We start from the raw sequence: 144,179 nt of genomic DNA, 5'->3' as shown, positions 1-144,179 counted from the left end.
GAGCGGGAGGGGACGCCCCCCCCCCCTCCCGCCGCCTTCCGTGGCTCGCCAGGGTCTCCTGTCCCACCGGGAGACCCGGGCATCCTACCTTCACCGCCGCTGTCTGACCGGGTCTCCATCTGCACCTCCACCGTCTGACCGGGACTCCATTTCTTTGAATTCGGCGCCGCCGAATTAAAAAAACTTACAGCATTCAAAACAGCCAAACTTGGCGTTTTGAATGCTTTTAACCACTTGCCGACCGCCGCAAGTAAATTTACTGCGGCGGTCAGCCCCGGCCAGGCAGAGTGACGTTAATTAACGTCACTAGCCTGAGCCGCTCTGGTGCGCGCGCGCGCGCTCCCGAGGTCCCGCCGATGACTGACTCGATTGGGTTCAGAACCGATCAGTCATCAGGTCCAGGCCAATCATTTTTGGTCTGGACCTGTTGATCGGTCCTGCCCAATCAGATCACCCTCTAAGCCTGTGAAATGTAAACACAGGCTTAGAGGAGATGTGCCCTCCCCTCACAACGGTCTTTTTGGATCCAGCGTGAGAGGAGAGCACATCTAACTGTGAGTATTGCACCAAGCACACCCACACACAGGTAGATAGGCACATTTCACCCCCGATCGCACCCCCCCCGATTAACCCCTACAGTCCCTGACACAACACACACTGTATACAGCATATAGCATTTTCCTATATACCTGTATACGTGTGATTTGTGGTCAGGTGTAGCGCTTGCGACCCCCCCTTTTCCACTTGAATTACCCCCACCCCCCCTAATAAAGATTTAAGCCCCTGATCCCCCCTGACCCCCCCCCCCCCCCCCGATCACCGTCAGTTAACCCCTACACCCTCTGTCACATCTGCACTAATACAAACGTAATATACTGTGTTTTTGTATTTTTGTATTAGTGTGATTGTGATCAGAATTAGCGCAGGCGGCTAAGTTTCTGTCCCAAGAAGGTTTAGGGTCCCCGCCACCCGCCCAATAAAGATTTAACCCCCTGACCCCCCCTGATCACCCCTACACCCCCTGCCATAACACACACCGTATACAGTATATAGCATTTTGCTATATACCCGTATAAGTGTGATTTGTGGTCAGGTGTAGCGCTTGCGACCCCCCCTTTTCCACTTAAATTACCGCCACCCCCCCAAATAAAGATTTAAACCCCTGATTCCCCCCCCTGATCACCGCCAGTTACCCCTACACCCTCTGTCACATCAGCACTAATACAAACGTAATATACAGTGTTTTTGTATTTTTGTATTAGTGTGATTGTGATCAGAATTAGCGCAGGGGACTAAGTTTCTGTCCCAAGGAGGTTTAGGGTCCCCCCCACCCGCCCAATAAAGATTTAACCCCCTGATCCCCCCCTGTTCACCCCTACACCCCCTGCCACAACGCACACTGTATACAGTATATAGCATTTTCTATATACCCGTATAAGTGTGACTTGTGACCAGGTTTAGCGCTTGCCACCGTTCCTTTTATCCTTAGGATACCCGCCAGCCCCTTCCAATAAAGATTTAACCCCCTGATCCCCCCCTGATCACATCCCGTTAACCCCTTCCCCCCTGTCACATAGCACACTAATACACACATAATATACTGTTTTTACTGTATTTTGTATTAGTGTGATTGTGACTTGAGGTTGCGCTAGCGAGTTATTTTCTATCCCAAAGGAGGTTTAGGGTCCCCGCCACCCCCCCCCCAGATCCCCGGCGCATAGTTTAGAAGTAACCCCTTGATTACCACACACACACGCACACACACACGCACGCACATACACTTCCATTACTAGTATAGTGTTTGAACAGATCAATATCTGATCTGATCAGAACTATACTAGCGCCCCCATAGTTTAGGGTTCCCAAAACGCAGTGTTTGCACGATCAGCACTGATTCCGGCCAGCACCTGCGTTTAACCCTTTCACCCAGGTAAGTGTAGTAATCAATAGATTACTGTCACTTACAAAAAAACACAAGACACAAAACCGCTTTGTTAGCAGAGTCAGGCCTGATCCCTGCTAGCATTAGCAGTTTTTTTGGTAGCGCTTGAAATAGTCTTCGACAACCAGGTGCTTTTATTACCTGTGAGTCGCATCACTGTACAGGTAAATTTAGTTACTAAAATGACAAAACGTGTGTACAATGATGAAGAGGCTTATAGTTATATGCTGGCCGTGTCATCTGATAGTGATGGGGAAGCTACAATGACCGAATTAGTGTCAGTATATGAACCAGATGACAGCAGCGGCTCCCTGACAGATAGCTCCGACGACAGATGGGTCCCTGTTAGACCCAGGCGTACCCGACCCTATTCTGAAGTTGTTGAGATGCAGGAATCGCAGGGTGCTCGTATGGAGCAGAGTGTGGTTACTAGTGCCGCTCATTTTTCTGGCGACCTGGCAAGCGCCAGCGGCCTAGTACACCCTGGGCCTAGTACAACCAGCACTGCAGTAACACCTGGTGACGTGGCGAGTCCCCTAAGTGCAGTTGAAGCTGGTGCGGTGGCTAGCACGAGTAGTGGCCCGCAGCCACCGCGTATTCGAAGACAGGCCCGTAGAGCCCATAGTGCCCTCCCTGATGCGCTGGCATATCCCAATTGGCAACCCACTGATTCTACAGCACCAGTACTTCCCCCATTCACCGCCCAACCTGGAATCCACGTGGAAACAGCTGGTTTTACGCCCCTGAACTTTTTTGAGCTGTTCTTCACTGAAGATCTTTACAGATCTATTATGGATCAATCAAATTTATATGCTCAACAATTTATCGCCGCCAACCCAAATTCGCACCTTGCCAGACCATTCGGCTGGAATCCTATAACGGTTTCCGATTTTAAAATCTTTCTGGGCCTTTCCCTCCACATGGGCATAACTAAACAGAGTGAATTGAGGCTATATTGGTCCACTAGCCCAGTTCACCATATGCGCATGTACTCTGCCTCCATGTCCAGGGGGAGATACGAGCAAATTCTGCGATTTATGCATTTCAGCGACAATGAAATCTGTCGTCCTCGGGGAGACCCTGAATATGATCGGCTCCACAAAATTCGGCCCCTCATAGACCACTTCAATCAGCGGTTTGCAGCCTTGTTTACCCCCGAACAAGTTGTCTGCGTTGACGAGACCCTGATTAAATTTACTGGCCGTCTTGCTATGAAACAGTACCTCCCCAGCAAGCGTGCCAAGTACGGGGTCAAGCTGTATAAATTGTGTGACAGGGCCACAGGTTATACAGTTAGTTTCCGGGTCTATGAGGGAAAAGATAGCACTGTGGAGCCCCCGAGCTGCCCAGACTACATAGGGAGCAGCGGTAAGATTGTTTGGGACTTGGTGTCACCCTTATCCGGAAAAGGGATACCATTTGTACGTGGACAACTTTTATACAAGCGTGCCACTATTTAGTCACCTGCTCGAATTACAAATTGGCGCATGTGGCACCGTGCGACCTAATCACCGGGGCTTCCCCCAACGGCTTGTAAATTCCCGTCTTAGTCGAGGGGCGAGAGCCTGATTAAAAACGGACAAATTGCTTGCGGTGAAGTGGAAGGATACACGGGATGTTTATGTTCTGTCCTCCCTTCACGAAGACACGACAGTCCAAATCCCTACGGCAACTGGCGTTATGGAGAAACTCCTCTGTGTCCACGAATATAACCTTAATATGGGAGGGGTGGACCTTAACGACCAGCTTTTGGCGCCGTATTTAGTTGCCCGTAAAGCCAGACGCTGGTACAAAAAAGTGTCTGTTTACCTTTTCCAATTGGCGATGCTGAACGCCTTTGTCCTATACAGGGCGTCAGGACGAACTGGATCATTCCGGGAATTCCAGGAAGCGGTCATCCTTGCCTACCTGTACCCAGGAGGCATGCCTGCCCAACTTCCCCTTCCAGATGCAGTGAGCTGGCTGCATGAGAGGCATTTTCCTTATGCCATTCCACGTACCCCTACCCAAAGATACCCCCAAAAAAGATGTCGTGTCTGTAGCAAGCGCGGAGGTAGGAGTGACACCCGTCATTATTGTCCCAAATGTCCTGACCAACCTGGTCTCTGCATCGGGGAATGTTTCGAGCGCTACCATACACTAGTGGAGTATTAGTGTAGGGTACAGCACGACACAGTGTAGGGCACACAAACACAGGGTCTCGAAAGATGTTGGATGTCCATCGACATTTTGAGAGACCCAAGCTGGAAGAGAAGTTCGCAGAAGATCGCAGTCCCAAATCAAGACATCAAGAAACAGTTAGAAAGAAAAATAAAAGGATCCAAAAACTGTTGTTGTGTCAGTCATTTTATATGTCCTTCTACTCTTCCTACTGTACTTTTAAATGTCCTTTTTTTGTTTTTTCATTCTTTTGTGACCTGTTTCTCTTGCAGGTACTCGTCGGCTACCACGCATTGATTTTATATATTCTGACACAAACAGCGTTTGCGCTCAGCATATATGGATACCTTTGCTGATAGCAGCTGTGGTGATTTTCTGATTTCAGCACTGCAGTTAAAATCTTATTTTGGTATACGTGGATATTGTCGTGTATACCCATCATTAAATTCAGTGGGTGGTTGTTTGGGCGGTTAATGATGAGAATCCAAAAACTTTTGTTGTGTCAGTCATTTTATATGTCCTACTCTTCCTAATGTACTTTTTTTAATGTACTTTTTTTTTTTTTCATTCTTTTGTGACCTGTTTCTCTTGCAGGTACTCGTCGGCTACCACGCATTGATTTGATATATTCTGACACAAACAGCGTTTGCGCTCAGCATATATGGATACCTTTGCTGATAGCAGCTGTGGTGATTTTCTGATTTAAAGCGGAGTTCCACCCAAAAGTGGAACTTCTGCTTTAGGGAGTCCTGACCCCCCGGACATGCCACATTTGGCATGTCATTTTTTGGGGGGGGGAGCGGGTACCTAGTTTTGACAGGTACCCGCTCCCACTTCCGCTCGGAGCGCCGCGGCGCCCTGAGCGGAAGTTCTCCTCTCCCCCTCCCTCCCTGCAATCTTCTGGGACACGTCAGAGGTCCCAGAAGATTGCCGGCCAATCACGGCGCGCAGCGCGACTCGCGCATGCGCAGTGGGTACCCGGCTGTGAAGCCGCAAACTGTAACAGCCGGGTGCCCACAGCAGTGATGCCAGCGCCGAGGGAGAGGATCGAGGCTTCCGGCGGCCGCATCGCTGGACCGTTGGACAGGTGAGTAAATGGCTGGAACTCCGCTTTAAGCACTGCAGTTAAAATCCTAATTGCTCACACATGCCATGGGAATATGTGAAATGACACCCCAAAATACATTCTTTTGCTTCTCCTGAGTACAGGGATGCCACATGTGTGAGACTTTTTGGGAGCCTAGCTGTGTACGCGACCCCGAAAACCAGTCCACATCTTCAGGTTTTCTAATGGCGTAAATTGCTGATTTTATCACTGCGCTACCTGTCACAGTTTCAGAGGCCCTGAAATTTCAAGATAGCACAAAACCCCCCCAAATGACCCCATTTTGCAAAGTAGACACTCCAAGCTATTGGCTGAGAAGCATGGTGAGTCCATGGAATAGTTTATATTTTGCCACAAGTTTCGGGAAAATTATTTTTTTTTATTTATTTATTTTTTTTTTTACACAAAGTTATCAATAAATGATATAATGCTCACACATGCCATGGGTATATGTGAAATGACACCCCAAAATACATTCTGCTGCTTCTCCTGAGTACAGGGATACCCCATGTGTGAGACTTTTTGGCAGTCTAGCCGCGTACAGGACCCGGAAAACCAATCTGCACCTTCTGGCTTTCTAAAGGCCCGTACACACGTACCGATCGTTGGCATACAAACGTCGGTGGACGAAGGATCTGCCGATTGTACGCGTGTTAGTATGGTGCCTCCGACAGATGTCTGCGCACAATCCGCGGACAAAAGTCTTTCGTGCAAACATGAAAATATTTGTATGCCGACACCAGAACGGACGATTGTTCGCCTGTCAGTACACAATTCGGCCGACAGACCGCAGATTTGCAAGACTGGGCATGCTCAGAAAATAGAAAACACAGGGAAAGTTAACCATTACATGACATCACTTCTGCAGTCGGCGGACAAAATTCTTGTGCTGTCCTTGTGCTGTCTTTGCACTTTTCAGCAGACACCGACATCCCGGGGAGAAAAGAGGAACATTTGTAAGCCGACCATCGGTACGTGTGTACGGGGCTTTAGGGCGTAAATTGTTGATCTCACTCCTTAATACCCATCACACTTTTGAAGTCCATAAAAAGCCAAGATGGCACAAAACCCCCCCACATGACCCCATTTTGCAAAGTAGACACTCCATTCTATTTGCTGAGAGGCATGGTGAGTATTTTGCAGCTCTCATTTTTTCGGAAAAAGGAAGAAAAAACAGGAAAATGCATTTTTTTTCCTCTTTTTTCAATTTCCAAAACTTTGTGACAAAAAGTGAGATCTGCAAAACACTCAACATGCCTCTCTGTAAATAGCTTAGGGTGTCTACTTTCCGAAAAGGGGTCATTTGGGGGGGGGGGGGTTGTGCTGTCTTGGCATTTCATGGCCTCCGAAACTGTGATAGGTAGTCAGGAGTGAAATCAACAATTTACGCCCTTGGAAAGCCTGAAAGTGGAGGTTGGTTTTCGGGGTCCTGTACTCGGCGAGACTGCAAAAAAGTCTCACACATGGGGTATCCCTGTACTCAGGAGAAGTAGCAGAATGTATTTTGGGGTGTCATTTCACATATACCCATGGCATGTGTGAGCAATATATCATTTACTGACAACTTTGTGTAAAAAAAAAAAAAATATATATATATATATTTCCCGGAACTTGTGGCAAAATATAAAATATTCCATGGATTCACCATGCCTCTCAGCAAATAGCTTGGGGTGTCTACTTTCCAAAATGGGGTCATTTGGGGGGTTTTGTGCTATCTTGGAATTTTAGGGCCTCCGAAACTGTGATAGGTAGTCAGGAGTGAAATCAACAATTTACGCCCTTGGAAAGCCTGAAAGTGGGGGTTGGCTTTCGGGGACCTGTACTCGGCTAGACTGCAAAAAAGTCTCACACATGGGGTATCCCTGTACTCAGGAGAAGCAGCAGAATGTATTTTGGGGTGTCATTTCACATATACCCATGGCATGTGTGAGCAATATATCATTTACTGACAACTTTGTGTAAAAAAAAAAAAATATATATATATATATATATATATATATTTCCCGGAACTTGTGGCAAAATATAAAATATTCCATGGATTCACCATGCCTCTCAGCAAATAGCTTGGGGTGTCTACTTTCCAAAATGGGGTCATTTGGGGGGGTTTTGTGCTATCTTGAAATTTTAGGGCCTCCGAAACTGTGACAGGTAGTGCAGAGGTGACATGAACAATTTACGCCATTAGAAAACCTGAGAGTGTTGATTGGCTTTTGCGGTCCTGTACACAGCTAGGCTCCCAAAAAGTCTCACACATGGCGTATCCCCATACTCAGGAGAAGCAGCAGAATGTATTTTGGGGTGTCATTCCACATATACCCATGTCATGTGTGAGAAATTTATCTTTTAGTGACAACGTTGTGTAAAAAAAAAAAAAATTTTTTTTAAAAATTGTAATTTTCCCAAAACTTGTGGCAAATATAAAATATTCCATGGACTCACCATGCCTCTCAGCAAATAGCTTGGGGTGTCTACTTTCCAAAATGGGGTCATTTGGGGGGGGTTTTGTGGTATCTTGACATTTCAGGGCCTCCTAAACCGTTTTAGGTAGTGAGAAAATGCAATGAAAAATGTACGCCCTTTGAAATTCTGATGGTGGTGATTTGTTTTCGGGGTCCCGTACACAGCTAGGCTCCCAAAAAGTCTCACACATGTGGTATCCCTGTACTCAGGAGAAGCAGCAGAATATATTTTGGGGTGTAATTACACATATACCCATGGCATGTGTGAGCAATATATCATTTCAATGACAACTTTGTGTAAAAAAAAAAAAAAAAAAAAAAAATTTTTTTTAGTCATTTTTCAAACACCTGTGACAAAAAAATGAAATATTCAATGAGCTCAACATGCCTCTCAGAACATTCCTTAGGATGTCTACTTTCCAAAAAGTGGTAGTTTGGGGGGGTTTTGTACTGCCCTGCCATTTTAGCACTTCATGAAATGAGATAGGCAGTCAGAAATTAAAGCTGCGTAAATTTCAGTATTTACACCATAGTTTGTAGACGCTATAACTTTTGCGCAAACCAATAAAAATACGCTCATTGATTTTTTTTTTTGTCAAAGACATGTAGCTAAATATATTTTGGCCAAAAAAAAAATGACATAAATTGAGTATATTGGATATTTTTTAAAAGACAAAGTTGAAAATGTCATTTTTTTGCAAACTTTTCGCTCTTTTTTTTATTAATATCGCAAAAAATAAAAAGCGCAGAGGCGATCAAATACCACCAAAAGAAAGCTCTGTTTGTGGGAAAAAAAGGACGTAAATTTCATTTAGGTACAGCATTGCATGACCGTGCAATTATCAGTTAAATTCACGAAGTGCCAAGTTGAAAAAAGGGGTCTGGTCTTTAAGCTGCAAAATCCTCCGGTGGGAAAGTGGTTAAGTGCAGAGGACGGGTTTGGGGTCTTTTAGACCCCCAGATCCCTCCACCACAGTACCTGTAGACATTAAAAAAGAAAAAAATATATATTTTTTTTAATGTCCAAAAATATCGGCCAATATCGGCCGATACCGATATCTGATGACCAAAATATCGGTATCGGTGTCGGCGGTAAAAAAATGTTATCGGTCGATCAATAGTTTGTACCTATAGGTAAGCCTATAAAGTATACCTATAGGTACTGTAAATATCTCCTAAACTTGCACTGTTTAGGAGATATTTACATTGCATGCAGCCGATGACATAATCGGCGCATGCGCTCTGAAGGAATAGCCGCTCGTGCCGTTTCTTCTGATCACTGTGCCGTGACCGGCGGCTCCCGTGCGCATGCACAGGAGTGACGTCACATGGCTCTGGCCAGTCACAGAGGAGGAGTCCGCAAACTTGGTAGAAAGACAGGTGAAAATGGATGCGGCCTCCAGCAGGGACAATGCAGGGTTCGTTTACAGGTAAGTGTCACAATGTGCTAGTACGCGATGCATACCAGCACATTATGTATTTGCTTTGCAGATAAACAAAAATATTTATTTTTCCCCAAGACTTTAATTCCTCTTTAAGACCAGTTAACTTCCTGGTGTGAATTCAATTAGCTTCTTGCCCAGCCAGACCATCTCTTTTTATTCTAACGTGATTAATTGCCCCAGGCTTTGCATGTTAATTGTTCCTAGTAGACAAGCCTTTGTGCCTCTAAGTGCATTTCAAGCCTGTTTCCTGTTCGGTATTACCGTGCAACTCTACCTGCTCTTATAGGATTCCTGTTTGACTGTTTGCATGGCTACTCACTTCTAGCTGTCTTGTGTGTTTTTGTGTATCTGTCCCCAATGTCTGTGTGTTTCCATGCACACCTGTCAGCTTGAATTTTACTCTCTACTGTTCAGTGATCAACGCTGCAAGGGATTCTCATTTGTCTATTGGCCCCAAGTTCTAGGTAGCTGTCTGCTTGGGTGAGTAAGAGGGCCACAACCTCTTGTGCAGGAATTGTGTGCAGCGCAACCCATCTCTACCTTCAAGAGCTCTGGAGAAGACAAGGCAGTTCCTTAGACTCTGCGCCCCCGCCCTTCCAAGTGCCCTCACCCCTGTTGCATGTGCAGGCATGCTGTGTTCTCCCCATATAGTGCCATTAGGTATCCTTCCTCTTTTAGAATCCATGTATTTCTACCTACATGTTTGTAAAATAAATACATCTATTTTTCAATCTGGCTTCAACAGTCAAAATGTTACTAAAACCCATGAGTTTTGGGGTTTTCCCTACAAGATATACAAGAAAAGTGCTAAAGACAGTTGTCATTGGTCGAAGACAACAGCAAAAATGGAGTATAAGACCAGCATCGAGCCAAGCCCCAGCCGTGATAAACATGTGCAACCAAAGCATAGCAGGTTAACTTAGAAAAGAGAAGATTCATATGTCTTATAAAGGCAACCATCACTAAAAATATATAAACATCATACTTACTGCTCTGTGCAATAATTATGCACAGAGAAGCCCTGATCCCCCTCTTCTTGGGTCCCCCGCCTGTGATCCTGGCTCCACCTCTTTGGCGAATGCCTCTATGCAATACTGCAAAGATATGGGGGCACACCTGTGCTCGATGCTGAGCCGTGCTGACTGTGTCAGCCCCTGCTCCCTGGTCTCAGGATTTTATTGACAGCAGCAGGAGCCATTTGCCTCTCTGTCCTGTGAGGAGAGAGAGAGCAGAGAGACCTGCAGCTGTTGGGCACTGCGCTGGAACAATATCTGGCTCAGGTAAGTATAATAGAGGTAAGCAGAAAATGCATTAAGGTAAAAAACCTTATGTCTTTAAAACCACTTTCAGTGGATTTACTGTTTTCATTTAATAGTAAATATTTCTCAAAACTAAATGGCTGCAACAAGATGATGGACACAGACTTTGGTTTACATTAACTGTACGTAATGATTGTGAAGTCAGGGTGTGTATCTAGGATTCAGCTCCATAAATTCCGCAACATTGTCAGACACCCATTTTTGAACCAGTCACTTCACATATTAAGGATTTTAAAACCTATAGCGTATACACTCCACTATATCTTCCTTTTCAGTAGATTTCTAAAGGTTTACATTAGTGATGAGCCGAAAACCCTCCAGTTCGGTTCACACCAGAACACCGCGAACAGAGGAAAAGTTTGTTCGAACAAACGAACTCCATTGAAGTCTATGGGACTCGAAAGTCAAAAATCAAACGGCCTCATTTTGAAGGCTAAAATGCAAGTTATTGCCCCAAAAAAGTGTATGGGGGTCCGGGTACTGACCTGGGGAATATGTAGCAATGAAAAAAAAGTCTTTAAAAATTATCGTTTTTAAAGGAGCAGTGATTTACAGATTTTAATGAGGCTTAAAGTGAAACTATAAAAATGAAAAATTGCTTCAAATATCGTGCCTGGGAGGTCCCCTGAATGTGCCTGTAAAGTAGTGCATCTCTACAAAGTATGTAGCCTACTGCAGCAATACTGCCTGAACAGCGTAACCAACCCCTCACAGTTACTCTTGCTGGGCACAGGAATGGGCCCTGCTGGTAAGAATTCCATACAAATTTGAAATCACATGTACTTGTCATACAGGTTCCAAACATTAGGCCTTTGGTGTTGGTGGTGCCTGAACAGCATAACCCCTCACAGTTACTCTTGCTGGGCACAGGGCACAGGGACAAGGTCTGCTGTTAAAAATTACATACGGAATTTAAATTGTATGCACCTGTCATACAAGTGCAGAAAAATTAGGCCTTGGGGGTTGGTAGTGACTTAAACCACAAACATTGTTGGAAGCTAGCAGAATCAAGGTTGAGGAATAGGATAGGCAGCATACGCAGTCTTCAAGGGATGGCAGACCCCTAGCAAATTCAATCAGTTACATCAGCATCAGGGGCTTGATAGCTGTTGTTGATCTAGGACTGGTTCATTCATTTTGATAAAAGTCAGCTGCTCAACAGAGTCTGTGGACAGACGCACTCTTTGGTCCGTCACAAAACCTCCAGCAGCACTGAATGTCCATTTGGAAAGCACGCTGGAAACAGGACAGGTCAGTAGCTCCATTGCATATTGAGCAAGTTTTGGCCAGTGGTCCATCCTCAAGACCCGGTAACCCAGTGGATGCTCAGCTGGAAAGGTCTCCAAGTCTGCTTTTGCGCCTAGATAATCATGCACCATATGATGGAGACACTGCCTATGGTTTCTTAAACCTAATAACCCCGGGTGCTGTTGAGGACTAAATAACTGTTTAAAGGTATCAGGCAGCCAGCTGCCTTCTCCACCACTCCTCCTTTGGCTGAACGATGCCTCAGAAACACGTCCAGAGAATGTTAACCTCCCAGTGTCTGGAAAGGTGGTACACAAATTTTTTTTCAAGGCCTCCTCAAGATGTTTCATCCTCTGCTCCCTCTGCGAAGGCAGGATGAGCTCTGCAACTTTACCCTTGTAACGTAGATCAAGAAGGGTTGCCAACCAGTAATTATCCCTCTCCTTGATAGCACAAATCCTTAGGTCCTTTTGCAGGCTTTGCAGAATCAGGGAGCCCATGCAACGTAAGTTGGAGGAGGCATGAGCTTTTGAGTCCTCTGGGTCACTAAGGATAATATTGTCAGGAGCAACCTCTCCCCAATCACGTACAACTCCTGGGGTTTCTGGGTAATCAAAACCCTCCCTTGAAGACTGCAGTATGCTATCATCTCTGAGCCCGCCCCTGCAGAGCTGACAGAATCTCTGCCCCGGTCAGCTCAACAGAAGATACCCAGTTCAGAAGAGAAGGTGGTCATCCTTCCTCCCCAGTGAGAGATCCATGGTCTGGGAGTGGATGAAGCGTGCCTCCCTCCCCAACAAGTTAGCCGCAGCAGATTATGTGGAGTCCCCAGCAGAAGAGCTGGCAAAAGAGCAGAGTGCTGCTGCTCTCTGCCCTCAACTAACAAAGGATGGATTTCCTGAGGAAGTGGACTGGACTACAATCCCCACCTGTATATCCCAGGGATTCTGGGCAGTCGGCCAAGATCCCCAACAGCATGACGGAATGAGCCCAGCCACTCTGTCTTCTTTCCAGCGGCTGACAGGAATCCAGGGAGAAGGGCCGGTCCACACGTCTCCCCAGTGGCAGGTATGTTCTATGAGAGAGGCAGAGGTTGGCTGGGTGAGTAATGATCTGTTTGAGACAATTTGTTTCGGGTACTATGTGGGTAGGGGCTTTGGGGGACTACAAACTAACTCCGAAGTCAACCCATCTGGGGTCTCCTCCTGGGTTAGTCTCCTGCCGAAAGGGGAGAGATGTGATGGGAGTCACTTTGGGTGGGGGGCCTGTGGAACCCAGCTTCCCTTGGAAAGGTTGGGAAACCATTGTTTCAGCTCCCCATGCCCCTCTTATGTGTAAGTCACCCTGTATCTGTAAGGGGCACCGAGTGACCGAGAAAATGATGGACAGCTACTTATTAGACACTGCGATTATGGTTTGGATTACTTTAAATGAGACAGTAATATATATCCACAATATCCCTCAAGAAATCTATAATACATTAATTCCACTGTATCAGAATGATGGAACATTGTATGAGCTTTGCCTCATAGACTATTGTGGGTAGGAGCTGGACAGCCTGCTGCTGGGGGTCTCCTGCTATTGTCTGTTTAACCACCTCAATACAGGGCACTTAAACCCCCTTCCTTCCCAGACCAATTTTCAGCTTTTAGCGCTGTTGCAATTTGAATGACAATTGCGCGGTCATGCAACGCTGTACCTAAACCAAATTTGTGTCATTTTTCCCCCACAAATAGAGCTTTCTTTTGGTGGTATTTGATCACCACCAGGTTTTTTCTTTTTTGGTGCACAAATAAAAAAAGACTGAAAAGTTTGAAAAAAAAAAAAAAAGTTTTTTTGTTTAGGTTATAAAATTTTGTAAATAGATATGTTTTTTCCTGCACTGATGAGCACTGATGATGCCGCACTGACAGGCACTGATGAGGAGACACTGATGGGGTGGCACTGATGGGGTGGCACTGATATGCAGCACTGATGGGCACTGATAGGTAGCACTGATATACAGCACTGATGGGCACTGATATGTGGCACTGATAGATAGCACTGATATGCAGCATTGGTGGGCACTGATAGGCAGCGCTGATGGGCACTGATAGGCAGCACTGATGGGCACTGATTGGCGGCACTGATGGGCACTGATAGGTGGCACTGTTGGGCGGCAATGATCGGCACTGATGGGTGGCACTGATCGGCACTGATGGGGGGCACTGATGGGCACTGATAGGCAGCACTGGTGGGCAATAATGGGCACTGGTGGGCGGCACTGATAGATGGCAATAACGGCACTGGTGGGCAGCACTGATAGATGGCATTGGTGGGCAACACTGATAGGGAGGGCACTGGGGGGGCTCTCTGAGCCCTGCTTGCCATCCCTGGTGGCCATGGTGGGCATCCCTGGTGGTCATGGGTGGGCATCCCTGGTGGCTTAGTGGCACCCCTCCCCCCCCAGGGCTGCACTGGTAATCAATGTTCTGATTACCAGCACAGACCCCCCCTGTGATCAGTGAGTAATTAGAAATACTCACTGATCACCCCCGCAGCAGCACCGATCCTCTCTTCTTCTCCTCACTGACAGGATCTGTCAGGAGGAGAAGAGATCGAAGCCGTTACAACGGCTCTATTTACATTACATGACGGCTGTGATTGGACACAGCCGTCATGTGATCAGGAGGGCCAATCACAGGGCCCTCCTGCCGAATGATGTTGCTCTGTGTCCGAGGGACACAGGCACATGGAGATCGCGCCGCTGCGCGTGCCCGCGGCGGCGCGATCTCTCTCCTTCTGAAGGACGTTCCGGAACGTCCATTCAGAAGGACGAGACTCCCGCCCGGCCGTATATGTACTATGGCCGGGTGGGAGGTAGTTAATAAGGTGTTCTGTGTTTATACTTAGGATAATGTGAAAAAATGGAGGGGGGGGAAGGTGTTTGGCGCTGCCTCAAAGTGTGTAATAAATGATGGGCAACTAAATAAATAACAGTCAATTAAAATGCAAATGAATACACATAAGATATCATATAAAAAGGGATATATATATCTCAATATAGTGACATTTTAAAGTGATATAGTGCCAAAGTGCAACGTGAAATGAGATGACAGTGAACCCCTCAGAAACGAGAGGGGAGGGATGGAGGGGGGAGGGGGTGACCCCAAAGTGGCAAATGAACAAAGATAAGTGTTGAGCAAAAAATAAGCCACAGATAACATATAGTGATGAGGTAGACAATAGGAAACTATAATAAAGTGACGTAGTGCTAAAATAATGGGGTGAACCCCAATAAGGTGATGTCCCCACGTGCTACTAAATATAAATAAATTGAAAAACGTGTATGTTGAATCCGTATAGATTATAAAAAATATATATGCAACAAATATAAATATATATATATATATATATCTATAAAGTATATATATATATAAAAAGGAAAAAATGACTGGGTAAAACCTCAGTAAAAAGTCATTAATGTGGTAGATGGCATATAACACATGAAGGAGAACAGTGACCATGTTCAAAAGTGAGTCCGTGCAACAAGTGATACAGTGCACTTAAATCAAAGACAAAAGACACCTTTGTATCTGACTCTGTAGGTTCATCAGCCGATTTTAAGGTTTCCCGCACAGAAACTATCAGGACTTCCACCAATGCACGTTCCTGCGTGGCGTCAGAATGTGAAGACACCGACCCCTCAAGGTGGTCTGCGTCAGCAGCGACTATATCTGTCTCAGAGTCTGAAGGCCCTGCCGATGGAGGTGAGGGCGTTTGCGGCTGGCAGCACCAGAAATGACAAAAAAACTTTTGACATCAGGCTTTGCAAAAAAACTGCAATTTCTGGTTGCGACTGTGAACTGGAGGGTCCTGCAGTCACTTCCAGGGGGTCTGCAGGCAAATTTTTTTCCTGGGACTCCATTGCTTAAATAAAATTTTTTTTTGTGTAATGTCCCTTCAAGACTGCTAAAAACACTGTCCCACCGCTATTACTGCGGATTCACAATCCCTGATTATTATGTAATAATAGCAGAGCAGAAGAGGAACAAACCCCCAGGGAAACCAAGGAACGTTACCAGACCACAGAGAAGCATCCAGCCTGATCAGTTTAAAGATGAAACTAACACTGTCTGCACAGGAAGAGAAAGAAGCTCTGCCTCTATCATTACAAGCCATGCCACATGCCTGTCCATCCCACGGACCTCAAGAATATGACCACTCATACATTCTCAATGGGGGAAGTATAGAAAATGGCTTCCCATACAAACTAATGGGAACACAGAGATCATGAACCATAGCAAAATGGCGGCCCCCACAGTGCGCCGTGCAGTCTCCAGAACCCCCAAAGGGTCCCAGAACAATAGGCATCTAAAGGTCCCTAGCCAGGGACCCACCCAGGGCAATCCACCCCCCTCAAATAAGCGCCATGGCAGCCGTATTATTATCGCCCCCCCAAGGTAAAACCTGCTAGGGGTAGGGGAATGCCAAGGGGTAAACCAAATTAGTCATCTGGGGTGGCAAGTAACCGAGGGAGCCCCTATGGTCAAACCATTCCAGGGAGGGGCCCACGCCTGCCCCGCGACCGCCAAGGGTGTTTGGGGGGACAATTTTACTCACCATACCACGGTACCAGGTGGGCGCCACTCTGAAACAGATCACCTCCCACCCGGGATGGGGGTTCTGTCAGCCAAGGGGAAACTACGATTCAGCGTTCCAGGTTGATGCATCCCAGCAAGACTGTCCACGCGCAGGCTCGTCCCCATCCATCGGGGCACTGTCGTGGCGAGGCCTAGTTCTGGACTATAACCTGCTCATAGTCGCTGGCCAGGCTGGGAGACTTTAAGGATCTAGATATCTAGATTATCCTGTGCGAAACCGCAGCCGGCTGTTGCTTTTAGTTCCTGTGGATCTTGGTCCTCAGGAACTAACTATTAAAAAAATAAAAAATCACAAAACTTTCCCTGTTACAGCTATCACCGAAGTCCCAGCAGGGAGGTAGGTCTTATTCCTAACACTAGGCAGAACAAAACTGTTTGATGATAGCAGAGTCTGAGTGGTTATGCCTGCAGGAACAGCCCTCATAGGCATGGTTTCGTTTTTTTCCTGCCCAGTGCCTATTCCTAGAAGGAGCATAACCCTATGAGTCATGAAGATAAGGAGCTGCGTCTGTCGATGAATGATAGAGAAATCCCCCTTAGACTTACGGCTAGCAGTATTTCCAGCGTCTGGATTCCCACCCTATCCTTTTTAGCACCAGGTTTATTATGTTGTAAGAGAACGGTTCTTAGGATTGGCACACCTGCAAATGCCCAGCAAAATTTAAGAATTGAAGAAATTTGCCAATGGTACATAGGAATTTTCCAATGCAAATGTACACGGGCACGAATGGCCGGGAGGATCTATGTGCCAGTGTGCATATTACTGGATTTCCTGTTACTGACCTGGCTTGCCTTTTACCTGCCTTGTCTCCATTCCCGGCTTTGACCCTTGGCTTGTTCCAGTGACCCCATTTCTGCCTGCTGATTCATGCTTGACCCGTGTCTTGCTCTTCTGACTCCGCTACTGCCTGATTACCAGTGAATGGCCCTGGCTGACTTCTGACCCTGCTTGCTGCTTTCTCCTGGCTGACCTCCCATGCATGACTTATGGCCTGGCTCCTGACTCTGCTCCTGGTTCTCCTTGCTGCCAAGTCTCACCCAGTAAGTTCTCCTTAGGGACTCCTGCCCAGCAGTGCATCCTGCTCATCAGCCGCCTTTCACCGGACATCTCTTCATCACCTCAGCCTGTCGCAGTTGGCAACCCCTGCTTCTCTGAGCAAAGCACTCTGTTACCACACCTGTTACCACCTTCAGGGGCGCTCTGCACTTAGCCCCAAAAGAAGCCCTCTCAGCAATTCAGCCTCTGACCAGGTACGTGATATATGTAGCTTGGTGGTGGTGGTTACATAGTTTTCTATGTTATTCGTCTGCCTTGTGCACATTGGTGGAGGTTTACTGAGGCCTAGAGGAAGGGGGGCCTTTTAAATTGTGTCTGATTTGTGTTTCCTGTAGAAGAGCCAATCATCTCTCCAAGTAGCTGTCCAAGTAGCTGTCCTGCAAGATTCATGGAAATACCATTTCCGGTAAGTCTAAGGGGAGTTATTATAGACATTATGCTTTATACACATAGTCCACCATTCTAATTTTGCACCTCATTGACTTCTCCTAAAACCTACTGCACACATAGTCCTTTGCAATATTATAACACAGTGTAAAACCTTTGCTTATTGTTGCATGGTTACAGTCTCCGCTCTAATTCATCCCAAAGGTGTTCTATTGGGTTAAGGTCAAAACTCTGTGCAGGCCAGTCAAGTTCTTTCACCCCAAACTCACTCATCCATGTCTTTATGGACTTTGCTTTGTGCACTGGTGAGCAGTTATGTTGGAACAGGAAGGGGCCATCCTCAAGCTGTTCCTACAAAGTTGGATGCATGAAATTGTCCAAAATGTCTTGGTATGCTGACTCCTTAAGAGTTCCCTGCACTGAAACTAAGGGGCCAAGCCCAACCCCTGAAAAACAACGCCACATAATAATCCCCCCAATAATTATTTGGACCAGTGCACAAAGCAAGTTCCATAAAGACATGGATGAGCGATTTTGGGGGTGGAGGAACATGACTGGCCTGCACAGAGTCCTGACCACGACCCGACAGAACATCTTTGTGATGAATTAGGGTGGAGACTGCAAGCCAGGCCTTCTTGTCCAACATCAGTGCCTGACCTCACAAATGTGCTTCTGGAAGAATGGTCAAACATTCCCATAGACTTAAACCTTGTGGACAGCCTTCCCAGAAGAGTTAAAGCTGTTAAAGCTGCAAAGGATGGGCCAACTCAATACTGAACCCTACAGACTAAGACTGGGATGCCAATGAAGTTCATGTGCGTGAAAAGGCAGGTGTCCAAATAATTTTGTCAATATACAGTGAGGGAAAAAAGTATTTGATCCCCTGCTAAATTTGTACATTTGCTCACTGACAAAGAAATTATCAAATTATAATTTTAATGGTAGGGTTTATTTTTACAGTGAGAGACAGAAAAACAACAAAAATATCTGCATTTCAAAAAAGTTATAAATTGATTTGCATTTTAATGAGTGAAATAAGTATATGATCCCATATTAATCAGCAAGATTTCTGGCTTTCAGTTTTCTTTTATGCAGGTAACAAACTAAGATTATGAGCACTCTCTTAACCACTTGCCGACCGCTGCTAGTACATATACTGGGGAGGCGCGCTCCCGCTCGGTCACGGACCCCCCCGCGCGTGATCGTCTGTGACAGCGGAGAAAGGCAGGCGGCTGATGTAAACAAGCCGCCTGTCATTCTCCCCTGTGTAAGAACAGTGATCATACAGTTCTACTATGTAGGACCGTTGATCACTGTTCCTACACGTCAAGCCACAGCCAATCACAGTAAGAATCACGCCCCTAGGGACACACACCACCCCTCCCTCTCAAATAAAGTTAACCCCTTCACTACCAGTGTCATTTTACAGTAACAGTGCATATGTATAGCACTGATTACTGTAGTAATGTCACTGGTAACCCCAAAAGTGTCAAAAATGTCAGTCAAGGGTCCGATCTGTCCGCTGCAATGTCGCAGTCCCGCAAAAAAAATCGCAGATCGCCGCCATTACGCGTTAAAAAAAAAAAACAACAAAAATGACAAAAATCTTTCCCTTAGTTAGTAAACGCAATAACTTTTGCGCAAACCAATCAAAATACGCTTTTTGCAATTTTTTTTTTTTTACCAAAAATATGTAGCATAAAACAAATTGGCCTACAATGTTAAAAAAATTTGATTTTTACATTTTTTGGGGGGATTTCATATAAAAAAAATGTGAAAAATATTGTTATTTTTGCAAAATTTATGCTCTTTTTTTGTTTATAGCGCATGATCAAAAAATTGCACAGGTGATCAAATACCACCAAAAGAAAGCTCTGTTTGTGGGAAAAAAAGGACGTCAAATTCGTTTAGGTACAGCGTCGCATGACTGCACAATTGTCCGTTAAAGTCACGCAGTGCCGAATCGCAAAATACCCCCTGGTCAGGAAGGGGGTAAAATCTTCCGGGGCTTAGGTGGTTAAAGGGATTGCTCCTAATCTCAGCTTGTTACCTGTATAAAAGATACCTGTCCACAGAAGCAATCAATCAATCAGATTCCAATCTCCCCACCATGGCCAAGACCAAGAGCTGTCCAAAAATGTCAGGGACAAGATTATAGACCCAGGGCCGGACTGGCCTACCAGATACCGGGAAATTTCCCGGTAGGCCAGCAAGTCCCCCTGCCCTGGGGCTGGATGAAAGTCAATGGGACCTGTTAAAAAAAAAAATGACTGTGGCTGGCCCAACTTGTGCACTTCCCATGCTCGCCGCTGCTCGGGAAAGCCCGTACATGCTCGACTATTCTCGGGCAGACGGGGCATGCAGCGCTATTTTTAAATGTAAGGCACCTCACCAAAGGGTAAGTGAGACCCCTCTGCAGCCCCTGCATCTCCTCAGGAGATGGAGTGCTGCAGGCATGGTACAGGAGAATGGTACAGCACTGCATCTTCTGTACTATGCCCGCAGCACTGCCTCCTGCACCATGCCCGCAGTCTCTACATCTCTTGTAATATGCCCACATCCTCTCCCTCACTTGTACCATGCTCTCAGCCTTTGCATCTCTTGTACCATGCCCACAGCCTCTGCATCTCCTGTACCATGCTCACAGCCTCTGCATCTCCTGTACCATGTAAGCAGCCTCTGCATCTCTTGTACTATGCCCACAGCCTCTCCCTCTCCTGTACCATGCCCGCAGCCCCTGCATCTCTTGCACCATGCCTGCAGCCCCTGCATCTCCTCAACCATGCCCGCAGCCCCTGCATCTCCTGCACCATGCCCGCAGCCCCTGCATCTCCTGTACCATGCTCACAGCCCCTGCATCTCTTGTACCATGCCCGCAGCCTCTGACACGTCCCCCTGTACCAAGTCCCCAGCCTCTGACATCTCCTGTACCATGTCCGCAGCCTTTGACATCTCCTGTACCATGCCCATACAGTCTATGACCACCTCCTGTACCATGACCGCAATTTTACCACTTTTAACCAGAATTTGCTCTTATATAGATGTAGCACCCTCCTAGTTAGGTAGGTGCTAGGTAAATGCATCTATTGCTCTTTCTGCTTATCAGGGGAGCCTGATCTGTTAGGTTGCCTGTTGCATGTCTCCAGGTGTGATTCACTGGGTCTGAGGGAGTGTCCCCACTCTATCCAATGAGGGAGCTTGTTGGACAGTGGAGGAAACCCAGCCAGTGACACATTAGCTTTTATGGGAGCCCCAGTGGGAGGGCATTCTTGCAATGCATCCTGGGATTGCTCATAAAAGAGGGGACATGTGACAGGGCGTCTTTTGCGGGAAGCAGAGTCCCAGGAGGAGGCAGACGGCTGTCTCTCCTCCTGCAGCGTGTGAGGAAGGTGGTCTTAAGCGGTCGGCCTAGTGAACCAGGTGTGGAGCTGAGCTGCAGAGGATCCAGTGTAGCTGACAGTGGAGTTGCTGGCAGAGTCTCTCAGGAAAAACAGTGTCCATAAGTACTCAGGGACTTGCTAAATGGTCTGGCCCAGGAAGGAGGACCACTCCAGTAAAGTCAGGGGGTCAAGGAGCAAGCTCACACAGAGAGAATTACAGTAAAGGGGGTGCCGTGTAGAACCCTGAAGAATAGGGATAAAGTGGGTGCCTAGTTGGGCCCTGAAGAGTGATACACAGAGTAATACAAGTTCAATAAACTTCTTCTTCGCTGATAGTGACAAGGTGAATCAGCGGCTTTGCCACACTCAGTTATATCTAAATGTCCCAGCAAATTGTTCATAGTTGTTCAAGTTGGAGTATCCCACATATTCTCTTCTCCTATCCAAGTTCTCAATAAAACCACAAAAACCAAAACCCCTAGACTGTATCTTGACTGAGCCAAGCACTTTAAAGTCGCTATACTATTGTGCTGTTGCTATGGGTAACCCAGGGGAACCTGTCACTAGCAGCTCCCAAAAGAGTAGTGCTACATATATAAAGCCCTATATGCTTTCATATCTGTCTTATCTACAGTATATATAATACACTCTTCAAATGTGCTTTAAAATGCATGGTTTTCCCTTTTATGACCAAGAAATTAATGACGTTATGCTGTTGGGCTGGTATAATAATGCTATGGGGCTGGTATGAAAAAAATTCCAGTGCTGAATTTTATTCCCAGTCCGGCCCTGTGTAGACCTACACAAGGCTGGAATGGGCTACAAGACCATCGCCAAGCAGCTTGGTGAGAGAGTGACAACAGTTGGTGCGATTATTTGCAATTGGAAGAAACACAATATCTGTCAATCCCCCTTGGTCTGGGGCTCCATGCATGATCTCACCTCATGGAGTTTCAATGATCACAAGAAAGGAGAGGAATCAACCCAGAACTACATGGGAGAATCTTGTCAATGATCTCAAGGCAGCTGGGAACATAGTCACCAAGAAAACAATTGGTAACACACTACGCCGTGAGAGACTGAAATCCTGCAGTGCCTGCAAGGTCCCTCTGTTCAAGAAAGCACATGTACAGGCCTGTCTGAAGTTTGGTAATGAACATCTGAATGATTCAGAGAAGAACTGGGTAAAAGTGTTGTGGTCAGATTAGACCAAAATCGTACTCTTTGGCATCGACTCAACTCCCCGTGTTTGGAGGAGGAGGAATGCTGCCTATGACCCCAAGAACACAATCCCCACCGTCAAACGTGAAGGTGCAAACATTATGCTTTGGGGGTGTTTTTCTGCTAAGGGGACAGGACAACTTCACAGCTTCAAATGGACGGAGCTATGTACTGTCAAATCTTGGGTGAGAACCTCCTTCCCTCAACCAGGGCATTGAAAATGGGTCAGGGATGGGTATTTCAGCATGACAATGACCCAAAACACACGGCCAAGGCAACAAAGAGTGTCTCAAGAAGAAGCACATTAAGGTCCCAGAGTGGCCTAGCCAGCCTCCAGACCTTAGTCCCATAGAAAATATGTGGCGGGAGCTGAAGGTTCGAGTTACCAGATGTCAGGCTTGAAACCTTAATGACTTAGAGAGGATCTCCAAAGAGGAGTGGGACAAAATCCCTCCTGAGATGTGTGCAAACCTGGTGATCAACTACAAGAAACATCTGACCTCTGTGATTGCCAACAAGAGTTTTGCCACCAAATAATAAGCCATGTTTTGCGAAGGGGGTCAAATACTTATTTCACTCATTAAAATGAAAATCAATTTTATAATTTTATTAAATGCGTTTTTCTGGATATTTTTGTTGTTATTCTGTCTCTCACTGTTAAAATAAACCTACCATTAAAATGACAGACTGATCATTTCTTTGTCAGTGGGCAAACGTACAAAATCAGCAGGGAATTGAGTACTTTTTTCCATCACCGTAGTGTGTGTGTGTGTATTATTTAAATATATATATATATATATATATATATATATATATATATATATATATATACAGTAGCTCACAAAAGTGAGTACACCCCTAACATTTTTGTAAATATTTTATTATATCTTTTCATGTGACAAAACTGTAGAAATTTACACTTTGCTACAATGTAAAATAGTGAGTGTACAGCTTGTAAATTTGCTGTCCCCTCAAAATAACTCACACACACACAGCCATTAATGTCTAAACCGCTGGCAACAGAAGTGAGCACACCCCTAAGTGAAAATGTCCAAATTTAGCCCAACTAGCCACTTTCCCTCCCCGGTGTCATGTTACTCAATAGTTTTACAAGGTCTCAGGTGTGAATGGGGAGCAGGTGTGTTAAATTTGGTGTTATCTCTCTCACTCTCCCATACTGGTCACTAGAAGTTCAACATGGCACCTCATAGCAAAGAACTCTCTGAGGATCTAAAAAAGCTGTTTGCTCTACATGAAGATGACCTAGGCTATAAGAAGATTGCCAAGACCCTGAAACAGAGCTGCAGCATGGTGGCCAAGACAGGACAGGTTCCACTCAGAACAGGCCTCGCCAGGGTTGACCAAAGAAGTTGAGTGCACATGCTCAGCGTCATATCCAGAGGTTGTCTTTGAGAAATAGACATATGAGTGCTGCCAGCATTGCTGCAGAGGTTAAAGAGGTGGGGGGTCAGCCTGATAGTGCTCAGACGCCACACACTGCATCAAATTGGTCTGCATGGTTGTCGTTCCAGAAAGAAGCCTCTTCTTAAGATGATGCACAAGAAAGCCTGCAAACAGTTTGCTGAAGACAAGCAGACTAAGGATTACTGAAACCATGCCCTGTGGTCTGATGAGACTAAGATAAACTTATTTGGTTCAGATGGTGTCAAGTGTGTGTGTCAACAACAAGGTGAGGAGTACAAAGACAAGTGTGTCTTGCCTACAAGCATGGTGGTGGGAGTGTCATGGTCTGGGGCTGCATGAGTGCTGCCAGGCACTGGGGAGCTATAGTTCATTGAGGGAACCATGAATGCTAACATGTACTGTGACATACTGAAGCAGAGCATGATTCCCTCCCTTCAGAGACTGGGCCGCAGGGCAGCATTCCAACATGATATCGACCCCTAACACACCTCCAAGACGACCACTGCCTTGCTAAAGAAGCTGAGGGTAAAGGTGATAGACTGGCCAAGCATGTCTCCAGACCTAAACCCTATTGAGCATCTGTAGGGATTCCTCAAACAGAAGGCGGAGGAGCGCAAGGTCTCTAATATCCACAGATGAGTGGAATAGGACTCGAGGGCAACCTGTGAAGCTCTGGTGAACTTCATGCCCAAGAGGGTTAAGGCAGTGCTGGAAAATAATGGTGGCCACACAAAATATTGACACTTTGGGCCCAATTTGAACATTTCCACTTAGGGGTGTACTCACTTTTGTTGCCAGTGGTTTAGACATTAATAGCTATGTGTTGAGTTATTTTGAGGGGACATCAAATTTACACTGTTATACAAGCTGTACACTCACTACTTTACATTGTAGCAAAGTGTAATTTCTTTAGTGTTGTCACATGAAAAGATATAATAAAATATTTACAAAAATGTGAAGGGTGTACTCACTTTCGTGAGATACTGTGTATGTGCGTGTGTGTGTATATATATATATATATATATATATATATATATATATATATATATATATCGCTACATGGGCTGTCAGCACTATACAGTATACTGTAAATACCTGTAATACACCATATGCTGACTCTGTGTATTAGTAAGTAGTACAGTATAACCCACTGGTGGCATAATATACCTTTGTAATGTGTTTGATAGTTTCATAAATACCATATGCAATAACTGATATATAAATTGTTTTATTTAATAGTGCAATATGTGGATTGTCTTGTAAATGTTTTTTTAAGGGCCATAATATATTTCATTGGTGTTTCAGCTATTGCTTGGCTGTGCAATTATTTTTAGCGGTGTTCTGGTTCAAAGTGCTGAATTTGACACTCATATAGGGTACTGTATGTCAATTATATGATAGAATTCATCTTTTTTTTTTAACTTCAGTTATGTGTTATCATTTTGAAGCATAGAGATTGCACTCTCTAATATTTTGTCCCTCATATAGTAGGATTAAAATAGTGTGGTTAACATTAAAGATCAGGATTAATTCTTATCTTTATTTACAGATTATTTTTTTTTCCTGTTAGTATAAGGGAATTTAGTGCTCAAAGATTTTAATTTATTTTTGGTGTGAGAAATGACACATGCCCTGGTGCTATATTTTTTGACTGTTTATCAGATCGGCTAAATATAGAAGAGCTTTTCTCATGTGAGAAGAGCCTTTGTTAAAAAAAAAAAAAAGACAGAGAAGAAGAATATCAAGCTATATGTTACTTACTCAAACCTATCTGTATTTTCCCTTTTTGGATACACCTATCATCCTTTTAAAGGTGCAGTTATTGGGAAATGTATCTTAATCATGGATTCATTACCTAAATAATTTCATTTGAAAATTTTTGTTTTAAGAATATTTGATCGATTTTCCAATCATTAGTGGAGTCAAATTGACGTTTATGTTTGATTGCAGTTATGTAAAAATTAGAAGGGCCACGTTCGGAAATGAAGGAATTTCTATTAGTATATGTGGTTTTTGTTTGGAAAAGTCCACTTGTAGGCAAGCAGTCTACTGTGTTGTTAGTATCCAGCTGCCCAGGTCAGGGGGAAGGGGTTAATGTTTTGCCTCCTTTCTCCAGTGTGTGCGTGGACTTTCGTTGGAGTCCAGCCTCCCTCCCATGTTCCATTAAATGGAAGAGGCCCGAATCTTGAGGGGGCTCCAGGAAACCCCTTGGAAAATGCATGGGGGAACCTATGCTGAAGACTTGCTGGGACCTATGGTTCACTTTGGAACCCTAATTTTCTAGAAGAACCCTGAAACATGGACTTCTCAGTTGAAGCACTGCCAAGCTTGGAGTTTCCTCACATGTGCAGGTAACCTGGGGCAGCAACACTTAGGTTAAGTTGTAAGCAGAATTGTATTGCATGTTATATAAACCCAATTCCAAAAAAGGTGGATTGTGTTCACTGACAATGTTTTCTGGGAGTATTCCTAAGCCCGTGTTGTGATTTCCATTACAGTAGCATCCCTGTATGTGATACAGTGCTGTCTAAGGGCCTGAAGATCACGGGCATCCAGTATGGTTTTCTGGCCTTGACCCTTAAGCACAGAGATTGCTCCAGATTCTCTGAATCTTTGGCTGATTTTATGCACTGTAGATGATAATAACTTCAAATTCTTTGCAATTTTGCTCTGAGAAACTCCTTTCTGATATTGCTCCACTATTTTTCGCCGCAGCATTAGGGGAATTGGTGATCCTCTGCCCACCTTGACTTCTGAGAGACACTGCCACTCTGAGAGGCTCTTTTTATACCCAATCATGTTGCCAATTGACCTAATAAGTTGCAAATTGGTCCTCCAGATGTTCCTTTTATGTACATTTAACTTTTCCGGCCTCCTATTGCCACCTGTCCCAACGTTTTTGGAATGTGTAGCTCTCATGAAATCCAAAATGAGCCAATATTTGGCATGACATTTCAAAATGTCTCACTTTCAACATTTGATATGTTATCTATATTAAATTGTGAATAAAATATAAGTTTATGAGATTTGTAAATAAGTCCATTCCTTTTTTACCCACAATTTGTACAGTGTCCAAACTTTTTTGGAATTGGGTTTGTACATGTTCTGCATGGTTTACAGTAAATGTTGATTCAACTGCTCAGAATCTAGTCTGAAGTTATTCAAGGGGTGCATGTGAGGATTTTGCTTATCATCAAAGAACTTGGGTCCTTACCCACAGTATGAGGAATCTGTAACATCACTATGGTAGAGCTTCCTGAGTTACTACAAGGAGAAACTGTAACCAGTCATTGGGGTGGTACCTGACGGGTGACTGGTTCTCCGTTAGCAAGGGGGGTCATTACTTGAACTCCCAACCTAGGTGTCACTCTGCGTAGTGGACTAGTGTTATGGATATCTAATACCTGGTCACTTGGTACGGAAAGAGAAGAGTTAAGTGAGATCACCTCGAGGTCAGCGAGACCTCATTCTGTTACTGGGAGTAAGGTAACAGAGGTATGCTGACTGGTGGCGTGGGCAGAGGCTCAGCCTGTCCCTCCAAATGCAATACATACATCAGTACAAGTGTGTAGGACATTGGATGAAGAAGTTTGAGGAGGAACTCTGTATCTTGGGTGCTGCACACATGTGGCTAATCTCTAAGTTAGGAGACTGCCCTAATGTTTTACTTTTCAGGTGACCGTGGTCACCAAGCGTTGGTGAGCACACCTTCAACAAAGCATTACCCAACGTGCAAGGGTTCAATGCCTGGCGTAGTCTAAAGAACCCACTCCAAAGGGGAAACCTCTCATGTAACCCTTGCTTGGCACCCAAGGAGAGGGGGAAGCATGGAAGACATGTGGAAAAAAAATCATTATGAAAGCATCAGACCATTACCTACATGAGGATGTGAGGAAAAACAGACCTGAACATCCAGTAGAATACTGCAACCACTCCACCTCCACACGGTTCACTACCCAGTTCCACAGCAAATTCAAGCACATTGAACGCATTTTCCATAAACATTGGGTAATTCTAAAAGAAGACCCACACTTACAAACAGACCTCACTGAGCGCCCCTGTTTCTCATACAGGTGCGCCAGAAATCTAACAACCTTTATAGCATCCAGTAAGGTTCGCTCCACCAGGCCCAAAATCAACACATCACTCACCTTTTTTCTCCAAATCAAGGGAATGTACAAATGCCGCAAAGCCCAGTGCCTGACATGTAAAACATGGCTTGAAAGAATTCTCTACCAAGGGGAAAGTCTATACCCTCACAGACTTCTACACCTGTTCCTCGGAGTTTGTCATCTATTGCCTCACGTGCCCCTTCGGCCTACTCTATGTAGGTCGCACTATTCGAACCTTACGTAAAGGTTTTGGGGAGCACCGAAACCTGGTCGAAAAAGGCTCAGACAAACACAGTGTCCCCAGACACTTCACAGAACATCACTCCCAGAGCTCTGATGGGCTTAAGGTGTGGGTGTTGGAAGCCATCCCTGCACACCTCCCCCCCGCCGAACGTTTCAAGCGACTCTGCATCAGAGAAAACTATTGGATATACACCCTGGACACTTTATCTCCACGAGGCCTGAATGAGGGGTTGGAAATAAACATCACACTCTGATTGGCAGTTCCTCTCTCTCTCACTGAGGTGTCACCCTTTACAATATACGTTGACATCCTATAAGGCGTAGGTTTAGCCTACCTTCTCATATTGATACCATAATCCACATCCCCGCGTGTACCTGAATATCCCTACGGATCTAGTACCTAAATGCACATATTGCCTTGATCCATCGTGATACCAGGTGGCTACATCCATCCCCATGCATAATTCATACCTTCCTAGTCATGTTTCCCTCGGAACTAAATTCCCCGACTTGCAGTATATCCTGTACATACCCTTTCCACACACTATCCATATATTCTTATCTTCTTTAGGTAGATTCACATCCACACATATACTTTCTCCTGCTAGCCTTATCCTCATGTCTATATTCCCTTTATTTTTCAATATATGTTCTTCTATTAAATGTTTTTTCATATATATATATATATTTTTTTTTTTTTTCAATATTTTTTTTTCTCTTTTTTTCTTTATTAGTTCATTCATTTTCAGTTTTATATATACTCTTATTCATCTTATCTCCAATTAATGTTTTCATATTGTCATAATATCTGTTGTATTTCCTTATTGTTATTTGTCATTTTCCACGCCTCTGGACTCCCTCACTGCCATATTATAGTGACACTTGTATTTATTTGATGCACAAAAGACAATTGCTGAAGTCACGTCATAAAAGTATCCCGGCCCATATGTTTTTTGGCAGAAAACATACAATAAAGAATTAAATAAATATATGTGCTCCAAGTGTCCATTCATAAAGATATACTATATTGCATAAGTGACTCGTGAGAAAAATATCTTCACATCTGTGATCACCACTGCATCTCTGTGATGTGCTCCACTTCACCGCCACCCAAAAATCAAAGCCTCTCACCTTAATCTCTGACCCAAGAGTCACCCCGGGTCAGAGGCAGCTTTACCCCACAAGGGTCAGAGGGTAGTGTAAGGGATCTTCACTAAGACACCTACAGGTATTCCAGAGGTGGATTCCGCTCTCCCCAGAAGCAGACACCAGGCATGGGAAGGAAAAGCACACAAAATCTAATGCTGTCCGTATGGTAGAATTAAATTAATATTTATTAAGATCATGTACTCACAAACGAGTACTAAACAGTGCATATAAGATGACAAGCTCCGCACAGCTGAGAGGATGTGACGTCCGTCAGGATAGGCTCCGCCCCTATCTGTTTAGTGCTCGTTTGTGAGTACATGATCTTAATAAATATTAATTTAATTCTACCATACGGAGAGCATTCGATTTTTTTTGCTTTTCCTTCCCATGCCTGGTGTCTGCTTCTGGGGAGAGCGGAATCCACCTCTGGAATACCTGTAGGTGTCTTAGTGAAGATCCCTTACACCATCCTCTGACCCTTGTGGGGTAAAGATGCCTCTGACCCGGGGTGACTCTTGGGTCAGAGATTAAGGTGAGAGGCTTTGATTTTTGGGGTGACGGTAAAGTGGAGCACATCACAGAGATGCAGTGGTGATCACAGATGTGAAGATATTTTTCTCACGAGTCACTTATGCAATATAGTATATCTTTATGAATGGACACTTGGAGCACATATATTTATTTAATTATTTATTGTATGTTTTCTGGCGCAGCACTGTTTGTTTGATTTTACTTTGATTGTGGAATGGATAACACTGTTTTGTGTTAGCAGCCGGATATAAATGCACTAGAAGCACGGTATTTATGTAATACAGCATGTTATATTGATTTGTATTATCACTATTGCGCTGATAGTTTTTCACGTTCATATGTTTTTTGGGCCCGCCCCCTCCTGACAGATGCCCAAGTAATCACCCAATCAACAGGGTATAAATTCCGTGTCCTAAGATCGCCACCCCCACTGCCTGACGAAGGAGCACGGATGCTCTGAACGCGTGCAACCCCTGTCCTCTCCCCACCGGATGTGACGTTGGCCAAATCGGAAGCAGGAAGTCGGAGTCTCGTTCAGAGTCCCCCACCGCCGCCCAACCCACGGACAAGCTGCCGGATACCAGCTTTCCCACGGGAACATAGTTGCCCTGCCACCAGCCCTTGTTACACAAGACAAAGGAGAAGACGACAGGTGACCTTTTTATACCCATCACACAGTTTTATCCTTACCTCAGAGTAAGTTACTATGTTTTCCATCTATGAAAAAAGTTATTGCAACACTAAGCTGGCGCCGCTCTCTCCTGCTTTAGAATGGAAGACATGACAGACAACATGTCTAAACCCCCCCCACCCCCCATTTACACAACCATTCCAAAATTGATATGGTCCAGAAATATTTTGACAGAATAAAGGTGAATAAAGCACCTGGACCAGATGGCATGAACACACAGATCCTAAAAGAAATGAGCTCTGCCATTTCAAAGTCTTTGTTTCTAATTTTTAGGGACTTGCATAGTAGCACTGGATTGGCGTAAGGCCAGCGTGGTGCCTATATGTAAAAAGGAATCAAAGTCTTTACCAAGCAACTATAGACCTGTTAGTGTAACTTCTATAGTTGGGAAGATACTGAAGAGTTTAATAAAAGACCACATAGATACATTTTTGCTGGAAAAAAAACATTTTAAGTAAAAGTCAGCATGGATTCACGAAAGAAGGAAGTTGTCAAACAAATCTGATTTATTTTTATGAGGTGAGCAAAACCTTGGACAGAGGGTTAGCTGTGGATGTGGTATACTTGGATTTTAGGGAAGCAATGACACAGTTCCCCACACACAGTTAATGTGTAAGGTAAACTCTACAGGCTTGGAAAAATAAGTTTGTAAATGGATAGAAAACTGGCTAAAAGACCACATTCAGAGAGTAGTGGTTAATAATTAATAATGTGGTCTAAGGTTATTATTGGTGTACCCCAAGGTTCAATGTTGTGCCCCCTACATAGTTACATAGTTAGTGAGGTTGAAAAAAGACATCAGTCCATCCAGTTCAACCTATTATGTGTGTGTTTGTTTGTGTGTATGTGTTTGTTGTTATCCGTACATTGTATACCCCATGTATGTTGTGGTCTTTAAGGTGCCCATCTAATAGTTTTTTGAAACTATCGATGCTCCCTGTTGATACCACTGCTTGTGAAAGAGAATTCCACATCCTTTTTTTTTTATTTAACAGTAAAAGAGAATTCCACATCCTTACTGCTCTGACAGTAAAGAACCCCTTACGTAGTTTAAGGTTAAACCGTTTTTCCTCTAGTTTTATTGAGTGGCCCGTGTCTTACTGTATTCCATTTCTCTGAAAACTTTGTTCCTTATGCTAGGGTCACCAGTACAGTATTTGTACATTGATATCATAACCCCTCTCAAGCGTCTCTTCCCTTGCTTGACCCCTGCTTTTTAATATATTTACATATAAATAATATAGATTCTTGGATTATAAGTATCATTTCAGTCTTTGCAGATGACACCAAGCTATGCAGTGGAATAACGTCCTTACAGGATGTCTCCAACTTACAAGCCAACCTCAATGCACTGTTTAATTGGGCAACTGTGTGGAAAAATGAGGTTTAATGTTGAAAAATGTAAAGTTATGCACTTTGGGGCTAAAAATTTGAATGCATCATACATGCTAAGGGGAGTACAACTAAGGGGGAATCAATGGTGGAGAAGGATCTGGGTGTTCTGGTAGATCATAAGTTTAATAACACTATGCAATGCCAAGCTATGTTTTCCAAAGCAAGCAAAATAATTTCTTGTCTTAAAAGAGGTATGGACTGTAGAGAGAGATGCTGTATATAATTTTGCCCTTTGCAAATCATTAGTTATATTTCATCTGGAATACTCAGTTCAGTTTTGGGCACCAGTTCACAAAAAGAATATTGGGGAACTGGAGAAAGTGCAGAGAAGTCATGGAGGAGCTTAGCTATGAGGAAAGATTAAAGGAACTGAATGTATTCTCTTTTGAGAAGAGGAGAATAAAGGGGGATATATAAAAATCAACTTTTATAAATACATAAAAGGTCTATACAGTGAGGGGAAATAGTTTTGCAGCATTTTTGCTTTAGTGTAATAAGTATTTCTTAACATTTTTTAGCAAAACTATACCCCCACAAAAGCTTATGGCTCAAAAATGCTCATAAACACAGAATAACCACTTAGTTCAGCGATTTAGCTTTTTTTTCAGAGTTAGAGTATTTTTGCAGCTGAAAAACACCTCTTTAAACCCATTAGTTCTGGGGGGGGTTTCCAGCCAAAAAACGCCCCTGCCAAAAAAACACTGATAAAAGCCAATGTGTGCATGGAAACATAGGATAACATGCTAGGGAGTTTACTGGCTGCAGAAAAAATGTCTGAAGCCAAAAACAGCAGCTGTAAAATCACCCAGTGTACATTAGGGCTTAATCTCTAAATACGGAAAGGCTTCTCCACAGTAAGAGCTGTAAAAAAGTAGAATAGACTCCATCAAGAGCTGGTTCTGGCTAGCTTAGTAGATTGTTTTAAAAAAAAGCCTGGATGTGGATGTTTTTCTTAAATGCACACAATATCATTGTATACTATTATTTTATGCCTGTTGGTGGATCAGTAAGACATTTTTCCCCCCCGCTGGAGCAATTTGGGTCATGCTTCATTTGGGTTTTTTTGCCTTCCTCTGGATCAACTGTGGGTATTGGTATTTTGGCTACCACTATTCTTGGTGGCTAAAGTATATCCGTCCAGGTATTAAGATGAAAGATACATCCAATTGAGGGCTGCATTGTCACCACTTGACAGGACATTCTATATCTGTCAGGTTTGCATTGGGACTTGTGCAGCAGAGAAGAAGGCTTGGGAAGTTATGTCTGGTCATGTATTGGGTATGCATTCTACACAGATATTTCAGTTTCTGTCACCCATCAACTTCCTAAATTTCTTAGAAACTATATCAGTGAGATCTCCCTATCAAAGATCCCAGTTGTGGTCCTCACTATAATCATTATGGTGCCAAAGAAGCTGCTGCCTCCAGTTGAACATTCAGGCTTTATTGTTCAACCAATCTTAATCTATGAGAGAATAGACTAAGTACGCTCCCAGGTAGCGGTATCCTGGGCGTCTATATAGCGTAATAAGTGCCACATCCTATTGGAAGATTGAAAAAAACTAAATGGAATGAAACGTGGACTTTGGAGGCACTAGATACTTTAAAAATATAACATTTTATTAAATAATATGTGTAAAAACATCAAGAAGGAAAACACAAAGAGCAAAACAGTGTAACCATCCCATTCATGGAGGGAGACATGTTTATACAGAATAAACAATTCTGGCAGTTACATTGCTGGTGAACTGTAAACAGGTACAAATCATTTGAATAACAAATTAGAATGATTGATACTTCACATCAAAGCGATCCAACCAAAGGTGACAGGGAGGTGTACTGTCTTCCCAGAGAGATCGGATGATGTGTTACACATAGACATTAAATTCCGTTGAGCCATAGTGCTCGACATGTTTCGCGTTAAGCTTCTTCTGGAGCTATAAGATCAATGCTCTGTACATAGTCAGCAAGTAATGACGTTAAACGTAGCAGGGTTAGCAAGCAGCGGGGAGAGTGGCACACACTGGTCAGGAGTCCCTTAGGGGTATACTTATTGGCCCCTGCATGAAATAGCATTGAATACTACCATTACATACTATACAGATATCTCTGCTCCATCATATGTTATCTTTGTGGCATACCAGCTGATGTGATATATGCTTTAGCTACTGGCCAATAGCGATTGGCAGCGTGTTTTTTTGTTGACTCTGACCCCTCACCCACTCTCCCCGCTGCTTGCTAACCCTGCTACCTTTAATGTCATTACTTGCTGACTATGTACAGATCATTGATCTATTAGCTCCAGAAGAAGCTTAACGCGAAACATGTCGAGCACTATGGTGTTAATGTGTTAACACATCGTCCGATCTCCCTGGGAAGACAGTACACCTCCCTGTCACCTTTGGTTGGATCGCTTCGATGTGAAGTATCAATCATTCTAATTTGTTATTCAGATGATTTGTACCTGTTTACTATTCGCCAGCAATGTAACTGCCATAATTGTTTATTCTGTATAAATATGTCTCCCTCCATGAATGGGATGGTTACACTGTTTTGCTCTTTGTGTTTTCCTTCTTGATGTTTTTATACATATTATTTAATAAAATGTTATATTTTTAAAGTATCTAGTGCCTCCAAAGTCCACGTTTCTTTCCATTTAGTTTTTTTTCAATCTTAATCTATGATGGTAAGAGAGGAATATGATGGAGCCTACAAAGAGCTCTGTTGTTTGACAAACAGTTTACTTAAGTCAGATTGAACAAGCCTGTCCATTCTCTTCTGACTTTTTTTTTTTTAACAAGGTGTTTTAACCCACAGTACTGTTGCTCAATGAATGTGTTATTTTGCACCATTCTTGTTTTGTAAAAACCAGGTACAGCCATGCATGAAAATTGTGCTGTCTCCCAAAACGCATTCCTAGCAACCACATGGAGCTCACAGCGGTGTCATCGTGCAGGGAGCTCTTCAACTGCTGGCAATCACATTGGTTGGCTCCAGTCCAAGCGTCTTCCAGCCCTCTAGTAGCAGCTCTCCCAAGCAGAGGAGCTTCTCTTATCTATCCCATCCATCCATGCTTTAGATGCTGTCATATAGTGATATGCCCTAACCCATGTTCACCTGTAAGTGAATAAGAAAGAAAGAATTTGATTTTACTTGCATTTTTAATAAATTGAATAAATTGACTTACTGCACTATATGGCTATTTGACGTTATTCTCTTCTTTTGTTTTTTGCTAGAGCTTTGTAGATGACTCTAATGCTTCTAATTATTGTGCTGCAGCGGTGTGTTTTCTAAGTATTATATTAGCAGGCTGGAAGTTTATTTTTATTACTAGGAGATATGATTGGCCCCTGGTGATGACTGTGCCACTAAGGAATTTAGTACGTGTTGAGGTTTGCATGTTAAGGTATGTTCCTAGCCAGACTAACATAATGGGGAACGATTTATGTTTATCTGCCCCTCCCCCTAATCTGTGGAGTTTTTTACACCTTGTCTCTAAATGCTACTCTGTGTTAGCCTATGTATCCATGCACACATGGTCTTTACAGATGTTTACTGACGTTGGATGGTAAAGAGTTGGAGTTGGATGGTTTTGAAAAAACTGTACTCCATAGATTTTGAACTTGAAATGGATGTTTTTACAAAAACAGAGGTCAAGACATGCCATTTGAGGTACTTATTTAGTTATGAAAAATGTCATTTAGATCGGGGGTCCCAACCACTGGGCCATGGCCTCTCTGCAGCCAGGCCACGAGTGCGGCGGGCTGGTGGGCAAGAAAGCCAGTGGGTGGGCAGGCGGCATGAGAGAGCCGGCGGGTGTGCAGGCGGCATGAGAGAGGCAGTGGGTGGGCAGGAGGCATGGGAGAGCCAGCGTGCGACATGAGAGAGCCAGCCGGCAGACGAGAGAGCAGTGAGATGACATCATCTCTCACCGGTTGCCCTGCATCACCGCAGCTCCGCCCTTACTGTGCAGCCATGGGCCGCAGAGAGATTATATCATCTCACACTGTCCTCACTCTGGGACCCAGCCAATGCACATGTGCTGAAAAGCTGGGGAGAGAAGCCTCTTTTTGCCTGCTACCAAATTGCCTTTACATTTAAAAAGTGACAAGCTGCATTTGGTATTGTTTGGTGGCAGGCAACAGCTGGAAGCTTCAGCTGATGGCAGGTCACGTGGCAAGTGACAATATGCATCTGGTGGCAGGAAACATGGCAAGGGACAATCCACATCTGGTGGCAGGTGACGTGACAATCCATGGCAAGTAACAATCCACATCTGGTGGCAGGCGACGTGACAATCCACATTTGGTGGCAGACAGCATGGTGAACTGCATCTCGTGGCAGGTGACGTGACAATCCACATCTAGTGGCAGGCAACGTGGCAAGCTGCATCTGGTGGCAGGTGATGTGACAAGCTGCATCTGGTGGCAGGTGAAGGGACAATCTGCATCTGGTGGCAGGTAACGTGGCAAGTGACAATCCGCATCTGGTGGCAGGCGACATGGCAATTGACAATCGGCATCTGATGGCAGGTGACTTGACAATCTGCATCTCGTGTTAGATGATGTGGTAAGCTGCATCTGGTGGCAGGTGATTGTTAAAATTTGCATCTGGTGGCAGGTGACGTGGCAAGGGAAAATCCGCAGGTGGGGACAGGCAACGTGACAAGATGCATATGGTGGCTGGTGACATGGCAAGTGAAAATCTGCATCTGGTGGCAGGCGACATGGCAAGTGACAATCCGCATCTGATGGCAGGTAACGTTACAATCTGCATCTGGTGTTAGACGACGTGGCAAGTGACAATCCGCATCTGGTGGCAGGCGACAAGCTGCATCTGAAGGCAAGTGACGTAGGAAGTGACAAGCTGCATCTGGTGCAGGCACCGTGACAAGCTACATCTGATGGCAGGTGACAAGCTGCATCTGAAGGCAGGTGACTTGGCAAGTGACAAGCTGCAACTGGTGGCAGGCACCGTGACACCAGTCCATCCAGTTCATTTTATGTGGGTGTTGGTTTGTGTGTGAGTTTATGTCAATAATAATTCCCATATCCCCGTATGCCGTGATCATTTAGATGCCCATAGTTTTTTGAAAGTGTGATATTGACTATGACATTTACAGCTCCAAACACCACACTGGGGTCTACATGTCCTCTGATAGGCCACGCATTGACAGCTCCTGACACAACACTGGGGTCTATATTCAATAAATAGGGTACAACACTTTGTTGAGCATATTTGGCAGGAATATGATAGTAAAATGGAAATAATTAAAGTCATGGGTATTTAAACATAAAAACCTCTCTCAAAGTAGAGGGGATTATGATATGCTTCTATTACAGAAAGAAGCTGCTTGGATATATAATATAAACTCCATACGTTGAGTCCCAATGGCATTATTAAGGAATTCATTTTTGTAAATATTTTATTATATGTTTTCATGTGACAACACTGAAGAAATGACACTTTGCTACAATGCAAAGTAGTGAGTGTACAGCTTGTATAACAGTGTAAATTTGCTGTCCCCTCAAAATAACTCAACACACAGCCATTAATGTCTAAACCACTGGCAACAAAAGTGAGTACACCCCTAAGTGAAAATGTCCAAATTGGGCCAGTCTAGCCATTTTCCCTCCCTAGTGTCATGTGACTCGATAGTGTTACAAGGTCTCAGGTGTGAATGGGGAGCAGGTGTGTTAAATTTGGTGTTATCACTCTCACTCTCTCATACTGGTCACTGGAAGTTCAACATGGCACCTCATGGAAAAGAACTCTGAGGATCTGAAAAAAAAAAAAAATGATGCTCTACATAAAGATGGCCTAGGCTATAAGAAGATTGCCAAGACCATGAAACTGAGCTGCAGCATGGTGGCCAAGACCATACAGTGGTTTAGGGATAGGTTCCACTCAGAACAGGCCTTGCCTTGGTCGACCAAAGTGGTTGAGTGCACATGTTCAGCGTCATATCCAGACATTGTCTTTGGGAAATAGACGTATGAGTGCTGCCAGCACTGCTACAGAGGTTGAAGGGGTGGGGGGGGGGGTGGGGGGGGTCAGCCTGTCAGTGCTAAGACCATGGGACAAACTATTGATGTTAGACTGTTTTCAGGTATATGTCTTTGCCCTTTTTAAAATGTTGCTACCACGTTGGTACCGTTTCAGTCAGTAAGCTGTCCATAAAAATCAGGAACAACGGTCTGGCTATAACCTGACTGAATTCTTTAACGACTCTCGAGTGTAAGCCATGTGGTCCTAGTGATTGGTCGAACACCCCCCTGTTTGGTTTGCACCATAACATCTCGAACAGGGAAAAAGTTCTAGCGAACATGCAAACTCAATTTAAGTCTATGGGACACGAACATGAAAAATCAAAAGTCCTCATTTTAAAGGCTTATATGCAAGTTATTACCATAAAAAGTGTATGGGGAAACTGGTACTGTCCTGGGGCACATGAATCAATGCAAAATGTTTTTTTTTAAAACGATCATTTTTACAGGAGCAGTGATTTTAATAATGCTTAAAGTGAAACAAGAAAAATGAAAAATTCCTTTAAATATTGTGCCTTGGGGTCCCCTTAATGTGCTTGCAAAGTGGTGCATTTGTACGATGTATGGATCTTTCTGCAGCAATATTGATATTTCTAAAGGAAAAAATGTAATTTAAACTTGCTCAAGGCTGTAATGTATTGTCAGCTCCGGCAATACAGAAAAAAAACATGAAAAAAAATGGCGTAGGGTCCCCCCCCAGTTCATACCAGGCCCTTCGGGTCAGGTCTAGATTTTATTTGAACTCCACAAAAAAAAAAAAACGACGTGGGGTCCCCCCCAAAATCCATACCAGACCCTTATCCGACCCTAAGCCTGCTATGGTTCAAGCGCCCCCCCTTCTTGAACCATAGCAGGCTGCTTGCCCTCAACATGAAGAGGGGTGACCCTGCTCTAAAGGCACCCTGCCTTTTGCCAATCATGGCTCTGACAGGGCATTGTGCTGTGATTGGCCAAAGCATACAGGTCAGGTGAATGACTTAGCCACTCACAAGCACTTAATGCACTGCAATTGCACAGTGCATTATGGGGCGCCCATCGGCAGGCAAACTTGCCACCGAGCGCCCCGGGTGTTCGGCGAACACACAAACACCCGATGTTCAATTCGAACTTACGTTCGACTCGAACATCAAGCCCATCTCTACTGTGATTTATTTTTGTTAAGCTTTTCAAATGCATTTCTGACACTGGCTTCTGTTAGCCACAGTGTCAGAACGTACATTCTGTGGCGTGTTATTAACAATACAGACTTTGTTACTATACCTCTCATTTTCCTTTGTGAAAACTAAGGAGAAAAATGCATTTAGTACAGATGCCTTCTCGTCTTTTGTAACCAACTTCTCCTGATCATCCCTTATGGGGACAATATGCTCTGACCTCACTTTCTTACTGTTAATATACTGTAATTAAAACACATGTTGGGATTTTTTTTTACTCTCCTCTGCTATGTACGTTTTGTGGTCTAGTTTAGCTGCCTTGATTACATTCATACACTTCTTGTAGCAATCCCTGTAGAGTTGGAATGCTGACGATGACCCCTCTGCCTATTTTTTTAAGGCCATTGTCTTCTCCTTTATATGCATTTTTACGTTACAGTTTAGCCACCTAGATTTAACCTTAGCTCTTTCATATTTGTTGCCCATTGAAATGCACTGGCCAATACCTTTATTCAATATTTTTTTAAAGCACTGCCATTTTTCCTCAGTGTTCATTGTTCCTAGGATTTTATCCCATTTAATATCGTGAATTGTAGAATGCAGTTTAGAGAAATTGGCTCTTTTTAAATTCATTGTTCTTGTATTACCCTCATGGTTCCTTTTCCTATGATTTATATTAACTAATGTAATTACCTTGTAATCGCTGTTTCCTAAGTTTCCCTGTATTTTCACATCTGCTATCAGGTCTGTGTTATTTGTAATCAGTAGATCTAGAAATGCATTATCTCTTGTTGGTGCACCCACCAACTGACCTATGAAATTATCCTGCAAGACATTTACAAAATGTTGAGTCTTAGATGACTGAGTAGTTCCTTCTGCCCAGTTGATAACTGGATAATTGAACCCTTTCTCATTGCTGTCTATTGCTTCCTCTGATCCTTCACCCCCACCACCTAGTTTGAAAGTCCCTCTAACTTTTTGACCATCTCTCCCAACAAAGCTGCACCTTCATTATTTAGGTGCAGTCCATCCCTACTAAAGAGCCGGTAACTGACTGAAAAGTCAGCCCAGTTCTCCATGAACCCAAACTCCTCCTTCCTGCACCAGTTCCTCAGGCACTTGATTTCCCTAATTTCCTGCTGCCCCTCTGGTGTGGCTCGAGATACAGGCAGTATTTCTGAGAATACTACCTTGGAGGTCCTTTTCTTCAATATAGATCCTAAATCCCTGAAAATATTTTTAGGAAGCTCCACCTTCCTCTAACCTTGTCGTTGGTACCAATGTGTACCATGACAGCTGGGTCCTCCTCAGTCCTACCTAACAATCTGTCTATCCAATTTGTGATGTGCTAAACCCAAGCGCCTGGTAAACAACATAATGTTCGGCAATCGGTCTTTGTGACAGATTGCTCTATCTTTCCTTCTAATATTTAAATCCCCAATCACCAGCATTTGTCTATCCTTACCCTCGTTCTCACTGGAGGAGATGTTCCGCTGGCAGCTAGGGGAGTCGCTCTGTTCAGCAATGCCACTCCTTGACTGGTCTCCCAACGTCATGCAACAGGGAGTACTTTTTGAGATGCGCTACTGCAAGCTCAGGACTGGCCTCCCTAATGCTTTTCCCTCTACCCCACTAACTATCACCCAACTTCTCTGCTTTTGTGCCTGCACCTCTGTATCTCCACCCGGCTCTGTCCTGGCCCCTGCCACACATGATGGGTACGGTCCAAACTCGCTTTTAGGATGGCGATGCTTTACAGTGATGTCAGCTGCTTCCTTAGATTCAGGACCTGAGTTTCTAAGGAAACAACCTGCTTTGATTTTGTGCAGCACTATTTGCCCTAGAATGGAGGTTCAAGGAACGCATACGTGTCACAAGATGCGTACCAAGTTGCATTACCATAGCCGTTGGACATTGTACTATAGTAATTTAATGGGGTAAGCCTAGATTAGGAATTCTACTCTGCACAATTTAATGTTTTTTTTTTCTCACTTCCTGACTCTAATTTATTCTATTCCTAAATTTAGACAGACCCTGGTGTCCTCTCCTCCTGCTCTCTTATCACATGGCCCCTATGGTTCCCTCCTCCTGCTCCCCAATCACACGGCCCCCAACGACCTCTCTTCATGCTCCCTGATCACATGGCCTGGCGTCCTCTCCTCCTGCTCCCTGATCACACAGTTTCCGTCATCCTTTCCTCCTGCTCCCCGATCACAAGGCCCCTGGGGTCCTCTCCTCCTGCTCCCTGATCCCATGGCCTTCTGTGTCCTCACCTCCTTATCACATGGCCTCCCGCGTCCTCTCCAGCTGCTACCTGATCACATGCCCTATGGCACAATCTCTCCTGCTCCTTGATCACACAGCTCCCGGTGTCCTTTCTTCTGACTCCCTGTTCACATAGCTCCCTGATCACATGGCCCCCAGTTTCCTCTCCTCCTGCTCCATGATCACATGGCCCACAGCGCTCTCTCAACTGATAACTGATCACACGGCCCCAGTGTCCTTCCTTCTGGCTCCCTGGCCTGGCATCCTCTACTCCTGCTCTCTAAACACATGGCTGATGGGGCTCTCTCTCATGCTCCCTGTTCACGTGGCCCCCGGCGTCCTCTCCTCCTGCTCCCTGACCACACACCTAATGGTGCTCTCTCATCTAATCCCTGTTCACATGGCCCCCGACATCCTCTCCTCCTGCTCCCTGATCACATGGACCCCTGCATCCTCTCCTCCTCCTCCCTGTTCACACAGCCCCTGCCGTACTCTCCTCCTGCTTCCTCTTCACACCACCCCTGGTGTCCTTTCCTCCTGTTCACAGCTATTAGTATGATTTTTTTACAGCCCTCAGTATTTACAATACTCCCAGTTACTCTCAGAACTCCAAATACACCCAGTTACTCCCAGTACTCCCAGTTATTCTTGGTACACATAATACTCCCGAATATTCACAGTCTTCAGTACTCCTAATACTTCCAGGTACTCACAACCCTCGCTAGTTACTCTTAGGGTTCCAATACTCCCTGTCCTCAGTACACACTGCTCCCAATTACTCACAGGTGTCCTCTCACTGAGCCTGTCAGTCCTCAAGCTGCTCCTGAATCAAACACCGCCAATCACTGCTAGGTTTGACTCTCAGCCTAAGCGCATAGGCTCGATTCCTTGTGTTCTGACAGCTTCCTCTCCTAACAATCACACACTTGTGTTCCTTAGGCGCCTGCTCAACCGCCCCAGGTACAGTCTCCCACTCAGCGTGTCCAACTCCTGTAGCTTCTCCCTCTCAGCATCTCAGTGTGCCAGTGTCTCCACTGCTTATTTCAAAGAGGAATTGAAGAAAAAGGTAATCTTTTCAGGGTACTTCTTAGAAAAATCGCAAAATTTCAAGATGCTAATTTGTCTTATTAACATTCCTAGATGTGTCCTATAACATAGAAAATCTTCACTTTTTGAGTTCAACCCCTGCCAGATTCAAACTCATTTCTCTGTCTTCTCTTTCCTTCCCTGCCTGCTCAACAGAAGTTTCAACCCACTGTATTTTCTCTTTATAAAGCGCTACATACAAACAAAAACACACAATACAATACAACAACACAATACAATGTACCCCAAACCATCATAATTTCACTTTAATTCATCTCCACAGTTCATTTTTCAGTTTCAAAGAGCAAAGATGAGGCCTGAGGACAGAATTGATTTTATTAAAAGAAAACAGCATCGGAAGTAATCTTACCTTTATTTTCAAGCTGACAGTTGGTGTAAAGATTTTGAACAACTGTGTTTTGGCACATTGTCTACAAATATGAATATATTTGTATAAATTCTCACGTTTAACATATATGTACTTCAGTTGAAATGCTGGTTCAATTTGCAAATTAGAAAGTATTGTCATTATTAGTCATTAGTATGCTAAATAAGATTAGGTCCTCCACTTGGTTTTATTAACCTGGTCTTAAGATTCTACACTAGTACCAATACTGAAAATTCTTGAGAAACTTTGATATTTCATATGTGAGTTAATTCTGTCTGAAAAGGATCTGCAATATAAACTGAACAATGACTTAAAGAGTTAAAAAATAATAATTTAAAATAAAAGATTATTTAATTTTTATAATTCTGTGTGGAGGTCTCACATATAAATCCTGTGTTAATCTTAAACCTTATCCACAGTCTTGTAGGAAACATAGGTTACTGATGCGATCAAGGAAAGTAGGTTTTTATTTTTCATTGGAAGGTTTAGTGCTGAGCTGTCTAACGTTCCCTAGATCATTGCACAGGTGGGCCACCTATTCCTTATGCTAAGCTACAGTAGACAGTGGGTGATTTGGACAGGTAAAGGGAGTACCTGCCCCTGCCATTCTTAGTTTACTGTAGCTCACTTATTGGAGGATTAGGGGATAAGCAAAGCAGAAGTGGTCACTTTTTCTTTACAATAAAACTTGTAACATATTTTTGCATGTTTTTCTCTGTGAAATGCCAAAGAAGGATTTACTGTTTCACTGCTCAAATATAACCACCAAATAACAGACAAACAAGCTCACCAAGCATAGATTTCTGGTTTCCCATTTATAAAACATAGATACTAATACAAAAAATGCTTATCTGCGTTCCCTAATCTGCACTGTAGCCTAGCAACTGGATTGAAAAATGGGTGGACAAAGCAGGATGTACACACATTTCCTCTTTGAACAACGCATCAGTAGTTTTCCTGCCCTGATCATAACTGTACATCTTCAGCTCTGCTCTCCACTGCCAAAATCACCCCCTCCGGTTTAAACCCTCTTTCCTCATTTGCTTCCTATTTTTAGTAAACCTGTTTTACTATTATCTACAATGAGATATAAAATCCTTGTTTTATGGTTCATTTAGCAATTCAGCAGCAAAATCAAACCCTTTTTTTACTATACAGCTTTGGAAGCGCTTGCATTCATTTTTTCAGTGGATCAGTGCTTACCCAGCCCTCGTCACAGGCTGATGTCTATGGCACATCCCCAGTTCTGCTCCCTACTGCCTGACTCCATCCCCTTCTACAAAAGCTTGTTGGACTGCTTCAGCTCTCTGTAGTCTGCGCTTGTTGGCCTGTTATTTATTACCCAAGCAAAAAATGTAATATTAGCCCTGAAAACCGTGTGTTGCCCCACAAAGTGACCACTTACAAAAAGGTTGGGCAAAAAGGCTTTAGAGCATTGTTCTCCAAATGTTCTAAACAAAGGGCCAGTTTACTGTTCTTCCCTTTTGAGGGGACAGTCTGTCAGTGCGAGTAGAAAATGCCCTGGTGTCAATGGGAGTAAACAATGCCCCATCGTTGGTATTAGTGGAAGGAACAGTGTTCCGTCATTGATATCAAGGGAAGGAATTATGCCCTGTCATTAGTGTCAGTGAAAGAAATTGTGCCCCCTTGTTATTGTCAGTGAGAGGAATAGTGCCCCAAGGGCTGGATATAATCTGGAAAGGAGACACAATTTGGAGACCATTGCTTTAGAGTATTCTGGATGGGTTGTATTAAGTCTTATCTTATATACCATATAAGGCTAGCCCTCATACTATTAAAGCCCTGCCTTCTTCCTTTGTGAATGGCTACTGTTAAGATCATGAAAGAGTTTGGAGCCACTTAAAAATTATATTTGAAAGGTAGAGTATTACAGTCCCTGCCACACTTTACTTTTCCACATACTAGCTTGCTGATGTTGTTATGGCAGGAAACAGGAGGCACACAAGACTAAGGTAGGCTGGTAAGTACACACTACAGGGGCAATTCATCAAGCTGTGATATGGCCTTTCACATTATAAAAGTGGCACACCAAGCAATATTTATTATCACACATGATATAATTTCTTCAAAGAAGGAAACATATCAAGCTTTATCAACACCTGGAATGCTTTCCTTATGATTTTAAATTTTATAAACATGAACAAAAAAGAAAACGTAGGTGTTAAGATCACATTAGCATTTCTCTGGCACAATTAAAAAAAAAGGTATTAGGGTATTGCTGCATGGTTTATCAGTGCTCCTGTTGTGTTGTGGCCATGTTACAGAAGGGCAAAGGGGATAAGAAAGAGCTTTGCATCTGCCTCAATGCAGTCCTAGCTACAGTGTTGACGTATTGACAGGCCGCTGTCAGCAGCGCAAGCAGTATTTTAAGTGTAAATAACAGCAAAATAAATGTGCAAAATAAGTGTCAATCCTATAACACAGAATCAACAGAACAGCAATAACATACCACTTCTTACCAGTCATTTTACGCACAGTAATTGCCTAAAATGAATGTGTAATACTGTATAACCTTTTGTATGGTTACAAGAAAATGTTCACATTTTGAAGATTACTTGGATTTCTACATGAATGGCTCCTATAATATGGTCTGATCTTCGTCTAAGAAGTAATAATATTAATAGACAGTCTTGTTCAATAAATATATACATTTTACATTTTTTTTATCAATTGAACACATGGCTTAAAAAAATCAAGCTCCTTAATGGTACAGTATATGGACCTTAAGGATATTAAATCTTGAAAAGGTATAATTGTATTCAGGTTAGGGGTCAACTGATTATCGGTGCAGCTGATTATTGGGGGCCGATATTCACATTTTTTAAATAATCGGTATCGGACGCAAGCTTACCAATATTACCGATATTGGTCTCCCCCTGCTGTGGCAACCAGCTTTTTGGGGCCCACAATGTCATCGGCCCGGGTAGAAGAAGTTAGGACTCAGAAGGTTTGCAGTGCCCCCGCGCACTGGGTCTGCAAACATTCTGATAGTCTGACTTAGTCCTGGCTTCTTCTACCCGGATAGGGCAAAGGCCACTGCCTCCCTCACCTCGGACAAGTGCCACGGAACAGCGGAACTGGACCAGAGAGGATACACCAGCCAGCAGCCACCCACCCACAGCAGGGAGCCAGGCCGCCCACCCACCCACACACAGGCAAGGTGCCAGCCAGCCAGCCAACCACCCACCCACCCACAGCAGGCTGCCAGCCAGCCAGCCACCCACAGCAGGGTGCCAACCAACATTAAATGTACAGAATATTAGCACCTGATATCAGCTATCGGCCTGAAAGGTGGCCAAAAAAATCGGTATCAGTATCGGCCTTAAAAAACAATATCGGTCAACCCCTAATTCAGGTATTCCAGTCAAAGAGATTAAATGTGTGGTTTGAAGGTGCTCTATCCTATAAAAAGGCACATAGAGTTTAGTTAAAAGGTATCCAAATTGGCCAAATAAGAGTCCTTTTACCCAACATCAACCAAACTGAGATGATGTGGCATGGCCTAAAGCTCTGTTCAAGCAAAATGACCATGAATTATCACTTAAAGAGGTTCTAAAGGCTGAAGGTTTTATTACTTTAATGCATTCTCTGCATTAGGGTAAAAAAACACTCTGTGTGCAACTCCCTCTGCCAACACCCCCCACCCCCCTTATACTTACCTGAGTCTTAAGTTGATCCAGAGATGTGTACAAGAACAGCCGCTCTCTCCCTCCTCATAGGCTAAGAGCTTTTGGCTTCTGCTGCTGTCAATCATAGCCAGTAAGGAGGAGAGGGGGCTGGACTGAGCCACACGATGTGTGTCACAGACCCGGCTCGGGAGCAATCTCACACGAGTGCCCCCATAGCAAGTGGATTGCTATAGTTGGCACTCAATGCGGGGGGGGGGGGGGATAAAGGAGAATGAATGGGCTACTGTGCCCATGCAAATGCAGCATCCAGGACCCGCACATGTGCATCTCTTACTCTAAAGAGATTTTGTCTAATATTGTGACTTAGTTGAAGATCAGACTTCTTAGAAACATTTGTGTAGAAATGCTGTTATTACCACCTTGCAGGTATATCCTTGTTTTCACAGATAAGCAAAAAAAGCAAGCTTTAACTAGTGTAACATTTTTTTCAGGAGCAATAAACTCCATGGACTCAAATATCCATAGTGCCTACAGTAAGTAGGAAATTATACCCTCAATGGTTGACATTTATGACAATATCATTTACAGTAGAATATAACAGTACAAATGTTACTTTATTATAAACTATTTACAATACTAATATATCTTTCTAAGACCCACAGAATGGAGTTATATACAATCAAGGCTTCTCAAACCTTATGCTTGGGAATGTCTTTCTCTGTAAATGTAAAAAGTATATTTACTTATACACATGATACACATTATTGATTCCAAATGGAAAACACTGTAATGTTTCTTTGATCTAAACCACAAATACATTAGTCATATTTGTAATGTAATGATCAGAACTGCACCATACTGACTATTACATACATGTAAGATGTGCGGAAACAGGTTAAAGACATATATACCATGGCTAGTCTAGACATTCCTGTTGCTTCACATTAATACCAGAGGAACATTCAAAGAGCCTGAAAACTACGGTTTAACAACAAACTGATTTGTTTGTTGATGGAGAAAAAGGCAAATCGCCATCTGCCGTGAAATCTTAAATATATACTGCATCGCTAGTTTTATTACTGTAACAAATACAACTTCCATACGGTGAAAAGCTAACCACTTGACCATATTTCCACTTGTAGAATGCAGGTTTGGAAAAACACTATCACAAAACATTTGTTTTAAATATGGACTAGCCTTTTTGACTTTCTCTTTGACAGCTTATTTATTTTAACAATGCAAACCAATGTTCCACGTTTTGCACAAATACGCATTTATTAGCCTGAAACAGCTATATGCATGTAAAATGGTTAATATGCTTCTATATATTTGGCAATATCTATCAGATATACCATTACTTCGGGATTTTAGCATAGGGAATAAAAAGTGCTTTGCATCATTTTTCTTAAAATTTGTAGGGAAAAGGAAATACATGAAAGCCTAAGCAGGCAACTTCAATAATGCCTCCTTTATTCAAATTAAATTTCAATAAATATTATATTTCATGTTATGTCATGTAAACATCTTTGTTAATATTGATAAAGTAGGAATCTACTATAAAGTACATCTCTTCATAAAGATATTTATGATTTGGCAACTTTTTTTTTTTTTAATACTATCTAGACTCCCATGTTTTTCACATATGACCTGAAATGAGGTTAACTGGTTATAGCAAATACAATCTTCCACTGACACTGCAAAAAAGACTGAGACTCATTTATCTCATGCTGATGTAACCTGTTGTGTACAAATGCGTTTATACTCAACTGTTGTGCAAAAAACAACTATGTCAAAACAATATTTAATTAATAAATTTATAAAAGAAGAGCAGCCTGTTTTGCACGTATATTATGTTCAAATAAAAGGTGAATGTGCTTCAAAGTGAACCTTTGCATTAAACTTCAAAATTAAATACTATTCTGCTTCCTTGCTTTGGTGCCAGTGGCCAAAAATTATGATTTCTTTAAAGCAACAGCTTTCTGTTGAATGTAAATTGAATGTGTTCACCAAACACAGAGCCAAAGGGATACTGACTTGTCTTGTTTGATATACCTTTGCACTTTGGGACACTGGCCTTAAGTAATCAGAAAGCGTTTTATACTGGTAGTAACCCTGGTGCTAGTATTTAAAGATAATGAATGGGAGAAAGAAAAGGCAAAATGTTTCACTTACAAACCTGCTGTGTTTGCTGGGATACATCCAAAGTGCTAATGTGTTTCAAAATTGCACCTATCTTTAAGACTTTTAGTGCCAGAATAATATATGCTATGTGCAGTCATGGCAATAAATAAGCGGATTCTTGTGATCTATAAATTGAAGAAATGAATCAGTAAAGGACATCTAACACGTGGAGAACATGCCTGACTGAAACCTAAAAACCTTTGATATTTTTTCATAAGCAATGTGCACAACTCTTGTAGAACGATAGAAAATAATCCATAACCACTTATGAAACACTGAATAACATTCTATCCAAATACTGTGTGTGGTGCAGTCCCAGCCATACATTAGCGGAGTTAGTAGAAAACATAGAGCCGGGGTATAATCCAAGTGGGTACAGGTCAGTATTCTTCTATTCTAAACCAATTGTGTAAAAGTAACTTCTGAAACGTCCTCGCACATTGAAGCCTTCTCCATGTAGCGTGATGGTGTATAAAAACGTTTCCATAGTTTTCTCCACTTGTGCTTGCTAATAAAAATATTAACATAGGAGACCTGCAAAAAGGAAGATCATTCAGATGTAAATGAAAAAGAAAAATGCATCTCAAACAACAAAAGATTAAGTAAGTAACAGTGCAGTAAACTCAGCAACCACATTATTGACTATTACAGAACAACCAATTTGTAAAAAAAAAAAAACCTATACAATGCAAACTGTGTTGTTTACCCCGTTCTCACCCAGCTTTAGCATCCTTTTAACTGGGCTATTACACCTAAATACTGACAGGTCTTTCAGCTCTTCCCTTTTCTATTTAAAATTAATAAAGTTTTTGCTATACATACACTTTAACTTCATCTTCCCAGAGATGTGGGCAATAAGTCTGGTAACTAACCTTAAGAAAAGTTCTTCCTGCTTTGTGTTTTTGTTATTTATTGTTATATTTTTGTTGTTAGGTTGGTACTTTAGTACTTGGTGGTTTAGATTTTCTAAGCACCATTACATTTAATAGACTAGCAATCCGCAGCTTTCAATATGCTCTCTACAAGGCTGCTTCTCATTGCACTTTATAGCAGGGATCAGCAAGGTGTCCATACACGGACACTGGTGTCCGTGAGCGGTCCTTGCAGGGTCCGTGGTGGCAGTGCAGTCAGTGACAGTCTCCAGCTGACTTCCACCTCCCACGCGCTGCCCACTGGTTGGTAGGACAGTGCCAGCGTCCTAGCCAATCAGGTGCACTACTGCTCAAGTTGCGCCTTGGGCATTGGTTGCCCCTCCCCGGGCCCTGAGTCCTTCAGAGCAGAGGACTCGGAGAAGGAGAAGGGAAGGAACTTTCAAGTTCCTCCTCTAATCTGTTGCCTGTGCCTGCCATGCCCGCTGCCGGTCTCAGCTGTGCACAGCGTGTCCCGGGCCGCCTGGGCCCCAGCTTCTCACAAGGGACTTAAGTTAACGCTTCATTCGTTCTGTACTGTGTGTGTCCTCCTATAACAGCGAGTCCAGAACTTTAAAATCGGATCATTAAAGGAGATCTATGGGGGACCCTGCCTTGCCTGCTCTAAAGGGAGATATATGGGGGGACCTGTTCTAGTAAAGGGGGGTCTTTGGGGACTATGGCCTGCTCTAAAGGGGGATCTATGCCATAGATCCCCCTTTAGAGCAGGGGCCCCATAAATCCCCCTTTAGAGCTCCGCCCCCAGATCCCCTTTAGTGCAGGCCCAGGGTCCCTATAGATCCCCCTTTAGAGCAGGGTCCCTCTAGATCCCCCTTTAGAGCAGGGTCCCCATAGATCCCCCTTTAGAGAAGGGTCCCCATAGATCCCCTTTAGAGAAGGGTCCCCATAGGTTCTATGGGGACCCTTCTCTAAAGAAGGATTTATGGGACCCTGCTCGAAAGGGGGATCCATGGGGACCCTTCTCGAAAGGGGGATCTATGGGGTCCCTGCTCTAAAGGGGATCTATGGGGACCCCTCTCTAAAGGGGGACCATGGCCTGCTCTAAAGGGGATATTTGGGGGACCCTGATCTAAAGTGGGATTTATGGGGACCCTGCTCTAAAGGGGGATCTATGGGGACCCTGGCCTGCTATAAAGGGGGATCTTTGGGGACCCTGCTCTAAAGGGGATCTATGGGGGACCCTGTCTGAATTTTGAAGATCTTTTAAACATGTTATAACAGTATACCACAAGCAGTCTTTAAATAAATGTTATTTTAAACTTATTTATACTTGTAGAACTAGGCCAGAGAGTAGACAGAGTGTTTTTTTTTATGGTTTAATTTGAAATGTACCTTGGTGTCCTTCACTAAGGTCTGTACTTTGGAAAATGTCTGCCACAGCCTTGGTTTGTGCCTATACCTGCTTTATAGACAATACATCACGTCAAATTTTGTAACTGCAAAGTCTTGGTGTGTATTCTGATATCATTGATATTGGTTCCCAAACGGACAAACTGCATAGCAAATGTAATAATGCATGCAGGGCCTACAGATACTCTTAAAGAGTCTCCAGACATAGCTTTAACTTAAAAAACCCTGTCACCAGACATAACAATTCTCTTTAAAAAAGTTGCAGTGTATGATGTGCATGTATAGCTTTAGCAATCTTTTCTTCGAAATTTTTCTCTTATTTTCTATAATAGATCCAACACTGACTGTTTATATACAAGCAATGACAACTCCTGAATATTTGAGCAGTATCTCTCATGTGGTCACATGGTTGAAGTTTAAAGTTATGGTAAATCCACAATTTAGAGTTGTCAACAGAAAAGGGTTAAAGTAAAAATCTTTTGAGGCCCCTTGTTCTGTTGACAACATATCGTACAGTCAATATAACATCATAATCCACAGCATACCAACATTTGTGGTGAAGACAATTTTTTTTTGGCAGGACTAATTATTAAGGATGTTTAGTGATATCATGCACTTTGCAAAAACCATCAGATGTAATATTCAATGTAATGTAAGAAGAGGTGTTGCAAACTATTATCTTCTCATCATTTTTTGGTTCACTGATAGATTGAGGATCTTTAATACATGCCACATCTCTCTGTTCTTCATTTCGTTTTTGTGAAAATGTGCTCCAATCATTTATCACCTAAATATTCCTCCAAAAATGGATTTTCAGTCAACAGTTTTCTCTTGCATTGCAACAAAATTAGGGTGGAGAAACCCACGACAATCGGCAGATTTGGATCCTGTGTGTGCTTTATTGTAAGGAACTAGAGACAAAAACATGTAGTGATTTACATTGACCATGACCCTGTTCATGTTTTCAGAATTGGTATAAATGTAGTTTTCTTTTTTTCTTTTAGTAGAGTTCCATTTTTATTTAAAAAGCAATCCCAGGAAACAAGCAAAAGGATTCAGTGAGCTACTAAACTGTCTAGTAAACACTGCAACTGTATTAAAGTTAGAAATGTTTAATTTGAGTCCTTTATAATCCCCTGCAGCAAGAATCCAGAGACCAACCACTTCACAGGCTTCCATCTGATCGGGGGCTACATGGCACTCTGTATGTTAAAGGCAGCAAAGAACTTGCAGTATGTGTTTTAGTGCCAAGTGTTCCAGGATCACCAGACACCAAAAAAAAAAAAAACAACTGGACGGAGTGTTGTTCTGTGGTATACCTGGATAAAAAAAATGAAATACTGTATAGACAAATAAAATGATACAGTATGTATTTCAAGGTTTTTTTTCTTTGACTAGAAAGTACTTTTTAGGCTTCATGTACCCGGGACGTTTGAAAACCTCTCGTAAACGCTGGAACTTGACAGCTAGTAACTGACGGTTACGAAACCTCCATTTTGCCGCGTTTATGTGACACCTTTTTGCATTGTAAAATGGTAAGAAATGTATACCAATTGAAAACACCTATAAACAAAAGGCTTATAAACGTGCGTTACCGTGTTTAGAAGCTTTTGCATGCTGTTACAAACATTTGGCGTTTTAAACTTCCGTCCAAACGCATTTTTTTGCTTTCAAAAAAATTCCAGTAAACTTAACTGCCTCTAAACTACTATAAACTTCTCAATGTACATGGAGAGTTTAGAGGCTGCTGAAAAAACACCCAACTGCTCCTAAATGTCTGTTTATCAGCAGCAGTGTACATGAGGCCTTAAACGCTCATCTCTAGGTGCTAATGTAAAACATTATATTATACAGTAGTAGTTTTCCATGGAAAATCTAGCATGCAGGGAAGAAGTAGGGATGCAATTTAGACACTACATGCAGTTCAATGAAAAACAGACAGTCTGGGTTTGATTCCCTTCTGGAACACATGGCTTGCTCCTCTATGGCTCCTGTTACCTAGTTGGTATTTTCCCCTATGTTTAGTGAACCAAAATCTTGTGTTGAGAACAGGGGCGTCGATAAGGGGGGTGGGGGGTCAGGGAGGGTGAAACCCCTCCAGAGCATCTGACAGTGGCACAGCATCTAGGCTAATCGAGCCTTTCAGCTGTGGGACCAGTAGCCGCACTGTCACACATTCCAGGAGTCCCAGCCTGTTAGTTTACTATGCGAACAGGCTAGGACTCAGAAGAGAGCAGGGTAATGTCAACAGGGAGAGACTTCTGGGGCTGCTTCAGCTACTCATTACCTGAGGAGAAAGCAGGGGGTGGTGCGGGCTATAACCTAGAGGCTGTGGCCCCTCCCACTGCCTCTTCAGCAATTGGCAAACAAAGTGGGCTATCCATCCCTACAATGAAATGTTCATCCCACAGGCTTCCTGTCAGTGCAGGAGCAGAATGAAGTGACTGTTCTGATGAGGGGAGAAGTCTGCCTGCAGACAAGCTACTGAACTACAAGTAGCAAGGCTCCTACAATGATCGATAAGGTGAGGAAGGAGAGTACAAGTTTTTTTTTTCCCAGGAAAAATAGGGAGCTGCTAGAAATGCCTCCATGTACAGTACATAGCCTGTTCCCCACTTTAATAACACTCATTGTAATGCCAGCCATATCCTGTCCTTTTAACAGTGCCACAATAGCCTGATAACTGTGCACATGTGAAGTATAGGTCTCAGCTTACTGTCTCCGTGTTAAAAGGACAGGAATATGGGTGGCATTAAAAATGAGTGTTAGGTTCACCGTAGCCAAAGCTCTGAAAAGCAATCTGTAGTGGATTACGTTTCAAGTGGCCAAATGGCAGTTTGAAATGGTGCTAATATACCACAACCATGAGCCAAGTGTTTGGCTCGCAGTTGTGGTGCGACCCCCTTGACTTTAATGGCTGATTTGGTTGACAGTCAACTCAAAATGCCACATTAAATGTTTTGTGGCTATGGCGCACAAGTGCCATAGCCATGGCATGTGAGTAGCCTCCTTTAGCTGTATTTTAGACGTAGGTGGGTAGGTGGGTGGCCAAGGGGCAGTAAAACTGAGGCTCATCCACCTGTTTTTACTGTCCCCTGATCATGCATGTGAAAAAGGGCTTAAAGAGGTAAAATTATTTGTAAGTACTTAAAAATTTAAGACCAGCAGATGACGATGCATTTTGTGCTTTATGTAATCTAACCCTGCACTCTGTACAATACTTACGTACATAGCGCACCTCTCAATCCTGCAATCTGTACATAGCACATCCCTCAGCCCTGCACTAAGTACATAGCATACCCCTCGACCCTGCAATTTGTATATAGTGCATCCCTCAGCCCTGCACTCAGTACATAGCACACCTCTCAACCCTGCACTCTTTATGTAGCACCACCCTTAAACCTGCACTCTGTACATAGCACACTCCTCAACCCTGTACTTGGTACACAGTACACTCCTCAACCCTGCACTCTTTACATAGCGCACTCTTCAACCCTGCAGTTTGTACACAGCACAACCCTCACCCTTAAGCCCCTCCCACTGCTAATAGTTTACAGAAATAAAATGCTAGCACTCAAGATATAAAAAATTATAATATCAGAGGTACATAAAGTCCATTACAATGTCTGTTTAAAATCAAGGCGACTTGTAAGACAGGCTGTGGATGGTCAATATGCACTAGGGCACAGCTCTCCTCTGGAGTGAAGCCGACTCTGGATATAGCATAAAAAGGAAGACAGAAGAGCACCTCTAAGTGGAATATTTTAATGTACATAAATGGAGCAATCAGACAAAAAAAACTCACATGGGGTACAGAAATAAAGGCTCATCTAAGGGTGACAATCCAGCAGCGGGGAGATCCATGCGTCCAGTCCAGAAGGTTTAAAGCCGCGGTGTAGCATGTTCTCCTGGTAAGAGCTGGGAGGACAACAGAATGGAATGCAGCGCCGGAGAAAGGAGACTATGGGCAAGTAAAGATATATAATCTATAATTATAACAGATTATTTATATACTTCTGACTGGTACCTTGATCTGTTATGAAGCAATAGCTGCTGCTTTCTCCATGTCATGGAGAAAGCAGCAGCTATTGCTTCATAAAAGATCAAGGTACCAGTCAGAAGTATATACATAATCTGTTATAATTATAGATTATATATCTCTATTTGCCCCAAGACTCGGATCTCCCCACTGCTGGATTGTCACCCTTAGATGAGCCTTTATTTCTGTACCCTATGTGAGTTTTTATTTGGCTGATTGCTCCATTTATGTACATTAAAATATTACACTTAGAGGCGCTCTTCTGTTTTCCTTTTTACTGCCAAGAGTTTGGCCACACCTACATTTTGCCATGTCACTTCTTCCCTCAAGTGTCCCTCATTCAACATTTTACCGTTCCTATTCTCAGATCTATTCAGTAGGGCGCTACATATACCTGTAGCCATTTTTACAAGGGAGCCTATGTTCTGTCTCTGCAGAGGATTCGCCCCTGCTGAATCAGATCAGAACAGAAATAGATGCCACATTGATGTCTGTTCTGAATCCGTCCTTTTTATCCCTACAGCTTGTGATGGAGAAAAATGGACCCATGTAATCCTTATGGGTGGCCTGGTATAAACAGATGTACATCTGTGTATACTTATTTACATTTGCTCCTTTCCATTCAGGTCTGCAAAAATCAGACCTAGACACAAACTTTTTTGCTTTCAAACCTAAATGGACCTGGACATAAACCAAAGCACGTCTGTTGACATCTGACTGCCCATAGGTATACATTGCAGTCCACTTTTGATTTGTCTAATCACAGGCAAAAAACAGACTGATGGAACACCCATGTGAAAGGAGCCTAAAGGTGTGAAGGAGATTAACTCAAAGCAAACAGAATTTATCTTTCATTACACTGAGTTTATCAAATTGGAAGTTGGTTGCTCTAGGGTACAGCATATCATCATTGAACTGACTTACTAAATAAATTTAAATAATTATGTTCAGCCTGAACCATATTCCTGCAAAGGCACGTGACTTTTAACAAACATAAAGAATGCTAATAGGCAACTTTCACCGTGCAAACAGACACACTGATATAATTACAGCTGCACTTTGATTTTGTGCTTAATTATTTTGCAGTTTCTGGCAAACATATTGAATGGCATACAAACAATTTTTGGTGTACAACATAAACAACCCAGTTCATAAGTGCTATAATTCCCCTAAAGCTGATCTCTAGGCATATACAAATGACACATTTATGTACAGTAGTTCTGAATTCATTAAATAAATCATTAAATTGTTTTTTTTTGTTTTGTTTTTTTTTTTAGTACCTAAGTTCGATCTGTTGGAGTCCCTGGAGTGTGAGAGTAAGAAGAAGTAAAATAATCCAACTAGTTCATGTGTTATCAAGAAGCATGAAGATAGGAAGAGAAAGCAGGGTGACAGAAATGAGCTCACCACTGTCCTGCTTGTCCCTCACTTCCCAGTCACAGGCTGGGGGAAGTACAGTATATGACAACCTGGACTCAGAAGAAGTAGGTTGAATGGTGGTGGTTGTTATTCAACCTGGAAGCCTGAAAACCTGCAGCAAAAAGGTACTACAAAATACAGTTCTGGTTCAAATATGAGTATTGCAGCAAAAGTTACTTAATTGGTATTATCTTTTATTCATTTATTCATGTTTACTGTAGTTCTGCCTTAACCTGGTTGGATGTTCATTGGTCAAGCAACATATTTTCTCCACAGAGACCACAGTAAGAAAAAAAACGCCCATGAAATGCAGCAAAGAGGTTCTAGGTTAGGTTCTATAACTTTTTCATACTGTGGTTGGGGCCCATTTTTACAAAGACAACCCCCACCTCATGAGACTCTCAATAATAAGAAACTTGAGGTCTGTATGTCTACTCAACTTATATTGGTTACCCAAATCCTTACAGCTGCCCTCAAGTTTACCCAACTATGGACACCTTGTTGTCCTGACCCTCTTTCCCTCCTGTCCTGCCCTTTTCACCCCCCCCTTTTTCCAATTGCCTTTACCCTTCTGTATCCTTTCCTATTTTTGCCCATTTTCCCCTTCCTCTCTTCCCTCTTTCTATATGGTTCAGTTGACAGTTTATGTTTAGAAGTTTCTGGTTCTCCTTGTTTAAACTTTCTGTATGGATATGAATTTCAGTGTATTCCTGTATCCTCCTGAATCATAATATGGTCTATTTATCTATTTAAATGAATGTGCATGTCCCAGTGCCTTGTATTTATTTGCACGCCAATAAAACTTCCTGAACAAAAAACATATTGCAAAGTAGTTGCAGTATTTTTTGAAAACTGCAACAATGTGTGTAAAAAAATGTACTACACAATCTCCAAATTTGCTAAACGGCTGTTGCCCATTCTTTATTTCTTTGCTAAGAAAATTATTTCATTATCCTGGAAAGGGTCTGTTTTACCTACTCTGGCTTTTCTTGGCTTAAACTCATTAATGCTTCTCTTCCCTTGTATAGACTTACTTTCGAGCTTAGATAAAAACTAAACTATTTGATAAAATCTGGGGTAAGTGGAATTTTAACCCTCTCACCTTGACCTCTCTGAATCCAGGATACTTAAATTTTGTTTTTTTTCCTCCTATAATAGCTGAACTGTATCTCTGCACTGGACGACCCAGACGTTTTGTACCATTATGCTGTGTTTAATGTAACTGTCTTTTTTTTTTTTTGTTATACTTTTGAGACTTGTGAGACACTGCAAAGTTGTTGTTCTGGCGCTTTTCCACTGCATGGAACCGAACGGTTCGGCTCGCTTTTGTGCTTTTCCACTGCTGGTACCGCATGGTATGGTGTAGGAACGGTTCGGTACGGTACGGTACGGCGGCGCTTTTCCACTGCATGGGACCGAACGGTACGGCTCTCAAAAACAGTACCACCTCAATTGTGGTTCCAACAGGTACCATACCCGGTACCATATCCCACAATCCTTTGCATGCAGTCACTACTAGCCACTGATTGGTCAGAGAATCCCACCCACCCCGTTGTTATCCCACCCACTTAACTTTAGTACTACTTTAGTGGAAAAGCAAACCATACCGTACCGTACCGAACCGTACCTGATTTTGTTTTCTTGTTTACACTATTGAAAAAATTGTATAACATAAATCTTTAAAAAAAGGACTATACAGAAACCATTTCCAAATTTCTTTTTAAGATCAAGGCAAAGCATGGGCTTTCACCATACTATTTGTATAATCTTTTTAATGTATACAATTTAAATGTGCAATATCACAATGCAAAGGTATGAATCTATCTTTAAAGATTTTACATTTTTGCTAAAACCTAAAGCAATTACTGGCCGACTTCTAAAAATGTGTGTGAACTGGCCATTATGTCAACCATCAGATTTTAGTATTTATTGGGTCAGTCACGAGAAAAAAAAAAAAAAAGTCAGAATTCGAAATTCGTATATATTTTTTGGGGGTCCATGTTCATGTCTTGACACGTTCCCTTAAAGCAAAGAGCTATGTAGGAATTGACAAGCTGACAGTGGCAACTGATAAAAGATTACATTATTCTATCATAGATCTCCTAAATTCCACATAAGGAGATTATATATAATATTGGTGGCACACAAACATATCACAAAAATGCAGTCGTGATGCAAAAGAACGGTTTTCATTAAATCTGAGAAACATGCCTAAAAGTTGAGGCTAGAATGCAATGCCTGCAAGTATAGATTAAAGCAATATTAAACCTAAAAACAAAGATTAAACATACTGCAGCTTAGCCAACCTTAAATGTGGTGGCTGCATTTGTTTTCTTTTTCAATTTTAGGCTTCCTGTTATAGTGCGTCTCTACTATATTGGAGAAGCAACAAAAGGCACCTTTGGACAGCACCATTGTCAATATGGGGAAAGGGTGGTGTTAGATGCACTAGCAGATTTAGATTACTTGAGCAGCTACAGCAACAGTTTTTTTTTTTTTTTTTGGGGGGGGGGGGGAGGTTTTACATAAATAGGTAAAAGCTGTCCAATGTAAGCACCCCTATCAGTGTTAAAAGATTGGTTTCATTCCTCTAATTGCCACTTTTGCCAGACAGCATGGTCTGTTAAGGAAAGATGAACCATAACAGACTTAGTGGCTAGATCGCCATATGAAAATAGGGAAAAAATAGCCTGAAAAATAATGCCGATATCACATCTAAAAACTGATAAGCTGCAATATTTTACATTTTTGTTTTTGGGTTTAATACCACTTATATAAATATATTCAAAGTAAAGCAATAACATTTTATAGTAAACCTGTGCCCAGACTATGTACACTAAAGTATTTTTTTTTTATTTGGAAAAGGTAGTAAAGCTCATTCACCTCTGTACCTACTGTCATTGTAGAGAAAATACAGAAGTTCCATTGACACTTTAACTTTATAATGTCAGCATTGTAATAGCAATAGAAACAATATTTATTTTTGACAATCAAACAAAAGCAATATAATATTACTTGAAAAATCTCCTTCCATGTTGTGAGTGCTGCCTGTTTTCCTCTGCTGTAAACTTTCTGTTTTTAAGGACTATTTATCCCATGGTACCTTGCTACTTTCAAGCAGTCATTTCTGGTCTGACTCCACCTCCTGAAACTCCTCTTCTTAGCACCTCTAAAGTTCAGAAGGCAGGCTCTGTGAAATGTGTCATAGCATTGCCTACCCACAACAGGGCATAGTAAATATGTGTCACTGAATTCAAGACAGTAAATGTTTAAGGAGCTTCACAAATACAAATTTCGAGATCATTCAGATTAACCACTTCAACTCTGGAAGGTTTTACTCCGTTGATGACCAGGCCATTTTTTGCATTCGGCACTGTGTTAATTTAACGAAAAATTGCGCCGTCATTCAACGCTTTACCCAAATACAATTAATGTCCTTTATTCCCCACAAATAGACCTTTCTTTTGGTGGTATTTGATCACCTCTGCTGTTTTTAGATTTTGCGCTATAAACAAAAAAAGAGAGTCAATTTTGAAAAAAAAAACGCCATGTTTTTTACTTTCTGCTATAAAACATTCCCAATAAAAAAAATTAAAAAATCAAATGTTTTTATCAGTTTAGACAAATTTGTATTCTGCTACATATTTTTGGTAAAAAAAAATCCCAAAAAGCGTATTTTAATTGGTTTGCGCAAAAGTTATAGCATTTACAAAATACTGGATAGATTTTTGGAATTTTTATTTATTTTTTTGTTTTTATTAGTAATAGTGGCGATCAGCTTTTTTAGCGGGACTGCGACATTGCGGCGGATTGATTGGGCCCTTAACTGACATTTTTGACACTTTTTTGGGGACCAGTGACATTACTATAGTAATCAGTGCTAAATATTATGCACTGTTACTGTATAAATTACACTGGCAGGGAAGGGGTTAACACTGGGGGTGATCAAATGGGTTAATGTGTGCCTAAATATGCTTGCTGACTGTGGGGGGGAATGGTTCTATGACAGGCACAGAGAGATCAGGGTTTCAGCTTAGCTGAAACTTCTGATTTCTCCCTGCCTGTCTGACAGAAGACTCACCTGCTTTGTTTACATAAGCAGGCGGATCTTCTGTCAGTTTATCTGACGATCGCGGGAGGCTGACAGCAATCGTTGCCGCTCCTCCCACGGTCCGCCTCCCGCTGTGTCTACACACAGCTGGAGCGCGGCTCCGGCAGCGTGCGACGCAAAGACCTTGTGCACGAAATTACGTAGTACTACATGATTTTGCGCAGCAGAGCCGCTCTGCCGCAGTAAAACTATGGTGGGCGGTCGGCAAGAGGTTAAGAGGAGTAGGCTGAGATTAAATAAAATGCAATGCGAAATTTTGACCATAGATATATGTTAATAATAGAGTTCACAAACAGAGGCACTGACATCCCATTTTTTTCTATGAGTGCAGATCTTGGCAGCCTTCCATCCCTCGAATGTAGACCTGGGCAAATTATGGCCCCAGGACCACATCTGGCCCTTTGGTTGTCCCTATTCGGCCCTTTATTGCCTCCACTGTCGGCATGCCTTTTTTGAGCCTGTCAGCTTCCTTACTCCTTCCAATCATAGTGCTTTTCAAAGGCCATTTGGCAGGCAGTAAGGAAGTATTGTATCGCACCCTCACCACTTGATTTACCCTATAATGCCACACTACTGTGCTGCAATTGCTTACATTGCATGGGGTTGTGGTACAGCCCCATTGAACTCAATAGACGAGTTTGACAAGCAGTGGCATGCGTAAAACTCTGCAGCCCAAGTATAAAATGCCAAGGCTGCAGCATGTGAACAGACTCATCTAGCTGTTATTTTTCAGTTCTGGTGGGTGGCCGGGAAGACCGCAGCTTAGCTGGTCATTTTTACCACCCCACTTCGGACCACCTCTGAAATAGACAGAGCAGTTGCACCTAGCGCTACGTGTATGTTTTCTATATGTTTACATACTTCCAGACCTTCCCAGATCCAAAATGAACATTGAGAAGAATTAATTTTGGGCCTCAATACCAGTCCTAGTTTCTCATATGGCCCTGTGGGAAAATTAACTACACATCCCTGCTCTAATGTAAGCATACAACAGGTGTTTCCAACCTGTTAACAACAAACAGTCTTTTTATTGTGACCTTTGAGGACCCTTGAGAATGGATTGCTTTACAATACAAGCAGCTAGAGAGGTGGGCAAGGACCTGTGTTAAAGCTCTTTTAATCCTTGTTAGAAATATGTAAGTAGCTTGTTGTCCTTAGTCTGGGCACATGGGCAATTTAGATATCAGAAACCTCATATTTGTTTTCCTTGAGATTAGACTAGATAACTGGAACTGCAACATAACATAAAACATACATAATGCCTAATATTACAAAGCACAGTTTGTCCACAAGAAGCCATGCAAATATAAAGGCAGAAGCACGTATAAACATTTCACAATTTGTCCATCTAAGTGCCATGCTCGTATATTAATCAGCCTTACGCTGTACATACCTCTTAATGCCTTAGGCATTGCCATCATCTGTAGAGAAGCGAAAATATGCTGTTAGGGATAACCTTAGCTGGGCAAAGAAATTAAAGAGATGGGATATTATACATATATCATATGAGCACAAACTGACAAACAGCCAGTTGTAAATGCCCAGATATAAGCTTTCTAGTTGAGAGGTTTTCCACAGTTCTTTATGACACCACATATGAATCAAATCTAAAAATACCACCCATCAGTGTCAATGGCACTGTTTACACCATTAACCTCAGCATTGCTTACTGTGGTTTCAAGTCCTAGACCAGAGGGATCGAAGGCATACTCTGATGCATGTCGTTCTGCTTAAAGTGGTTGTAAACCCTCACATATACCCAGTGAAGTGAACCTCAGATGATATACAGAGAATAAACAAATCCTCCTACATACGTTTTACGTGTTTATCTGCAGTCTTCTCTTTCCTACAACCCTTCAAAAAGGCAGAAAAGTGTTAAAACCTTTCTTCATCTGTCAGGAGCACAGAGAAAGGGTCAGAGAGGCTACGGTAACAGTATGTGAGAGCTGGTTGGAGGAAAGGTACACACCCCCCTCTACACAGCAGAAGAACTGTGTTCTGAATAGGCAAGCTATCTGCTAGGCCAACCCCCACCCCCTCATTCTCTCCCAACACAAATGTACCTCATGTGTCTGTAAAACTTTGCAGAAGTGAGACATGCTGATAACAGAGGAATGAAGCACCAGAGAGAAGCCACACGTAGAGCTTTGGAGAGAGATAAGTAAATATACACCAAATTACCAAAAGTATTGGGATGCCAGCCTTTAAATGCACATGAACTTTAATGTCATCCCAGTCCTAGTCCATAAGGTTGAAAAATTGAGGTGTTACATTGGGTTGAGGTCAGGGCTCTGTGCAGGCCAGTCAAGTTCCTCCACCCCAAACTCGCTCAGCTATGTCTTTATGGACCTTGCTTTGAGCACTGGTGAGCAGGCATGTTGTAACAGGAAGGGCCAACCCCAAACTGTTCCCACAAAGTTGGGAGCATGAAACTATCCAAAATGTCTTGGTATGCTGAAACCTTAAGAGTTCACTTCACTGAAACTAAGGGGCCAAGCCCAACCCCTGAAAAACAACCCCACACCATAATCCCCCCTCCACCAAATTATTTGGACTAGTGCACAAAGCAAGGTCCATAAAGGCATAGATGAGTAAGTTTGGGGTGGAGGAACTTGACTGGCCTGTACAGTCCTGATCTCAACCCGGTAGAACACCTTTGGGATGATTTCGGGTGCAGACTGCGAGCCAGGCCTTCTCTCCAACACATGCGCTTCTGGAAGAATGGTCGAACATTCCCATTGACACACTCCTAAACCTTGTGGACAGCCTTCTAAGAAGAGTTGAAGCTGTTATAGCGGCAGAAAGTGGGCCAACTCAATATTGAACCCTACTGACTAAGACTGGGATGCTATTAACGTTAATTTATATAGAATACTTTATAAATCCCAAAGGGAAATGTGTATTTTAAGGCAGGCGTACCAATACTTTTAGTAATAGTGTACTGTATGTGCTTTGCTCAGATTCCAGGAATGAGGTTTACAACCACTTCAAATACAGAAAACTTCAAAGAGTTTTATTTGTAGAATAAGACTTGAGGGTTTTGTATAATAATTTATGTTTGTGTATAGTTTCCCACATGTCCTTCCAACATATGTGCACATAGGGTATACCTTTAGATGCCTGCGTTTAACTGCAGATTTTCAAGGCCAAGCCAAGTCCCCTAAAGCTTTAACGTTGGATAGGCTTGTTCATTCAGATGTGGCTAAATGATGCCTTAGATGCAGCGGCGCTCTGTGCTTTGGCTGCATACAAACTAGATAATTAGCTGTGGCTAGTTTTGTACGTGGCCAGAAACGTCATTCCTGGATACAATATGTCTGCTTCCAAAGTTGGTTAGAATCCCTAATGACAAGTAATTGCTCACGCAAGTGGGTACATGCAGACAGTGGGAGCACTGGCCATCGATTTGTACACACTACAAAATCTGGCCATGTGGCTGCTGGCCACATCTAACCGCATGCAGAATGGACTAATCACCCATGTTAATGGGACCTAACAGTTAATCGCAGGTAATTACATTTTATTATTTGATTGTTTAAATTAAATTTAACTGGGTTTATTACAAAAACGTGTTCTTTAAGTTTTGGTAGAGTAGGGAGTGAATAAAGCTGATGTCAGTTTATTTATTTGTGTTTGTGTCCCATTTAGGAGAATTCCCCTGACTCCATCTACCAGAAACAACAGGAATAGAGAGGGAATATTTGCAAAGTGCATGTCTTTAAAAGATTTCCCCATACCTCCAGTTCCAGGGATAACTGTAACATATAGGATTTCCCAAAACTTTCTGTCTTAGTCACAGGACAAAGAAAGCCTGAATCTACCTAGGGGGAGGTCACAGTCAGGAATAAAACATTTTCTGAGGTTGTAAACCTTCATCACTCTATCAAAATGCTTAAAGATGTTTTGGATACACTGTACATACACTTTAATCAGCACAACATAGTTTACATTTTATGATTGCCCTGCTTAATCTTCTGTGCAGCACTTGCTGCACATTGCACAAAGAGCCTTCATAAAATTAATTTTTACTGCACACCTGATTTTCTGTAATCGAAGCAAAAGCAAATAAGTTAATGCGGAACAATACTTTTAAGAAGAAACTTCAGAAATCTTATGCTACAGAGTTTATTTCACAGAATATGAAATATTTTTGGTTCCTCTGTATTACAACTGGGGTAGAAATAAAAGCTTAAAAAACAGGATTTTTGACTTACTGTAAAATACTTTTCTCTGAAGTTCATTGACAGACGCAGTTCCATACTCTTCTTGACCATTGGGTTATGCTGCCCCCTACAGGAGTAGGACACAAGGCAGGAAAAATCTTTACCACGCCAATGGGGCAGTCCCTGCAGGCATACACCCACTCACTCTGCTATAGGATTCAGTTTTGTTGCAAGCAGTGTTTAGAAGAAAAACCCCAACCCACTCAGAAAAAAGAGGGGCGGGTGCTGCGTCTGTTAATGACCTTCAGAGAAAAGGATTTTATTGTAAGTCAAAAATCTAGTTTTCTCTATCATTCATTGACAGACGCATCTTCATATTCTTCTTGACCGTTGGAACGTTCCAAAGCAGTATTTGCATGAGGGGTGGGAAATCAACACAGAAAAGAGCGTAATTTCTCAAAGGCTAAACTTAGCCAACCAGTGAACATGGAACTCAACCAGGAACAACTGGAGCTCACCTAGGAAACATACCAAATCCTATAGCAGAGGGAGTGGGGCCTGCAGGGACTGCCCCATAGGTGTGGTAAATATTTTTCCTGCCAAGTGTCCTACTCCTGTAGGGGGCAGCATAACCCATTGGTCAAGAAGAATATGGAGCTGCGTCTGTCAATGAATGATAGAAAATTTTCATTTGGAAGAAATTAAACGTTAGGTTGAAAAGTTTGTCTAATTCTCTACTGTAGAGCGAGCAAGTATTGTGACTTTTATCATATTATCTGTGTTAATTTAAAGAGACCATGATTCATTTTACACCCTAACTCTGACCACAATTTATGTTACACGCTTAATACGGGTGTAACGTGAAACATGGTCAGAGGGATGGACCTAGCTTTAAAATGACTTAAAGTACAATAAAGTTATCATACCTTTTGAACTTTTCATAGTCTTTTACACTAAGTTATGATTTGTGAATTATTTTCCTAAGAAATTCATACATTTTCTCTTAGCTGAGCTGCATGGAATAGGTTTTTTAACCTTCATACAGAGAATGCATTAAGGTAAAAAAATAACTTTTTCCTTTAGAACTTTAAAGGGTTACTTCCTCTATATTAGAAAATTTACTGTGCAATCAAGGGTCCCTAGTAGATTCCAGATCATTGTGCATTGTAGATAAATTGAACTTTATTTAAAAGACATAGACTAAGCACATTCTTAGCTATCTCTGCAGTTCTTCATCTATGGGAGGAGGGAGATCATTCATTGAGCACCCCCCTTGTCCCCCTATTCTACACATGTGCATTGTTCTCCTCCCTCTGAGAGTGGAGGGATGGAGTTGAGAGTCACAGGTTGATGAAGAGTGTTCTGGGCATATGCAGATTTACGGAGGAGGGAAAACGCTCATTCCGTGTTTGTTCCTGTGATGATAGGGGCACACTCAATGGACCTTCAAGCACAGCATATATGCAGGACATCAAGGATCACTCAAAATCCGACTTTGTGGCTAGCAGATCAGGAACTCCCAACAAAAAATTTCTGCCTATGCAAAAAACATGCTTTTCTCACTCACTAAATAACTATATCCATACTGAACCTTCTAAATTAACTTGAAATGTATGGTTCTGTTTCTAACCTGAAAATAAAACTCTAAAAATTGGAGGCAATGAACACTGCCATGTCCACGTCTCAAAATGACACTCTGCACTCTAAATTTGAATTCAAATTGACCTTGTCCGCCCTGAAGTATTGAGGCACATATGTTCCCCTACAACTGCGCCAGACCTACGCACTGAACTTTCCACCCCTGCTCAGCAAAATCTGGACCTTGCTCCATAAATGGCATCAAGGCCTTTTTTCCTGGTTCTGCAGGTGCAACAGTATTAAAACCTACCCAAACTCACATATATGTTTCGGCCTTGCAAATTCACATTCCTTGAATATTTTTCAAGCAAGTCAAGGCCCTGTTTATTGACTTAATTTGGGCCCACAGGAGACCCAAACTACAGTGTCACCTTTTAACCCTCCCTTAACGCCATAGCTTTATGTCTATGCTGTCGGGTGTCTTTTAAGGTGACCATACTGTGGTCGGATGACCCTGTCTAATCATATCTGAATAGAAACTTTGGTTGCTGTTCCTCTTGACATCTTGTGGAATGTTCCTGTACTACTATGTATACTTATATCTCTATTGTAAGTTGTTTTCATATAAATGCTGGATATTTTAAATAAAAAAAAAAAAAAAATGCAAAATGCTAATTTGTTTGCCAGGCCTTGTGGAAGCCATGCTTGGCCTACAGGTATGTAATTTAAACAAAGCTAAATTTTTCTATGATGCAAAAGGATTTAGAAATTACTGGGGGTCTCTTGCCTGCACTGTTAATGTTTCTATAAAGGTGAATTAACCCTTTAATTTTGTAATAAAGGTATATGCTACAAAATATATTCAAACTTGATCTGATGGGCACAGCCATATTTTTACTAATGCTACTTACATGGGAGACAGAATTGGGAAATTTTTACAGAAAGGCCATAACTACGACCACAGCAGACTATGAAATCTTAAAGACGGTACTGATTTTTATAAGCTCCCTTCTAAACAAACGTCAGTGTATGTAGAAACAATGTGCTCTTGGACCAGTTTATCTTAGCTGTTTACATTTATAGGCATAATATTAAATATACAGTATACAGTATATAATATTAAGTGGTCCACTTTAAGAACTTCTGGTAAAATAAGTCCCCTCACAAATCAGTTTTGCATCACTTTGTCTTTTTTATTTATTTTTTTTTTTAGGATTAGGGGAATATTTTTAAGGATACTCACTAGGAAAACTTTGCTTTGGTTATAAAATGCATTCACCACAGTATTTGCGTGTGGAAAAAAACATTTGCCAGACACTTTAATTTATTTGTACAATGCCAGGTTGAAGAAGCCATGCAATGTGGAATTAGTATGCAATGACTGCCTATGGGGCCCATCGTCCATAATGATTAACATATCTTTTATACACACGCACAAAAACAACACGGCCCCCACCCCTATACATTACCAACCTAGGACATCAGGGATGCAGGCTGCCATCTCCATGGTGAGGAGGCACATTGCCTCACTGATATCAGCCTACAAACTGCTCAGCATTCAGGTGGTGCTTTAAGACGGGTACCCCAAATGTGGTATTCTTTCCCAAGCACTGAATTAATGCAAATGTGGCATCACGAGAAGGCAAAAGGAGGTTTTAAGTATAAATATGTGTTTCACTTATACAGTATATCCTTCATATAGCATTTCCTATCAAATCTTCCATAGTAAGGGAACTCACACATTAAACATACAATTTTACTCTGATTGGTGCCTGGAGCTAACCCAACGCTCCAAAGAACCCCTACTAGTTTACCAGGGAGGCAATGGTCACCTATTCCACATGGAAAACTAGTTAGGTACACATAAGCCAATTCTTGATTGCAACCTCTCCTGGACCTAAGACGTATTAATAGCCCAGTGATTTGACATAATATGAAATATTTTCAGCAATCAAAATTCCAATTATGACATAATTGTAGTGGGAAAATCTTTTAGCAAAACAGGTTATATGATAAAAATGCAGTGTCTAAAAACATGCCAAAAACTTCTAGAATTGGGCCTCTCTGGGAAATGCTTTTTGAGCATTATAAAGCATTATATGAGAAATGTTTGTAAACATACCTATACCATAATTACCATTTACGCCTCATGTATATCTGTGCCATGCAATAACACAACATGAGCTGATGAATGTTAATGTACGTTGCTTGAAAGTAGCCTATTCAAATGAATGGCCGGCCTTAACACACACCAAAGCACACTATTTTATAGCAGCCTGCCACAATGCAAGATTTAAAAATATATCTCTACAGGAAACAAATGAATGGCTTTCATGGTGGCCGTGTTCCAAATAAATGTTCCTACTTACAAAAAAAGGATTAGTACAAAATGATTAGCAGCCCAAGAAATTTATTTTTCACAGTTGATACAGCTTCCAAAAAGCCCACAGAATGGCACAGATTTATACATAGGTGCAGTGCAGTCAGTGACATTAAATAAAGTACTTTTTGTGGCATTTCGTTTTAGTTGCCATACCATGTCAGAAAATATATTTGTAAGCTTGGAAATATCCCATTTATCATACTATTTCATGAAGGTATCACAGAATAAAATCACAGATCAGCAGTATCGAAATAAAAATGTTCTTGATATAGGGGGTATCAGAAACACTTTTTAAAGTGACAGATTAAACCATATTCCTTGGCACTGTGTTTATTTGGGCTTTTTTCTCATTTTCAATCTTGAAATCCTATATGCACACAGAATAGTGTAACAGGACAACACTTTCTCTATACAGAAAAAAAATTAAAGATCCCGAAACAGATGAGCAACAATATCCCAAGTGACTCTATATAAATGTATTAACTCACATAAGATGTCTATTTTGAAAAACCTGCCCTTTTTACTTTTTTTTTTTCAGAATCAAGGAATCTTGGACTCCTCACATCAAGGAATCCTGGACTTCTCACATCAATACCTACTGTATGCATAGGCTATCCACACTCAAGGGAAGCCCCAAGCAATTGGTTAGGGGTTGTAGACAACAGTATTTTATGCTGTGTTTTCAAACTTATTAGAATCTGAACTTTCTATGGGAATCTGTCAGTTTGCTTGTGATCTTCTCAAACACTACACATCAAGGCAAATCTTTGCCTAAACAAGAATACTTCCAAAGAATATGTGAAGACTACAGTACAGGTTAGCATTTTCTGTTCATATTTAATGAGACTGTCTGCACAGATTTATAGGTTTGTCGCCCAGGAGTCGTATACAGTCAATTTGACTAATACTGTGTAGATCATCCCGTGGACTCTAAACTAATATTTAGTGACCTGAGATCAGGATCAACCAACGTACTACAATCAGTTCACTCCCTTCAACTGCTAAAGCAGACTTTCTTGGCCTTTTCATTTCAGAGGAACACTTGAAATCATTTTCAGGTCTTGGTGAACCCCTACTAAAATCAATTAATTGAGGGAGATTGGGACACATTTCTCTTACATTGGCAGCCAGTGGGAAAAATGCCCCTTACAGTGGTGGTCAGTATGCCACCCTTACAGACAAATAAAAAGATCATTGGTGTTAAGGTGTTAAGCAACTGGCTCTGCCAAATGGCACCGCCCCTAAACTTGTGTAGTGGAAGGATTCAGCATATAGAATTTAGTCCGAAAAGTCTGTGGACCTTGCCAGAAATATAAGACATAGTGATAGAAGCAAACCAACTAACTTTCTTAGATGAGCAGGGACAGTTTACTGACACTTTAGTGACACCCCATGTCAAAACTGTTATTACCTGTTATGATCCTGCTGGTTTGCTGTTATGCTGTATTTTAGCTTTTGGGCATCTCTGTTTTTGAAGTTGCTTACCACCATCTCCCACTCGTAAGTTACTTGCTTCTTTGTGCTCCATAATTTTTGATGGGGCACAACGGGCGCAGTCTATTTAGCTTACCCTCCCCATATTTCTCTTCATCCACTTTACTTACTTTTATCCTCCTCTCTTCTTCCCCTTCTTTTTCTACCTTCACAGCCACTACCCTTTATTTTTTTATTTCCCACCCCACTCTCCTACTTAACAGTTGGCTATGTGTTGAGTGTGTGTCTATATTCTCACTTTGGGCCCAATTCCCTATTTCTAGAGGTAATTTTCCTCTTTCTACATAACCTGCTCCATCTAGTGCTAAAGCAACGAGTGACGCTAGGCTTGTTTCCCTCAATATTATCAGCCTCAATGCTCCAGAGAAGTGTTGAAAATGTAATTGAATGAAGCTCAGGGCACATGTAGTTTTTATCCAAAAAACTAATTTCTACTCTGTCAAATAACTACTAATAATTTCTGATTCCCTGTTACCTACCACAATAACAATATACATTTTAAAGCCAAGAAGGGTGAATAGCCTGCTATCCAGATCAGCGGGATGGCAATTGTTTTCTCAAAAGTCCAATGACAATTGGTGCTATCGGTTTCTCAAAGGTAATTTGAATGGCCAAAGGGTTACCCTGGCATCCGTATACCTCCCCAACCACGATCAACTTCAATTTCCTGAAGAATGTCTTACCCTCCTCATAGGTACCTCTCTCATCCCTATATCTGCAGAGTAAAACTGGTACTCAACTCTTTCGGTTTAGTAGACATGTGGCTGTGTACCGCCCTGACAACAAGGATTACACCTTTTTATCAGCACCACACAATACTTATTTGAGAATTGATTACTTCCTAGCTTCACAATCCACACTCCCCCAGGTCACCGAGACTACAATTGAAACCCCAACTGTGTCAGACCATACTCCAATTACCATGTCACTCAAACTAGGCACTGTGCTTTCCAAAGCCTGATGTTGGAAACAAAATGATTCTCTTATTCAAGAAGGCTCCCATTAAACTGAATCATCTAAAAGAATTGCCCAGTACTTCTCAGCTAAAAAATCACTCCCCAAGTTCACTGAGAACCACATAGGTATGTGATGTGGGTACTTCTTATACAAAAGTTCTCGGAAATCAAAAAGGCTAGGCTGTCCTGGCCCACTCAATTAAAAAAACATATCCACCCCTTCAATCCTTAAATAAGAAATCTCTTTCTCAAACTGCTTGTGCTGTATAATTTGGCCTCCTGTATCACCTAAAAAAAACCTGAATGATCCTGCCTGGTTCTACCCTCCCCTCTGTAAACTGACCACGGTGTATCATAGCTGCTGAGCCCTGACACCGTGGTCAGCGTACGTGCGTCTGTCATCCACAGCTCTCCTGTCCTCCTCTGTGCTCCTCTCCCCTCTCCCTCCCTGCCTGTCTGCTCCTGTGTCAAGTTTCCGCCCCTCCCCTCCTGCTGCTTTTAAAACTTTTTTTTGTCCTCTATAACCCTCTCTGTACCCTGATTACGAGTGCTACTGTCTCTGTGTTTTTTTTTTTTTTTAATTGGATTTTTGACTTACTGTAAAATCCATTTCTCTGATGCTCATTGACCAACAAAGCTCCTGATCTTCTTGACCATTGGATTATACTGCCTCCAACAGGAGTAAGACACTAGGCAGAAAAAGAACTTGACTATGCCTATGGGCAGTCCCATGAGGTTTCCCCCCCTCTCAGCTATTGGTACTCAGTTTTGTTACAAGCAGTGTCAGAAGTATTATAACTCCATAGAGGGGTGGTTGCTGTGTCTGTCGATGAACATCAGAGAGATGGATTTTAAAAAAAGTCAAAAATCCCATTTTCTCTTTAGTTTATTGATGGACACAGCTCCTGATCTTCTTGACCATTGGAACATCCCAAAGCAGTGTCAAACATGAGGGGTGGGAACAGCAAGAAAAAATTCCCAAGGCTAAACCGTAGCCAACCACGTAACAGGAGCTTAACCAAAACAACTGGAGCCCATCTGAAAAACAGTACACCCCCAAAGAGGGAACAAGCCCCTTAAACAGCAGTCTGCAAAACCTTGCGGCCAAAAGAGGCATCCGCAGATGCCAACATATCCACTTTATAAAATTTTAATGAAAGTGTGCACTGACAACCAAGTATCCGCCTTGCACACCTGCGTTCCTGACGCCAGATGATGGAAGGCCCAAGAAGCACTGAGTGCCAGGGAAAGGAAGAACCTGACCCTTAATTGAATAGGCCTCAGTCACCGTCTGTCTGATCTATCTAGAAATGGTCGCAGATGAAGTGTATAGTCCTTTTTGAAGCTCACCTGTCAGCACAAATAGTGAGCCTGACTTCCTAAAAGACTCCATAGCTTCCAGGTACACCCGAATAGCCCGAACCACATCCAGAGAAAGCAACGCAATTTTCTTTGGATGTTTTGGCCTGGGACACAGGGAAGGCAACACAATGTCCTCATTCAGATGGAAATCAGAGACAACCTTTGGAAGGAATGATGGACAGGGGCAAAGAACCACCTTATCTTTGTGAACCACCAAATAAGGGGAACGACAAGACAACGCCACCAATTCCAACACCCTACGCGCTGAGTTGATAGCAAACAAAAAGGCCACCTTTTGGGATAGCGTAAGCTGGGGAATCTCCCGAATATTTTCAAAGGGAGGCTTCCGTAGAGCTGAAAGCACCAAGTTGAGAACCCAAGGCGGTAGTGGGGACCGTACTGGTGGAGTCAAATGTCGAACCCCCTGAATAAAAGTACGCACCAGAGAGTGGGTGGCCAAGGGTCGTTGAAAGAAGCCCGCCAAGGCCGACACCTGGCCCCTAATGGTACTCAAGGCCACCTTCTGCTCAAACCCCCATTGAAGGAAGGTCAAGACCCGAGCCACCGAAAAAGAGCAAGGGTGAACACCAAGGGACTCACACCACCAAATGTATGCTTTCCATGTACGATGGTAGATCTTCCTAGAAGTAGACATCCCAGCTTTCAGTAGAGTAGGAAACACCAACACAGACAAACCTCTATCCGTTAGCACCTGGCTTTCAACAGCCAAGCAGTCAAAGCTAGCGATTAAAGCAGGATGAAAGATTGGCCCTTGGAACAGAAGATCCTCCCTAAGAGGTAGTCTCGAAGGGGCGTCGGTGACCAGCTGCACCAAATTGGCGTACCAGGACCGGCGAGGCCAATAGAATGACTGGAATTTCTTCTGCCTCGATCCTGCACAAGAGTTTCGACAGAAGCTTGAGAGGAGGAAGGGAAGGCATAAATCAGACGATACTGGCCCCAGGGGGCCACCAAGCGTGTCTGTGGCATCCGCTAGCGGATCCCGTGACCATGCCACAAACCTGGGCATCTTCCTGTTGAGCCGGGACGCCAATAGATCCACCTCTCAGGGGTGCCCACCAGAGACACAACTGATGAAACACCTCGGGATAAAGAGACCACTCCCCTTGGTCCAACGCCTGCCGACTGAGATAATCCATCTGCCAATTTTCCACCCCTGGAATGTGTACGGCGGAGAGGGCCATGACGAACCACTCTGCCCACCGAAAAATGCTGGCTTCCTCCAGAGCTGCCAATACACTTCTTGTTCCCCCCTGGGAATTGACATAAGCCACGGCCATGACATTGTCCGATTGGATTTGCACCGGATCACCCCTGAAGGCGATCAGTCCAGTGATTCATGCACAGCCTGATCGCTCAGAGTTCCAGGACAATGATCGGGAGTCTGGACTTTTCCAGTGTCCAAACTCAATGAGCAGAGTCCTGCCCCAGGACACCTCCCCACCCGGACAGACTGGCATCCATGGTAACCACTGTCTAATACAGGGGGAGAAAAGATTTACCCTGGTGAAGAGCTGGAGAGTGAAGCCACCAGATCAGAGACCCTTTTTTTTTTCCGGCTCAGCTGGATTTGATTGTCCAGAGACTTCGGACACTATGTGACGGTGGCGGTTATCAGATCCCTGCCCTTCTCACTAACTCGTGACCAAGGACCAGCCAATCTCACACCCTGCCGTCACTTGCGTAACAATGCCACTCTCAGCTGCACCCAGCACATAGATTTTCCAGCTTGCGGGACCACAATCTAGATGCCAGCAGGCTGAGAGCGATTATCACCAGGCTAATTAAGCAATTAACCCTTTCACTGCCACCACCGCTACGTTATGAGCCCAGCGGACGCTCGTAATTTTAGAAATACCAATTATGACTTTAGAATAATCATCTGTAACACGCGCTGTCACCACAGACAGGAATGTTCAGAGGATTTATTCTATACAGTAGCACTCTTCAAGAGACAGGTTCGTTGTTAGTTTGCATTAAGAGCTTAGGGACAAGATTAACAATTTTCAGAATAAAGTTTAATAATAAAAAGGTTAAAATTGGTGCAAATAAAATATTTACAGAAAAAGGTGTTTCAAAGAAATAGCAACATAATTCAGCAATTAGAAAAATAAGGTAGAGTTGGGAAAATGAGAATACTTGCATTCAATGTCCTGAGTTTTATCAGAGTTAAGAAGCTGAGCCAGTGTGATCGGTTCTCAAAATTGATAGATGTTCCTTCTTGATGTTACCATGAGAACTCCTAACCCCCGTCTGCTTTTCTTTTTTTCTCTGAGACCGCAGGGGGTGTTAACAGATGTCCCTGACCAATAAACACAGTGGCCATGGGCGGCCCTAAGGTTTACGACAATACCAAGGAACCTCCCGTATAGACAGAGTTATGCCACTCTCAATATCTCCAAATATGTAATGGTTACATTCTTTAAACTGCTAGTTTATCATTCAGCATGTGATTTGGCTTCAAAGGATACTAAACATGAATATATTATCACACAGGGAATATCTTATCGCTATCTTCTATTCCATATGTGATAGGGTGATTATGCATGGTCTCAATTCGATCAGTATGACATTTCTCATCCAAATATCTACTTTTTGTTAATGTGTCATGTTCCTGTCTGCATTTATGAATTGTGTATGTATTGTTACATTTTCTAATGAACAGCTGGGGCTGCGTGGTATTTATGACACCGCTCTGGTCAGCCTTAATGGATTTGCTCAGTTTTACAATCGGCCTGTTCTGGCAGAACAACATTTGACCAGGTTTCCTGTCCGTGCTGAGATAAGGTTTCTTTGAAGTGCCAGCTTCCTGCATTCCTTAGTTAATTGAGGTAGAGAGAGGGGGGAAGAAGAAAATCACTGAGTATCTCTGGTCTGCCTGTCATGGTTGCCCGTGACAAAATGGATGCTTGCGGCAGCTTTTAGTATACCCAGTGTAGGATATCATTACAGTCCCATTTGGCCAAGATAGCCCTTTGCAGGGACCTCGTATGGAACTGTGCAAATGGGACCACCTTGAAGGTAGAAACCATCAGGCCCAGCACCCTCATGCAAGTCCAGAGGGATGTCCACCTTCTGGACAGCAAGAGATGAATCGCAGCATGCAACTTCTGTAGTTTGTCCAGCGGAAGAAACACTCTGGCTAGAGCCGAGCCCAGAGTCAGACCCAGACAGTCCAGTATCCTGGAAGGAACCAGAGCAAACTTCTGAAACTTCAGAAGCCAGCCGAACTCCCTCAGAGTTTGTATAGTTATGTCCTCGTTGTCCATCAGAGGAGTAAGAGACTCTGCTCGCAAGAGGTGGTCATCCAGGAAGCTCAGCACTACGATTCCTCGCTGGCGTAAAAAGGCCAGCACCGCAGAGAACATCTTTGTGAAAACCTGAGGAGCAGAGGCGAGACCAAAGGGTAACGCCACAAACTGATAATGCTCTTCTCCCACGGCAAAGCGGAGGAAGCGTTGGTGACAGACACATATAGGAATGTGTAAGTAAGTGTCCTTGATGTCGATAGAGGCAAGGAAATCTCCCTGATGCAAGGATGCCACCATCGTGCGAATAGACTCCATTCTGAACTTCTGTACCCGCTCAAAGCAGTTCAGGGCCTTGAGATCCAGAATTGGATGTACCTTGCCTTCTTTCTTCGGGACCGTGAACACTTTTGAATAAAACCCCTGAAAACGTTCCAGAGTTGGAACTGGAACTTTTACCCCTTAAAGCAACAGGTCTTGCATCACCCAAGGGGGGGCTTGCAATCGGTCCAGGGACAGATGCACATTGGATGGAGAGAACCTTTCCGGAGGGTAAAAATGAAACTCGATGTTGTAGCCGGACGGTATGACTTTGTGGACCCACTTGTCTTGCACCAAGGAGGTTCATGGGTCCAGAAACCAGCGAAGACGTCCCCCCACCCCCGGCACGATTGAGGGTGCACCTTCATGCAGAAGGAGCCTTGTCTGTGGGTCTGGAGAAACCCGCTTTGGACTTGCCAGGGTTTTGAAAGGGTTTGAACCCTTGTCAGCCGACCCTGAGGGATGAAAAAACTTCCTGTGAGCCGAGAATGACAGTCCAAGTCTGCGACGAGGATCCTTACCCTTACTAGCCTGCGGAAGAAAGGTGCTCTTCCCCTTCTTAATGATTTCATCCAGGATAGCTCCAAACAGGTGATCTCCTTGAAAAGAAAGATCAATTAAGGCTTTTTTTTTAGGGGTCAGGTCCGCAGACCAATATTTGAGCCACAAAACACGCCTAAGGACCACTACCAAAACAGACAGTCTAGAAATCAGGGGAGCCGCATTCAATGAGGCATCACAGATAAACTGCAGGTCCTGGACCAACTGGTCCCCCAGCTCCCCAAAGGCATGGGGGAAGCTGCTCACCCTCCAGGCCACGGCGTAAAAGCTTAGCCTACTCGGTCAGAGTTTGTGACACCAGGGCAATGGTAAAGACTGATAGTGAACATACTGCAGGCCACAGCCTCTGCCTTTCTGTCAGCCGGATCCTTAAAAGCTGGCAATTCTTCTACCGAAATCATGGTTGCCTTATTCAACCTGGAAACCATGGGATCCACCACCGTTGGAACAGTCCACTTCTTAAGGAGGGACTCTTCAAATGGGTACCTCATTGCGAATCGCTTAGGGACTACAAAGGGACGTCTTGATGTTCCCACTCTTTTGCGAAAAATAGGAAGTCAAAAAAGTCAAAATAGGAAGGAAATGGAAACCCCTTTGCCGCTTTAGACGGCTTGTGAGTGCCAAAGGCAACTGATGCCACACAGCTGCGTCCTCCATTTTTAAAGTCTCACGCACAGACACAATTGGTGCGTCCACCAGCGCCTTTTTGTGCGCGGCTATAGGAGTGGAGGAATCCTCCTCACTATCTGGGAACTCAGGGCGCGTGGCCGCAGACCCCTGAGGGCGAGCCTCGTCCACGGCGGCCAGCTCAGATTCAGAATCTGCAGTCACTGGCATCACCAGAATCAAAGCATTCCACGTGCGGGGTCCAGGAAGAAAAAAGGCCCAGGAGTCAGCACCAGGGGATAAGGAGTGGCTCCCACAGCTAAAAAGGCTGCCCAGAAGGCTCCACAGTAATGGCCGCCAGCCTATACAGAAAATAGGCTACAACAAAATGGCAGCCCCGTACAGCACCCTGCCCCAGCCCCAGGAGGTAGCCAGACCACCATACAACCCCAGTATAGGTGGAGAGGGGATGAGGGGCAGAGAGGGGTTATAGATGACCCACAGGATCAAGGGGGGCCTAACGGGAAGGAGGGGAACCTCGGGGTCCTACCATCCCAGGGAGGGGCCCGCGTCCACCCCAAAACCCTCCAGATTTTTCTGCCTAGTGTCCTACTCCTGTAGGGGGGCAGTATAACCCAATGGTCAAGAAGATCAGGAGCTGTGTCCATCAATGAACGTAAGAGAAGTGCCCTCTTTACCATATTTCAGAGCGGCTCCCGGCGATTACCTGACCGGATGGCTCTCTCTCTCCTCTCGCCCCACCTGATGTCAGCAAGGGAATCTGTGCCCCGCCTTCTGCATCTGTCAGACGGGGAGAGGAGAGAGCCGGCCGGACACGTGATCGTCTCGAATCGCTCTGAAATACGGTAAAAGCTGGCATTTGTTTTATAAAACACAGAGACAGGAGCACTTGTAATCAGGGTGCAGAGAGGATTATATAAAGTTGTTAAAGTGGGTTAACAACTACTTTAAGACAAACATACACCTTACAGATTTTGGTAACTGGAAAAAACAGAATTCCTCTGTTAAAATTTCAGTTTGCTTTAGGGACTTTTAGGGACTCTCACTCATGGTTAATGCCTATCCTTCAATGTATTATCTACCTTGACCAGGAGTTTCAAACTCAATTTCATTGTAGGCCACATCGGCAGTATGTTTGCCCTCAAAGGGCTAGTTGTAGCTGGGGTGCGCTATGTACAAAGTGCAGGGTTTAGGAGTGCGTTACGTACAGAGCACAGAGCTCAGGATTATGCTACGTAGAGAGTGCAGGGTTTGGGGGGTGAATTGTGTACGGTGTGCAGAGTTTAGGGGTGAGATGTGTGCAGATTTCAGGGGTGTGCTGTGTACAGACTTTAGGGTTGCGCTATGCACAGTGTGAGACTCCAACCCCTCCATCCTGTAGCTTCCTAGCATTTCTCTCTACTACCTTGACTGGCTCTAGCACCTCCTTGTGTAGGTGGCTCTGCCTCATCTTGCAGGGAAATCGTTCTCTCTCTTAGACTCTGGAGATCTGTCCCAGCCGTGAGTGCATGCAGAGATCTGTTAGTTTCAGGATCCGCTGAGAGAAAAGCTGTCCCTTGTAAACAGCTGTCTCTTGTAAACACAGAAGGCTTCTGGAGAGGTCCACATGACAAGGCTTGGAGAGCTGGATTTGGTCCCTGGTCTTGTGTTTGACATATGTGACCTAGACCATGACGGCATTATGCCTTCCAGGGAGGTAACAAACAACATAGAAGAGTCCTTAAAGCAGTTGTCCAGTGTGTAAAAAAATCCTGTAGTTGCTGGCTTTTAATAAATGGACACCTGTCCAACGATCCAGCGCAGTCCTCACACGGGCTTGCTATAACAGTTTCAATTATTTTGGGAAGACTGTCCACAAGGTTTAGGACTGTGTCTTTGGGAATGTTTGACGATTCTTCCAGAAGCGCATTTGTGAGGTCAGGCACTGATGTTGGATGAGAAGGCCTGGCTCGCAGTCTCCGGTCTAATTCATCCCAAAGGTCAAGTTACTCCACCCCAAATTGCTCACCCGTGTCTTTATGGACCTTGCTTTGTGCACTGGTCCAAATCATTTGATGGAGGGGGTATTATGGTGTGGGGTTGTTTTTTTAGGGGTTGGGCTTGGCCCCTTAGTTACAGTGATGGGAATTCTTAAGGCATCAGCATACCAAGACATTTTGGATAATTTCATGCTCCCAACTTTATGAGAACAAGTTGGGGATGACCCCTTCCTATTCCAACATGACTGCGCACCAGTGCACAAAGCAAGGTCCATAAAGGCAAGGATGAGCGAGTATGGGGTGGAGAAACTTGGCTGGCCTGCAAAGAGTCCTGATCTCAACCGATAGAACACCTTTGGGATGAATTAGAGCAGAGACTGCGAGCCAGGCCTTCTCGTCCAACATCAGTGCCTGACCTCACATATGCGCTTCTGGAAGAATGGTCAAACATTCCCATAGACACACTCCTAAACCTTGTGGACAGCCTTCTCAGAAGAACTGAAGCTATTAAAAGGGTGTGCCAACTCAATATTGAACCCTACTGGGATGCCATTAAAGTTTATGTGCATCTAAAGGCAGGTGTCCCAATACTCTTGACAATTCTGATTGTGCTGTTTCTCTATTAGACCTTATGATACGCTGTCTCTTAACATGTAAGTTTGGATATGTAGATGTAATATGACTATGCGCACTTTAATTTTGAAAATAGAAAATAAATAGTATTAAAAAAAGCCATACCTGGAATTCAGCTTTAAATGAAGAAGTAAAATACAGCATGAATATAAACCTGGCATAGGGCACCCAGAAGAAGTCTAATTAATCATTTTATATTCATCTATCCTTTCAGGACTACAGAGTATAAGTTTTAATAAGTTGATGGATGTAAATTAGTCTTAAAGCGGAGTTCCACACTAAAATTATACTTACCTCCATCTTCTTGCTCCGGGTCACCTGAAAAACAAATGGATAATCACAATTTTTTTTTTTTTTTACTTACCTTGTTTAGAAGAAAATATACTCACCTTCCTCTTCCTCCCCTTGGCGGCCACGGCGATTCATCACTTCCTGGCTTGCAATGATTCCTGGGAGCTGAACGTCATCGATCCCAGGAATCAATGCGCCTGCACCAGCCCCGACGTCAGTTCGGGTGCAGGCGACGTCATACCTTGCTAAACAGCTTCTGGGCATGCCCAGAAGCTGTGCAGGGATGACGCTGCGGCACCGGAAGTGACGGCGGGGCCGGTGCAGTGCATCGTGGGACCGAAGAAGACGGAAGAGGACACAGAAGAGGAGCGCGCTGGCTTCAAGCTGCCCACACCTGAGATGACAGCGCTGGACAATACTTTTTCAAGGTAAGTATTTCTTCTAAAAGGTAAGTGCAACCCGGGACAGATCAGAGGCTATCCATTGTGGAATGCACTAGCCCTGACTGTCCCGGGGGTATTTTTATTAAAAAAAACTTTCCCAGGGTGGAAGTCCGCTTTAAGTGATACTAAATCCAATTAAAAAAAAAATAGTTAAGGAAATCCAGACTTAACGCCCAAATCCAAGTATATGAAAACATTCACCCTTACAAATAGGTACATTGTAGACTATGTTACTTGGCTACGATATCTCTCTGTTGGATGACCTTACCCTTTAAGCACAGCATGCCTTGGGTGCTTATTTATACAGTACAGATAATCAAAAGGTTTCATTAGTTGATTGTGACATGCTAATGAAATGGAAGTATACATCTGGAGAGTAATAAAGAAGTGTTAACAGAGCAAGAATAGAGCAGTGGATTATTAATAAGGAGCCAGCTGAGCAAGCTATGACTATGTGATGGATTTAGAGATCAGAAATGGAAACAGACGTTTGGGTTCAAGGCAGTATGAGTGCAGAAGCACATTTATTGTGCATATGTTAGGTCATCCATAGTTGAAATGATGAGCCAGAAACCCAATAGCTTCTTAATTTATAAGACATTTTTTTTTTGCCTTCCTCATAGCATAGTTGCTATGAGGAAGGCGTTAGCTGAAACGCGTTACCATTTTATTGGATCCTGTTATCGCTGTTGTTCAAAAATAAGGTATTTTGACTAAAGAAGCTATCTTTTCTCCTAAGGATTTGCAGTGAACGACAGGGCCAGTGCACCAACTCTGCTCATACAGCCTTCAATACAGCGGTAGAGCTTGGGTGAGTTTCTTGTGTTTCCACATATGTTAGGTAATGGCCAATAATGTGTAATTAACCACTTCTGGACCGGAAGGATTTGCCCCCTTAATGACCAGGCCATTTTATGTGATTTGGTACTGCGTTATTTTAAAAGACAATTGCGCAGTCATGCGACGCTGTGCGCAAATAAAGTTTAAGGCCTTTTTTTCCCACAAATTGAGCTTTATTTTGGTGGTATTTGATCACCTGTGCGATTTTTGTTTTTTGCGCTATAAACAAAAAAAGTGACAATTCTGAAAAAAAAAAGAATTTTCACTTTCTGCTAAATAACATTCCCCCCAAAAAAATGTAAAAATCAAAATTTTTTAACATTTTAGGCCAATTTGTTTTCTGCTACATATTTTTGGTATAAAAAATCGCAATAAGCATATTTTGATTGGTTTGCGCAAAAATTATTGTGTCTACTAACTACGAGAAAGATTTATGTAATTTTTATTGTTTTTTTTTTTTTTTTTACTAGTAATGGCGGCGATCTGCGATTTTTTGCGGGACTGCGACATTGCGGCGGACAGATCAGACCCCTAACTGACATTTTTGACACTTTTGGGGGACCACCAGTGACATTACTACAGTAATCAGTGCTAAAAATATGCACTGTTACTGTACTGACACTGGCAGAAAAGGGGTTAACACTGTGGGTGATCAAAGGGTTAAATGTGAGCCTAGGGGAGTGATTCTAACTGTATGGGGGCAGGGCTTGTGAAATGATACTACAAAGAAGGATCACAGGCACTCTGTGATCATTTCAGAGAGAAGAGCGGTCAGCTGTGTTTACAACAGCTGACCGTTCTTCTTTCTCAGCGGGGAGCGATCGCGGGTGTCAGGCGGCAATCGGAGCCGCCTGCCCCGTGCATCGGGAGACCTAGGAAGGTTCGAGCAGGAGGGTCAGCCTGCCCCAGTAAATCGGCGGTGGGTGGTCTGGAAGTCTGCTTACCTCCGTGGGGTACGAAGTCCAACACAAAGGTCCTGGGGTTTGAACCCGCACTTTTCTTCATCTTCTTTCGCTAGGGACGCCAGGACGAATAAGAGCGTTAGCGTGGTCATGTGCTGACACCGTACAATCAGATCCGCTCTGATTCATCCCAGGGTCTCTAGGAAAAAAGAGAAAGAACAGCATGGTTTTTAAACCCCATGATTGTTGTACCAGGCTGCGTTTATGGTGAAACTCTATCACCCATGGAGGTAAATGCAGTAGGGACCGGGTGGGGAAAGTGTAGGCTGTTAGTTTACCTTTTCATTTTTTTCTGAAAACGTTAAAGGGTAACTCCACTCTCGTGGGGAAAAAAATCAGCAAAGAAAGAAAAAACAATATAGCGTATATACAATTGCGACACAAATCATATTGTAATTGAATGTTATTAAAAATGACCTTTCCTTTTCAATCTGCAGCGGTTGTAATTTTCTGAAAATGTAATACAATATGGCTACCTGGAGCTGTTCTATACACAGAATGTATACTGACCTCACCCCAGCAACATCATTTCCTGCTTGTGTGATTGGCTCACCAATTTTCCCAGAAGTCTGCCTAAGATACAAGTCAGATTTCTGGCATCCCCTGCAACAAAAATGTCATTTTTGGTGAGATACTATATACAGCCGGTGACAGATCACACTGCAGTGTGGCCCCCTGAGAGGCACGTTCTGGAAGGACATCTTATGACGTCCACGTTATGAATGACGAAAGTCCCGCCTGGCCATCATTTGACTATAGGCCGAGCAGGAACTGGCGAATCGCCTCATTTCAGTTTGGGTGCACTAGACTAGTCCACTGTAGACACAAAGCAATGCTATTGTTTCAGTATGTCCCATAATCACTTGATTTGTTCCTAATAGTGCTCAGAAATGGAAACCAAAGACTAAGTACTGTATGATTTTAGTGTTTTCAGTTAAAGGTTCTGTTAAAGCTAGAGCATATAAAGATATTTTAAACAATTGTGCCCTTTTAACCTTGTGGCAACAATTTGTGGAAGGCCCTTTTTTGTTCCATCATTCATGGCTGTGCCAGTGGCCACAAAGCTAAATTTATAATGACATAGTTTGCCATGTTTGATGTGGAAGGACTCACCTGCCCCTGAACTTAACTGTATTGAATGCCATTGGGATGAATTGAAATGCCAGTTTGAGACAGGCCTTCTCATCCAACATCATGACTTCACCTAACAAAAAAAACCCTCTGAGTGGTCAATGTACATTGCCGGGGGGGGGGGGGTCAGGTGTAGTAATAACTGCTCTATCAGTTGTAATAAGGAAAGCTGTAGTGTCTGCATCCCTATGGAAGTGATTAGGCCTTAGAAAAAACATTTTTATTGCAGAGGGGTGCCTAAATCTAACTTTTATCTAAATGCAGACTTCTGGGGAAAAACATTGAGTCAATCACAGAAACAGCACATTACATTTTTGGATGCATTCTGTACAACTGTGTAAAGAATACCTCTAGGTGGCCATATTGCATTACATTTTACAGAAAATTACAGTGCTGCAAATTGAAATGGAACGGTCGTTTTTAATAACATTAAATTAAACATTGTTTGTGTAGCAATTGTATATGCTATATTATTTTTTACTTGCTGTTTTTACAAAAAGGAGCAACCCTTTAAGCAGCACGACTTTAAGCAGCAAACATTCCTACAAACACACTCCATAATCTTGTACAAAGCCTTCCTAAACCTCCGTTCAAATCGGCGCAATTTCACATGAGATTGAACAGGTCAAATCGCAGCCTATTGTCGGCAATGGGAGAGTCCCAATCCATGCAACGCCGACTTTGCAGCGCCGCACCAATATCCAAAAGTATTTCCTGCACTACTTTTGGCGACTTCCGGGGCAGTGCATGAAGCTGAACACATGTCTTTGATGTTGCCTCTGAAGTTGGACTAAAATGCGGCTTTGAAATTGTGGCGGGTCCAGATGAACTCGTACGATTTCAAAGCCACGTTCACTGTGAACGAGGGCCTGCAGAGTGGAGGCTATTATTACCCCAAAGGTTGGGTAACTCTGTATAAGTACTGTACATATGGTTTTAGATCAGATTTCCAAAAAGCTCATTTAGATGTGATGGTCATGTGTGCACACACTTTAGCCCTATGGCATACGTTCTTTGTTTTCAATGGGGATGCTGTATTAAAGGAATAAAGACTGTTCACTTACCGAAGTGAATATTTACTTAAGGCCCCTTTCACACGGGCGCTCCGTATGTCCGTATTTCATCCCATTTTTTTGCAGATGAAAAACGGACATAATGCATGTCAATGGGATGACCATCCGCTGACATCCGATTTGCGTCCTTTCAGTTCTGTTCCGTTTTTTGGAATGGAACAGAACCCTATTTTTCTTCCGTTTAAAAAATGGAACTGACGCAAAATCGGATGTCTGCAGTGTCATCCGCTGACATCCGCAATCCCCATAGACATACATTTTGTTCGTATATCACCTGCAAATGGATGGGATGATATGTGGACATATGGGACCGGATGACACAAATGTCATCCGTGTCCGTGAAAAAAAAAAAGTGCCGCAGCGGAGGAAAAAAACTGAGCGGCCGTGTGAAAGAAGCCTTAAGCAGTATTAAACCCAAAAGAAAAAAAATTATTATATTGAGGTTTACCATTTCTTACATGTGATGGCTGCGTTTTTAGGCTTTCTTTAATCTGCTGATCCAACCATTAAGAACAAGCTTTCTAGCAGAATGTATCCGTTACAGGGATGAGATTATTTAACATTAGCAGAGGTGCTTACAATGATTAGCTTTTATTTAATTAATAATTATGCAAAAACCTTAATGCCCCTTTCACACAGGCGGACCGTTCAGATCCGCCTGTCCGTTTTTTTGGCGGATCTGAACGGTCCCCCCATGCATTCCTATGGGGCATCGGATGTCAGCGGAGACATGTCCGCTGACATCCGACCCGATCCGATCCGTCAAATCTGGACGGATGGAAACCCTATTTTCCATCCGTCCAGCGGATCGGATCGGGTGAGAACGGACTGACGGTCCGTTGACATCCGATTTCCCCCATAGAGATGCAAGGGGAACTGTCAGCTGTGTCTCCGCACACAGCGCGGAGACACAGCTGTCCTCCTGCTGCTCAGCGGGGGATCGGCGGCTCGATCCCCCGCTGAGAAAAACGGACTCCGTCCAGCGGACGGAGTGTGTGAAAGAGCCCTTAACCTAAAAGAACAAAAATGAGTTGCTGTAACTGCTTAAAAAGTATTAGTCGGAGTTTGGCTTCAATTTGATAGTGTGTTTAAATCTGCTAGTACATATAACACTACCCCCCTCCTCAAGACTGACAATGCTGCTGTCTGATGTGCCTCCTGTTCTCAATCATCCAGAGTGTGGGTACTCTAACACAGGAGGTGTGTTACTGAGCAGATCACCAGGCGAAAACAGAGGGGAAAAAGCCTAAGAATAGAAAACTGATGCAGCCACCACATCTAATGATTGATATGCTGCAATATAGAACATTTTAAATGTTAGGTTTAATACCTCTTTACCACTTAGTGAAGAATGTTAGCTCTAAACACCCAACAAAATTTAGTTGAACGTTTGTCAGTACTGCACTGAAACGCAGGAACAGCACAATCACTGTGCAGCTTAAAGTTGTAAAGGTTTGGATTTTTTTTAAAATAAAAATAACAAACATGTTATACTTACCTGCTCTGTCCAAGGGTTTTGCAAAAAGCAGCCTCAATCCTCTTCTTCTGGAGTGCCCCAGCGGGGCTCCTGGCTCCTCCTCTTCATCGGATGCCCCCACGGAAAGCCACTTTCTATGGGGGAACCCATGCAGGCATGTTCCTGAGTCCTGTTGCTGTGTCCATTGACACAGACAGAGAGACTCAACCCTGTCCCAAGCTCCAGTGTCACTAGATTTGATTAACAGCAGCGAAAGCCAATGGCTATCAATTATGCTATCAATCTGTCCAATGAGATGAGAGCCAGTAGCTGGAGCCGCTGGGCTTCTGCATGGTGCTGGAATTAAAGGGCTCAGGTAAGAAAAAGGGGAGGCCTGGGGGGTGCTGCAGCAAAGAAGGTTTTTTACCCTAAGGGTCCTTTCACATGGGCTTTCCACCCATGGACTCCGTTTTTATTCAGCGGGTATCGATCCGCAGATCCCTGCTGAGCAGGCGGATGACAGGTCTGTCTCCACTCACTGTGCAGAGATGGACCTGTCAGATCCCTGCTCTCCTCTATGGGAGATCGGATGAAAAGGGACCACCTTTCCGTTTTCATCCAATCATGTAGACGGATGGAAAATAGGGTTTCCATCCGTCTGGATTTCATAGACAGCATCGGATCCTATAGCAACAGGTGTCAGTGGAGTGGTCACTGCTGACATCCGCTGCTCCATAGGGATGCATGGAGCATCCGATTTAGGTCCGCCTAAAAAACTGACAGGTGGACCTGATCGGAAAGCACGTTTGAAAGGGGTCTAACGCATAGCATGCATTAAGGTGAAAAACTTTGAGACTTTACAATCTTAACTAGACACTATATGTATGGATTTAGACTCTATGTAATCAGCTAATATGGCTGCCACAATGTAAGCAATAGAAACAAGGATAACTCAAATTAATAAAATCATTTGCATTAACCTGATCACTTTCAGGTTTATATTAAAAACTTGTACAAAACCAAAGATTCCCTTTAAAGGTGAACGCCAGACAAAGCAAATATTCTCTGAATACAAGAGACATGTTTTGTCATGTTGAACTTTAAGCCAGGTCATGGATGGTGCGATTTTCTTTCCTGCGACTAGAAAATCTCTCAATTTCCGACTGACTGTGTTGATGGGGAATCTCTCCCATGGAGCTTTTGTGTTCTCCCAGCGGTGGGAGTCATCCCAGCCAGGAGGACACACAGTAATTATTGCTAGAGGCTATAGCCGCTGGCAATAATCGCATGAAAAATCAGACAGGCTGGTTGTAACCAAGTTGATCAATCAACTTGGGTACAATAAGCCTGCCCATACATGGCTTGGACCATCTACTGGCATGCTACTGGGCAGGGTTTTTTTTTTTTTTGTAGTAAAGCCCAGTCACTGCTGCTCTCTCAGCTTGCGCAGGGTGATTGGTCTTGTATCTGAACCCCTGTAGTTTTTCCTGAACTGGGTGGACCTGGTGGGATCTGTACAGCACTGTGATGATGCCAACACTACTTTTGTAAGGTAATATCTGAGTTTGCAAATGTATTTGGTGCTCACAAAGTGGATCAATATTCAATCTAGCTATTGAGGCATATATTTAAATAATGGTTTTCCTGCCTGGAGTTCAGCCAAACCATGAAGTTTCCTATACTACTGGTATTCATTAAAGATTAGATGTACTTTTTCGTCATGGTAGTTAAATAAATAAAAGTAACATTTAAAGTGCTAATGACACTTCATGAAAATAAAAAACTTACCTTTACTTTCCAGTTTTAGTTGTTCAGCCATCAATGTGTCTAATCTGTTACCAAGTACAAAGGCCAGGAAGGATAGGATGAGAGCGTCCAAAATTCCAATGATGGCCAAAATATATGCCCAGCGCACTGAACACGCACCAAGTGAGTATTTGTCTGTCTTTTCTCCGCACATTCTCCTAACCTCGTCTGCGTCCCAGCCATCCGGAAAAATCATACAACCCAGTACAAGACAGGCAGCTGGAAGGAAAAAAAGAATAATATTAACATACTATATACAAAAAAACTTGTAAAACAAGACTGAATATGCTATTCTTTCCCAGAATTAGTACCTTTGTAAAGGCATTGTTTGTGGTTTTCTTTTAAACCTAAAATGACACAATGGGTGATTGATGGATTTTAAAGTTGACAAATTTTTAAGATAAATGCAGCTTGTCTTAACTTAATTATTATGTTATCCCCAAAAGAAGTGTCTTATTATTTAGAAGCTGATGGCTTGTAAACCTGCTCAGACAATGTTTGTAATTACAATTTATTGCAGTGGTGGTCAACTTGAAAATTCTAGAGGGCTTCAAGCCTGGTCCCTGACACTTCCAGAGGGCTGCACAATGGCAGCACTTTTTGTGTTGAAATGCATCGCAACCTATTTGAATTTAATTGGCTGTAATGCCTGAAAAGTTTTGTCATGCTGAGTTTATTTGCAGCATACCGCAACACACATGGAATTGAAAGTGGGAGTAAAATAAGCCCCATCTTTGGTGCAAAAGGCCACCTATATATAGTAGAGCTGCACAGTTAATCCTTAAAAAATCGCGATCTCGATTCACCCCCCCCTTACGATCTTAAAACGCCATTTAGTGCCGGTTCACACTTGTGCGGCTGCGGAGATCGCATGTAATTCGGAGCGCACTGCTCCTTCATTACATGCGATCTCATGTGCGGATGCGAATTCAGCCATACACTTTGTATGGCTGAATTTGCACTGCATCCGCACCAAAGACGCACAGGAGGCATTTTTTGAGCCGCATCAAAATTCTGTGCGTACTTGCAGATCGCACTGCGATATGCAATCAAACTGGGGGTGTCGTTAACTTTTAATTGACACCCCCTGCTTATCACATATGGCAGTGTGAACTGCCAGATGTGTGGATGCGATGCGGGAACACGCTGCATATTCGCAGCGTTCCCGCATCGCACAAGTGTGAACCGAGCCTTACTCACTCACAGTTTTAAAGAAAAGAAAAGAAAAAAAAAAGAGCCTCCAGCAAATGTTTATCAACATTGTTAAGGCTGTGAGATAACTATAAACACAGTGCTTTACAATGTATCATTTCATTCTTTTCATCTGTAATGGCGCTTTTCCACTGCATGGAACCGAACGGTTTGGCTCGCTTTTGTGCTTTTCCACTGCTGGTACCGCATGGTACGGTGTAGGAACGGTTCGGTACGGTACGGTGGCGCTTTTCCACTGCATGGAACCGAACGGTATGGCTCTCAAAAACAGTACCATCTCGATTGTGGTTCCAAGAGGTACCATACCCCGTACCATATCCCACAATCCTTTGCATGCAGTCACTACTAGCCACTGATTGGTCAGAAAATCCCACCCACCCCGTTGTTATCCCACCCACTTAACTTTAGTACTACTTTAGTGGAAAAGCAAACCATACCGTACCGAACCGTTCCAACACCGTACCATGCGGTACCAGCAGTGGAAAAGCAAACCGGGCCAAGCAGGGCCGAGTAGAGCCGAGCCGGTACTTGCAGTGGAAAAGTGCCATAAGTGAGGGCAGTTTAACCTCTTAAAGACTAAGCCTTTCTCTTACACTTGTTGCTTACAATATAAAATCAGTATTTTTTGCTAGAAAATTACTTAGAACCCCCAAACATTATATATATATATATATATATATATATATATATATATATATATATATATATATATATTAGCAGAGACCTTAGAGAATAAAATGGCGATCGTTGCAATCTTTTATGTCACACTGTATTTGCGCAGAAATCTTTCAAACGCAGTTTTTGGGGGAAAAAAATACACTTTAATGAATTTAAAAAAACTAAACAGTAGAGTTAGCCCAATTTTTTGTATAATGTAAAATATGATGTTACACCGAGAATCGTGATCTTTATTCTAAGCAAAAAAATCGTGATTCTCATTTTTTCCAGAATTGTGCAGCTCTAACCAAGGGTTTCTCAACCAGTGTTCCACAGCACACTGGTGTGCCGTGAAGGGTCCTCAGGTGTGCCGCGGCAAAATGACCCCCAACCTATGCATTAATAAGTAATCTGCTCTTTAATGATTGCTGGCTGATCAGTTGTTACAGCGGTGCCGATCCGGTGTTGGTCCTCTGTCTAATACTCGCTTCACGCTGCCACAGGCACTCGGGAAGCTGAGCGGTCCTCCTGACCCGCGTCCTGCCAATCGATGATGTCATCGGTTGCTATGGGCGGGTCGGGCACGCAAGCAAGGGCTTGCTGGACGTTAGAGCCTGGAGACGCTGGCTGGCGCGAGAGGAGAGAAACCAGGAAGAGGGATCTTCTGTGCCTGCATGTCAGCTCTGTGAGGTACACAGGATTATGTGTCATAACTTTTTTTAATATTTTAACCTACTTATTAAATGTACTGCTTGGAATTTTTGACCAACCCTTGATCAGTGTTCCTCTCAGCTGTTTTCATTCTCCTTTGTTAGTACACAGGATCACCTTGATGATTGCTTTGTAAATGTAATATACATGTAATTTCAATATATGTGGGTATATAAAATATAGATAAAGATGCTTGTTTTAATTACTGTATTACTATATTATACTGATAATGATAACAGTACTTCTTTTTTTTCTTTATCTTGTATTCTGCTTACAGATTATTATTTTTTTTTTTTTATTTTGTATTCCATTTGCACGTCTGCTGCAGTTTTGTCTATCTGTGTGCAGATATACATGTGACTGTATGTGTGTGTTCTTGTGTGTTCATATGTGTGTGTGTGTATGTATGTTACTTTTAATCCTAAACCCCCCCCCCCTTCCAGTACAATCGGAAATGCTTTTTTAGGGCTTGTTTGTGATAGCAGCAAGGACTGCTGTTCCTCTGAAAAGCAATCCATTCTCAGGTCGCTTTTCAGAGGCATTAGACAGGCAGTAAAGAGGAATTATGTTGCCTCCTCACCACCTGTTTTAAGCCTGTAAATGCAGCATCCTATACGCAACCGTGCAATGCACACAGTTGCGGGGTAGTTGCAGTGCAGCCCAATGGACCCTGGGTATACCTTCAGCTGCAGCCACAGCATGTGTACACCCCCAGCTGCTGCCTCTGCAGCTAAAGGGGGAGAAGTTGGGTGCGGTAAAAACAGCTCAACCGTGCGGTTTTACCACCCCTCCAACCTGACATGTGAACAAGCCCTTGGTTCACATCTGCATGGCTGCGTGCTGCGTGTAGGGAAGCCTATTTATTTCAATGGGCTTCCCTACCTGCAGAAATGCAATAAAAGAAGTCCCTGACCCGTTTTTTTTTTTAACTACGCTGCACCAAAAGCACCCAATGTTTGCCAATGTGTGGGGTATCCTTAAGAATTATTGGCACCCCTAACGAGCAGAGCATTTGGGTGTGTGTCTGGAACGAGCGCGATTTTGCGCGCGTTCCGCGACATACAGTAACGAGTACTGAACCTTGGACAGGGGTGCCTCGGGACTGAAAATACTTTTCAAGGGCGGCCCCAACTGGAAAAAAGTTTGAGAAACACTGCTCTAACCTATAGTAACTCCCAGTATTGGTTTCCAATAAATGTATAATTTTCAGAACCATATTACAACCCCATATGAAATCAATATATCATTCACAAAATTGCTTAGCCTTAATGACTCAAGCAAATTATATTACATCAACTTTATAACAAAAAGTCCCCCTTTGATGCAAAGGTGACGAACCACATAAAATGCATGCGATGGGAAGGAGGTCGGGTAGCTCTTCTTAAACCGATCCTTTGACCAGCAGCAAGATTCCTGGGACGGAGGGCCTTTTATATACTGAGCCCCACATGCGAATCTGATTTCACTGAATTCTGTTGCGACAGGTGCGAATCGAATGCAATTTTTGAGGGGACTGGGCATAGCTGGAGAATAAATTTTCACTGCATCCGCACTAAACTCGCACAGGAACCTTTTTTTAATCAGATCAAAAGCGTACCGCATCGATGTGAGCAGCCTTTATAGAAAACAATGTATTTTTATAGATGACATGCGAATCTATGAATTACAGATCGCATCAGAATTGTGTGAACCAGGCTTAAAGTTGGCCTTTAAATGTTCTGTTTTTGGCACTTTCCTCCTTGCACACTAATCCTCTAAGGCAGGTAAGGCTCAGACAAATTATTTTGTGTGTCTGGTTTAGAGATCTAACTCCGTCATTATAAAGTAAAGAAAAAAAAGAAAAATAATTTTGCTTCTTAAAATACCACTGGATTTAGGTTGTTTAAATAAGGTGTCTATTGAAGATTGAATGTTGGGGCATGATTATAGAGCAGTGAATGTGAAACTGGTGGTAAATCAATCACTTATTTAACCACATCCTGCCCGCCCTATAGCAGATTGACGGCGGGATTGTGGTTGTATTATCATATGACGGCGGCAGGATAATACAGCTTTGCGCGCCCCGCGGGGGGTGCGAGGTGTCAGTCTGACTCCCTACATCTCCGATCTCGGTAAAGAGCCTACTGATATAGGCTCTTTACCATGTGACCAGCCGTGTCCAATCACGGCTGGTCACATAGTAAACAGGAAGAGCCGTTAATCGGCTTTCCTTAGTTCGTGCCTGACAGGCACGAGTAAAGGAGCGCCGATCGGCGGCTCCCCTGACAGGGGGGGGATCGGCACTGGTAATCAGATCATTGATTACCAGTGCAGACCCTCGGGGGGGGTGCCACTAGAACCACCAAGGATGCCCACCCATGACCCCAGGGATGCCCACCTATGACCCCAGGGATGCCCACTATGGCCACCAGGGATGGCAATCAGCGCTCAGGGAGCCCCCCATTGCCCTCCCCATCAGTGCTGCCCGCCAGTGCCCTCCCTATCAGTGCTGCCCACCAGTGCCCATCATTGCCATCTTTCAGTGTCGCCCACTAGTGCCCATTATTTCCCACCAGTGCCACCTATCAGTGCCCATCAGTGCCGCCCGTCAGTGCCGCCTATCAGTGCCCACCAGTGCCGCCTATCAGTGCCCATTAGTGCCCATCAGTGCCACCTATCAGTGCCAGTCTGTGCCACCTATGAGTGCCCATCAATGCCGCCTATCAGTGCCCAGCAGTGCCGCCTATCAGTGCCCACCAATGCTGCATATCTGTGCTACCTATTAGTGCCACATATCAGTGCCGCCTATTAGTGCCACCCCATCAGTGCCTCCTCATCAGTGCCTGTCAGTGCAGTCTCATCAGTGCTCATCAGTGCAGGAAAAAACGTATTTATTTACAAAATTGTATAACATAAACAAAAAAAATTTTTTTTTTCTCAAACTTTTCGGTCTTTTTTTATTTGTTTAGCATAAAGGAAAAAACCCCGAGGTGATCAAATACCACCAAAAGAAAGGTTTATTTGTGGGGGGGGAATGACATAAATTTGGTGTAGGTACAGTGTTGCATGACTGCGCAATTGTCATTCAAAATGCAACAGCGCTAAAAGGGGAAAATTGGCCTGGGCAGGAAGGGGGAAAAGTACCCGGTATTGAAGTGGTTAAAGTACAGTAAACCCCCCCCCCTCCATCGCGGGGGTTATGTTCCAGACCCACCGCAATAAGTGAAAATCCGCGAAATAGAAATACCCTATTTAAATACACCCTAGGCATGTTTCTATAACTTTTACGGTACTTTTTAAAGAATTTTACGGTCCTTAAACACACTTTTAAAACAATAGAAACACATAAAAGATATTGAGACAGAGAGCAAGAGCAATGGAAAACACAAAAATATTTAATTAATAATGAATTCATTAATATAATAATATTAATAGGTTTTACGGAAAAAAAACGCAAAATACCGGGACCGCGAAAACTGAACAGCGATATAACGGGGGTTTACTGTATAACTAAAGGCAACATTTTATATCTAGTTTTGGATGAGAGGGATTAGAATGCTTGTCAGTTTTTTTTATGTCTGTGCATTCAATAAAATTATTCTAAAGGCAGAAGGTCTTTTATCTTTATGCATAGATATCTTATTGCATTGTTTGCATTAAGGTAAAAAACCTTCAGTGTACAGCAGCACCCCTCATACTTACACGAGCCCCATCTCAATCCAACGATGTGCACAAATGCCTCGGCCGTCTGGGATTCTCCCTCCTTATTGGCTGAGACACAACAGCGCCATTGGTTCCCACTGCTGTCAATGAAAGTCAGTGAGCCAATCAGGAGAGAGAGAGGGGGCAGGGCTCAACTGCGGCTCCGTTTCTGAATGGACACACAGAGCTGCGGCTTGGCTCAGGTGCTCTCATAGCCCCCGATTGGCCACAGGGGGAGGCAATCAGCGTGTCCAGCGGCCGCGATCGCTTTCTGTGGAGACAGAACGGCAGTCTTGCTGATGTAAACATGGCAGACCGCTGTTCTGTTAGTAATGAACACAAGGATCCTGTGATTCTCCATTTTAGGAACACAGGTCTCTGTGTTCACCCCCCACACAGTTAGAAAGCACCCCCTAGGGACACATTTAATCCTTTGATCGCCCCTGGTGTTAACCCCTTCCCTGCCAATGTCATTATTCCATAATTATTCCATATTATTCAATAATATAATGTCACTGGTCCCTCCAAGTGTCAAAAATGTCATTTAGGCATCCGATCTGTCCACCGCAATGTCGCAGTCCTGCTAAAAATTGCTGATCGCCGCCATTACTAGTAAAATAAAAAATAAATTTATAAATAAAAATGACATAAATCTTTCCCCTAGTTTGTAGACTCAATAACTTTTGCGCAAACCAATCAATTTTCTTTTACCAAAAATATGTAGCAGAATACATATTGGCCTAAAATTATGAAAAAATGTGGCTTTTAATTTTTTTATTGGGAATGTTTTATAGCAGAAAGTAAAAAATATTGTTTTTTTTTTTCAGAATTGTCGCTCTTTTATTGTTTATAGCGCAAAAAATAAAAATCGCAGAGGTGATCAAATACCACCAAAAAAAGGTAAATTTGTCGGAAAAAAAAGGACATCAATTTTTTTGGGTACAGCGCCGCACGACCGCGCAATTGTTAGTTAAAGTTATGCAGTGTCGTATCACAAAATATGGCTTGGTCATTGGGGATGGTGAAACCTTCCGTTCCAGAAGCAGTGAAAGAGATTCACAATATCTATTTATCTTATCATTGAAAATGAAAGTTAAAAAAAATCCCACATTTTAAATTGGGCCCTGAAATGAAATAGAGGTGAAATCTTAGGGAGTTCTCTTCATTTGCAGGGATTTCCTCTCACTTCCTGTTTAACTATAGGACAGGAAGTGAGGGGAAATCTCTGCAATGGCACACAGATTGTAAAAGAATCATTTAGCCCTGTCATTCAGGGCTTCCATTTGATTGCATCCTTTACTAACAGCTTAGCGTTAAAAAAGGTAATTGGATTCATTCTGCAAGCGACAGAAAGATTGAGATTTACCGCCTCATGGAATATGTGTATTATCAGCGCTTTACAGCAAACTTGATTGGAATGATGATCAGAGGAAATGAAGAGCAAGCAAAAAAAACAAGCAAGCTAGCGCATGAAAATACATGAAAGCCTAAATATTAATATTTTTTCTTTATATATGCATATCTGAACATCTGCATCTCATAGAACTTCGTCCTAACAGTCTAAATAGATACTTTAATATATGATGGAGTATGCAGTTTTCCAGGAATACCATTTCTTTCTTTTTTTTTTCAGCTTGTGAATAAATACTAATTGTCTATCTATCTGTCTGGTAAAATGCACAGTACATATAAAGCTATATTGTAGTGATGTAAAAACAGACATTATCCTACTTGCAACCAGGGCCGCTGATAGGGGGGGAACACTGGTCCTCTTGTAGGGGGCCCGAGCACACAGAGGGCCCACATAGGGAGGGGGATTAGTGATGGACAACAAATACAGAAATCTTCCTCCAGCAGTTGGAAGCTGATCTCTGTCCCTCTCCCTGCTGCCAGCTTTTATCTGCTGAGAAAGGTACACTTTTCCCTCACTAATCCCCCTCCCTGTGCGGGCCCCCCTTCCAGCACTGGCTCTAATGTTAGCTCTGCTCCTTAGTTTGTTATCTCTGTAACTGTGTTTCTCCCCCTCTGTCTCTCTGATCCTGGAGCTCCAACTGCCCAGCCTGTATATTTTTTTCATCTCATCTTCGTTTTTATTTAATAACTCAGTCTTTTTCTTTTAGATTTAGCAGGAATTATGTGAGTTATGTTGTATTTATCTACAAAACATGAAATGAGAGAATAGTCCATGAATAGGCCACAATACATCATCCCACTAGTAGCGCTTGGTTCTAAGTATCCTCCTGGTCGCTGATACAACCACCCTAGAGTCAATGAGTGAATCACAGTCCCTCCTAAGAAGTCGTAATGACGAAACGCGTCCGGGACGTGACCTCCAAGATCGTACGCTGGTCGGATCGGTATCACCCGGGTATTACTTGTGACAAGTGGGTGAGAGATACCGATCTGCCAGCTGATCTGACAGTGTGAAATTGAGCTTAATTCTCTTTAATTATGTGAGTGGCATTTCAAATGTATTTTATATTCAATAAATTTAAAAATGGAATTATGCTATGTGACATCATTTCTACCCCTACATGAGTATCACCACCTAGTGGTTGGAGGAGGAGAAGATTAATCTCGGACCCTTACCTAGGATTGTTAATACAAGGCCCAATTATTTTCACCTTCTGGTGAGTGTAACTACAAAGGGGAGTGACTCTCACGTGGTGTGGTGGAAGGAGCACTTGTCTGGAATATTCTACTGTTTATCCAACATAGCATTTATCACCTATTGTTGGGACAGTGATTCACTCATTGACTCCAGGGTGGTTGTATCAGCGACCAGGAGGATACTTAGAACCAAGCGCTACTAGTGTGATGATGTATTGTGATCTATTCATGGACTATTCTCTCATTTCGTGATTTTTAGATTGATGTATGTCTATAGTAGCTGCTGGACATTCATTTAATAGGATGTCATAGGTGCTGGGTGTGGTTTTATAAATTAATTCATTTATATTGTCACTGTATTTAGATTATGTTGTATTTGTGTCTGTACCTGATCCCCCTTGAAAAGTGCCAAATGTGGCACGGGGGGGGGGGGGGGCGGACTAAAGAGCGTAATTTCCACTTTTGGGTGGAACTCCGCTTTAATATTATTGTTTTTTTTTTTTAAAAACAACAATATTTTATACTTACCTGCTCTGTGTGATGGTTTTGCACAGAGCATCCTCGTTCCTCCTCTTCTTGGGAACCCCGTCGGCGCTGCTGGCTTCTCCCCCCTGTCGAATTCCCATGAGGGCACTTGTGTGGGCTCATTCCTGAGCCGTGCTCTGTGTCTCCCTTGACAATCACAGTACGCTGTCTCTGAGCCTACGAGGAGGGAGAGCTTGGAAAAAGAGCTGCTGCCCTAATACACAGAGCTGGATCGAGATCTGGCTCAGGTAAGCATATGGGGGGCTGGGGAAGCGACATTTAGAAGGTTTTTTACCTTAATGCAGAGAAAACATTAAGGTAAACAACCTTCAGGCTGGGTTTACATATGTCGGGCTGGGGTTTGCAGTCCGGGGATCCGGTGTGTTTCTGTTCACTGGTGCAGGTGCGATTCAGGTGTGAATATTTGCCTGAGGGGAACCCAGAAACGCACAGAACTCCTTTTTGAAACCACACTGGACATGTGTGAACTGGCTCCATTGAGAGCCGGTAACATTCACGTCATGCGAATTGGATGCGATTTAAAACGCATACAATTTGCATATATGTGAACACAGCCTTAGCCTTTAGGACCACTTTAAGCTAATGAAAGGGTGACTGAACATACCACAATCTGAGCATTGCCTGGGAGGATTGGTCAATAATCCCACCGAGAGTGATTCTAACTAGAAATGCTCATTACTACAAACTAAAGCACACACATTTTTTTTTTTGTTCAACCAACGGATTTAAAGAAAAAGAAAATGGCACAGTGAAAAAACACTATGGATGCAGGTAACTCCCCTGATGCTCTATTGTATTCTGACAGTGGGGGCTTCCTTCACAAGAATATACGGATCAGCGCTGCAGCCATTGCCTGCAATTGCTGATCGAATGCTAGTATTCCAGCATGACTGTTCAACAGAAGCTGGTGGTACAGAGAGCAGAGAGGAGTACACACATATCAAAAGTCGGCTGATTCCTGCTTTCCATACATGTTTACCCAGCTTATAACCTGGACACACTTTTCAGGTTTAGGTTCCAATAGCTTAAAAAAAAGAAACAGGGAAGAAATGTGAAAAAAGCTTGCTAATGTGCATGAGCTGTTTTCCCCTATTGGCTAAGGCAGGGAACCCAGCTATACCAACCAAAGTCTGCCTATTTATTGTATTTCACATGCAGAGTCATTAGCATGTGTTTATCAGTCTCAAAATATTTTTATGTTCATTAAGGGTTGGATCACATAAGTGCGACATCGGAGCGTTCTGCTCTGCAAAACACATGCGATGTCTGTGCGATGCAAATTCAGCAATACAGACTGTATGGCTGAATTTGCATCGCATTCGGCCACAACTCGCACAGGACCCTTTTTTTTTGGGGTATTCACACCTATGTGATCCGATTCATGTCTGAACTGACAGATCGCACTGCAACATGAAAACTGATCTGGGGGTGTCGTTAACTTTGTATTGACACCCCCAGCAATTCGCATATGTCAGTGTGACCTGCCTGCGAGTTGAATGCAATGTGGATTCACAGGGTTCCTGCATCGCATATATGTGAACTGGCAATCTACAGTACTAGGGCTTGTTCCACTTTTTGGCCCAGAAAAACTTAGCTTTGCCCCATTCAAGCATAGATATGTGTTTGGTCGTGCCTTTCCCTACATACGACAATACTCAACAAGAAGAATCCTCATGTTTTTAATGGTGCCCAATCCCATTCACATCTGTGTGTTACTTGTAGCTTGACGCTTGTTGAAGAAAGAGTACATAAGTGCCAGTTCACACATATGCAATGCGGGAACCCTACAAATCCACTGCGGGTTCCTGCATCACACTCGGCTCGCAGGCAGTTCACACTGCCATATGCGAATCGCTGGGGGTGTCAATACAAAGTTAACAACGCCCCCAGATCAGTTTGCATATCGCAGTGCAAACTGTTAGTTCGGACATGAATCGGATTGCATAGGTGTGAACAAAAAGGGTCCTGTGCGACTTTGGTCCAAATGCGCTGCGAATTCCGTCATACAATCTGTATGGCTGAATTAGCAGCGCACAGACATCGCATGTGATTTGCAGAGCAGTGCGCTCCGAATCACATACGATGTCTGACATTGCTGAAGTGTGAACCCGCACTGAGCTTTAAGTGGCTGTTTTGCAATCACAGGAAAACAAGATTTCAGTTTGCAGACTAGTACATTATTATTTAGATGAGATTTATAAGTCAATAGGTCACAATAGGAGTCATTCCCTGAGTTTATAGTACATCATTATTTTACTCACAAACACACATATGGTAGTGTCAGATTCAATCATATCTCATGCATTCAAAATATGTCTTTTATACTCTTTACAAGCCACAGGCATTTCAAGACATGCTTCCACAAAGCTAGGATAATACCCAACTGTACAGCATATTCTGCTCATTATGAGTTATTTATATCAACATGGCTTCTATTTGATCCACAGTAAAATTGTAGAGCCACCCTTTTTAGGCCTCTAGCACACAGTGCTGATTTGTGAGCTTCTGCTGTTTTGGCTGTAATTTTAAGTGTTCGTTTTGCACAAATTCACACGCATAATACCTTCCTAGGGAAAATCCATTCACATTTATGCTCATATGTGCGCATATGCACGCGCCGGCGCAACCGGTAACACAGGTTTTCCTTTTTTTTACTGAGGAATATTTGGCGCTTGTTTACATGCTTGTGTGCACAGGCACAATGTAAATAATGGCCTACATTTTTCACAAATTCACGCACATAATACCTTCCTAGGGAAAATCCATTCACATTCATGCTCATATGTGCATATTTGTGTGCATATGCACGTATTTGCACGCAGCGGTGCAAAATACGGACCGATAAAGCAAATTTTCTTATTTTATTTTGCTGAGGAATACTCTGCACTTGTTTACATGCTCGTGTGCACAGGCACTATGTAAATAATGGCCTACATTTTAGCTCAGTAAAAAAACCCGCTGTACTGAGCTTTTTCAAGCTTGCAGTGTGCAAAAGTCCTAAATGGTACTCGTACCTCAGGAAAGTATTAAAGGAGTAAAATGACTGAACTTGATCAGAAGATCGCAAGCTATGCATTTGTGGTTGGTTACCAATTCTTTATTTAGAGGTCAAATAGCACATGTACATGTGACGGGCATGGGGTTAACATCAAGGGTTACGTATAAGCCCTTTAACATGTTACGTAGAAGAGTATTAAAGTATTAAGAGGTTAAAGTATATGTAAACCTTAACTATTAACTTCTCGCATATGTTTCCTTTTGTTGTGGTAAATGCGCAATGGGGTTGATTTACTAAAGGCAAATATATTGTGCACTGCAAGGGCAGTTGCTCCAAAGCTTAGTAAATTAGTTAAAGCTTCACTTTGCAAAGAATAACCAATCACATGCAATGAAAATGAAAAAAAAGAGCATTTTTGCTTGCACGTAATTGGATGATAGAAACCAGCAGAGCTTCCCTTCATTTACTAACTAGAGCAGCTGCCCTTTCTGTAAATCAACCCCCTATTGTTTTGTTCTATCTTCTAGATGTGCTCTGTCTGTGGATTACAGAACACATCACCTGTCACGCTCAGGAGTCAGGCTCGAAGACCAGTTGCTATAGCATTAGCGGGACTACCACCGACCACAGGCAGTCACCCTGGCGGAAGACACGGGCTCACATGAGGTGAGGAGTCTAGGTACTAACCGGTGTTCACCAGAGCTCCTGAAAGTGAAGATGGATTTTTCTGCGTGTTAGTACCAGGTTGCAATCCTCAGGATACGCCCACCGGGAGGTGGGCAAGCAGGGGTCCAGAAGTGGATAAGCAGGTAAGGGTCAAACAGAAGTTTAGTCAGTAAAAGAAGTCAAAGGTCAGTAACGAGTAGTTGCACGTTGGATAAGGCAGAAGCTTATTTGAGGAACAAGCCAAGGGTCCATAACCAGTGGTAGCAAAATATGGATGGCAGCAGGGAAGATAAGAGCGAGATTCTGGCTAAAGAGAGCACAATATTCTGGCAAACAGGAAGTACAGGGAAATGGCAAAAATCAGGAAGTTCATGGGAGGAGCAAAGAGTTCAAGGTTCAGCAGAAGTCAAGGCACAAGGCGGGGTTGCCCAGTAGATCAGACAGGGCACTGTCCAGCATTTCAGATAGTTTAGCAAGAAGAGACATTGCTAGACACAGCAGAGGTCCCCGGCTCAAGTCCAGGCCCCGACATCACCTCTATGTTAGGAAAAAAATTAGAAAGGAAGGCCTTCTGTAGACTTCACACAGGGGTTGATTTACTAAAACTGGGGAGGGCAAAATCTGGTGTAACTATGCATGGTAGCCAAATAGCTTCTAACTTGTTCAATTAAGCTTTGACAAAAAAAAAAAACTGGAATCAGATTGGTTCTTTTGCAGAGCTGCACCAGAATTTGCAGTTATAGTAAATCAACCTCACTGTTCCTGTTCTAGAGGACAATGCTGCTCCTTCATAGATTTAGTACAGTGAGTGAGGGTTGTCACTCAAATAAGTCCTCCTTCTCCTTCCCCCACCACCGAGCCTATGAGAATGTGCAGCGCGCTTTACGCATGCGCAGTAGGGATCCGGCTGTGAATCCGAAAGGCTTCACTGCCAGTTTCCCTTAGAAAGAATGGCGGCGGCAGCAACCGTCAGTCGATCCAAAAATCGTCCGGGGTGCTGACATCACCGGCTCCCTAGACAAGTAAGTGTCTATATATTAAAAGTCAGCAGCTACAGGATATGTAGCTGCTGACTTTTCATTATATTTCTCTCCAGGCAGGACTCCTCTTTAAGATCCTGCCTATTTCTGCTAAAGCGGAGAAAAAATTATTTCATCTATGTGCTTCTAGAACCATCTACAAAAGAAATGGCTAAACAATACAACTTATGTAGGAATATTTGTTTCATCTCTGTGTATCAGAGGCCAGTCACATCACTGGGTATATATGAGGGTTTTCAACCACTTTTTAAGAGGAAGTCAACTTCTCTCCAATGTTTGTACCTATAGGTAAGCCTATAATAAGGCTTACCTATAAGTACTGTAAATATCTCCTAAACTTGAACCGTTTAGGAGACATTTACTGTATACTGCCTCGTTGATGTCATCGGCACCTGCGCTCTGAAAGAACGGCTGCCTGTGCCGTTTCTTCATAACCCTATGCCATGACCGGCAGCTCCCACGCGCATGCGCGGTAAGTGACGTCACGTGGCTCCGGCCAGTCACACAGCCGGAGTCCGCAGACCTGGAAAGAAGACGGATGAAGATGGACGTGGCCTCCAGTGGGGAGGATGAGGACTTTGTTTACAGGTAAGTGGCACATAATGTGCTAGTATGCAAAGCATAAGTTTGCAGGTAAAAAAAAGGACAAAAAAAAAAAACAGCGTTTACTTCCTCTTTAGGGTTGAGCTTATGGTATGGTATTACTGCAGAAACCTATGATGAGGCTTATATTAACCTCTCATGGACCTAGTATCAGAATCATTTTCTTTTAAATTATTAAAAAAAACAATCGGCGCAACCCGCGCATCCTGGGTAAAGATGGTGAATGATATGGCAGCGGAGGAATGGATGGCTAGGTGTAAAGACCGCTATGACAAGTTTTATGCCAAGTTGGCTTTATGGATGCACTATGCCACCTCTGATTCGTAGAGACTCCTGATCCAGTAGATTCTGCATTTTCCACATTATGATGTTTTTTCTTCTACCTCTAGATCCACCCTCCTTTCCCCCCCTCTTCCCTGTTCCGGTTAACCTCCTGTCTCAGTTTCCCCATTCCTGCCTCATGTTGGATAAGAAGGGGCCGCCCTTCTTCCCACCGCAATTGCCCTATAGTACTGTCTAGCCTCATATCTTGACTTATGGTTGTATTGGTGGGGTGGGGGTGGCTGAAGTTGGGGAAGCCCGCAAGTGCGGTGCTGGTCCCACCTCTGTTTGCACACTACGGCTCTTCCACAAGCTTAATTTTCTATGGTGTTTTCTTAAATAAAGATTACTTAAAAAAAAAATTATTAAAAAAAAATTCTAAACGTGGGCCAAATGGTTCTTATCTGCCGACACATTCTATGATTCTATGTGTTATACACACCTGCTCGGTGCAATGGTTTCGCACAGACAAGCCCCGATCTTCCTCTTCTTGGGTCTTCCGAGGATGCTTAGCCTAGGCATAGTCACTTGACTACTTTTAAATGTTAAATGATACTATAGTTGTATATTGTGACAGGTCAGGAATTTATTCATGCTCACTTGTAAAGTTTTTGAAAGGTCCTGATCAAAAGAGGTCCACGGATGACCTTCAAAAGACTGAGACGGTTGGTAGTTTCTCTGAAACATGGCTCTGGAATGGACATTATGAACCTGGGATTGCTACCTAGGGACTCACTGTCCTGGAACAAGGAAACCACTAATAAAGACAGAAAAGTTCAATCTTCTAACCTGAATGTTGTCACAGGTAAGAAAAACCCAGATCTGGATGACAGCCCCTAGCAGTGGCATCTTCAAAATTCCAACCTTCCACCCGAGTTCCCTAGGCAACTAGAATGCCCCCCTTCCATATAAAAAAGATAACCATATGTACAGATAATGAGCTTAACACACTGACAACTCAGTACTGCGGCAGGAACGTGGTGAGCTGCACAGGGTCAGGAGCTGTCTGCCGTTTGCTTGTTATTCTAGAGCAGTGGATCTCATAGTCCAGTAAATTCTTCCAAAATTTCCATGCAAACAGTAAAAAATGTTTATACTCACACAATAAATGGGAATGTATGGAAATCCACAATATGTATTTAAAAGGTATTCAAAAAGGAGTAAACATTTGAAAATATGTGTATTTTAAATATACACAATGACAAGAATTATTTACATTTTTTAAAGAGGTATTAAACCCAAAACAAAAAATTGAATATTTCTATATATTGAATATTTTGCAGCTTACCGATCATTAGATGTGGTGGCTGCAATAGTTTTCTTTTTATACTTTTTTCCTGGTAATCCAGCCAGTAACACACAGAGCACAGCAGATAGCAGCATTACCAGTCTGTAAGGATGGGAGTGTTACAGTAGATATACTAGCAGATTTAGGTATAGTAGCAAATTGAAGTCAAACTTCAGTTTATGCTGCAGTTACACAAGCTGGTACAGCAAACTGTTTTTTTTTTTTCTCATTTTGGGACGAAGGTTTCACATACGTAAATAAATGAAAGCTGATCATTGTAAGTACCTTTGTCAGTGGTAAATGGTTTGACTCATCTATCTAACTGAAGGGCAGTTTGTTCTGCAGAAAAACAACAGGCTTACTGGCCAGATCACCAGATAAAAACAGATTGACCTGGGGGGCGGATTATACTGGGGGACAGACTCACCGGGGGGGGGGGGGGTATTATACTGGGGGACAGACTCACCGGGGGGTATTATACTGGGGGACAGACTAATCAGGGGAGGTAGATTACACTTGGGGACAAATTGACCTGGGGGGGGGGGGGCGCTGTACTGGGGGACAGACTGACTGGGGGGGAATATACTGGAGGACAGATTGACCTGCCCCAGGTCTTTTGCAATCGTAGCAACGCCCATGGATGAAAACCATGCCCACTCTTCACTGTGGATTCACGCTGCATTTTTTTTTATCAGGTAATGGGGCACAACTTATGATCTTGCACACAGGCCCAATGATTTCATAAAACGCCCCTGGATAGTGTATGGTGTAGACCTGAGCATCAATGGTAAAGCATACAAACAACTGCGAAAGACCGAGGTAATTATATTAATTATATTTTGAGAAAGAGTCTTCCTTAATGATCTGCCATTTTACCTTATTACATTTCTCCTAATTCGCTATGTTCAAACTTTTGTAACAGAATAGAATTTCAAACACAGCCTACTAGCAAAGGCTAGCAGCCATGGTTTTAGGATCAGAGTTCCAAGACGATGGCAATCTGTTCATGATGGTAACCAGTGCCAAGAGACACCAGCATGAAATGATTAGTTGTTAATGGAACTGATATATAAAGAATGTGAATTAAAATTAAAATACCAGCAGTGTTGTTTTCTAGCACGTTTCCATCTTCTTCAGGTTGTTAATCAATGTATAAAGTCAATCCCTTCTAGTATAAATTCAATGGCTTCTAGGATGTCCTTAAAGTGGTTGTAAAGCCTTAGGTTTTTCACCCTATTGCATTATAAGCATTAAAGCAGAGTTCCGGGCACAGAAATGATTTTTTGCTGAACATACCCCCGGGACAGTCAGGGCTAGCACATTCCACAATGGCTAGCCTCTGATCTGTCCCGGTTCGCACTTACCTTTTAGAAGAAGTACTTACTTAGAAACTTTCTTCCACAGCGTTTCCATCTCTGTTGTGGGCAGCTGAAGCCGGCGCGGTCCTCTTCTCTGTCTTCTTCCGCGTCTTCGTGTCCCAGAATGCACTGCACCGGCCCCTCTCGTCACTTCCGGAAATGACGAGCGGGGCCGTTGCCGTCGCATTGATTCCTGGGAGCTATGACGTTTAGCTCCCAGGAATCATCGCGAGGCAGGAAGTGACGGGGTGAGCCGCGGCTCCGAGGGAGGAAGCAGTCAGAGGTGAGTATTTACGATCTTCAATAAAAAGGTGAGTAAACAAAAAAAATAAAAATAACTATCCAATTCCTTTTCAGGTGAGCTCTACCTAGCAGAGGGGCACAAAATAAAAAAATAGTTTTTGTGCCCGGAACTCCGCTTTAAGGTAAAAAAACCTTCTGTCCTGCAGCTGCCCCCAGACCCCACCTTTTTTATTACCTGAGCCCGATCCGATCCAGCAATGTGCATGTGCTCCAGCTGCTGTCTCTCTCCTCATTGGACAGATTGATAGCAGCAGGTGCCATTGACTGTGTCAATGAACGCAGCAGCGAGACTCGGGAGCGAGCCCGCATAGGTGCCCCAATAGAAAGCGGCTCTCTATGTGGGCACCCAATGAAGAGGAGGAGCCTGGAGCACACTCCACTGGTCACACACTCCTGGTGTAGCAGGAACCCACTATGCCTGTCAGGTTCTTTTAGATAGCTGTTTATTATTTTAGCTGGTTATTATTATTTTCATCATTAAAATGTAATCAAAGAAACTCAGTTGAAAATCCTTCACCAAGCTCATATACCTTTCCTGCTCAACAAAGACGACTCCCAAGCGGGCATGTGCCCTCTCTGTCGCTCTCCGAGGCCCTCTCTCACACATCGATTTTGGCTCTGCAACCTCATCTCAATTTTCTGGGACTAAGTTATATCTTTTATCTATGGGATCACCCTACTCAGGATTCCAAAAGTCACGCTCTTGCTCATTTTTGGCTACTGGGATAAACAGCTACAGACGTGATCCAACGATCAACCTTTTCGACACCAGACGTGGATCCTCATCTGCCTTCTCATAGCGCGGAAAACCATCCTCTCTAATTGTATCTCACCCTCTGCCCCTACCATTGCTCAGCTCAAAAAGGAACTCCTTGGTCTGCTTCTATAAGAGTATCTAAACACGGACTTCAACCACGACTCTTCCAAAGGCAGATTCAAAATCAAATGGCGGCCTTTCATGACCAAAATTCTGCCTTTATGGGATCTGGACTTACATAATAAGACCTTCACATACTACAGAGACCCTTGCTCTGACCTCACTGGAACTGGTTATACCTAAACTTTGTCGCACCATTCTCTTCTCCATCACCTACACCCCTTCTCTAAGAAAGCCCCCACAATGTGTGGTTGTAGTCTCTAAATATCCATCCACCTTTGATTTATATATGTTTGGTCTACAAGGCCTGGGTAATGTAACGGCCTAATTCCTTTGGGTCTTCTTCCCATTTCTCCACTTTCTTCTTCCTCACTACCACCCCCCCCCCCCTCCTCCCCTTTATTTTTCATTGCTAATTGTTTAGCCACTTTACACTTGTCTGAAATGATTTTTCTTACTGCACAAAATACTCATGTTATACTGTTATTCTTTTGTATTGTTCATTTTTATTTCAATAAAATCTATTTAAAAAAATAAATAAAAATTTAGACAATGGCCATATATCTGGACCTTTATATGGGGATAGATGGTTATGTACACTTATACATGTACATATAGGCATACAGAGCTATTGAGACTATAATATCCCTATATCACTTTATTATTTTCAGAGAGACATGTAGCCATTTTAACAAATCGATTGATACAGCTACAATTTAAAATCCTGTAACAGACAAAAACCTTTTTGGACTACAAACCAGTCATCTATCTAGGTAGGATTGCAGTTTGTAAGTATATCTTAAATACCTCATGATAGGAGGTCTACACTGGGGTAGGAGTAATACAAATACATCATATATTTAAACTCACTATGATTCCTCACTTTCCAGTCTCGGATGAGATTCTGTGCTTTGACTGCCCCTTGTAGTAGAATTCTCTGGTGATCCCTGTGGGTGATGTCCATGTAGGAGACTGCTGGGAGACAACTAGACTTTCATGTGATGGTGTTTCTTTTCTGTCAAATTTTAAACACTGTGGTTCTACAAAACAGCTCTTTGATCTTCTTAAACTCAAGGTCTGTATTGATTTTGTATTATGGAGATCATTCGTACTTTTGTCTCTCCCCTTTTTTCAATGCAATACTATATGTTTACACGTGTTTGCCATTTTGTAAACTAATGACAATGCTTCTATTCTTTAGATGAAATTATGTATCATACTCATTGACCCCTGAGGAAGAAAAATACACACTGTAATTCGAAACGCGTTGGGTCCTCCACTGTCCTCTAGTGTGGATAATAGATATGAGTATTGGTCATATTGTGTCTTTGAACCGCTTGGTATTTTATTAACTGCATGATTGTTCAACATTGAGCTTATATATTTTTGTAATAAACTTTGATATCTTTTTTACAAACCTTTTCTATTATATCTTCAATTATTGCCCTTCAAAATCCCATTTAGAGGGAATGTAAAGAAAAAGGGGTTCAAATGAGCCCCTTTTTCTAGATGGGATGGCGGCAGGCTTTTTGTAAAAAATAAGCATCCTTTAGTCATTACAATAGGTTACTAGGCAGATTTAGGTGGGCTAGCCAGTGTATGGTCAGAATAAGCCCCAATCACTGTGGGGCTTATTCTGTAGCTAGGAAGAATAACATTCAAACTGTTTTTTTCTTGTTTTTCTCCCGCCTTTGAGCCTGCCCAGGATCTATTTAAAGGGGGGCTCAGCTCCTGAAGCACCACTTACCTCAGGAAGAACGTCGTGTCAAGTTGAAAAGTTTTGTTCCAGCTCTTCTGTCAAGATGAGTCTCATCCGCCAGCTGATCGAGAGGGCCGGGGAAGCGGGTTCCGAAGATTGGATCCGGCGCTGTCTGGCCATGTCTTCTTCGTCGTCCTGTCCGGTGGAGACTCTGCCCGTTGATGCTTGTGTCCCGGAGTCGGTGTCTTCTGGCGGATCCAACGGTGAAGCGGATGTCGTCGCCGGGTCAAGTAGAGCGGATGTCGTCACCGGGTCAAGTCTGCGCAATGATGATGTCATCGAGTCAAGCGGGCGCCCGGAAGCCGTCACCGGGTCAAGGAGCGGACCGGATGTCGTCGGAGGGCATCTTCAGCACCGGAACCGGCGGAGGAGGATCGTCCTTCGGTCGGGGGTAGGCTCGGCGCGCCGAAGACTCGCAGTGAGGAGGCCGTCCCGGCGAAGAGGAAGAGGGCGCCCCGCCGCCGCTACTCACCACCCGCCGCCTGGAGGGAGTCATCCGTCGTCGGGAAGGAGCCGCCGGTCGTCCGAGGAGAGCCGCCCGTCGACAGAAGGGAGCCGCCCATCGACCGGAGGGAGCCGTCCGTCGTCCGGAGGGAGCCGTCCGTCGCCCGGAGGGAGCCTTCCGTCACCCGGAGGGAGTCGTCCGTCGCCCGGAGGGAGCCGCCCATCGTCCGGAGGGGGCCGCCCGTCGCCTGGAGGGAGCCGCTCGTTGCGGGGAGTGAAGGAAGATCCAACTCGGCATCGTTCCCCGCCGGTGGGCTAGTCGAGGCCCCGGCGTCTTCACTGCACCCGGTTCCTGTGCAGCAGCAGCAGCATGGAGTTCGTCCCCCCGTCCCGGGGCCAGGTGAGGCAGCTAATTTTTTCCCTCCTCAGGTGGTTTCCCCTCCTTTGGCTGTACAATACCTCGTGGATCGGGACATAGCGCCCGCCAGGTTGGATATGCAGGCTGGGCTGGGGTTATCTGGAGGGGGGGTGGGTGTGTCTCCTCTGGCCACAGCTACCGAAATGTCAGCGATTCTATCTGACTTCCTTAAGGAATTTAAGCAGGTTTTATCTGCTGCCCCCCAAGTTATTGGTGGCCCGGTGCCCGCAGGGGGGGGGGGAGGTGGCTGTATCTAGTGCGTCTGCTGACGCTCGGGTGCAGGCATCTTCCCCTTTAGACATGTGGGCGCCATCTAGTGGCCTTTTAGGAATTAGCGCGGTGCCTAATCCGCCTTCTAGTTTGGCCTCTCCTCTGGCGGATCCTCCTGCTTCTGTCGCCCTGGCCAGGACTCAAAATCTCCCTGAGGTGTGCCTCAGGGAGGCTTTGACTTGTGAGATGTCCCCTCTGGGTTTTCACCTATCCGATTCTGTGAAGGAGAAAATCTGGAGTGGTTTGTATGTTGACATGCTTTCTTTGCTGTCTTCAGCTAAGGAGTTTGTCTCCAAGGGTGACAAGAAAGACGAGGAGGAGCGGAGACGCCCAGTGACAAAAAATTTTTATAATTGGCTGCAAGCGTTTTTTGTATATGCGGCTGTGCTTTGTGAGAAGCACCCTTCCAAATGTGTTGGTCTCTTCCAGCATTTGGATATCGTGTTAGAAGCCTACAAAAACTTTGGTGGGACGGCTTGGTTCTCTTATGATGTCGCCTTCCGCCAGAAGCTGGCTGTGCAGCAGCATTTAAAGTGGGGTGTCAAGGATATCAGCCTTTGGCTGGATCTGTTGTTATCCCAGAAGCCTTCCTTTGGTAGACAACCGTCTACAATTACTCAGCAGCCTACTCCTTCCCATTCCTTTCGCAAAGGGGTCTGTTTCAGTTACAACGACTCTCAATGCAAATGGCCTGGGAATTGTAGATATAGACACGAATGTGCATTCTGTGCGGGCTCGCACCCAATTGCCAAGTGTTTTAAAAGGATGCAGAGTTCCCAACCTGCAGGGGGTTTTTCAAAAGGCAACAGCCCCGGTGAAACTGTGCGCAATGCTCCCGTGGCTTCTGCGATACCCCGACAAGGTGAAAGCCACGCTGGTAATTGAGGGTTTCACTTGTGGTTTCTTTTTGCCTGTTTTTAAAGGCACGGGTTGCACTCTGGTAAAAAATCTGAAATCTGTTGCTTGCCTTGAGGATGTGGTTGCTGAAAAGATTTGCAAGGAGTTGCAGGCGGGTCGGTTTGCTGGCCCTTTTGAATCACCTCCATTTCCCGGTTTTCGCATATCTCCTCTCGGTATTGTTCAGAAGCGGGAACCTAATTCCTATCGTCTCATCCATCATTTGTCATTCCCCTTTGGGGAGTCTTTAAATGATGAGATCAGAGAAGACGAAGCTTCTGTGCAATATTCTTCCTTTGAGGATGCCTTGGTGATTTTGCGAGGTTTGGGAAAGGGGGCATTGCTGGCAAAAACGGATATAAAATCCGCTTTTCGCCTGCTGCCAGTCCACCCTTCTTCCTTTAACTCCTTGGGGTTTTTCTTTTGGAATCAATTTTTCTTTGATAGGTGCCTTCCCATGGGCTGCTCCCTTTCTTGTTTTTATTTCGAATGTTTTTCCACTTTTTTAGAATGGGTTGTGTCCAGCAGATCGGGCTCTTCTTGTCTCGTCCATTATTTGGATGATTTTTTGTTCATGGGTAGAGCGGGGTCATCTGACTGTTTGCATTTGCTTGAAACATTTTTTGACATTTGTGAACAGTTCGGGATCCCCTTGGCACATGAAAAGACAGAGTGGCCATCTACTGAGGTACAATTTTTAGGTATTCACATAGATTCAGCTTTGATGGAATTTAGGTTGCCCCGGGAAAAAGTGGAAAAATTGACATCCTGTTTGTTGACTATGATTCGCAAGAAGAAGGTTACTTTGAAGGAGATGCAGTCTCTTTTGGGGCTGCTGGCTTTTGCTTCTCGGATTATCCCTCTGGGAAAGTTATTTGCCAGGAAGCTCTATGCTGCTATCTCCGGTCTTAAATCACCTACTGCGCACGTCCGCCTGTCCTCTGATGTCAAGGAGGATATGCTGGTTTGGGTGCAGTTTTTGATTTATTTTAATGGCAGAGCAGTGTGGCAAGATGAGTTTGTCACCGATCAGGACTTCTGTCTCGCCACAGATTCAGCGGGCTCGGTGGGTTTTGCCGCCATTTGGCGGACTCATTGGTGTGCTGACTCCTGGCCTGACAGATGGCAGCGATTGGGTTACACTCGCAATAGCGTGCTGTTGGAACTTTTCCCAATCGTGGTGGCCCTTGAGGTTTGGGGTTCACATTTCCAGAATAGGCGCATTTTGTTTCGCACTGATAACAAAGGGGTGATGTTTGCCATTAACTGCTTGTCTTCCAAATCTCCTCCTGTTGTGAATCTTTTGCGGTACCTTGTATCCCGTTGTTTAAAATTGAACATATGGATAAAGGCCGCTTATGTGCCTGGTAAGGATAACGATTTGGCAGATTCTTTGTCTCGTCTGCAGATGGAGCGATTTTTTCGGCTATTTCCAGACGCAGATCAGGTGGGTTGTCGTTACCCGGCACGGCTATGGGGCATTGTGTAGATCTGGTTTCCCTTAATATCGCAGGTTCTCTGGCCCCAGCTACCCTAGCCGGATATCAATCGGCTTGGGATCTTTGGTCGGCCCATCTATGTTCCATGGGTGAATCTCCTGATAAATTTTCAGAACATCTAGTTTTGTCGTTTTTGAATTTTTTGTTTGCAAAGGAATATTCCTGGTCCCATGTCAATAAGCTTCTTGCTGGTGTTTCCTTTTTCGCTAAATTGCGGAATCATCCGCCCTGCTCTGCCTTTTTTGCTGTCCGACAGGCTTTGAAAGGCTATCGGAAAGCAAACTGGCGCCCTGATAGCAGGGAGGCGATCACTCCTCATATTTTGGAGCAACTTTGTTTAGCAACCGAGCGTGTTTGTTTTTCGCTTTATGAATCTGCGCTTTTTAAGGCGGCGTTTTCGGTAATGTTTTTTGGTGCCCTGCGGATCTCGGAGCTTGTACACGACGCGAATAGCGGTTTCGGCTTGTTGTTGTCCGATATTGACCTTCGCGAGAAAGACGTCGGCATTTTGTTGCGTTTTTCTAAAACTGATCAGTTGGGCGTGGGAAAATGGATTTATTTGCACCAGTACCGTCATTCTGCATTGTGCCCAGTTTTGTTGTTGCGCAGGTTTTTAGCGATACGGTCATCTTCTGCGGGATCTCTTTTTGTTCATCAGTCGGGTAAAGCATTAACGAAATTCCAATTCAATGCCGTTTTGCGCAAATGTTTGCAATCTGCTGGCCTGGAGCATTCCCAGCTGTCTTCGCATTCCTTCAGGATCGGTGCGGCTACTGAAGCTGCCAGGTTGGGGGTTAAAGCTCAGGCACTAAAAGCGATTGGTAGATGGAAGTCGAATGCATATATGTCGTATATTCGTCCTAACAATTGTTGTTGATTTTTAGGTTCTGTCTGCCTCTCTGTATGGATCGTTGGCCACTCTTTTGTTCATTGGGCCCGTGCGAGAGCCAGGAGACGAGTTTACTCGGAGAACATTGGTTTGGATCCACGCTTCTATCATGTCCAATGGTTCAGTAAGAGGGGCATGTGTTGGGCTGAACTGTTACCTGAGCTTAGCAGGCTTTTAAAGGTCCTTTCCCCCCCCGATGTAATGGTCATTCATCTGGGGGGAAATGACATTGGGAAGTTTAGGTCACTAGATCTAGTTTTTAGGATTAGGGATGATTTAGTTTATTTACATTCTGCATACCCTGGTATGCGGATTGTATTTTCTGAGGTTGTTCCCCGGCTTGTATGGTTCAAACACCCGCACCTTAAACCGTTGGAGAAGGTGCGGAGGAGGATCAACAAAGCCTTAGCTAGGTGGTTAGGCTCTGCAGGCATTCTGTCTTTCCGGCATTTTGAGCTGGAAGGTGGTATCGCCGGGCTTTACAGGTCTGATGACGTTCACCTCTCCGATATCGGACTTGATATCCTCAATACCAATCTGGGTACGTGTGTTGAGAAGGCCGCGCTGTGGGGGTTGTGACAGGAGGGCTTTAGCCTCCTGTCTGGTGGATAATTTGCTTTTTGATATGATAATTTGTTGGTAACCTGGATCTCAGTGATCGGGTTAAAGTTATTGAGTTTATGTTAACAAATTTTAATACAAGTATTAAAACGGCCGCGGCCTTTATTTTTCCAAATGGTGTTGTCAGTCTCTTTTATTTTTAGTTTAAGTTATTAAAAGTATAGAATAAAGTCCTGCCTGCTATCCCATGTAAAGAAAAAGGGGTTCAAATGAGCCCCTTTTTCTAGATGGGATGGCGGCAGGCTTTTTGTAAAAAATAAGCATCCTTTAGTCATTACAATAGGTTACTAGGCAGATTTAGGTGGGCTAGCCAGTGTATGGTCAGAATAAGCCCCAATCACTGTGGGGCTTATTCTGTAGCTAGGAAGAATAACATTCAAACTGTTTTTTTCTTGTTTTTCTCCCGCCTTTGAGCCTGCCCAGGATCTATTTAAAGGGGGGCTCAGCTCCTGAAGCACCACTTACCTCAGGAAGAACGTCGTGTCAAGTTGAAAAGTTTTGTTCCCCTCCCTCCCCTCCCCTTGGCTGTCGCGGCCAGTTTATACTTGTTGGGTCATCTTTGCGTGGTGCAAAGAGGGACTTTTTTCTTGTGGTTTATCCCCTTTTATTGGGATGAGTATGCTTGGATAATTTGCTTTTTGATATGATAATTTGTTGGTAACCTGGATCTCAGTGATCGGGTTAAAGTTATTGAGTTTATGTTAACAAATTTTAATACAAGTATTAAAACGGCCGCGGCCTTTATTTTTCCAAATGGTGTTGTCAGTCTCTTTTATTTTTAGTTTAAGTTATTAAAAGTATAGAATAAAGTCCTGCCTGCTATCCCATTGTTCTGCTTCTTCTTGTACATGTATGGATGTGGGCATAGAAATAACCATTTACCATTTAGCTTACCATATTTAATTCATAGGTAGGGAATAAGAAAAATAGGCAAGAATTATTTTTTATTAGAATTATTAATATTATCAGATATTGTCAGTATAGGTTAGGGAACTCTCTTCAATATGCTCAGAGAAACAAATAATTTAATGTACAAATTTTGTTTATATTTAGAGTAATAAATGCTTGAATTTTGCATGCTAATAGATTGGCTAAGTAGTTGAATAATAGTGTATTTTTCTGTGTGTAGCGCTTTAAGAGGAATCGAAAGTTTAGGCATGGTTTCGCAGTTGCTATTTCAGCGACTCCTCCAGTCTAAATTATAAGCTTAGCAAAGCACACAGACATACATAGCACGCTCGCATAATCTGCTATTTTTGCTTTAAAGATGGACAGATCCCACGGTAAAGGAAATATTCCGCCCTCTACCACTGAAGCCTCTGTGTAAAGTGTTAAGTATTAACAAACAAAAGTATAAAGTTATTGTATAGATTGCTTAAAGCGGAGTTCCGGCCACAGAAAAAAAATTTCAATGGACATACCCCCGGGACAGTCAGGGCTAGTACATTCCACAATGGATAGCCTCTGATCTGTCCCGGTTCGCACTTACCTTTTAGAAGAAATACTTACCTTTAAAATTTCTTCTCCAGCGCTGCCATCTCAGGTGTGGGCAGCTTGAAGCCAGCGCGATCCTCTTCTGCGTCCTCTTCCGTCCTCTTCGGTCCCACGATGCACTGCGCCGGCCCGCCGTCACTTCCGGGTCTGCAGCGTCATCCCTGCACAGCTTCTGGCCATTCCCAGAAGCTGTTTAGCAAGGTATGACGCGCCTACACCAGAACTGACGTCGGGGCCGGTGCAGGCGCATTGATTACTGGGAGCGATGACGTTCAGCTCCCAGGAATCATTGCAAAGCGGAAGTGACGGCACGGGCCGTGGCCGAGGAAGGAGGAAGTGGATGGTAAGGTGAGTATATTATCCTCTCTAATAAGGTAAGTAAGCAAAAATAAAAGCCGGGAATATCCAATTCTTGCTCAGGTAAGGATAAGGAAGCGGATGCCATAAAATCTACAGGCATGATTTTGTGGCCGAAACTCCGCTTTAAGGCAACAGCGTCACCCCAATATGTGACGGGCGCGGGTATCAGATTCCTGCCCTTCTCTTTCTGGACAAAGGACCAGCCAATCTCACACCACACTGTCACTTACGTAACAATGCCACTCTCAGCTGCACCCTGCACAAATATTTCCAGCTTGCGGGACCCCAATCTATGTGCCAGCAGATTGAGAGTGATTGTCACTAGGTTAATTAAGCAATTAACCCTTCAACTGCCACCACCTCCATTTTGGTCTGAGCCAGGCGGCACAGTGGTGTAGTGGTTAGCACGTTTGCCTAGCAGCAAAAGGGTCGCTGGTTGGAATCCCAACCCACGACACTACATGCCTGGAGTTTGTATGGTCTCCCTGTGCCTGCGTGGGTTTTCTCCGGGTACTCCGGTTTCCTCCCACACTCCAAAGACATGCTGGTAGGTTAATTGGCGCCTGTCTAAATTGGCCCTGGTATGTGTATTTATGAATGTCAGTTAGGGACCTTAGATTGTAAGTTTCTTGAAGGTAAGGGACTGGTGTGAATGTACAATGTATATGTAAAGCGCTGCGTAAATTGATGGCGCTATATAAGTACCTGAAATAAATAAAAATAAAAAACATCACTCTCTAAGTCACCACAGACAGTACCGGCTGCTAAAAATGAAACATAAAAGGAATGCTGCAAAGGGTATCATTTTGTGAATATTTTTATATTAATCCATGGTAGAGTAGAGTGAAAGTATGGTATCCTCCAACCCATTTCCCATGATGGATCTAATGATGAGTTTCATATGAACACGATCATAGGTTTATGTTTTGGAGCAAAGAGGGTATTTCCGTTCTTTGGCTCTGATCCTGTGCTGTGTATCATTGCATCCTGTAATCTGGTTTTGTATAAGATGACTGTATGCGGAATCATACCGACTTCCATTGTAGTGTGTGTTGATGCTTCCCATGGTTTCTGAGCAAATTGAACAGAGGTAAGAAGTTAACCAGAGAATATAGATAAAGTAATGGGTTAGAGTGTTAAACAGGTACTAATAGGTAACATGACCTATTATTACAGTCAGTGTATGGCCTACAAGAGGACTTGTAGACCCTAGTAAGGTGTCAGATTCTGTCAGTGTGTGGCCTATCAGAAAACATGTGGCCCCCAGTGTGGTCTCAGTATCTGTCAGTGTCTGGCCTATCAGAGCACATGCAGCCCCCACTGTGGTGTCAGAATCTATCAGTGTGTGGCCTATCAGAGCACATGTAGCCCCCAGTGTGGTGTCAGATCTGTCAGTCTCTGGCCTATCAGAGGACATGTAGCCCCCAGTGTGGTGTCAGATCTGTCAGTGTCTGGCCTATCAGAGGACATGTAGACCCCAGTATGATGTCAGCATCTGTCAGTGTGTGGCCTATCAGAGGAAATGTAGACCCCCATGTGGTATCAGATCTGTCGGTGTCTGGCATTTTAGAGGACATGTAGACCCCCAGTGTGGCGTCAGATCTGTCAGTGTGTGGCCTATCAGAGGACATGTAGCCCTCAGTGTGGTGTCAGATCTGTCAGTGTCTGGCCTATCGGAGGACATGTAGCCCCAGTGTGGAGTCGGATCTGTCAGTGTGTGGCCTATCAGAGGACATGTAGACCCCAGTGTGGTGTCAGAACTGTCAGTGTCTGACCTATCAGAGGACATGTAGCCCCCCAGTATGGTGCTAGGATCTGGTACTGTGTGGCTTATCAGAGGAGATGTAACCCCCCTGTGTGGTGCTAGGATCTGGTACTGTGTGGCTTATCAGAGGAGATGTAACCCCCCTGTGTGGTGCTAGGATCTGGTACTGTGTGGCTTATCAGAGGAGATGTAACCCCCCTGTGTGGTGCTAGGATCTGGTACTGTGTGGCTTATCAGAGGAGATGTAGCCCCCCCAGGGTGGTGCTAGGATCTGGTAATGTATGGCCTATCAGAGGAGATGTAACCCCCCTGTGTGGTGCTAGGATCTGGTACTGTGTGGCTTATCAGAGGAGATGTAGACCCCCAGTGTGGTGTTAGGATCTGTCAGTGTGTGGCCTATCAGAGGACATGTAGACCCCAGTGTGGTGTCAGAACTGTCAGTGTCTGACCTATCAGAGGACATGTAGCCCCCCAGTGTGGTGCTAGGATCTGGTACTGTGTGGCTTATCAGAGGAGATGTAACCCCCCTGTGTGGTGCTAGGATCTGGTACTGTGTGGCTTATCAGAGGAGATGTAACCCCCCTGTGTGGTGCTAGGATCTGGTACTGTGTGGCTTATCAGAGGAGATGTAACCCCCCTGTGTGGTGCTAGGATCTGGTACTGTGTGGCTTATCAGAGGAGATGTAACCCCCCTGTGTGGTGCTAGGATCTGGTACTGTGTGGCTTATCAGAGGAGATGTAACCCCCCTGTGTGGTGCTAGGATCTGGTACTGTGTGGCTTATCAGAGGAGATGTAGACCCCCAGTGTGGTGTTAGGATCTGTCAGTGTCTGGCCTATAAGAGGACATGTAGACCCTAGTAAGGTGTCAGAATCTGTCAGTATCTGGCTTATCAAAGGACATGTAGACCCTAGGAAGGTGTCGGGATCTGTCAGTGTGGCCTATCAGAGGACATGTAGCCCCCAGTGTGGTGTCAGATCTGTCAGTGTCTGGCCTATCAGAGGACATGTAGACCCCCAGCGTAGAGTGAGGATCTGTCAGTGTCTGGCCTATTGGAGGACATGTAGCCTTCCAGTGTGGTGTCAGATCTGTCAGTGTCTGGCCTATCAGAGGACATGTAGCCCCCAGCGTGGTGTCAGATTTGTCAGTGTCTGGCCTATCAGAGGACATGTAGCCCCTAGTGTGGTGTCAGGATCTTTCAGTGTCTGGCCTATTAAAGTACATGTAGCCCCCAGTGTGGTGTCACGATCTGTCAGTGTCTGGCCTATTAGAGGACATGTAGCTCCCCAGTGTGAGGTGAGGATCTGTCAGTGTCTGGCCTATCGGAGGACATGTAGCCCCCAGTGTGGTGCTAGGATCTGTCAGTGTGTGGCCTATCAGAGGACATGTAGCCCCCCAGTGTGGTGTCACGATCTGTCAGTGTCTGGCCTATTAGAGGACATGTAGCTCCCCAGTGTGAGGTGAGGATCTGTCAGTGTCTGGCCTATCAGAGGACATGTAGCCCCCAGTGTGGTGCTAGGATCTGTCAGTGTGTGGCCTATCAGAGGACATGTAGCCACAAGTGTGGTGTCAGATCTGTTAGTGTCTGGCCTATCAGAAGACATGTAGACCCCCAGTGTGGTGCTAGCATCTGTCAGTGTGAGTGGCTGATCAGAGGACATGTAGCCCCCAGTGTGGTGTCAGATCTGTCAGTGTCTGGCCGATCAGAGGACATGTAGCCCCCAGTGTAGTGTCAGAACTTTCAGTGTCTGACCTATCAGAGGACATGTAGCCCCCCAGTGTGGTGCTAGGATCTGGTACTGTGTGGCTTATCAGAGGAGATGTAACCCCCCTGTGTGGTGCTAGGATCTGGTACTGTGTGGCTTATCAGAGGAGATGTAGCCCCCCCAGGATGGTGCTAGGATCTGGTACTGTATGGCCTATCAGAGGATATGTAGACCCCTAGTGTGGTGTTAAGATCTGTCATTGTCTGGCCTATAAGAGGACATGTAGACCCTAGTAAGGTGTCAGAATCTGTCAGTATCTGGCCTATCAAAGGACATGTAGACCCTAGGAAGGTGTCAGGATCTGTCAGTGTGGCCTATCAGAGGACATGTAGCCCCCAGTGTGGTGTCAGATCTGTCAGTGTCTGGCTTATCAGAGGACATGTAGACCCCCAGCGTAGAGTGAGGATCTGTCAGTGTCTGGCCTATTGGAGGACATGTAGCCTTCCAGTGTGGTGTCAGATCTGTCAGTGTCTGGCCTATCAGAGGACACGTAGCCCCCAGCGTGGTGTCAGATTTGTCAGTGTCTGGCCTATCAGAGGACATGTAGACCCCCAGTGTGGGGTAAGGATCTGTCAGTATCTGGCCTATCAGAGGACATGTAGCCCCTAATGTGGTGTCAGGATCTTTCAGTGTCTGGCCTATTATAGTACATGTAGCCCCCAGTGTGGTGTCATGATCTGTCAGTGTCTGGCCTATTAGAGGACATGTAGCTCCCCAGTGTGAGTTGAGGATATGTCAGTGTCTGGCCTATCGGAGGACATGTAGCCCATGTAGCCTCCCAGTGAGGTGCTAGGATCTGTCAGTGTCTGACCTATCAGAGGACATGTAGCCCCCCAGTGTGGAGTGAGGATATGTCAGTGTCTGGCTTATCGGAGGACATGTAGCCCCCCCAGTGTGGTGCTAGGATCTGTCAGTGTCTGGCCTATCAGAGGACATGTAGCCCCCAGTGTGGTGTCAGATCTGTTAGTGTCAGGCCTATCAGAAGACATGTAGACCCCCAGTGAGGTGTTAGGATCTGTCAGTGTGTGGCCTATCAGAGGACATATAGCCTCAGTGTTGTGTCAGATCTGTCAGTGTCTGGCCTATCAGAGGACATGTAGCCCCAGTGTGGTGTCAGATCTGTCAGTGTCTGGCCTATAAGAGGACATGTAACCCCCAGTATGGTGCTAGGATCTGGCACTGTGTGGCTTATCAGAGGAGATGTAGCCCCCCAGTGTGGTGCTAAGATCTGGTACTGTGAGGCCTATCAGAGGAGATGTAGCCCCCCACCCCCGTGTGGTGCTAGGATCTGGTACTGTGTGGCCTCCAGTGTGGTGTCGGGATCTATCAGTGTGTGGCCTTATAGAGGACATGTAGCCCCCAGTGTGGTGTCAGATCTGTCAGTGTCTGGCCTATCAGAGGACATGTAGACCCCCAGTGTAGAGTGCGGATCTGTCAGTGTCTGGCCTATAGGAGGACATGTAGCCTCCCAGTGTATTGCAAGGACATGTCAGTGTTTGGCCTATCGGAGGATATGTAGCACTCCAGTGTGGAGAGAGGATCACTCAGTGTCTGGCTTATCAGAGGACATGTAGCACCCCAGTGTGAAGTGCGGAACAGTCAGTGTCTGGCCTCTCAGAGGACATATAGCCCCCAGTGTGGTGTCAAAGCTCTCAGTGTCTGGTCTATCAGAAGTCATGTAGACCCCCCAGTGTGGTGCTAGGATCTGGTACTGTGTGGCCTATCAGAGGAGATGTAGCCCTCCAGTGAGGTGTCTGGATCTATCAGAGTGTGGCCTGATAAAGGACATGTAGACCCTAGTGTGATGCTAGGATCTGTCAGTATCTGGCCTATGAAAGGACATGTAGCCCCCCAGTGTGGTGTCACGATCTGTCAGTATCTAGCCTATCAGAGGACATGTAGCCCCCCAGTGTGGTGTGAGATCTTTCAGTGTCTGGCCTAAAGTACATGTAGCCCCCAGTGTGGTGTCAGATCGGTCAGTGTCTGGCCTATCGGAGGACATGTAGCCCCCCAGTGTGGTGTCAGATCTGTCATTGTCTGGCCTATCAGAGGACATGTAGCCCCCAGTGTGGTGTCAGATCTGTCAGTGTCTGGCCTATCGGAGGACATGTAGACCCCCAGTGTAGGGTGAGGGTCTGGCAGTGTCTGGCCTATCAGAGCACATGTAGCCCCCCAGTGTGGTGTCAGGATCCTTCAGTGTCTGGCCTATCAAAGTACATGTAGCCCCCAGTGTGGTGTCACGATCTGTCTGTGTCTGGCCTATCAGAGGACATGTAGCTATCCAGTGTGGGGTGAGGATCTGTCAGTGTCTGGCCTATCGGAGGACATGTAGCCCCCAGTGTGGAGTGAGGATCAATCAGTGCCTGGCCTATAAGAGGACATGTAGCCCCCCAGTGTGTTGCTAGGATCTGGTACTGTGTGGCTTATCAGAGGAGATGTAGCACTCCAGTGTGGTGTCGGAAGCTATCAGTGTGTGGCCCTATAGAGGACATGTAGACCCCCAGTGTGGTGCTAGGATCTGTCTGTGTCTGGCCTATAAGAGGACATGTAGACCCTAGTAAGGTGTCAGGATCTGTCAGTGTCTGGCCTATCAGAGGACATGTAGACCCCAGTGTGGTGCTAGGATCTGTCAGTGTGTGCCCTATCAGAGGGCACGTAGCCCCCCAGTGTGGTGTCACGATCTGTCAGTGTCTGGCCTATCCGAGGACATGTAGCCCCCCCCCTGTGGTGTGAGATCTGTCAGTGTCTGGCCTATCAGAGGACACGTAGCTCCCCAGTGTGGGGTGAGGATCTGTCAGTGTCTGGCCTATCAGAGGACATGTAGCCCCCAGTGTAGTGCTAGGATCTGTCAGTGTCTGGCCTATCAGAGGACATGTAGCCCCCAGTGTGGTGCTAGGATCTGTCAGTGTCTGGCCTATCAGAGGACATGTAGCCCCCAGTGTGGTGTCAGATCTGTCAGTGTTTGGCCTATCAGAAGACATGTACACCTCCCGTGTGGTGCTTGGATCTGTCAGTGTGTGGCCTATCAGAGGACATGTAGCCCCAGTGTGGTGTCAGATCTGTCAGTGTCTGGCCTATAAGAGGACATGTAGCCCCCCAGTGTGGTGCTAGGATCTGGTACTGTGTGGCTTATCAGAGGAGATGTAGCACTCCAGTGTGGTGTCGGAAGCTATCAGTGTGTGGCCCTATAGAGGACATGTAGACCCCCAGTGTGGTGCTAGGATCTGTCTGTGTCTGGCCTATAAGAGGACATGTAGACCCTAGTAAGGTGTCAGGATCTGTCAGTGTCTGGCCTATCAGAGGACATGTAGACCCCAGTGTGGTGCTAGGATCTGTCAGTGTGTGCCCTATCAGAGGGCACGTAGCCCCCCAGTGTGGTGTCACGATCTGTCAGTGTCTGGCCTATCCGAGGACATGTAGCCCCCCCCCTGTGGTGTGAGATCTGTCAGTGTCTGGCCTATCAGAGGACACGTAGCTCCCCAGTGTGGGGTGAGGATCTGTCAGTGTCTGGCCTATCAGAGGACATGTAGCCCCCAGTGTAGTGCTAGGATCTGTCAGTGTCTGGCCTATCAGAGGACATGTAGCCCCCAGTGTGGTGCTAGGATCTGTCAGTGTCTGGCCTATCAGAGGACATGTAGCCCCCAGTGTGGTGTCAGATCTGTCAGTGTTTGGCCTATCAGAAGACATGTACACCTCCAGTGTGGTGCTTGGATCTGTCAGTGTGTGGCCTATCAGAGGACATGTAGCCCCAGTGTGGTGTCAGATCTGTCAGTGTCTGGCCTATAAGAGGACATGTAGCCCCCCAGTGTGGTGCTAGGATCTGGTACTGTGTGGCCTATCAGAGGAGATGTAGCTCCCCCAGTGAGGTGCTAGGATCTGGTACTGTGTGGCCTATCAGAGGAGATGTAGCCCTCAAGTGTGGTGTCGGGATCTATAAGTGTGTGGCCTATCAAAGGACATATAGACCCCCAGTAAGGTGTCAGGATCTGTCAGTGTGTGGCCTATCAGAGGACATGTAACTCCCAGTGTGGTCTCAGGATCTGTCAGTGTCTGGTGTATCAGAGGACATGTAGACCCCAGTGTGGGGTGAGGATCTGTCCGTCTGCGGCCTATCAGAGGACCTATAGCCCCTAGTGTGGTGTAAGAATCTGTCAGTTTCTGACATATCAGAAGACATGTAGACCCCCAGTGTGGTGCTAGGATCTGTCAGTGTGTGGTCTATCAGAGGACATGTAGCCCCCCAGTTTGGAGTGAGGATCAGTCAGTGTCTGGCCTATCAGAGGACATGTAGCCCCCCCAGTGTGGTGTCTGATCTGTCAGTGTCTGGCCTATCAGAGGACATGTAGCCCCCAGTGTAGGGTGAGGATCTGTCAGCATATGGTCTATCAGAAGACATGTAGCCCCCAGTGTAGGGTGAGGATCTGTCATGTATGGCCTATCAGAGGACATGTAGCCCCCAGTGTAGAGTGAGGATCTGTCATGTATGGTCTATCAGAGGACATGTAGCCCCCAATGTAGGATGAGGATCTGTCAGTGTGTATGGCCTATCAGAGGACATGTAGCCCCCAGTGTAGGATGAGGATCTGTCAGTGTATGGCCTATCAGAGGACATGTAGCCCCCAGTGTGGGTGAGGATCTGTCAGTGTGTATGGCCTATCAGAGGACATGTAGCCCCCAGTGTGGGATGAGGATCTGTCATGTATGGCCTATCAGAGGACATGTAGCCCCCAGTGTGGGATGAGGATCTGTCATGTATGGCCTATCAGAGGACATGTAGCCCCCAGTGTAGGATGAGGATCTGTCATGTATGGCCTATCAGAGGACATGTAGCCCCCCAGTGTAGGATGAGGATCTGTCATGTATGGCCTATTAGAGGACATGTAGCTCCCAGTGTGGGATGAGGATCTGTCATGTATGGCCTATCAGAGGACATGTAGCCCCCAGTGTAGGATGAGGATCTGTCATGTATGGCCTATCAGAGGACATGTAGCCCCCCAGTGTAGGATGAGGATCTGTTATGTATGGCCTATCAGAAGACATGTAGCCCCCAGTGCAGGGTGAGGATCCGTCAGTGTATGTCCTATCAGAGGACATGTAGCCCCTAGTGTAGGGTGAGGATCTGTCATGTATGGCCTATCAGAGGACATGTAGCCCCCAATGTAGGATGAGGATCTGTCAGTGTGTATGGCCTATCAGAGGACATGTAGCCCCCAGTGTAGGATGAGGATCTGTCATGTATGGCCTATCAGAGGACATGTAGCCCCCAGTGTAGGATGAGGATCTGTCATGTATGGCCTATCAGAGGACATGTAGCACCCCAGTGTAGGGTGAGGATCTGTCAGTGTATGTCCTATCAGAGGACATGTAGCCCCCAGTGTAGGATGAGGATCTGTCATGTATGGCCTATCAGAGGACATGTAGCCCCCAGTGTGGGATGAGGATCTGTCATGTATGGCCTATCAGAGGACATGTAGCCCCCAGTGTAGGATGAGGATCTGTCATGTATGGCCTATCAGAGGACATGTAGCACCCCAGTGTAGGGTGAGGATCTGTCAGTGTATGTCCTATCAGAGGACATGTAGCCCCCAGTGTGGGATGAGGATCTGTCATGTATGGCCTATCAGAGGACATGTAGCACCCCAGTGTAGGGTGAGGATCTGTCAGTGTATGTCCTATCAGAGGACATGTAGCCCCCAGTGTGGGATGAGGATCTGTCATGAATGGCCTATCAGAGGACATGTAGCCCCCAGTGTGGGATGAGGATCTGTCATGTATGGCCTATCAGAGGACATGTAGCCCCCAGTGTGGGATGAGGATCTGTCATGTATGGCCTATCAGAGGACATGTAGCCCCCAGTATAGGATGAGGATCTGTCAGTGTGTATGGCCTATCAGAGGACATGTAGCCCCCAGTGTAGGATGAGGATCTGTCATGCATGGCCTATCAGAGGACATGTAGCCCCCAGTGTGGGATGAGGATCTGTCATGTATGGCCTATCAGAGGACATGTAGACCCCAGTGTGGGATGAGGATCTGTCAGTGTGTATGACCTATCAGAGGACATGTAGACCCCCAGTGTAGGATGAGGATCTGTCAGTGTATGGCCTATCAGAGGACATGTAGCCCCAGTGTATGATGAGGATCTGTCATGTATGGCCTATCAGAGGACATGTAGCCCCCAGTGTAGGATGAGGATCTGTCATGTATGACCTATCAGAGGACATGTAGCCCCCAGTGTTGGATGAGGATCTGTCATGTATGGCCTATCAGAGGACATGTAGCCCCCAGTGTAGGATGAGGATCTGTCATGTATGGCCTATCAGAGGACATGTAGCCCCCAGTGTAGGATGAGAATCTGTCATGTATGGCCTATCAGAGGACATGTAGCCCCCAGTGTAGGGTGAGGATCTGTCAGTGTATGGCCTATCAGAGGACATGTAGCCCCCAGTGTGGGATGAGGATCTGTCAGTGTGTATGGCCTATCAGAGGACATGTAGCCCCCAGTGTGGGATGAGGATCTGTCATGTATGGCCTATCAGAGGACATGTAGCCTCCAGTGTAGGATGAGGATCTGTCATGTATGGCCTATCAGAGGACATGTAGCCCCCCAGTGTAGGATGAGGATCTGTCATGTATGGCCTATCAGAGGACATGTAGCCCCCAGTGTAGGATGAGGATCTGTCATGTATGGCCTATCAGAGGACATGTAGCCCCCAGTGTAGGATGATGATCTGTCATGTATGGCCTATCAGAGGACATGTAGCCCCCAGTGTGGGATGAGGATCTGTCATGTATGGCCTATCAGAGGACATGTAGCCCCATGTGTAGGATGAGGATCTGTCAGTGTGTATGGCCTATCAGAGGACATGTAGCCCCCAGTGTAGGATGAGAATCTGTCATGTATGGCCTATCAGAGGACATGTAGCCCCCAGTGTAGGATGAGGATCTGTCAGTGTATGGCCTATCAGAGGACATGTAGCCCCCAGTGTAGGATGATGATCTGTCATGTATGGCCTATCAGAGGACATGTAGCCCCCAGTGTAGGATGAGGATCTGTCAGTGTGTGGCCTATCAGAGGACATGTAGCCCCCAGTGTGGGATGAGAATCTGTCATGTATGGCCTATCAGAGGACATGTAGCCCCCAGTGTAGGGTGAGGATCTGTCAGTGTATGGCCTATCAGAGGACATGTAGCCCCCAGTGTGGGATGAGGATCTGTCAGTGTGTATGGCCTATCAGAGGACATGTAGCCCCCAGTGTGGGATGAGGATCTGTCATGTATGGCCTATCAGAGGACATGTAGCCTCCAGTGTAGGATGAGGATCTGTCATGTATGGCCTATCAGAGGACATGTAGCCCCCCAGTGTAGGATGAGGATCTGTCATGTATGGTCTATCAGAGGACATGTAGCCCCCAGTGTAGGATGAGGATCTGTCATGTATGGCCTATCAGAGGACATGTAGCCCCCAGTGTAGGATGATGATCTGTCATGTATGGCCTATCAGAGGACATGTAGCCCCCAGTGTGGGATGAGGATCTGTCATGTATGGCTTATCAGAGGACATGTAGCCCCAAGTGTAGGATGAGGATCTGTCAGTGTGTATGGCCTATCAGAGGACATGTAGCCCCCAGTGTAGGATGAGAATCTGTCATGTATGGCCTATCAGAGGACATGTAGCCCCCAGTGTGGGATGAGGATCTGTCAGTGTGTATGGCCTATCAGAGGACATGTAGCCCCCAGTGTAGGATGAGGATCTGTCAGTGTATGGCCTATCAGAGGACATGTAGCCCCCAGTGTAGGATGATGATCTGTCATGTATGGCCTATCAGAGGACATGTAGCCCCCAGTGTAGGATGAGGATCTGTCAGTGTGTGGCCTATCAGAGGACATGTAGCCCCCAGTGTAGGATGAGGATCTGTCATGTATGGCCTATCAGAGGACATGTAGCCCCCAGTATAGGATGAGGATCTGTCAGTGTATGGCCTATCAGAGGACATGTAGACCCCAGTGTAGGGTGAGGATCTGTCAGTGTATGGCCTATCAGAGGACATGTAGCCCCCAGTGTGGGATGAGGATCTGTCAGTGTATGGCCTATCAGAGGACATGTAGCCCCCAGTGTAGTATGAGGATCTGTCAGTGTGTGGCCTATCAGAGGACATGTAGCCCCCAGTATGGGATGAGGATCTGTCATGTATGGCCTATCAGAGGACATGTAGCCCCCAGTGTAGGATGAGGATCTGTCAGTGTATGGCCTATCAGAGGACATGTAGCCCCCAGTGTAGGATGAGGATCTGTCAGTGTGTGGCCTATCAGAGGACATGTAGCCCCCAGTGTAGGATGAGGATCTGTCATGTATGGCCTATCAGAGGACACGTAGCCCTCAGTGTAGGATGAGGATCTGTCAGTGTATGGCCTATCAGAGGACATGTAGACCCCAGTGTAGGGTGAGGATCTGTCAGTGTATGGCCTATCAGAGGACATGTAGCCCCCAGTGTGGGATGAGGATTTGTCATGTATGGCCTATTAGAGGACATGTAGCCCCCAGTGTAGGATGAGGATCTGTCACGTATGGCCTATCAGAGGACATGTAGCCCCCAGTGTAGGATGAGGATCTGTCATGTATGGCCTATCAGAGGACATGTAGCCCCCAGTGTAGGATGAGGATCTGTCATGTATGGCCTATCAGAGGACATGTAGCCCCCAGTGTAGGATGAGGATCTGTCATGTATGGCCTATCAGAGGACATGTAGCCCCCAGTGTAGGATGAGGATCTGTCAGTGTGTGGCCTATCAGAGGGCATGTAGCCCCCAGTATGGGATGAGGATCTGTCATGTATGGCCTATCAGAGGACATGTAGCCCCCAGTGTAGGATGAGGATCTGTCAGTGTGTGGCCTATCAGAGGACATGTAGCCCCCAATGTAGGATGAGGATCTGTCAGTGTATGGCCTATCAGAGGACATGTAGCCCCCAGTGTGGGATGAGGATCTGTCATGTATGGCCTATCAGAGGACATGTAGCCCCCGGTTCGGGATGAGGATCTGTCCGCTGGGAAGGTGCTGATGATGGTAGTAGTAGTGATGGACTCACCGGAGGAGAGCTGCATCCAGGCACAGATCTTGTACACAGTGGCGGTATTACAGAAGAAGAAGAGCACGAAGGACACGATGCAGGCGATGATGAGTGTCATGGACAGGCCGATGAAGAACGAGGCAGCTTTGAAGGCTCCGGAGGGGATGGAGGAGAAATCGGTGAAGCTGCCAGTACAGGTGAGCTCTTTGGAGAAGCCGCTGCCGATGCAATAATGGAAGAGTCCGAAATATCCCGCCTGGGGGGTGTCCACCCCGTCCCCTATCCAGTAAGGCTGGATGAAACATACAATGTTGACGATGGCGAAGCATATGGTGAAGATTGCCCACAGCACCCCTATGGCCCTGGAATTGCGGATGTAATTGGCATGGTAGATCTTGGCGGCCTCTTGGGGGGATAACATCACTAAGCCGGGGTCTGGCATCCCAGCACCCGGAGAGGCAGGACAAGACAAATCACAGCGACAACACTGCCCAGCTTATATGGAGCCTGGCATCCCCGGATCCCTCTAGATGTGCCTGATCATCGCTCCTCCTCGACGGCTGACACTGCTCTGTACATCGCTCAGCATCAAAGTCATGTCTATACCAAGTCCTAACTGGGGAAAGGGAAACCAATCGACTGCAATCACAATCCTATACTTTATTGTTCCTATCCAACATCTAGAAAAAGCAGTTACATAAATACTTCTATATATAGAGGTATTTCCCCTTTGGGTGGGATTTTTAGGGCAATTATACAACAATATGTATAAAAAATATGTAAAAAAAAAATCATACTACTTTCGAATCAATCACAAGATAATCTGATCGTTAGTACAGAGCTTTCGAGAGCCAATCACAACAGTTTATCCGATATTATGTGATCGGACCAGCGTTAAACATTTTTTTGTAGGATACCAGATCGTACGATTTTCGTGTAATCAGTACATGTGTCGCTCGAAAATGCAATACAAATACACTACAACACATGACATCGCTTTCCAATTTTTATTCTGTCGTACGAGAATTTTCGTTACTAAAGTAAACTTCATTTTCGATATGAGATTAGCATGAAAAAGAAAACGAACGATCATTCGTCCGATAATCTCATCGTGTGTATCAGCCTTTAGGCCCTGTTCAACACCTGAGCGTATTTCAGCTCATGAAACGCTCATCTCTGAAGTCTCAAAACGCCCAACAAGCAAAATCCTATTCATTTCAATGCCCCTGTTCACATCTGAGCGTTTTGTCATCTGAAGCGCATAAAAAAGGTACATGAGCTTCTTTTTTTGGCAGATAACAAGCTTTTTTGTTAGATGTCAATGCCTACCTTAAACACCTGCAAAAAACGCCTGAATACAGCTAGGAAAAAACGCCTGAAAAAGCCAGAAAAAAACGCTCAAAAAAGCCTCCCAAAAAAGCCTGAAAACGATACGCTCTGGTGTGAATGGAGCCTTAAGGCTTGGACAGTTTATCAATGTATTTATTTGTACAGGGTGATTTGTGATGGTTGTTGGCACATTTATGTATAGAAGTATTTATGTTTATTTAAGATTGCTCAGATGATTGAAGGTGCAATTGCCAAAATCACTTAATACATTTTTTGTATATATCGATCAAGGTATCTCCTCTTTGGGTGGGATTTTTAGGGCAATTATATGACAGTATGTATTAAAAATATCTTTTTATTGTTCACTTTAGAAAAAAATGTTAAAAACAATTCATACACTATATTGTATATGCCAAGAAAAACAACCAATAATGACACATCATGGGTCATAAAATATATAGGATAGCCAAATAAGTGGTATTCCCCAACTACTGCTTGTTATATTCCATGGTGGTTTTGTGCAACCATGGATGGTTCCCAATAGGTGGGGGTAGCCAACGAATTAAACCTCAATAACTTCTTCCTCAGGGATATTTTATCCACTTCCTTATGTCAATGCTTCCCAAGCTTTCAAGGGATTGCCCTGTTCTCTCCCTGGAGCCACAATCACATCATGTAGGGCCGCTGGATATTTGTCCAAAAAAGGAAGTTGACCCCTTCAATAAAAGTGTCCCCCCCCCCCAAAGAAAAAAAAAACTGTCTCTCAATATGGAGAGAGAAATTTCCTGTGTTGTATTAAACATCAGTCAAAACCGAGCTGAAGCCTCCAAGTGCCTTTCCCCGGCAATGTGCGAGGAGGAAATGGCGTTTCGTCCTCGCACTTTGCCGTGGAAAGACACTTGGAGGCTTCAGCTCGATTTTGCCTGACATTTATGGTAAACAATACAACAGAGGATATTTCCCTCTCCATATTGGGAGACAGTTTTTTATTTTTTTTTGGGGACACTTTCATTTAAGGGGTCAACTTCCTTTTTTGGACAAATATCCCGCGACCCTACATGGTGTGATTGTGGCTCCAGGGAGAGAACAGGGCACTCCCTTAAAAGCCTGGGGTGCATTGAAATAAAGAAGTGGATATAATATCCCTGAGGAAAAAGTTATTGATGTTTAATTTGAAATGCGTTGGCTACCCCCACCTATTGGGAACCAATCATGGTTGCAACAACCACCATGGAATGTAACAAGCAGTAGTTGGGGAATACCACTTCTTTGGCAATCTTATATATTTTATGTAGATACCCATAACACAGCGCTAAAGATAGTACATCTCACCAAACATATACCTAATTTACAATAAATTAAATTAATTAAATCATCAATCCGTGTTGGTGACCTATTGAAGTGAATTCATATTCCTACATAAGGGGAAAATATTATCAAACAAATTCAAAAATTATTATTAAGAAAAAAATAAATTATTCAAAATAATTTTTTTAAGCAAGTGTCCAGTGAAAGTTCGTGAGTAGTGCTCATTAGTTCATAGCATCCATGTGACTTTCGTGCAAGGTGACTCTGTCCTTAATGCCCCCCGAAGTGAATTCACTTACCAAAGCTTATGGACCCCTGGGCAATACTGCATAGAGGCAGTTTTGCCAACCGTCCATAGATTTATGGGCAGCCCGTAAAAACAGGGCACTTTTCTCCTGCCCGTAAATGCCCATAGCAGGAGAAAAGTGGCAGTAAAAAAATGGCTGTGGCGGCACTATCAGAACTGCGCATACGTGGCGCGCCTTGGAGTCTCAAACAACAAATCCCACCTGCGCCAGCCTCTAATTTTCCCACCAGTGCCACCACACTGCCCCCCCCCCCGGCCCCAGCCTATAAATAGCCAGGAGCCGAGTGGGTGGATGCTGGACAGGACCGACTGTGAGGAGAGGAGATGCTGCCTGGAGGAGTTGACTCGGCTGGCACAGGGGGACTGAATGGCAGGAGGGGGCTCAGGGGGCTAGGTCCATCACCATCATCATCATCAGGTTGGTCGGTGGCTGTGGCTGCATGGAGCGGGACTCCGAGTCTGGACTGAGTCTGAGCGACAGAGAGAGAGGGAGAGAGACTGTCACTGACTGACTGGACTGTCATAGTGGTGGAGGTCAGACAGAGTCATACGTGGGTGGACTAGTGTTAGTGCAGGAGGACAGTGGACTGGGAGCCGGAGAGGGGGGGGGGGGACTGGAGGAGACAGGAGAGAGAGTCATGTCATCAGGTGTGTGGTGTGGCATGGACTGTGACTGCAGAGTGGAGGAGAGAGGAGACACTAGGACAGAGGAGAGGACTGGAGACTTTAAAGGGCCGCACACACTTGACGAAAATCAGACGAAATATCCTCCGATTTTTCTCTGTCTTCTCAGCGTTCATTACCGTTTTTAGTCGACAGTGCATAAATGTTCACGAAATTTCTCGTCCGATTTTTCTTTTTTTTTGGCACATTTGTTCCTAGACTTCCGGGTTGTCAGCAACTTCAGATCATGCGCGGTCTTTCCTATCCGATTTTTCACGGACGTACTTGCATACACATTAAACGAAAATTGGTTGTCTGGGGACGGACGAAAAACGGAAAATTGTTTCATACTTACCGTAATTTTCCTTTCCTGGTGCCTATCCATGGCAGCATACTAGTGATAGAGCCCCGCCTCTACTCCTCCCTCAGGACTAGTGAGTAGCATAAAAGAAAGGCCCAGCCCCCTGTCCCATCATTCTCTGTCATATAGAATACCAGGGGTGGGAGCATATGCTGCCATGGATAGGCACCAGGAAAGGAAAATTACGGTAAGTATGAAACAATTTTCCGTTTTCCTGGTGCCTCCATGGCAGCATACTAGTGATAAATAACTAGCAAGACAAATGGGTGGGTAATGCTAAATATGCAAATCTTTAATTGGACAAAGACATGGCCGACTGAATAGTCCTTCTGCCGAACTCCACAGTTGTAAGCGACCCTGGGTCGATACGATAATGTTTGAAGAATGTATGACGTGATGACCATGAGGCGGCCCTGCAAACCGTCTCTAAAGAAACGTTGGCCCTTGCCGCCCAGGAAGCCGAGACTGCCCTAGTAGAATGAGCTCTTACTTGTGAAGGTGGAGATAGCCCCTTGACTTTATAGGTTTTCTGGATGAGCTTGATGATCCATGATGATAGAGTCCTCTTGGTGGACTCTTTGCCCCTGTTTTTCCCAAAGGGGATGACAAACAGACTGTCAGACTGTCTGAATGAGCTTGTGATTTCCAGATAGGCTCGAAGAACTCTAGAGATGTCTAGGTCGTGCTGAGTTGCATCTGTGTTTTGGAAAACCGGAAGGGCCCAAGGTTCTAGAAGATGAGAAGAGGAGGAGACCTTGGGGATGAACCCCTGCCTAGGGCGAAGTTCGACCCTGTCCGGAAAAATGGTGATGTGATCCTCACTTATTCCTAGGGCATGTAGCTCGGAGACTCGTCTGCCGGAGGTGATCGCTAAGAGGAAGGCAGTTTGCAATGACAAGTTCCAAAGAGAGGCCTGTTCCACTGGAGAAAATGGGGGGTTACAAAGAACTTCCAAGACCAGGGAAAGATCCCACTGTGGAAAAGAACGTCTAATGGGAGGACGAATTTTCAACACTCCTCTTAAAAAGGTAACCACTAGAGGATCTTCGGCCCATCTCTTGTTGGTCGCAGCCGAGATTGCTGCTACCTGTACTTTGAGGGAGCTTAGTCCCAATCCTAAGTCCAATCCTGTCTGTAAGAAGGCTAAAACTTGAGAGGTAGAGGGGAGGACGGGGTTGAATTCCTGCCCCGCGGCAAACGCTTGGAATTTGTTCCACACTTTTGAATAGACCGCGTTGGTAGAGGGCTTCCTGGCCTTCAAAAGTGTTGAGATGACTTCAGGAGTACATCCTAAGGCCTGAAACCTTTGCCTTTCAGTTTCCAAACCCGCAGATCTAATCTCTGCGGGTTCGGATGATACAGTCCCTGCTGGGACAGTAGGTTGGGAAAATGTGGAATCCTGATGGGGGGTTCCACACTGAGATGGATGGCTAGAGGGAACCACGGTCTCTTCGGCCAGAAAGGGAGTATTGCCAGGACTTGTACTGATTCTGTGAGAAGTCTCCGGAGAAACTTCAGAATCAGTGGGCGGGGAGGAAAGGCATAAGCTGTCGAGAAATTCCATGGGCATGTCAGGGCATCGACTGCTTCCGACTGAGAGTAGGGGAGGCGAGAGTAGAACCTGGGGAGTTTCGAGTTGTTGGGAGTGGCAAACATGTCTACTTGAGGAGGGTACCAGAGGTTGGTAATTTGGAGAAAAACTTGTGGATGTAGCGACCACTCGTTGTTGTCCGCGAACCTCCTGGATAAAGCGTCTGCCACTGTGTTCAGCCGGCCTGGAATGTAAACGGCCCTGAGATCTCGTAGGTTCCTTTCTGCCCACAGCATAATGGGTTCGACCTCCCGGAGGAGGGTCCTGCTGCGAGTACCTCCTTGTCTCAGCAGGTATGCCACTGCTGACTTGTTGTCTAATCTCAGGAGGACTCTGTGGCCTTGGAGGAGGGGTGCCAAGGAAATCAGAGCTAGAAATGCCGCTCTTAGTTCCAGCACGTTGGATACCACTCCTTTGGTTGAGTGGGACCATCTTCCCTGAAGCTTGATCTCCCCGCAATGGGCGCCCCATCCGTGCCCACTCGCATCGGACATAAGGATGGTCCAGTTGAATGAGCCTAGGTGAAGGGGGTTGGCAAGATTTTCCTTCTTCGTCCACCAAAACAAGCTTCTGCGCATTAAGGCGGTCACTCGGATTTTCTGGGAGAGGTGTTGTTTCCTCCATTGTGACAGAAAACCTGTTTGGAAGAACCTCAGGTGCCAGTGGGACCATGGCACCATGGGAATACAAGAGGACATTGTGCCGACTAGACTCAGACACTGAGAGGCCGTCAGATGAGTACTCCGAATTACAGTGAACATCCTCCGTATGATAATATCCATCTTCTGGCTGGGTAAGGACACTGTCCCCACTTGGGTGTTGAACATGGCTCCCAGGTAAACCATCTGTTGTGTTGGGGACAAGTTGCTTTTTTGAAAATTTATGAGCCAGCCGAACTCCTGCAAAGTCTGAAGGAGAATTTCCCTGTGGGATCTGAGGTGATCTGGATTGCTTGCCAACAGGAGAATGTCGTCCAGATAGTGGTACACTCTCAAGCCTCTCTCCCTGAGGGGGGCTAGGACAGTTATCAAGGTCTTGGTGAACACTCGCGGAGACGTGCAGAGCCCGAATGGAAGGGCCTTGAACTGAAGGTGTATCTCGCCTACGGCGAACCTCAGAAATCTCTGATAAGTTGGGAAGATTGGGATGTGCAGGTAAGCATCTTGTAGATCGAGAGATATCAACCAATCTCCTGGTTGAATGACCTGGATTATAGTTTGCAAGGATTCCATTTTGAAGCTCTCGAGCTCTATATATCGGTTAAGCCTCTTGAGGTCTATCACCGGTCTCCAACCTCCCGTCCTTTTTTGCACTAAGAAGAGTGGAGAATAGAAACCGGTGTAACGCTCCGCCAATGGAACCGGTATGGCTGCACCTTGAAGCTGAAGATCTGTCAGGAATTGGGATAGTGCCAATGCTTTTGATGGCGAGGCTGGTATTCTTGACTCCTGAAACGATGCATGAGGAGGAGGATGAGCAAACACCCACCGGTGACCCAGATGGATTGTTGACAGAACCCAGGGGTCCTGACAACGCGAAGCCCAAATTGGGAAAAAGGCCTGTAGCCTGGCTCCGACTGGGAGGGATTGCGATCTTCTGGCGTCAAAAAGGCTTCGTTGCCTCCTGGGGAGTGGTAAAAGCCTTGGTTTTGCGTGTGTTCAAAAAAGAGGCATGGGTGCCTCTCCAGGGTCTTCTGTTATCCCTGTTCTGTCTGGCTTGCCTATAATCCCTGGAATTTGAGGGCCGGAATCTAGACGAATAGACTCTTGTCCTTTTGACTTTCCTGTCTTGGGGCAGGAGAGCAGACTTGCCTCCAGTTACCCTGGAAATTGCCTTGTCCATCTTTTCTCCGAAGAGGGATTTGCCATCGAACGGAATCTTGCACCAACTCTGTTTGGACGCAAGGTCAGCTGTCCATGGTTTTAGCCAGAGGGCCCTTTTGGCCATTACTGTGTGGAGCATTGATTGTGCGGAACAGCGTATGGTATCAATAGCGGCCTCTCCGATGAAATCGGCCGATATTTTCAGTTCCTCCAGTGCCTTGACAATGTCTTCTCTAGGGACATTTTGGCGTAGCGCTGTCTCGACATTTTCCGTCCATGCCCTGATGGCATTGGAGACAGATGTAAGGGCAATAGCCGGTTTACAGGCTGCGCCCGAGGCCAGGTAGCTCCTTTTTAGGTCCAGATCTATTTTCCGATCTAGCGGATCTTTGAAGGAAGCTGCATCTTCCATAGGTAGTGTCACGTTTTTGGCGAGTCGTATGACTGCAGCATCCACCACCGGCATGGAATTCAATGATTGCGCTTCAGCCTCGGCTAGAGGGTAGAGTTTATTAAGACGGCCCAATGAAAACTTTTTATCCGTCTTCTTCCATTCCTCTTCGATAATTTCTCTTATCTCGCCCATAAGAGGAAAGAATACTTGTTTCCTCTTAAGGAAGGGAAAATACGTTTTCGACTTAGGAGTGGGTACTTCAGGATCCTCCCAGGCAATTGCTGTTTTTACTGCCTGAATAAAAGGTGGGATTAAGGCATAGTTAAAGCCTGACGGGTCCGACTCCTCTGTGGATTCTTCCAAAGGGTGACCTGAAGACGCCTCTCCCAGTAATGGAGCCGCAGCGCGTGAAGGCTTTAGCCCCGAGGGGCCTGGAGCGCTATCATCCCTGTCCGGAACTTGAGCTGCAGAGGGAGCCGCCTGAGCGGGTACTAGAGTTGTCAACTCCGAAAGGGAATCCTTCATTGTCTGCTTTAGCAGATCCACCACTTGTTGGTTTTCCAACTCCCAGTTGGCTGCGTAGTCCCGAAAACAGTCCTGGCAAACTAGTTTTCTAGGTAAGGGTACCGCGCCACAAGACCAGCACTTCTTCCTTGATGAATGTGATGGCGGAGAGGGAGAGTGACGATATCTTGACCTAGATCTTTCTGAGGATCTATAGTGGGAAGATCTTGATCTGCGATCTGGACTGTCATGGTCGCGGTGCCTCGAAGACTTCCCGGATCTTTTGGAGTGTGTTGGGCTGGAACAAAGGACACTTGTTAGTCCATACAAGCACTCTTTTCCTTCTTTCTTCAATACTTACAGAAAGGTGGTCCCATACCTATTGTGAGGATCTTGGTTACGTGATGAGTGGCTCATCGTAGGGCGTTGCAGAAGGACCGGCTGTGAGAGGAAAACGCAAGAAGGAAAACAGAAAAAGGGAGAAGAAAAGAAGGAATAAATAAAATAAAAAAAAATAAAACATTTTTATTGAAGACAAATAAAAACTGAATAAATGGGAATGAGGGCGGAGGGAAAAAAAAAAAAAGTATTACAAAGTGCTACCTACCAAGGGCTTTAACAAGTCTGTAGGAGCAGGGAAAGATGCTGTCTTTCAGGTGGACAGCAGGTGGAATGGCCCTTTAATAGGCAGAGCAGCCTAAGAGAGCACCAAACCCCTCCCCTTAGCTTCTGTGGGAACTCAGGGCAAAATTACACCTGGTTCCCACAACCAAGATGGCTGCCCGAGCCTCAACCGCACCGCGCATGCGCCCGCGCATGCGCAGAGCGTGCCTTGTGCACGGCCCTACTCCCTTCCCTGCGAGGCGGTCCGCAGAGACGCCGAGACTCTGTGGAGTAAGGGGCGGCCTCGATCTGCATGGCGCTGCAGGGAGAATCCCAGGACTGGGAGCCATCTACACAGGATCGGATGTCTTCACAGAAAACTTAAAGGGACAGGCTGAAAAGGTAATACAAAGGCAAGAAGGGAAAGAAAAAGAGGGAAAGAGAAGGGGAAGATAAAAATGAAAACGAACACAAACACACAAACAACCAAACAAGTACTGGAAAACCTAAAGGGGAATCCAAGCTGAAAAGAGGGGGAGGAAGAGAAAAAAAAAAAAAAGACGGTCCTTGTGTAAAATCCTGCAAAGCCAAACATTTAAAGATTTTTTAAAAAGACAGTAGCAGTATGCGTTCCTATGAGGAAACACTGCAAATTGTACCCCAAAGATCCACAGAAGGGGGTTCCCGGCCTTATTAGTGCTTTGAGCAACCCAAGAACCGGGACTGCGCACAGGAGAGGCTGAACCCGGCGGAAAGCTGCCTGGAGGCAGAGGTATGGACATACTGCTTATTCTTCACCAGTCAGGAAGGTATGAGGTAAAAAAGGAGAATGATGGGACAGGGGGCTGGGCCTTTCTTTTATGCTACTCACTAGTCCTGAGGGAGGAGTAGAGGCGGGGCTCTATCACTAGTATGCTGCCATGGAGGCACCAGGAAAAAATTTTGGTGTTTGTCCCTCCGTTTTTTCTCGTTGAAAATGTCAGCATCGGCTGCTGAAAGTTGTGTACACACTAGACGAAAATCGGACGATTTCACATCGGGCGGGAATTTTTGGCAGATTTTCTACTAGAGGGCCCCCTGTGAACAGTCGCTTTTTTTAACCCAAGCCATAACAGAGTTACTTTAACAGCTACCTTCCTCACCACCAGTCACCAGTCCTGGAGAGTCAGATAGTCAGTCACTCAGACAGAGACAGACAGTGCAGTGCTTTTGTTGGTCCTAAAAATCCAATCGTTGTCTTGGTTTAGTCAGCAATTATTTAGAAGAGATAGGTGTTACACCTATCTCTTCTAATGCTGACTAACCCAAGACAACAATTGGATTTTTAGGACCAACAAAAGCACATACAAGTTTTTTCATGGTGCACAGCAGCCACAGACAAAAATGCAAAGTCAGACTCAGTCATATATAACAGGGAGGCAAAACTTCAATCCTAAAGTATTATTTACATTTAAGTACTACTACTCTGTCTCTGCTACTAGTAGTATTACCTACATTTAAATAATACTTACTTTAGGATCGCAGTTTTGCCCGTTATATAGACTAAATCACTCACTATGCATTTGTGCACCGTGAAAAAAACTTGTATGTTCTTTTTTGGTCCTAAAAATCAAATTGCCTTGGTTTAGTCATCAATAGAAGAGATAGGTGTTGTTGACAACTGCAACTTGGTTGGCAGGCAGCACTTACATTTCCTAGAAACACTACCTACCTACCATAAATTAGAATACTAAGAGAGAAAAACATTATTAATATGCTTTGAAGGGAAAGTATTTTTAGCAAGCATATGTTTTGGGTTATTATTACTGTAGGCCTCTCTACTGATCTCTCTGTGGGGTAAGGAGGCAAGAGGGGATGTTACTGGGGCTCCCTATTGACAACCAGTTTAAAATGGATGTTACAGGGGCTCCCAGTAACATCCCCTCTTACTTTGGCTGCCAGTGGGGGAGCCCCAGTAACATCCCCTCCTACACTGGTTGTCAGTGCGGAGCTCCAGTCAGGGCCGCTGGCCCTGGGGCCGCTTTAAGATGCGGCCGCTTTAATAATTGGGGGCGCCCGGCCGCTTTAAGCATTGGCCACTGTGATGGCCGCTGCAGCCCCAGCCCCCGCTGCGCTTCAATGACGGACGGATACACTCTCCTACGTCAACCGCTACGAGCGGCATGACGTCACATCCGGCGGGAGCGGCTGCGCGGCGGTGGATCATCTGACTGCAAGCAAGACGGTCACGGCGCCGATCCCTCCCACACAGATGCCACTCCAGCAGCAGCATGATCGCAGCAGGTTACAAGCCTGTCTGAGACTGACTGAAGGAGCGGAGCAGAGCCAGGCAGCCAGGCAAGAGTAAATGGGCTGGGGGGGGGAGAATCAGCATACTAGGGCCCCTACTACAATGTTAACCTACCACCTCCCCCTAACACAATGCGGACCCGCCCCCCCATACAATGCTTATCTGCCACCCCCCTGGGGTCCCCTCCCCCTAATACAATGCTGACCCCATTGTATTAGGAGGAGGGGAACAGCATTGTATTAGGAGGAGGGGGCCAGGGGGGGTCAGCAGTGTGTTAGGAGGAGAGGGGAAGTCAGCATTGTATTAGGGACAGCTGGGGGGGGCGGGGGGAATCAGCATTGTATTAGGGGGGGTCAGCAGTATATTAGGGGGGGTGGGAGGGGGATCAGCAGTGCATTAGGGGTAAGGGGCCGGGGAGAACAGCATTGTATTAGGGCCCCTAATATTTCTGACATCTCCTGTACCATGTCCACACAGCCTCTGACCTCTCCTGTACCATGTCCGCACAGCCTCTGACCTCTCCTGTACCATGTCCGCACAGCCTCTGACCTCTCCTGTACCATGTCCGCACAGCCTCTGACCTCTCCTGTACCATGTCTGCACAGCCTCTGACATGTCCTGTACCATGTCTGCACAGCCTCTGACATGTCCTGTACCATATCCTCACAGCCTCTGACATGTCCTGTACCATGTCTGCACATCCTCTGACATGTCCTGTACCATGTCCGCACATCCTCTGACATGTCTTGTACCATGTCCGCACATCCTCTGACATGTCCTGTATCATGTCCGCACAACCTATGACATCTCCTTTACCATGTCCGCACTTTTACCACTTTTAACTAGAATTTGCTCTTTTATATATAAAGCCCTATATGCTTTCATATCTATCTTATCTATGTATAGTACACTCTTCAAATTTGCTTTAAAATGCACGGTTTTCCCTTTTATGAACAAGAAAATAATGGCATTATGCTGTTGGGCCGGTATAATAATGCTATGGGGCTGGTATGAATTTTTTTCCAGGGCTGAATTTTATCCCCAGTCCGGCCCTGGCTCCAGTAACACCCCCTCCTACACTGGTTGTCAGTGGGGAGCCCCAGTATCATCCCCTCTTACACTGGTTGTCAGTGGGGAGCCCCAGTAACATCCCCTCTTACTAGGGGGATGTTACTGGGGCTCCCTATTGACAACCAGTGTAAGAGGGGATGTTACTGGGCCTCCCAACTAACAACCAGTGTATGGGATGCTAATGCAACTGGGGAAGACTCTGATGAAAGAGGAAACTTTAATGTAAAGGGGGCCTGGCATCTGTCTCAATTTCAGGTTGCAACACAACAAAATGTGATTATTTTAAAAGGGGTGTGATGTGATGCATGTGATCCTTTTCTATAACCACTGCAGGTGACAAAAATAATGGGCTATATTAACCCACTCTTACTGGATCAAAAATAACATAAATATTCTTTACCTTGAAATTTCCCCCAAATCACACTGTTAATTGCATATTGTATTTGTTTGTAGCATAAATACTGAAATTTGCCCTTAAAAAGTTTATTTTTGTAAGTTTTGGAAATGCCAGTAAAAACTTGGCTGTGCCAGTAAATTTTGGGTGTCGTGTCAGTGATTTTTAATGTGATGGGTTGGCAACACTGCATGGGGGTCTTATCAAGCTTTGACTGGTAAGTGTGGCAGCTCCTTGAATGTCTCCTATTTCCCAATACTCGGCATGGAAAGATAGAGAAGATTCCAATAGTGTAGTATGTTCAAAACCTTTATTGAATGAATCCAAAAAAAATGCACTTACAATATCAGACGTTTATAGGCATGTAGATTAGTTATTTAGGAGCTCCTAGAGGCTGGTTTATCAGCAGCACCATGTGTTCACCATAGGAGAAAGCAGCGTGTGTTCCAACACACTTCTGCTTGCGTTCCAACAGCCCGGAAGTGACGTTGGCGTTGCTACAAAGGCCGGAATCTCGTCAGACGAGGGGTCCATACGGACCTTCAATAGGTCACGAACATGGATTAATGATTTATTTCATTTAATTTATTTTAAATTGGGTATATATGTTTGGTGAGATGTACTGTCTTTAGCGCTGTGTTATGGGCATCTATATTTTTTGATCACTGGGTTATGAGCAGCAGTGACAGTTTTTGAAGTGTTAGATATTCACTTAGCGCAGGGAGGACTCTTTTGAGTCATTTATTGTATTATATATTTTATGACCCATGATGTGTCATTATAGGTTGTTTTTCTTGGCATATACAATATAGTGTATGAATTGTTTTTAACAACTTTTTCTAAAGTGAACAATTAAAAAAATATTTTTTAGACATATTGTCATATAATTGCTCTAAAAAATCTTACCCAAAGAGGAGATACCTCGATATATACAAAAAGTTTATTAACCACTTTAAGACCGCTCACTGTGGTGCTACTGCGGCACTGCAGCTCCCCTAGGTCCAGCGACGTAGACCTACGTCGCTGGACTCCTAAAAGTCTCGGGGGCGCACGCGTGCCCCCGGACGCTCACTCCGGCTGTGTTTAGGCACAGCGGGAGTCGGGCCAAAGGAGGAGAGGTGGCGATCGCCGCCTCTCTTCCCCAATTGTTGGGGAAAGTGTGAGAAGATCCGCCCGCTTGTGTAAACAAAGCAGGCGGATCTTCTCTGTGACAGACAGGGAGAGATCACAGGATTCAGCATAGCTAACTACACTAACAAACTGAAGCCAAACTCCAGCTAATACTTTTTAAGCAGTTACAGCAAACAATTTTTTTTTTTTCATTTTGGGATAAAGGTTTTACATAAATTAATAAAAGCTGACCATTGTAAGCACCCCTCTCAGTGGTAAATGGTTTGTCTCAAAACTCTCAACTGCTACATTTGCAGCACAACTTATACTGTTGAAAAACAGCAGACATACTGGAGAGATTACCAGAAGAAAGAACGTCTAAAAAAGAAAACGAATCATATCAGAATCATAACCATCATATCTAAGAATTGGTAAGCTGCAATATAATTTATGTTGGTTTTGGGTTAAATAGTGTCAACTTTGGCATCAAATTTTGATTTAGCTTTAGTCATATTTTTTTTTAATAAAATGCCATTTTAGTTTTAGGCGCATTTTAGTCATCTGCAATTGTTTTACATTTAGTCGCATTTAGTCGACTAAAATCTGCAGTATATTTTAGTCAACTAAAATCTGCAGTACATATTCAACTAAAATCTAATGAGTTTAGGTAAATTGTAATGCATTATTTAAGCATTTCTCTAGAATTTCCAAACTCATTATATATCCCTAGAGTAAAAAAAAAATCTAATATCATGTTATTATTTATGGTATTAAGGTTTGAACAAACTACAAGGCCTGAGGAGGCCTGTAATGTACAGTGATTGCTCTGGACAGTCTGAGTCAACCTGTAATACACACAGTGCCCCGGGAAAGCTCTAAAGAGGCCTGTAATACACACAGTGCTCTGGACGGTAGAATCAGGAGGCCTGTAATGCACACTGTTCTGGACTTTGGTCTAGTGAGGCCTGTAATGCACAGTGCTCTGGATGGTGGTCTGAGGGTGCCTGTAATGCACAGTGCTCTGAAAGGTGGACTGAGGAGGCGAGTAATACACAGTGAGTGCTCTGGACAGTGGTCTGAGGAGGCCTACAATGCACACAGTGCTATGAATAGTTGGGAGGCCTGTAAATGCTGCACAGTTCTCCGGACAGTTGCCTGTCTGAGGAGGCCTGTAATGCACACAGTGCTCTGGATGGTCATTTGAGGAGGCCTGTAAAGCTGCACAGTGCTAAGCAGGCTACTGTTGCTACCTTGCTTGCTTGGAGGGGAAACATTCATGAGCTTTACGCGTGGAGCTCCGAGGAAACCAGAAGTTCACTTTGTTAAACGTCCCTCCCTCACATTTTCGTTGAGTTTTCATTTGTTAACAAAAATGGAGTTCATTTTTGTTATAGTTTTAAACAATTGACAAAAATGTGGGGTCGTTTACTTTAGTTTTCATCACTAGAAATATGACGCTGACGAAAAGTATGAGGAAAATGTTTTTGTCAACGATATATATATATATATATATATATGTATAGCATTTTTGCCGCTTACAAAGTTATGTTTGTAAATGGAGACACAATACACCAGAGCTTATATTTTAGGTATTCTTGGTTTTTAACCCTCTACAAATAAAGATATTTTTAATTCCTATATTTCACACTTTTAAATGTTTTGACTCATTTTTTCTGCATAAAAGTCCAAGGGGGAAAACGTAATTTTCTTTATATGATTGATGAAGGATGAGCAGCATATTTCTCTCTATGTGATTTTTTTTCTTGTAGGTATCAGTATCATCAGCAGTAATCAGCACAGGTTTTCAAAAGGAGGTTCTTGTCAGGCCAATCTGTTAACATTCTACGAGGAGGTGAGCTGTGAGCTAGATAGGGGGAGACCTGTGGATGTGGTGTATCTGTATTTTGCTAAGGCATTCTATACAGTCCCCCACAAATGCTTAATTTACAAAAATAAGGTCTGCAGGCATAAATCACAAGGTTTGCTCTTGGATAGAAAACTGGTTAAAGGGGCGTATCCAAAGGGTGGTAATAAATCAAGCGTACTCAGTCTGGACTGGAGTGGTAAGTGGGGTCCCCCAAGGCTCAGTTCTGGGACCAATTTTGTTTAATTTATTCAGAAATAGCATTGAGGACGGGATCATTAGCTCAATCTCAGTTTTTCAGATGACACAGAATGACCTGAACAAAATAACAGAGTGGGCAACTATGTGGCAAATGAGGTTTAATGTGGAGAAGTGTAAGGCATTGCACTTAGGGACTAAAAACATAAACACAAAATACGCGTTAGGGGGGGAACCTCTGGGGGAATCAAGAATGGAGAAAGATCTGGGAGTCTTAGTAGAAGATAGACTAAGCAATAGCATGCAATGTCAAGCTGCAGCTGCCAAAGCCGGCAGAATATTAACATGCATAAGAAAGGAGATATATTTCAGATATAAACTATAATCCTA

At 44.3% G+C, this 144,179-nt stretch overlaps 1 protein-coding gene across 2 annotated transcripts; it reads right to left on the bottom strand.

Annotated features, from left to right (window-relative positions):
• Positions 1-48,564: 48,564 nt before the first annotated feature.
• LHFPL3 (LHFPL tetraspan subfamily member 3) lies at positions 48,565-128,520 on the bottom strand. 2 transcript variants are annotated; one of them, XM_082252672.1, is made up of 4 exons: positions 127,998-128,520; positions 87,841-88,077; positions 61,924-61,951; positions 48,565-49,216 (listed from the first exon to the last, which is right to left on the bottom strand). In XM_082252672.1, exons 1-3 carry the CDS (start codon positions 128,419-128,421, stop codon positions 61,935-61,937), a joined length of 678 nt encoding a protein of 225 aa, XP_082108798.1. In that variant the 5' UTR covers positions 128,422-128,520; the 3' UTR covers positions 48,565-49,216; positions 61,924-61,934. The 2 variants fall into 2 exon arrangements, with proteins under 2 accessions (XP_082108798.1, XP_082108799.1); XM_082252673.1 differs by lacking the exon at positions 61,924-61,951.
• Between the last annotated feature and the right edge of the window lie 15,659 nt (positions 128,521-144,179).

This window comes from Pelophylax lessonae (genome assembly GCF_965119305.1).
Source record: "Pelophylax lessonae genome assembly, chromosome: 4".
Classification (NCBI taxonomy): domain Eukaryota; kingdom Metazoa; phylum Chordata; class Amphibia; order Anura; family Ranidae; genus Pelophylax; species Pelophylax lessonae.
The sequence above is the reverse complement of the archived record's forward strand: the minus strand, read 5'-3'. Positions and strand labels throughout refer to the sequence as shown.

What these genes read in the sequence shown, in the direction of transcription:
- LHFPL3 (XM_082252672.1), bottom strand. Translation starts at nt 128,421, where the DNA reads ATGCCAGACCCCGGCTTAGTGATGTTATCCCCCCAAGAGGCCGCCAAG. An exon ending in CTGGATGCAGCTCTCCTCCG is followed by an intron (nt 88,078 to 127,997) that starts GTGAGTCCATCA and finishes TTTTCCTTCCAG; the next exon opens with CTGCCTGTCTTGTACTGGGT.